The sequence below is a fragment of the Gorilla gorilla genome, chromosome 23, assembly GCF_029281585.2.
Source record: "Gorilla gorilla gorilla isolate KB3781 chromosome 23, NHGRI_mGorGor1-v2.1_pri, whole genome shotgun sequence".
NCBI lineage: Eukaryota > Metazoa > Chordata > Mammalia > Primates > Hominidae > Gorilla > Gorilla gorilla.
Window position 1 is genome coordinate 16,601,725 of NC_086018.1, and position 127,995 is coordinate 16,729,719.

At 47.7% G+C, this 127,995-nt stretch overlaps 2 protein-coding genes, 2 long non-coding RNA genes and 1 other non-coding gene across 12 annotated transcripts; 3 read left to right on the forward strand and 2 right to left on the reverse strand.

The window, feature by feature from the left end:
- Window positions 1-4,961: 4,961 nt before the first annotated feature.
- SLC25A1 (solute carrier family 25 member 1) lies at window positions 4,962-8,318 on the reverse strand. 3 transcript variants are annotated; one of them, XM_004063014.4, is made up of 9 exons: window positions 7,991-8,318; window positions 7,544-7,651; window positions 7,353-7,452; window positions 7,138-7,276; window positions 6,531-6,615; window positions 6,257-6,361; window positions 5,988-6,103; window positions 5,831-5,904; window positions 4,962-5,654 (listed from the first exon to the last, which is right to left on the reverse strand). In XM_004063014.4, exons 1-9 carry the CDS (start codon window positions 8,082-8,084, stop codon window positions 5,540-5,542), a joined length of 936 nt encoding a protein of 311 aa, XP_004063062.1. In that variant the 5' UTR covers window positions 8,085-8,318; the 3' UTR covers window positions 4,962-5,539. The 3 variants fall into 3 exon arrangements, with proteins under 3 accessions (XP_004063062.1, XP_055230915.1, XP_018874154.1); XM_055374940.2 differs by lacking the exon at window positions 7,991-8,318 and adding an exon at window positions 7,798-7,916; XM_019018609.2 differs by lacking the exon at window positions 7,991-8,318 and having other exon boundaries at window positions 7,544-7,791.
- A 565-nt stretch (window positions 8,319-8,883) lies between these two features.
- Window positions 8,884-121,693, reverse strand: CLTCL1 (clathrin heavy chain like 1). 6 transcript variants are annotated; one of them, XM_004063012.3, is made up of 33 exons: window positions 121,551-121,693; window positions 105,626-105,833; window positions 83,940-84,208; window positions 72,764-72,925; window positions 69,281-69,394; window positions 65,652-65,825; window positions 64,467-64,664; window positions 63,383-63,583; window positions 63,129-63,281; window positions 62,439-62,561; window positions 59,800-59,937; window positions 56,181-56,345; window positions 55,415-55,595; window positions 53,853-54,016; window positions 52,627-52,752; window positions 51,894-52,036; window positions 51,320-51,554; window positions 49,829-49,951; window positions 46,080-46,225; window positions 40,202-40,385; window positions 38,799-38,991; window positions 38,033-38,190; window positions 31,005-31,169; window positions 29,403-29,510; window positions 26,158-26,325; window positions 25,935-26,084; window positions 20,693-20,824; window positions 17,373-17,483; window positions 16,950-17,120; window positions 12,781-13,002; window positions 10,122-10,197; window positions 9,611-9,650; window positions 8,884-9,381 (listed from the first exon to the last, which is right to left on the reverse strand). In XM_004063012.3, the coding sequence occupies exons 1-32, from the start codon at window positions 121,590-121,592 to the stop codon at window positions 9,631-9,633; spliced, it is 4,923 nt and encodes a 1,640-aa protein (XP_004063060.2). In that variant the 5' UTR covers window positions 121,593-121,693; the 3' UTR covers window positions 8,884-9,381; window positions 9,611-9,630. The 6 variants fall into 6 exon arrangements, with proteins under 6 accessions (XP_004063060.2, XP_004063061.2, XP_055230910.1 ...); XM_004063013.3 differs by lacking the exon at window positions 16,950-17,120; XM_055374935.1 differs by lacking the exon at window positions 69,281-69,394 and having other exon boundaries at window positions 121,551-121,682.
- On the forward strand, window positions 13,726-17,886 carry LOC129529570 (uncharacterized). Its single transcript, XR_008675115.2, has 3 exons — window positions 13,726-13,957; window positions 14,438-14,518; window positions 15,346-17,886. It is a non-coding gene; the product is annotated as an uncharacterized lncRNA (long non-coding RNA).
- On the forward strand, window positions 69,659-70,100 carry LOC129529568 (uncharacterized). Its single transcript, XR_008675113.1, has 2 exons — window positions 69,659-69,858; window positions 69,964-70,100. It is a non-coding gene; the product is annotated as an uncharacterized lncRNA (long non-coding RNA).
- Window positions 79,823-79,949, forward strand: LOC115932008 (small nucleolar RNA SNORA15). The gene has a single exon (XR_004068397.2). It is a non-coding gene; the product is annotated as a small nucleolar RNA SNORA15 (small nucleolar RNA).
- Window positions 121,694-127,995: the final 6,302 nt, after the last annotated feature.

Genomic DNA, 127,995 nt, shown 5'->3' on the forward strand with positions numbered 1-127,995 from the left:
CAACCCCAACCCTGACTCCTTCTCCTGTTCCTGCCAGCAGGCCCCCAGAGTAGGTGGCTCAGAGGGGTGTGCTTACACCTGCCTCCTCCTCCATGGAGATGTGGCAAGGTCACTGTGCCTTACATGAGCCTACAGGCAGCAACAAGTGGCTGGACTGGAGCTGACCAGGCAGGCAGGATGGGGTGGGCAGTAGCAGAGGAGAGGCTAGTGGAGCGCTCTTGGTCCCCATCTTCTTTCCCATGGCTGAGACTAGGGACATTGGAACAAAAAGTCCCAAGTGGAGGAGAAGACGCAGTCATAAGTACATTTGTCTTTCCTTCTCTCTCGTCTCCCTTCCTCCCTTTCTTCCTTCAGCAGTGACCAACGATTCTCCCATCCAGGCCCTGTTGAGGGGACACAGGCGTGAGCCACAGACCCAGGCTCTGCCCTCTGGGAGCTTGGGTCCGAGGACACAGTTAGACAACCGGATGGGAGGGCGCCCGTCGGGAAAGGGAAACAGGCACCCCTCATGCACATGGGCCAGGCAGGGCCTGAAGGGCAGTGTGAATTACAAGGAAAATGCGGAGGGAGAGGAAGAGTGCTCCAGGGCGAGGAAGCCGCGCCCGCAGCGATCTGGAGTGCGGTGGGGAGCAGGTGAGGCGGGAGAAGCCCAGTTCTGGGACACGCAGGCCAGCTCTAGGCAGGGGAAAGGAGGGGCGGGAGGCCAGGGAATGTCCCCTCAGGCTGGTGCGTCAGAATGGCCCAGGCAGCCTCCAGCGTGGGCCCCCGCTGGTCCCGGGAGGCGCCGCCAGAGGCTCGGGGAGGGTGGACGATGTGGCTGGGCCGGCGAGAATCCAGGGGCTGCAGGCAAGGACGGGGACTCGCGATGAAACCCGAAGATCAGGGGCTGGTGGCAGTGACCGCGAGGGGCCTCCAAGCAGCCCAATCAATCTCGGACGAGGGGTCGAGTCAGCGGCGGTGCGGACGGCAAAGGCAGCCAGGGTCTGAGCAGCGCAGCTCCAACCCCAGCAGCACCGGGAGAGCGCGTGCGCCTCCCCAGACGACTGACGCGCCCTCGTGACGCCATCAGCGCGCGCCGCCCCAACTTCCGAGCGCAAGCGTGGTCGCCCCCACAGCCTGTGGGCTACGGGAACGCGATCCGACTCGGCGGCCCTCCCTGCCTGGATGGCCGGTCCCCGAGGCTGAGGAAGTCCATTCCTCTTTCGGAAATGGTCCCCAAGAAGCTTCTCCGTGTCCCCCTATGGCCGGGTACTGAGCGGGGCCCGGGTGGTCTGCGGCCGTGGCCCCCGCCCCTCAGCGCAGGCGACCCTCCTCCTGGCCCTGGCGGGCACAGCGCCTCTCCCGTGACCTGGGCCGGCCCTCAGGATGAGCCCCCGGATCACGATCGCTGGCATTTTATTTACCTTCGTCCATTACAACCCCAGGCGAGTCTCCCGGGCCCCGAGAGGAGGGGGTGACTGGCCAAGGTCATCGGCAGCAGCGGCAGGGACCTGCATAGGGCTGCCTCGGGGCGACTAGCAGGATGGCTGCGAGCCTCGGCTGCCCCAGCCCCCAGCGCATGGAATGTGCCCCGGGCCCCAGGAGCTCCAGGAACCGCGCTTGTGAGACGGAGCTTGGGCTGCTTGGAACTAGTGAGCCACCGGCCACGGCAGGGATTTGAGCAGAGCTTGGAGGCAGAGGATGAGATGGTGCATCCCTTGAGGTCACTTCAGGAGATGACACTCCTGTGGCTAAGTGTAGCTTCCCAGGTCATGGCTCCCAGGTCAGGCCTGGTCAATGGAGAATTAAGTGGGCGTTGGGTGGTGGATGGATGTGATTTGGCAGAGGGGACAAATGTGACAACAGTGTAATAAGGGCCATGTTGGGGAGGGTCAGGAGTCAGGGTCTGGCCCAACCTGAGCAGAAGAGAGACTGCTCTCAGGGATATTTGTCAGGTAGGAATGGGTGGAGTGGAACTACAGGGCCACCATGTTTCCCATGGGTCACCCATGGTGGCCTTGTCATGTTTATCCGTGATCCTCAGTGTTCTCTGTTGTCCTCCCATCACCCCTTTCAGACTGTCCTTTCAGTTCTCCACTGTCCCTGCATCACCTCTGCCCCTGTCCCGTTTGTCTGTGTTCAGTCCATGTTCCCAGGTCTTGAGGTGGCCCCTGGTTCTATGCCCCTTACCTAAGACCCTGTGCAGGGAATCTGTGAAAACACAGAGGAAATAAAAAGTGAGGAAAATACTACTCTCGCATCCTCGACCGAGATAGTGTTTGTTGTGAGTGCTGAGACGGACCAGCATTCTCTTTGTTGGTGAAGAGGAGACAGACCCACCGACAGGAGTCATTGGCTTTTTTGAATACTAAGCTCTAACTGCCATTCATCATCTACACAGGGACAGAAAACCCGGTCTGGGGAACGTGGCACGCAGCAGTGTGTGAGGGGAATGTCAAGGAATCTGGGGAGCGGGAAGATGTAGCTGCCTGGAGGCCTCAGTCCCACAGCAGTGAGGACAAGGCTGGAGGTTAGCCAAGCCCTGCCCTAGGTGTGGTCACCACCTCACCAGCTCCCTTTTCCTTTTCTCTGAGGCCATTGTCTCTCCTGGGCACAGTCCGTAAGGTTCAGATTCCAGACTGTGACTTTAACTGGTCACCGTGGCTCTGGCTGGAGCAGGACATGGTGACCTGGAGTCTCCATCCACTCCTCCGACGTGCACTTAGCCACCTCCTGGGGCTCTCCCCAGCACTGGCCGAGCATCCTGGTTAGTGGGGAGACGTGGAGCACCAGGCTAGAAATCAAGACCCTTCTGCCTGCAGACTAGCTTGGAGACCCATCCACGTGTCTCTGCTCCTCTGCCCCTTAAGGGCAGGTGTGCCCCAGTGTTCTTAGTCTGTGCTACTCCCTGCTGCGGGCCTCCTCTCTGCAGTCTGGTTAAATGCAACTTGGTTCCCTCCAGGCCCCTGCCTGCCTCTCCAGCCTCCAGCTCTTTCCTGCACAGACACCTTTCCCCTTGGGTCTCAGCTCCAAGACTGGAGGCTGCTTGCTTCTTGAGGGAATGTGTGAAGCAGCCTACAGTGTGGGTTTTATCTACCAGAGTAGGTGGCTCCTCCATGCTCGTGGCCCCAAGGGACTCAGACCCAGCTCAATCAACATTTCTGGCTGGGCTATCTGATGTCTGCCGTGTGATTCAAAGGTGATTCAAGGTGACCCTGAGGATGGCAGGGGTCCAGGGAGGGTGGAGACCCATGCCATCCTACACCCTGCTCTCAGCTAGTGCAGCCTCGGCCCCTTCCTGTGGAGAGGGACAGGGACAGGACTCGGTGCAGGTGTGCAGTGAGTGGCTGGCATCTCTGGAGGTCAGTATGTGAGGGTGGGGGTCCCCTCCACGCAGCCGCAAGGGCTTGGCTGCTCCCAGAACTGCCTGGAACCTGGGGAGACTGTAAACAACCTCTTGCAACCTCAAGAAAAAAGCTGCCATGTGTGAGGGCTTGCTCCGAGCTAAGCATGATTCTGAGTACCGGCAGGGAGTACAGCAAGTGGATGCTGAGGCCGGGAGGGCAGGCCCCAGAGAGCTGAGTGCCTCTCCAGGTTTCATGGCTGGCACTGTGGACCAGTTGGCCCACTGCCTGCTTGCCACCCCACAACAAAGCTTCAGAGGTGCAGAACCAGTGGCCTGAGCTCCAGGGACAGGAAGCATCTTGGCGTGGGGTTCTCGTGGTGGCACTTGCATGCCCTAGTGCACTGGGGCGGGAGGGGAAGCTCTGTTGCCTGGGCCCTTTGTCTGTGGCAACAGATGGGGAAGTCTGCCGTGAGGATAGAGTGCATGGCCATCCCATCACAGCACAGGTTGAGTGCTGAGCCACCCCCAGCCCTCCCCAGCCCTCCCCAGCCCAGCGGCTCTCCCCAAGGAGGCTTCAAAACCCCGTGCTCCCTTTGTACCCCCAAGCCCATGCTTGGCTCTCAGATCCACCTTGGGCCCTTTGCACCCCAGACTCCTCCCCAGCTGCATATTCCCGGGATTCCAGGCATCTGGTGCTGTGTGAGGTCACTAGGACAGGGCAGTCTCCCCAGGGATGGGACCTGTTCACATGGAGTTTCTGGCTGGCAAAAGCTTGTTCTCCAGTCTGAGCCAAACGCTTGCATGACTCTTCCCCCACGGAGGCACTTGGACAGGAAGCTGGCTTCTCTGCACAGCCAGGGGCACTAAGTAATCCCATCCTGCCTGAGCGTCCTCCACGTGGCTCATAGGCTGTGGAAAGAGGGGCTTGGCCCCATGGGGACATGCCAGTTCAGAGCTCTGGCCTCCAGCCAGAGGGACACCTTCCTCTGAGGCTCATGGCTGTGGCATGAGGTGCCCAGAGAGCCCTGGTCAGGCAGCCCCACCTCCTGCTGCCCCAGGGCAGCTGCCTCCCAGCCCAGGTGAAGTAACAAGGAAGGGCCCCTGCCCAGAGCCTTTGGGTAGCAGATGCCAGACACCCACCCCCACCTGGAGTTCAGAGGCCTCAACGTGCCCCCATCTCCTCCTCCCCACGAGCAGCCCATTTCACTCACTGAGGAGCTGGGCATGCCCCAGAGGGGCCCTGGGCAACCCAACCCTTCCCTAAGCTTCCCCGTGGGTGAGGGGCAGGCAGTCGTCCTGGGGGCTCCATCTCCTGGGCCCAGCCCCCTGCTCTGAACACTGTCTGCCAGGCCACCCCTAGGCCTTGTCAACACACCCCTTTACCCATGCCATGGGATCTTGCCCACAGGCCACAGGGAAGGCTAGGGTGCACCCAGATCCTTCTTGGCCTGGCGCTGGGCTTCTCAGGGAGCCAACACTGTGGCCACAGCTGCTCTGCCCTGGGTGGACACTAGGCTTTCCCTGTCCCCCTACTGCAGTGTCCTCAGATGGGGGTGGCCTGGTCCCCTGCAGAGGCACAGCCACCAATGCCCATGCATAGATGGGTCCATACAGGGACGAACACAGGACAGGAGGCTGCAACAGGATCCGGTTTATTCTGCCTTGGCAGGGTGGTCCTGAGAGTGGTGGGTGCCACCCTGTCTGGGGCGGAGGGAGGGCCCGAGGGCCAGTTAAGGCCAATGGCGGGAGAAGCAGGGGGCTGCAGCCCCTGGAATGCGGTGAAGCCAGGCCGAGGCCCGGAGGCAGCTGTGGTAGGCCAGGGCAGGGTGGAAGGCACCGGACTGGGACCGGGCCAGGGCTACAGGGCCGAGGACCCAGGCCACACGGGCACCCCGGGAGGCGGGGCACAGGGTCACGTGACACAGAACATGAAACACAGGCACAGGATTCACAGCACATGGACAAGTGGGCACAGGGTCATACGCCAGATGCACATCCAGCCATGGCTGGGTCAGACACTGGGACACGGTGGTGTCACACACAGACCACAGGGGGGACACATGGATTTGACAGCCACAATGCACAGACCAGGCTACAGAGCTCGAGGGACGTGGGAAGGGGCCTTTTGGCACTACTGCACTGGAATCATGTGAGACAAAGGTAGCAGGGCACTCTGGAGGTGCCTGGGGCGGTCCCCTTGCGGCCTCTCTAGGCTTAGTCCGTCTTCCACACTTTGTTGAGCAGCTTCACCACTTCATCATAGATGACAAACACTATGGCCACATCCAGGCAGACCCGGCCCAGGCGGGGGACAGTGCCCTTGTAGAATCTGGGTGGGAGGAGGGGCGGGGAGAGGAAGGCAGGTCAGCACAGTGTCCCTGCACAGGGCAATCCCCAGATACTGAAGTGAGAGGCACAGAGGCCTGAAGGGGACAGAGTGGGCAGGCCAGGTAGGCTGGGAAAGGTCTGAGGTGGGGACAATAGCCCTGCCCCTCCCCCACTCACGCCTTGAGCCCCTCCTTCCTCAGGATCTGCAAGCCACAGTCCCACGTGTTCCGGTATTTGTGCGCCTCCAGGCCCTGTGGGGGACATCAGCAGGCAGGGGCTCAGCAGCTAGCTCTGGCCCGGTCCCCCCTTCCCCTCCCCTTCCCGGCCCCCCCACCTGCATCCGGGTCTTAATCACATCCAGAGGAGTGTTTCCAAAGACACTGGCTGCGCCTGCAATAGCTCCGAAGACCCCAGTGATCAGAGGGTTCATGGGCTTGTTGGGGTTGTCCCCTGGATATAGGAGGGGTGAGGTGTGGTCAGAGGGTGCCGGGAGGGGCCTGGATCAGCACTTCAAAAGGTGGGTGCCCGCCACCCAGGGGTGGCCCCAAGGAGAGGAGAGGAGCTGGCCATGTGCAGAGACGGGGCCCTGTGGTGCAGACACACCTCGGTACCAGTTGCGCAGGGAGGTCATGACGAAGAAGCGGATGGCCTGGTTTGAGCCCTGCTTCAGGACGGTGGCTGTGAGGCCCTGGTATGTCCCCTTCAGCCCTGCGGGAAGGTAGGCACAGGGTTACCCTGCAGCCTCTCAGGCCCCGGTTGGGAACTGGTGTGTGTGTGGGGTGGGTGTTGCACAAAGCCCAAGGCAGGATGGGAGGTGCAGGCCCTTCCCACCCTGGCCCAGGTCCCTGAGCCCTATCAGGAAGGTCGAGTGGCTCACCTTGTTCCCGCACAATCTCCCTAACCCCGTGAAAGAATCCTCTGTACTTGGGGTTTGGAGAGGTCTGGTCGTGGATGAACTTCACCTGAGAGAGAGAAGCAAAGGCGCAGGTTCTCGGCTGCCACCTAGGTGGGTCCTGGCTAGCTGGCAGGCCCAGGGCCCATCCAGGGTGGAGGGAACTGGGAACTCTTCCCCAGGAAGCAGTGCAGCCAAGGCCGCCCTGGGCTGCCCACACGGACCATGCCCCGGGACACAGGGCTGCCCACACGGACCATGCTCTGGGACACAGGGCAGCCCTGTGAGCAGCCTCTCCCTTTATGTTTGCTGCTCTTTTCCAGTTTTGGCAGTGAACGTGTCATTTTGTTTTGTGCTTTATAAAAGTATTTTTTAAAGACTTTAAGGCTGCCTTTAGCATAGACTCAGCCTCCACGGGTGGCCCTTCGTGGCAGGCGTCCTGCCCCAGGGCCCCGCGGTCACCCCGCCGGCCTTCCCTGGCGTCCAGGAGACCCTCCCCAGCTTGCCGGTTGTCCCGGGAGCACCGGGCCAGCGGGGCCGCCAGTCTCCGTACTCCCTGCGTGTCCGGGGTCCTCGCCAGGACCTTCCCCACCTTGATGGTCTCCATGGGGCACACGACCACCACGGCCTCGGCCACGCCAGCGCCCAGGCCGCACAGCAGCCCACGCGTGCTGTCCAGCCGTCCCTGGGCATCCCGCATGTGGTTGCTGAGGAACTCGAACATTCCAAACCTGGAGGCGGGAAGCGGGTGAGAGGGGCTGCCGCGACCGAGCCCCCCTCCCGCAGCAGCCCCCGGCCGGGCCTCACCTGACGGCCGCCTTGGGGATGGAGCCGTAGAGCAGGGAGCTAAGGCCGCGGTATAGGCCCAGGACGCCATGGCTGCGGACCGTCTGCCGCACGCAGTCCCCTGGGGGAGGGGGCGGTCAGGACCCCACAGCCCTCGGTGCCGCCGCCCTGGGTACCCGCCCCCCGCGGCGCCGCGGCCTCCCCCTCCTCACCGATGCCCCGGTACCGCGGCGGGTGCGAGCGCTCGTCCAGCTGCAGCTGCGTCTTCACGTACTCGGTGGGGAAGGTGATGCAGATCTCGATGCCACCCGCCAGGCCGCCTGCAGGGACCGGGAACCCGCTCCTGAGACCCCCGCCCGGCCGCTGGCGCTCGGGCCCCTCCCCCGTCCCGGACTTTGGTCGGCGCGGCCACCGCGCCAGTGCCGCGGGGAACATGGACTGGGGCCTCACGCCCCCATGCCCTCACCCCGTTGTCCCGGCGAGGCGCAGGGGGTGACAGACGGGAGGCGGGCGAGTCCCAGCGCGCCGGGTGGGGACCAGGACCGCGCCTCCACGACTCCCCAACCCACGGCCCAACCCGGAAGTGGGGCGGGGCCTCAGCGTCCCGGGCCCACCCGGAAGCGCGGCGGGAGAGGGGTCCACGTCCCGGAGGGGCCCACCTGCCAGGATCGCCTTCCCCGGGTGCGTCAGCTTGGCCTTCCCGGACGCGGGCGCGGCGGCCGCCAGAGCGCGCGGAGCGCGGGGCGCGGGCATGGCGGGCGGGAGGCGGGGCGCCCGGTGGCGGCTTCGGGTCCGAGACTCCTGAACTCCGCGCTCGGTCCGCGGTGGCGGCGGCGGCCGGTTATGGTCCCAGGGGCGGGGCGGCCGCGTCAGCTCCAGGTCCCGCCCCGCGTGGTCCGAGCCAGGCCCCGCCCCCAGCCCGCCCCGTGCGGGCCGGGAAACTGAGGCCTGGGCGGGGCGCGCCGAGGCAGGCGTAGGGGCGGGGCCAAAACGCAGCCAATGGCCGAGGCCGAGTCCCAGGGCGACCGCGAGCGGCGGGACGGGGGCGGGGCTGCGGGAGGCGGAGCCGTGGCCCAGCTCCGAGCAGTGGGTCAAGGTGCACTGTGTGCCGCGCCGCGGGATAGCGGGCCTCGGGTCTGCGCGACTGCCGAGAGCGGCGGGATCCCCGGGGATCCCGGAGGCCAGGGGCACACCCTCCCCGAAAACACGTGGGGCTAGCCCAGTCCCAGAGGAACTCTAACGTTTCGAACCTGGAGGCGGGAGGCGGGAGGCCGGTGAGAAGGGGCTACGCCGCCGGGCCCCCCTCCCGCAGCAGCCACGGGCCGGGCCTCACCTGCCGGTTCCCACCCACACCTTTCCCAGATGTAGTTTCTGCGCTCAGCGAACAAGGTCAGGAAAGACCACAAATGCAAGCGGCTATATTCTCCTAGGCAGCTTCTCTGGGCAACGGAGGTCCCACACCCCAAAGGGGACCCAGCAAATCTTTAATGGACTGCGGGGCCTAGGAAACCGGCCCGTCCCTCCTACCCATACCAGCACCAAGCAGAGCACCTTTGCCTGGATAAAACGACTTTAATATTTATGATTGCCAAGAGGCTGAGAGTCCTTTTATGAGGTCCGGTACCTCCAAACAAGACGTGTTCATGTAGTCTTCAAACTGGCCTGGAGGGGGCAGCTCCAGCCAGTCGGAGGCGCCCAGGAGGAAGGCCTGGCTCCAGCAGGAGGGCCCACAGTCCAGTCTCTGTTGCTGGCTAAAGCTGGTCTTGCGCCGTCAGCCTCTACCCCTGGCCTTCCCAGGCTCTGGGATGGCTCAGAGGTTGCCGTCATTGGGTTTCAGCAAAAATAAATATTGTCCAGGTGTCCCTGCCTCCCACTGCGTCCCCTGTGCTGCTGGAGTGAGACGCTCCTTGGAGAAGTTAGTAACTCTGCAGGTAGGGTGGGTGGTGACAACGCCCACTACACGCGGAAGTTGTACATTGGAGGCTGGCAAAGTTGGGAGCAGAGGCATATCCATAGGGGAAGCTGGCAGGGGCTGGGCCCACGGCAGGGCCTGCAGAGGGGGAAGCCCACAATGAGCAGAGCTCTTCCTGCCCATGGGGGTCCTCTCCTGGCTGCCCCTGAGTAGCCCGGGACCCAGGGAGCAGGGTCTATAGGACCAGCCCTTACCACCCAGACGCTGAGGCCCCAAGAGAGCAGGCACCCAGAGGCAAGGAGCGTGGGGTCAGCCAGAGAACCTGGCCTGGCTAGAGGATAAGCTAGTCTCCAAATGGGACACTTACTTAGTGCAATCAGCTGGGTCTCATTCATGCCCATCAAAATCTAAAAAAACCAGAATGACATTAATGGTGGAAGGACACACTCAGCCGGACGCTGGAGACCCACCGGCGTGCTGCACACTCACACCACACCCTCAGGCCTGTGTTGGCCCTGCAGTGTCCAAGCACCCCACAGCCTCTCCAGTCTGCTCGACAGCCAGGCTGCCCTGGGCAGGTTCTCAGGTGCAAAGCCCCCCCCAGCACACACCAGCAGCAGCCTTGCTGTCCAGGGGCCAGGCCCAGCAGGACACAGCAGTAGTTCACAGCTAGGCAGGCACCCCTATCAGAAGTCAGGCATCCTTACAACAGGGAGGACAGCGGCCGTGCCAGCATTCCTGGACGTACACTTCTCCACACCCAGCCCCCACCCATCTATTCCCATCCCCATCCAAAGCCCAGCCAGGTAAGGGCAGTGGGACTTCGACTCCCTCCCTGCTCCCTCCCTAGGGGGTTGGGGGCTACAGGTGCCACCTACCAAACACGAGAGGGGCAGGCTCTGTCACATGCTCCTCTTGCTTGCGCAGACTCTCCAAGGCATCCAGTTTGTCCACCTGCAAGGAGGCAAAAGCACGTGAGCACCCGCTTGACAGAGTGCAGTCCGGCCTCTAGGTGAAAGTGGAGTGGAAGGTCAGGACACACGGCCTCCAGGAGAATGACAGTGGAGGAGGTGCACATGGGCAGATGTGGAGTGGCTCAGCCCACACCCCATGCACTTTTAGAATGCAGCAAGGCATGGAGAGGTGAAGCCTCGGTAGCTGGGCTGAGATGGAACGCCAGGTGGGGCCCCCAGAGCTTCCCAGTGGGCACTGGGGCAGTCAGTTGTTACAGGCTGTGCATGTGGCCTGCTCATGGGGGGCCAAGTCCTCCTCTGGATACAGGGACACTGCCATTTACCGACCTGCAGGGCTGGGGCCATGTGCAGGGAACACTGTCTGCTTCTGGCTCCGGCCAGTCTAGTTTGCCCGCCCCTCCAAACCAGCAAAGAGATCATGTGGCTCTCAGAGACAAGTCACCTGGCACCTAGACACTTCACCTGAGAAGCACTGAGGACAAACTGCCTCCTCACTCTTCCCTGAGGCTTCACCAGCCACTGACCCCACCCACTGCCAGAGAGCGAGGCGGCAACACTGCACTAAAGGGGCGGCAGCAACTGTGCAGCTAGGATCCCCTCACAAACACACTGAGTAAGAAAGAGAAATAAGAATGTGCCCCCCATGAGCTGGGGTCCGGGGGGGCTGAGAAATGAGGAGGAAGCAGGGGGCACACTTGCTGACACCTAGGGTGAGGGCTGAGCTAGGCCTGTACCCTCCCTACACTGGGAGAGCGCTGGGGGCGTCTCAGAGGGATGGCCCTCAAGCTTCCCAGATGAGCCACGAGGCCCCGGGCCCAGCTGTCCACCAGGAAAGGACTGTGCTTCTTGTCCGCGCCCTCATTCTCCCAGCACTGCTGTGTGGAGTCAGGTGAGCACCAGCTCAAGCTGACAATCAGCTCACACCCCCATGCCACTGACTGGGAAACCCCTTGCCAGCCCCCTCCTCTCCTTGAACTCTCCCCATGACAGGCGTCTCATCTGCCCCAGCAGGAATAGGTGGGTGGCAGCAGAGAAGGTGCTCCAGCAGCCACCACTTCCCAGGGCCAGTGGAGTCTGGGAACCCTGGGCCAAGGCTGTGCAGCCACAGTGTGGACCAACGTGATAGTGGCTGCTAACTCCATCATCCACAACAGAAAGGGAATGTGCGCCTCAAAGTCCTGGGGGATCCCCACAAGCACTTTGACCCCCACAGCAATGACACTCCCTAGGGCCTGGTGAGCCTGAGTTCCTCTGACACTAACCCACGGGCCTCTACTGCCAGGAAGAGATTCAAGCACTTTCTTTCCTTGTGCTGGTTCTCAGAACACAAGACTACTTTCAGGAAAGACACCCGAGGGATGGGAAAGCCTGCTCATCATGGTGACAGCAGCTTCCACAGGCACGAACCAGACACTGCACACCACACACTGCATACCACAAACCACATACCACATGTGCCGCCTGTAGGGAGCTGCCATCCACTGTGCTGGGGGAACCAGGGCCCTTGTCAATCCAACCAGTCCATGTCCCCTGGCAGCCCACGAATCTCAGGCCACGTGGCCAGGGCTGTCCCTCCCTCCCCAACCCTTGAGAGTCATCAGGGAGTCTCACTCAGGCATGCTATGCAGATGGGATGGGGTCACACTGTCCTACAGGAGGGCAACGGCCTTGAATGGACTCTGGGATGGCCTTTATCAGGGGCTGGGCAGCCCCCTGGAGGCTCTGCAGGCGGCAGGCAGCCCTCCAGGCTAAAGCTGGCAGCATGAGCCCGCCTTCCTGTTTCCTTCCTACCTCCCACTCACCTGGGAGGCCCCTCCCTTCCCTCGCTCCACTGAGTGATGCTTCAGCATGAGTGCCTTCCGAGGGTCTCCATCTGGCTTGAAGGAGGTTAGAAAGGCAAGTAGATGCTACTGGAAGTAGCTTTTCCAGTGTTAGAAACAACAAACTGTACCAGATGACACTGCTGACACAGGTCGCTGGACAGTGGCTAAAGCTAGATCCCAGCAGGGACTCCTAGGACTTCAACACCCAGGGAGAGTTTTACAATCAAGTACTGTCACTTCGATGAGGCAGAGAGTCATCCTCCCTATAGCTGTTAGAAGGATTCAGTGCATCTGTGAATACTCCTACTATGTGTTCAGCAAAAGGCAGCTACCACCAACCGTATGCTAACAGCTGCACCCCCAGACGCCACTGGGAGCTCCTCAGGGAGCTGGGATTGCCAGCCACCTCACTGTCACCTTGATGAAGTCCAGGGCTGGGGACGAGCACGCCTGTTGTGCTCCTAGCAGTGTGCACATTGGGACAGCTGCCCAGCCAGAGTCTACAGGAGGGCTGCTGCCAGTGGGCACTCCCCATGATGATTTTCTGGAGGGGCTTAATGTTGGGCAGAAAACCACTTGAGCATGAAGGAAAGCAGCCACTCCTGAAGGCAGCCAGGGCTGGCTGGGGAATCTGGGTTGGCCTCAAAGGGGCCCACCCTTAAGACCTGTGGCCAGAGTCACTGCCAGGGTTGGGTCGTGCCACACAGGGGCTGGGGAGCTGCAGCCGGCCCGGCACCTACCTTGCTCAGGTACTCCCTCATCACCTGGATGAAGTAGGGCATGGCCAAGTCCATGAGGTTGTGCCTCCAGGCCAGCTCAAGCACCATGTCTGGGCGAAGCAGGTCATAGCAGGTGAAGAGACAGGCTGCGAAGCACTCCCTCTTGCCTTCCTCCAGGAACCACTGCAGCAACTTCTGGGCCAGCTCAGCATCCTGCGACTCTGCAGCATGCTGCATGGCATCCTGCAGCCAAGGCAAATGCTTGCTTGGGCATCCTGCAGGCAGAGGCTTTGTGCCTGTAGCAGCTGGGCCGGAGGGCAGGGAGTGGCACTAGACTCTACCAAGGACTTCCTGCGCTGTGGAGCAAGCCTGGACCCATGGCTGAGCCATTCCCTATGCCCTGTTGCCCACTGGTGAAACAGAGATGCCACCACCGGAGGCTCTGGAGGGGACAGGTGGCTCATGGAGGCGCAGGTGCCCTGGGAGACAGGAACTCTAGCCCCGAGGGCAGAGGGTGTGCACAGGCTGCTCTGAGGAAGGCACTGATGGGAGTTTGGGGGTAGCGGGGCTGCTGCAGAGGTGCTGCACTCAGGTCCATGGAGCGTGTGACACCAGGGGAGCAGTTAGGAGGGGTACGGCTACTGCTCTAGAAACAGCAATGTGTTTTTCTTTCAAGTGGCTCAAAAACCCCTAACTGCTATTTTCATCCTTGCAAATGTATTTGTCTAAGACAATATCATTGACAAAATAACACCTGCACCTGACCAGTCCTGAAGAAGCCTGCACTTTCTGTGGCCATTCTCTATTTTCTAGCTCCACAGCAGGCACTGGATCACCTGATTCCCTCTATGGCAGGGGCTATTAGTACCCCTTTCAGAGACCAGGAACCTGAGACCCAGATGTAGTCACTTGCCCAGGGCCACGCCACCTGGAGTTGGCCATGACCCACTGACTGTGACCTGTGCTCTCCAGGGATACCCTGTGGCGGTCCCAGCTCCGCATGCCTGCCATCGCCTGCAGCACACACCTCTGAGTTCCGTTTGGGAGACCCCAGAGGACGCCCAGTGCCCACAACTGCATGGACCCGATGTGCTGAGCTGGCTCCGGAAAGAAGTCTCTCCCGCCGGCATGCTGCTCACCGATCGCTGCCTCCTGCCCCACACTGTTCCTACAAAGGCACCAGGATTCTGACCCTCAGGTGAGAGCTCCAGGTGCCTTTGGGTCTCCGCTTTGAGGACCTGTGACGCCCGCTCATCTGTCTCCCTGCCGTGCCCTCCACCGGCCCAGCCTACCCTTGCTGACTTGTCTTCCACATGTGCCTAAAGTGGGCCCTGCTCTGTTCCTCCTCTGTGGGCCTTGGGGACTGTCTCACTGGCTTCCCAGAGGACTTCCAGTAGAAGCAGCCCCCAGGAAGCTCCCAGTCAGTGTCCTGCTCCTGCGGCCTGGAGCCCAGCTTGAGTCAGGCTCTCCCACACCCTCCTCTCTCATCACCTCCCCGGCCCATGCCACTCTCAGGGAGGCTTGATCCTGGTCCCCGTCCCTGTGTCCAGCTCTCCAGTCTACACCTGTACTTCCGCAGGCCCCTGCTCTTCACTGGTGGGTGTGGGAGGGCCCCACTGACCGAGCTTTCATTTAAATGCTACTTCTGTCATCTGAAAATACATTTTTCTGTTGCTAGCTGGCTTCGCCCTGACTGGACACGCTGTGACCTGGCCACCCCTCCAGGAAGACTCCAGGAGGCTTCAGCTCTGGCCTCAGGGTAGGCTCCTCCAGTGGCAGTGCTGACCTTGGGAGGTCTGGGGAGCCGCCTGTGCAATGGGGCTTGTGGGCCCCACCCCTGCCTCTACCACCTACATACAGCACCACGCCCTAAGCTGTGACAACCAAACATTCCCTGGGGTCACAGTCACTCCTGGCTGACAGCCACTGTTCTGGGGGAAGCGCGCTCAGCCACTTTCTTTTTTTTTTTTTTCTTGAGACGGAGTCTCGCTCTGTCACCCAGGCTGGAGTGCAGTGGTGTGATCTCTGCTCACTGCAAGCTCTGCCTCCTGGGTTCACGCCATTCTCCTGCCTCAGCCTCCTGAGTGGCTGGGACTACAGGCTCCTGCCACCATGCCCAGCTAATTTTTTGTATTTTTAGTAGAGATGGGGTTTCACCATGTTAGCCAGGATGGTCTCGATCTCCTGACCCTGTGATCCGCCCGCCTCGGCCTCCCAAAGTGCTGGGATTACAGGCATGAGCCACCGCGCCCAGCCCTGTGCTCGGCCACTTTCTATCTGTGGCTTTGTCCTCTGGACTCTTCTGGGCCCACGTGGCTCGGAGTGGGTGGCTGGCAAGGCCAGTAGGCCTCTGGCAGCATTGATGGCCCTGCTCACTCATCACTGCCTGAGTGTTGAGGAGGCTGTGTGTTTACGCCCCTGACAGGGACCACATGGGTAGGACAGAGTGGCTGTGATCAGCCAGCCGAGGGCAGCCTTCCCTCAGGTGCGTCTGAGCCCAGCTGTCTCCTCCCAGCAGCCAGGTCCAGAGACCTCCAGGTGCGGTCTCAGAGCCTCAGCAGCTTTTCCTCTCCATTCCCTCTGCAGGGGCCCTGTGGGCACCTCAGGAAGGACCACAAGCACTGTCACCAAGGGCTAGGATATGTCACAGAACAGTCCAGAACACTGGAGGTGACAACTTAGGGTGAAACTCAATGCAACACTGATGCAGGGATCAGAGGCCTCCACGGAGTCTGAGCCAACAGCCACAGACCAGGAGCCATGAGAATGAGGCCCCTGTGCTGGACAGGAAGTGGCCAAGTATCCATGTGTCCTGTGAAGATACTCAGGAATGCCTAAGGCCAACTCCATAAGTAACACCCTCAGGTCAAGTCCAGAGTCTCTGGGCACAAGGAGCCCTTGGGAATTGGCTCAGCTGCATCACACAGCACCCACAAGGGCCCTCTTGTACAACTCCACCTCACCCCCACGGGGAGATGTTCAGGCCAAGCAGAGGATGTTAATGCCTTCAGGGTCTTGGGGGTCCCTCCAGGCAGCCCAACCTGTCTAGCAGATGCCCAGATCCCAGTCTGAGAATGATACTAAGAAACCTCTCACCAGCAGAAAAAACACACTGTTTCTTTTTCCTCTCAAGTGATCCTCCCACCTCAGCCTCTAAAGTAGCTGGGACTACAGGTGCACACAACCGTACCCAGCTTTGAAACAAATGTTTTGAATGTGATTTATTTATTTTTTTCCTTTTTTTTTTCCAAGACAGAGTCTCACTCTGTCACCTGGGATGGAATGGAGTGGCGCGATCTCCACTCACTGCAACCTCCGCCTCCTGGGTTCAAGCGATTCTCCTGCCTCAGCCTCCCAAGTAGCTGGGATTGCAGGAGTGCACCACTACACCCAGCTAACTTTTGTATTTTCAGTAGAGATAGGGTTTCACCATATTGGCCAGGCTGGTCTTGAACTCCTGACCTCAAATGATCTGCCCACCTCGGCCTCCCAAAGTGCTGGGATTACAGGCGTGAGCCACCGCGTCCAGCCTTTGAATGTGATTTTAATTTAGGTTTTTAAATTCCTCAAATCTTTTTTTTTTTTTGGAGACAGGGTCTCACTCTGTTGCCTACAGAGCAGTGGTGTGATCATAGCTCACTGCAGCCTCTGACTCCTGAGCTCAAGTGATCCTCCCTTCTCAGCCTCCCGAGTGGCTGGTACCACAGATGTCCATCATTACACCTGGCTAATTTTTTGTAAAGATGGGGTCTTGCCATGTCGCCCAGGCTGGTCTCAAACTCCTGGGCTCAAGCACTCTGCCCATCTCAACCTACCAAAGCGCTGAGATTACAGGTAAGTTCCCAAATCTTGATAGGAAGTAAAGTAGGTGCCAAGAAGTGAATCTTGCCACACTGTGTTTTGGTAGAGTGAAACTCACATAAAACTGCTGCGAAAAGAATCAACTCCATAAAACTCTACAAGTCTTTCAATCCAAACAGTTTTTAAGGGGTGCTAGCTCACTCCCAATTCTTACTCTATGTTCTAAATATGGTCTCCCATTAATACTAATCCCCCTACCCACCACAAGGATCCCCTGGTGAAGCTCAGAGCCAGGTCTCAGGAACAAGAGGGAAGGGGTGTGACCCCCAAAGCCATCAGGAAGCACACCAAGGCAGGAAGGTGGGAGGAAACGGGCCCAGGCCACCAACCTTGTAGAGATGATCCTTCTTGCAGAGCTCCACGCTCTGGGCCCACCAGTTATTGCCCTTGTACAGATAGGCCGCAATGCACCTGAACTCCATCAGCTGATGCTTCTCCAGCTGCTGAGCCAGGCTGATGTTGTCAAAGTTGTCATAGGCATCGATAGATGCCCTTAAGCCCTAGGAAGACAGCCTTTCTGTGAGGGATGGGACACTGACATGGGCTGCCTACACATGGAGCAGGCACCTTGTGTTACTTGATGGCTGTTGCTATCAGCACAGCCTTAGAAAGGCCCCTGCCCATATATCCACTGGTGTCCTGTGGGGCCTGCACACCCTCCTGTGCAAAGGCAGCCTGCTTTGAGAACAGAATGGCAGTTGCAGGGGAGGAGCCCAGCCCACCCAGGACAGGGCTCCCTCCTGCACACCCACCTGGTAGTCCTCCTCCTCTGTCAGCAGGTGGTTGAGTGCCTCATTCACACTCTTGTTGTTGTGGCTCTGGACTGACCGCAGGTAAGGCTTCACCAGGGGCAGCTGACCTGCCTGACAAGTTGAGGGAACCGTCAAGGCACTTGGCCAAGCTTGTTATGGGGACACTAGGCAGGGGCACAGGTGGGCACGTGCGTGCCATCCACTTGAATGGTCCAGCTCTGGAGCCAAGGGCACCTTCTGGACACCTAGAGCCAAAAGACCTACACTCACACAAAGAGGACTGTCTGGGCGATTCAGCGGATGCCAATGTCACCACAGACATTCACACCTTAGAGACACATGGGTTTGGGTCCAGACCACCACAATAAAGTGAACATTGCAATAAAGTGAGTCATATTAATTCATGTTTACACTATGTTGTAGCCTGTTAAGTGTGTTAACAGCATTATGTCTACAAAAACACAGTACACACCTTAATTAAAAATATTTTAGTGCTAAAGAATGCTAACAATCATCTGAGCCTTCAGTGAGTCGTAATCTTTTTGCTGGGGAGGGTCTTGCCTCAATGTTGATGGCTGCTGATTCATCCAAGTGGTGGCTGTTGAAGGCTGGAGAGGCTGTGGCAATTTCTTTTTCTTTTTTTTTTTTTTTGAGATGGAGTCTTGCTCTGTCGCCCACACTGGAGTGCAGTGCCGTGATCTCGGCTCACTGCATCCTCTGCCTCCCAGGTTCAAGCAATCAATTCTCCTGCCTCAGCCTCCTGAATAGCTGGGACCAGGCACTTGCCACCACCCCCGGCTAATTTTTGTATTTTTAGTAGAGACAGGGTTTCACCATATTGGTCAGGCTAGGTCTCGAACTCCTGAACTCAGGTGATCTGCCCACCTCTGCCTGCCAAAGTGCTAGGATTACAGGCATGAGCCACTGCGCCCAGCCGGCAATTTCTTTCCTTCTTTTTTTTGTGGGGGAGACGGAGTGCAGTGGTGCGATCTTGGCTCACTGCAATCTCTGCCTCCTGGGTTCAAGCGATTCTCCTGCCTCAGCCTCCTGAGTATCTGGGATTACAGGTGTGCGCCCACCACGCCTGGCTAATTTTTGTATTTTTAGTAGAGACAGAGTTTCACCACGTTGGTCAGGCTGGTCTCGACCTCCTGACCTCATGATCCACACGCCTTGGCCTCCCAAAGTGCTGGGATTACAGGCGTGAGTCACCGCGCTCGGCTGGCAATTTCTTAAAATAAGACATCAATGAGGTTTGCCTCACTGACTGACTCTTCCCTTTATGTAAGACCACTCTGGACTTGTGTTGCATAAAACAAAATCAACTAAACAAACTAAAAAGACTGCTGTGCAGCATGCAATGCTCTTTGATAGCACTGTACTCACAGTAGAACATTTTTCAAAATTGGTCTCAGTCCTCTCCAACCTTGCTGCCACTTTATCAACTAGGTTTATGCACTATTCTAAATCCCTTGTAGTCATTTCAACAATGTTCACAGCATCTGCCCCAGCAGTAGATTCTATCTTAAGAAACCACTTTCTTTGCTCATCCCTAAGAAGCAGCTCCTCATGTGTTCAAGTTGGATCCTAAGATTGCAGCAATTCAGCCCCTTCTTCAGGCTCCACTTCTAATTCTAGTTCTCCTGCTGTTTCCCCCACATCTGCAGTGACTTTCTCCACTGAAGTCCTGAACCCCCAAAGTTATCCATGAGGGTTGAATCCACTTCTTCCAAATTCCTGTTAATATATGGATATTTTCCTTATATACTGGTGTCTTTACTTGTTTCCAACTTCTTATTGATACATGATAGTTGTGCATATTAAGTGGGCATATGTAATATTTTGATACATATACACATGTGGGATGATCAAATCAGGGTAATTACGATGTCCGTCACCTCAAGCATTTATCATTTCTTTGTGTTGGGAACATTTCAAATCTTCTCCTTTAGCTATTTTGAAATGCACAATAATTTATTGTTTTTTTTGAGATGGAGTCTCTCTGTTGCCCAGGCTGGAGTGCTGTGGTACAATCTCGGCTCACTGCAACCTCCTGGGTTCAAGCAATTCTCCTGCCTCAGCCTCCCAAGTAGCTGGGACTACAGGTGCCTGTCACCACATCTGGCTAATTTTTGTATTTTTAGTAGAGACGGGGTTTCACCATGTTGGCCAGGCTAGTCTCGAACTCCTGACCTCGGGGGATCTGCCTGCCTTGGTCATCCACCCACCTTGGCCTCCCAAAGTGTTGGGATTACAGGCATAAGCCACCATTCCTGGCCATTAATTAGCCTAATTCCAATGCTGTTGTGTCTCAGGGAATAGGGAGGCCCAAGGAAAGGAAGAGGGACCAGGGCATGGCCAGTCAGCGGAGCAGTCAGAACACATACAACATTTATCCATTAAGTTTCCCTTCTTATAGGGGCATGGTTTGTGGCATCCCAAAACAATTACAATAGTAACATCAAAGATTGCTGGTTGTGTGCACTGGCTCAAGCCTATAATCCCAGCACTGGAGGAGGCCAAGGCGGGAAGATTGCTTGAGGCCAGGAGTTCAAGGTTGCAGTGAGCTATGACCATGCCACTGCACTCCCACCTGGGCAACAGAGCAAGACTGTCTCAAAAAAAAAAAAAAAAAAAGATCACTGATCACAGATCACCATAACATATATAATGACAAAATTTGAAATATTGTGAGAAATCCTAAAATGTGACACAGAGACATGAAGTGAGCACATGCTGTTGGAAAAATGGTGCTGATCGACTTTCTCAATGCAGGGTTACAAACCTCCAATCTTTTTTTTTTTTTTCTTTTGAGACGGAGTCTCACACTGTCGCCCAGGCTGGAGTGCAGTGGCACGATCTCGGCTCACTGCTAGCTCTGCCTCCCGGGTTCACGCCATTCTCCTGCCTCAGCCTCCCAAGCAGCTGGGACTACAGGTGCCCACCACCACGCCCAGCTAATTTTTGTATTTTTAGTAGAGACGGGGTTTCACCGTGGTAGCCAGGGTGGTCTCGATCTCCTGACCTCATGATCCGCCTGCCTCGGCCTCCCAAAGTGCTGGGATTACAGGTGTGAGCCACCGCACCCGGCCACAAACCGCTAATCTTTAAAAAAACACAGAATTTGAGAAGCACAATAAAATGAAGCATGATACAGGAGGTATTCCTGTATCTGAAACCTAAAACACTTTGATACACTGGTGAATCTTCAAGTCAGCTGGGGGTCATTTCAAAAACTCTTTATAAAGGTGCTATCATTCAGATGACTTTGTTAGAGCTAGCCCAATACACTCTTCTACCTGGGGTTTTGGTTGACTCACCTTTGAAAAGAAACTGACTGTCCAGGTGTGGTCCAGCCGGGGTGAAAGCACCAGCAGCAGGTCATTGATGAGCAGTGGTTTGAAATCCAAATAGAACTGCAGGGCTCTGTAACAGAGCTCAACGTTGGCAACCTGTGGTGAGCAAAGCTGAGGGTCAGTCCCTGCCCCTGTCTCCAGATACCCCAGGGCTCCTTCCAGTTTTTGCTCAAATGACACTTTACTACTGAGGCCTGCCACGACTACCCCCTATAAGACTCAATGGCCTGTGAAGGTGCCTCCTCTCATCCCTGAGGTATTTTGTCCCCTAGCACTGACACACTGAGCATTTTTCTTAAGAGGCCAGCCTCAGGGTTTCCTGCCTCAACCCAGCACCTACACCAGTATCTGATGCAGGGTCCACGATCACTCAGTATCGGCTGAATGAATGAAGTGTAATCAGTCAGAATGAAGCCCCACAGCAAAACCAAACAACAGAGTATGTTTCCATCCAAGCAAGATTACTCCAGCTTTCCTTGCAGGCCTCAGCCTGAGCCATAACCAAGTGGACAGCACGTCCTGTGACATCACCAGAGCTTTTGAGCTGAAACACTGTGGTGCTCAGACCCTGGGTGAGACCTGAAGGCCAGCTCACGCAGAGAGTGGACCACTCTGGGTGGACCCTGTGCCTGTGCTCCTGGGTCTCGAGATTTGGCCAGGCTGCTGTGTCTCTTAGCACTTTCCCCACTGGTCTGCCACCATTCTCTTGCTGGGCGATGTCATCTCTTTTTTTTTTTTTTTTTTTTTGAGACGGACTCTCACTCTGTCGCCCAGGCTGGAGTGCAGTGGTGCGATCTCTGCTCACTGCAAGCTCTGCCTCCTGGGTTCATGCCATTCTCCTGCCTCAGCCGCCTGAGTAGCTGGGACTACAGGCGCCTGCCACCATGCCCGGCTAATTTTTTGTATTTTTAGTAGAGCCGGGGTTTCACCGTGTTAGCCAGGATGGTCTCGATCTCCTGACCTCGTGATCTGCCCACCTCAGCCTCCCAAAGTGCTGGGATTACAGGCGTGAGCCACCGCGCCCAGCCCTGGCGGTGTCGTTTGGTGGCTTGCTGACTGTGGCATCGATGTCCAGGGCCTGGACACAGCTCTGTTCAGGGAGCATGCAAGCCAGATGGGCATGAACCAAGACAGTGGTGATCAATGTGTCTGCGTGAGTGTCGGGGTCCCAGGATGTGCACAGGGCACAGCTGGAGCTAAAGTCATGCTGGGATCCCAGGGTGATCACCACTGGAGCCTCCAGCACTGCTGGGTTTGGGTGACCTGGCAAAAATGTGGGGCCCGATGGGGTCTTCTGACTAAAAGGGGTCTAATGGTCCCACTATGGCTTACTGGCCACTTCAGGGTGTCTTCTTTCTCCTCTTTTCCTTTTGTGCTAGAGCACTCACTGTCACCAGAGATTCTGACCCAGACAGGCAGCAGGGTCCCTAGTACCCGCCGGACCGGATTCAGAGCAGAACGGTGAACTGGCCCCATCACAAAGCTTCACCTATGGCACTGGTGGGCCCCCAGACTCTGCCACAGGCCACAGGCCACTGTGGGTCCGCTCCTATTGGAGCTCTAGCACCTGTCAGCCTTCCAGGCTGGCCCTTTACTCAGCAGCAGGGCCAGGACATGGGGGCCTCAACTAGACACTGAAGAAGCAGAGAGCAGTCAGGATGTGATGTGGGGCTGAAGAGAAGGGTAGGGACTCAAGTTCATCTTCTGTGGCGAATCACCTCCTCAAAGCCCCACCTGCTTCCCCGCCAACCACAAGGCTCCTCAGGCCTCCCGTGAAGGAGATGAACCATCCAAGGACAAGCCCATTTCACTGAGACTCTTGCAGGTATCACGCGAGTGGACAGACTTGAAGTGGGGCACCAGCAGTCCTAGCTTCCCTTGCGGGACACCTGGTACCATGTGCGCTCTTGGCCCTTTCAACAGGTCCATGCAGCATGGCCGGAATGCCGTTTAAGGTGGAGTATAACTGCCATGTTCCCACCCAGTTCCTCTGGTGTTGAGGCCTGCAGGGACACACATCTCTGTTGGGCTCAGCTCCTGGGATCTGGAGCCCTCTGCACTACAGGAGGAATGAAGCAGGGAGCCCCTCTGGAGCGTCCTCCAGATCCAAGCTGAAAGACAGGATGGGGTGAGTCCACTAGCCACGCGCCAGGACATGGAGCACTGGCAGGCCCGTGCCCACTAGCATGGTCAGCAAGGACAGCCAGCACCCCATAAGACATGGTAGTATCCCTGTTTTATACAAGGGGAAACTGAAGGCTGGGCGTGGTGGCTCACACCTGTAATCCCAGCACTTTGGGAGGCCAAGGCAGGCGGATTGTGTCTGTAATTTATTCCTTCCAGTGGGTTCTTGGTCTCACTGACTTCCAAGAATGAAGCCGCAGACCCTCATGGTGAGTGTTACAGCTCTTAAAGATGTTGTGTCCACAGGAAGGGGAATATCACACTCTGGGGACTGTTGTGGGGTGGGGGGAGGGGGGAGGGATAGCACTGGGAGATATACCTAATGCTAGATGACGAGTTAGTGGGTGCAGCGCACCAGCATGGCACATGTATACATATGTAACTAACCTGCACAATGTGCACATGTACCCTAAAACTTAAAGTATAATAAAAAAATAAATAAATAAAAAAAAATAAATTCACTGCATAAACATAAAAAAAAAAAAAAAAAAAAATGTTGTGTCCAGAGTTTGTTCCTTCAGATGTTGAGAGGTGTGAGTTTCTTCCTTCTGGTGGGTTCGTGATCTGGCTGACTTCACAAATGAAGCTCCAGACCTTCGCAGTGAGTGTTACAGCTTTTAAACGTAGTGCAGACTCAATGAGTGAGCAGCAGCAAGATTGATTGTGAAAAGCAAAAGAACAAAGATCCCACAGCATGGAAAAAGACCCGAACAGGTTGCCACAGCTGGCTTGCGTGGCCAGCTTTTATTCCCTTATTTGGCCCCACCCACATCCTGCTGATTGGCCCATTTTACAGAGCGCTAATTGGTCCATTCTACAGAGTGCTGATTGGCCCATTTTACAGAGTGCTGATTGGTACGTTTTTTACAGAGTGCTGATTGGTGCGTTTACAATCCTTTAGCTAGATGCAGAGTGCTGATTGGTGCACTTACAATCCTTTAGCTGGACACAAAATTTCTCCAAGTCCCCACCCTACCCAAGAAGTCCAGGTGGCGTCACCTCTCAAGATCACCTGAGGTCAGGAGTTTGAGAACAGCCTGCCCAACATGGTAAAACCCTGTATCTATTAAAAATACAAAAATGAGCCGGGCGTGGTGGCAGGCACTTGTAATCCCAGCTACTCTGGAGGCTGAGGCAGGAGAATCGCTTGAGGCTGGGAGGCAGAGGTTGCAGTGAGCCGAGATCGCGCCACTGCACTCCAGCCTGAGTGACAGAGTGAGACTCCATTTCAAGAAAAATAATAATAAAACAAAAAAAGAAGAGAAAACTGAAGCTGAGATTCCGCCACAAGCTCCAGGGTAGCTGGCTGGCGTGCTGTGCTGCACAACCTGAAAGAAGTGCCCACCGGATGCCAGGCACCTGCCATGGACCACTTGGTCGGGAGGAAACATGATGTCCATTGTATGGATGGGATAACGAGGTTCACAGCGGTGACACCCCTAGCCCACATGGAGAGAGACAGTGAATGGCTGAGCTGGGGTGCCCCCCGTCTGAGTTAGCAAGCTCCCCTGCTCAGGCTGCTGCTGGCCCAGCCCTATGGCTAAGTGGATTCCTGCTATCGTGTGCCCCAAATACAGATTGGATGTCGTCCATCTGATTGGACCCCTGCACTGGCGAGTATCCTCCTACCCCCTTCACACCTGAGCTGACAGTGTCTGTCTCCCACACGGCAGGGTGTAGTAGAAGCATCATGAATCACACAAGGAACTGGACTCAGCCATCAGCCCTGCAGGCACCAGATGAGAGATGCTGCTCTCCCACACAGTGAGTCTCAGCTGTCCTGCTATTATTTTATATGCCAGTAAGAAACAAAAGCATGGCCACTTCCACCACAGCTCAGCAATTTTTAAAAACACCCTTATATCAGAGGAGTTACAATGTGAATAAAATACACGCAGGATTGATCAAGTATGGATTTTCCAGCACACAGACAAATCTACAAGGCAGCAGCCACGTGTGCCAGGCCACAGTAAGGTATGACCTGGCCGCACTCCCTCCAGCAACCTGCAGACTCTGCTCAGGGTGGGACGCCCCATCAAAGGCCCCCACCTTCACGTACCACCATGCCCAGTAATATGGATGTCCTCCAACAAGAAGCTCGGGCTTGTGGCCTGGTGCTCAATACTGGGTTCCTTCAAATAGTTCCCAGGAAAGGCAGAGGCTGAAGGCCTCACCTGGCAGCACACGTGCCACTCGCGCCCACCCTCAGTAGCCGCATGTGGAAAAGAGGTACATGAGCGAGGCCACAGCTCACTGCTGTGCCACTCCAGTCACAAGCCGACTGTGACAAGTTAGTTACCCAAAGACCATGGCACAAAGCGCAGATACCCAATGCAAAGGGATGGGGGCTGAGGATAAAGAATTCCAGCCCCTTCACCAAACTCATATACAGAGCTGGAGAGGGGTGGGTCCTGAGGTTGAACTCTCTAAGAGACCGGAAACAAAATAACAAAGGCTCACTTGACCATGGCACCCAAACCCGACACCACCCAACAGTGTGGCTGCTGGCAGAGAAACTCGGGTCCCGGTTTAGCCCAGTTAGGCTACAGGATGGAGGCCCACTCCCAGACAGGTAAGGCCGCTGGTGCTGGGGAGAGACATGAACTAAAAAAAAAAAAGGTCCGATGGTGAACAATAACCACGGGAAGTGGGGGTGGGAGCCCTGAGCTGACAGGGCAGAAGGAAGAACGAACTGAGGCCTGGCCACGAGGGCGTGGTATGGTGGGAGGGGCGGGCAGGCAGAGCCACAGGGCCACAGGGCCACGGCTGCATGCTGGCCTGACCCCGCCCACAGCTCAGCTGTGCATCGCTAGACGGGTCACCTGCCCTTCTTAAGTGTCAGTTCCCTTCAAAGATGGAATTACTACCATCTGCCCAGAGGGTGGTGGACTCATACAAGTGAACACACACACAGCACGGGGGCATGCTGGTACTCATTCCACTCCCACCTGCCCATTCCCCTGCACCCAGAATAGGGCCTGGCAGAGGCTGGCAGGATCCAGCACTCTGTATCCCCTCTTACCTTGGTAATGATGTCCTTGAACTGACCCTCCTTCCAGGCCTCAGTGGGGTGGCTCATCATGGTGAGCACAGCATTGTCATACTCCTCGTACTTGTCATAGAGGAACACCAGCTCAGCCCACAGGTGTGCCTGCTCTGCAGCCCTCAGCACCTGGACAAGGAGGTCAGGGTCGGCTTGTGCTGCACGTGGCCACGGCTGCCAGACTGCAAGGAGTACACGGTACCTTTGGGATGTTGACACGGGACCAGAAAAGCTCCAGATGCTCCAGCATCTTCTGTGGCTTGAATTTGGAGTAGAGGATGGCCAGCTCAGTGAACATGCCCATGTGGGCCCGCTCCAGGCCCAGGGCGGCTTCCAACAGCAAGATCAGCTCCTCAAAGTAGCCACGATCCTAGCAGACCAACAGCCACGCGTGGGGCAGAGTGATTGCATGCCTCCTGCAGCCACCCTCCAGCCCATGCCCACGCCACAGGGACTGTGCTTGTGACTGGGAATGATCCCGAGGAGGCATGTGTGAAGAAAACGTGTATACATACTGTGCTACAGATCATGCCATTTACTTAGCAACTTATTGGATCATCTGACAATTACCAGTGGCACACTGCACTACAATTTTCAAGTTTAGTAAGTGCAAATTAGTATTGCCAATTTTATTTAAAGAATTAGAAAAAAAATAGGAAGTGGGTGGTAACAGGGTCTGGGAATGATTTGTTTTAATCCCTTGCTACAGCTCATTACTGAGATCCTGGCTCCAACAAACCTTCAACTCCACTCACGATGCCACGTGGCTGCTGTTTCACTGTGTCCCTAATTATGATGGCCAGCCCCTTGCATTCAGCCCCACACGCCTCTGACACTCTCCCTGGACAAGACCAGACGTCTGGTTACAGCCTGCTCAGCATGCAGAAAGCCTGGAGAAACACCCAGGCATGTGACCCTTTCCCTTTACCCTAACGACCACAGCCCTGGGAGGGTCCGACCTAGAGGACTGCCTCACACCTCTTGTTTTCCCAAGGAGGACACCCTTCTGTGCCCCCTCCACTCTCAGACTAACCTCATTTCCCAGTGGCACACTTGTCTGCTGGCAGCATCTGCACCCCCCAATCAGCTACAGACACGCCGCCTGTGCTCCTGTCTGGAACCTGCCCAGCCTGCAGCTCCATCCCACCTGCTTGCCTACCAAGGCCACAGCTCTGGTGACTCCTCATTTCTCTTCTGCCTTATCTTCACTCTCCATAGCTGGGTTCAGCAAGCATCCCGCTAATCCTCCTATCCTAAACACCCTCTTGACCCGATGTCCCTGCTAGCTACCTCCCATTTTTTCTACTTCCTTTTGCAGCAAAAACTCCTCACAACAACCATTCCCATTCCTCTCCCTGTTCTCTCCAGCCACCATCAGGCTGAGTCTCTCCCAAGCTCCAGGTCACGAGCAGCCCCCTGGCCCTGCCATCCTGCTGTCTGCTCAGCAGCAGGCCCTGTCCCTGCTGACCGGCCCCTCCTCTCCGGTGCATCCAGGAGCCAGCACACTCTCTGGGTTTTCTTCCCACTGTACTGGCTGCTCCTGCTCCCCTCCTCAGCCCACCCCTGTTGGGCAGTCTGGTCTTTTCACCTACACTCATCCCCAGGAGACTGCAGGCAAACATAGATGGATGTGGATCACCTATATGTCAGCAACTCCAGGTTCACTGCTCTAGCTAGGCCCCTCCTCTGTGGAGCTCCAGATCTGTCTCCAGCTGCCTACATGATGCTCCCACCTGAACATCCAGCGGGCAGCTCAAGACTTAGCACCATGTGTCCAGAAAGTAATTCTTGTCCTTCCCTCCCAAGCTGCACCTTCAGTCTTCCCCTCATCCACTGGTGATAACTCTGTTATTTCTACTTATTCAAGCCAAAACCAAATGGAGTTATCCTGGGCTTTTCTCTCTCACTCCACATCAGTGCATTAGCATATCAAGGTGGCTGCTCATTCAAAACACACACCCAATCCTGATGGCCTGATCACCTCTCACCCTGTCACCACCACCCTAGTCAGAGTCACTGTCCCTTCTCGCCTAGACCACTGCAACAGCCTCTAGCTGCTCTCCTGGCTCCTGTCCCTACTCCTCAAGTATGTGGTCTCAGCACATGAGCCACCATGATCCTTTTACCCCCGACAGCCCTGCACCCATCCCAAGTACAGCCCGTGACCTTCCTAACAGCCTGAGATCTGGCCCTCCGTCAGCCTCTCTGCCCCATCTCTGGCTCCAGCCCCTTCCTTGAATACACAGCACGCTTCTGCCTCAGGACTTTGCCTGGCCACTGACCCTTCCCTCAAATGTTCCCATGACCAAATCCTTCCATTTCTTCAGGTCTTTGCTCAAATGTCACCGCCTCAATTGCTGCTACCTTGACCGCCCCTTTATGAAACTCCATCCAGGCACTCCCATGCCCTCAAACCGGCTCCATTTTCCTCTATAACTGATCACCTTCAAACACACTATATAATTATTCATTAGGTTTGTTGCTTGCCTGCCAACCTTGCTGAATGCCAATTCAATTAAATAGAGGCTTTTCTGTTTTGTTCACTGACACAATTATTGAGAATAATGCCTAGCACACAGTAGGTACTCAAAGATTTGCTGACTAAATTGTTCTTTTGTCAACGCTGTACTGCTTGATCACACTCCCTGTTGGCTTTCCAGTTCATTTCTCAGGCGCCTCTCTGGGGGTGGGAAAGCATTTCTCATTGAAAAGCCATCACACCCAGCTAATATCTGGACACTCTGGCGCTGGTGTGAGTCCCTCCAGACAACGTCTCACATAGTGATGGGTTTGGGGCTCAATTTCCATGGCCATGGTGACACTGCTGAGCAGAGTCATATCCCATCTTCGTCTGCCTTGACTAACCATACCTGGAGTTGTCATGTGGCTCTAGGAATCCCACAGGTGGAAGCCCAGGTCCCTAAACACACAAATCACTGTCTACCAACCACTCAAGAGAGCCTACCTACAGCATTAACATACAGGGCCCCACTCTTCCAAAGGGTCCAGGTGGGGTTCCCTCTCTTGCCTGTGCTTTGTCCCTAAGGCACTTGAAAAACAGACTACTGGGGCTGCACACTGTGGGGAACTAGGCTATGGACTAGAGCTCTGCCACCACCAGCCCAGTATTCTCAGCAACCCTCCAAGGGTTGTTCCCGTCATGCAAGCCACTGACTGGGCTTCTGAAGGCCCAATAACACAAGAGGATGGAGAGAACTTAAAAAACACAAAATTCCAGCCAGCCATGAGGTCGAGGATAGCTAACAAGGCAATTGAATTTAGTTCATAAATGACTGTCTAACACATGAATCTTCCCCTCGGGGCCATGCTTCATATTTGCAGATGCAACACTGTGATGGTCATGAGCTAAGGGGATGACCGTGCCTCTCTGTGGAGTGTTTAGGCATCACTTGTCATCTGCATTACCAGCAGAGATCATCTGGTCACCTGGTAATAGCACATCAGCTCCTCCAGCTCATCTGCATGAATGACGATGTGAAGACCACACAGCTGTGCGAAGCGGAACTCCTGTCCATCCACGCAGGCAAAGCACACCTAGGGGACGGAGGGCAAGCGTGAGGGTCCCCAAGACAGGACACAGCACCACAGCAGCTGACTTACAAGGGACACAGTTGCAAATGCAGAAATACCAGCAGTGGGGTATTTTAAGTTGGATTCTGAACAAGTAGCTAACTCTATGATGAACTGTACAAGACTGGGAGGAAAAAATATAACATTTGTAATCTGCAGGCCAAGGGGGTGCTTGAGACCATGGAAAGAATAAAGTTTGTGCATTACTTCTTAGGCCCTGAGTTTTGTTCAGGTGGCGGGAAAGTCATGCTGGAATTTCAGGTTTGGGGTTTGAAAAGGAAGGCTAAAAAATAATGACCATCAGAGTGCATCTCATCTGAGTGTTGTTTTCACGGGGGAGCTTGTTTTAATAATTTTTTAGACTACTTTTGTTTTCTGCACTGTACAGTATGTATACTTAATGATAACAAGCCTTGAGAAGTGCAGAATTCCCCTGTACAAAAATAATCACATAAGCCAGTGTCATTAACTTGAGATATAATCTTTGGCCGACTGTTTCCTATGTGTGATGCATACACCAGCACCCTGACAAATTTCCCACATAAACACAGTGGAATTACATCATACATTCTGCATGATGATATATTCCTCGCATAATATTGGCAACATCTTTTCCTGCAACTCTGCCTATTCATCTTAAACAGCAGGGTAGAGTTGTAATGCATACATTAACAAAGGCCTTGGCCAGGCACAGTGGCTCATGCCTGTAATCCCAGCACTTCGGGAGGCTGAGGTGGGTGGATCATGAGGTCAGGAGATAGAGACCATCCTGGCTAACACGGTGAAACCCCGACTCTACTAAAAAATACAAAAAAATTAGCCGGGCGTGGTGGCGGGCGCCTGTAGTCCCAGCTACTCGGGGGGCTGAGGCAGGAGAATGGTGTGAACCCGGGAGGCAGAGCTTGCAGTGAGCCGAGATCGTGCCACTGTACTCCAGCCTGGGCGACAGAGCTAAACTCCATCTCAAAAACAAAAACAAAACAAACAAACAAACAAACAAAAGGCCCTGACATTGGACCTTTAGGCTAATTTTAATCTTTCATTAAACAATGCTGTTTTGGATATTTCTTCAGTTTTTTCTACTTGAAGATGGATTCTGATATTATCAGAGAGCCTCCAGACAATTTACCAATTTGCCACAAAGGACCAATAATGTAAATTTACACTGATTATGCAAATAAGGTGACATGATTTAAAAGTGTTATGAAAATACTTATAACACTGGTAATTCCATGCTATTAAGGCTACCTCTGGGGGCCAACTGGTTCGACATCAGATTCTCTGGGGCCTCTGTTCCAACTACAAACACTAGCCTAGAGGCTCTGAGAATCCCAAGGGTTCAGACCCCTGCCTGGGCAAGAGACCGGCACCCAGAAGAGTACCGAGCAGAACGCAAAGGACACGGAGAGCGTGCCTGTCCAGAGCACACTCTGCCGTCTGCAGTTGCCCGCAGCTCACCTCCTTCCACGTCCGGGTGCTGCTGGCCTTGCGGCTGTTGTCCACTGCTGCCTGATACTCACCGAGGTGAACCAAGGTGGAAGCCAGGCAGGCAAAGTTAGAAACATTGCTATAGAGCAGCTTGGCAGCCTCGTACATTCCCTCCTCGTAACAGCGGTCTCCAACCTACGGATAATAAGGTAGCTCGACTGAGACACTCTTCAATGGGAAGATTTCTCCAGAGTTGCTTTTAAGTTCCTAGATGGCAGAGGTATTTTTCTGTTTGCTAGGGTGGTAAGCATCTTTCTGATCGCACCAGTGACCAGATGAAGTTGGCCTTGGCTTTCTAGTCCCTGGACACCCTCCTCCACCTCAGGGGGCGCTTCTACCTGCCCGCTCCTATCTAACCCTGCGTTCTGGCACCTCTCAGGCCCCGGCTGTCACCTACCACATCTGCACCCCACTGGGCCTGGGCTGAGGAGGTGTGCTCCTTGCTGCTTCCAAGCCGTTCCCCTTCCTCCTCAATAAAAACCGTTCACAACCAATCTTGTGTCAGGTATCACTCACCAGCCCTAGTTCTGATGCCATTTACAAATCTTTCTCATTCTCTGGCAATTTATTTGACTTCCTATGAGCTGGGGACCTTGTTCTTCTCACAAGAACAAGTCACTGCCATAGCCACACCTTACACCTCAGAAGAGAGATGCCAGCCCTGGGAACCTTCCACAAGTACCTACTCTGCCTAGCACTGCCCAGCTCGCCATCCTGAGCGCCTCAACTCCACCAGTCCAGTGACTGAACTGAATTCCTGCAGCCCTGTCCATGCCCAACTTGCACTTGCCCCAGCTGGTGGCCCCAGATCATGCTGGACAGCTGCTGGCATTCACCCTTGACTCTCCTGATTGTTCTTAGTCCTGCTCAGAGCTAGTTCTCTGCCCATTCCATACCTGTGGCTGCAGAGCTAAACACAGACAGCAGAACCCCAAAGTGCTGATGGGTCTCTCTAAATTCATGAAGGCTAACATCAAATGCACTGGCAACACTACCCATCCTACTTCCGCCATCCACGGCACCTCCCCCAACACCCCTCCTTCCGCCATCACGGCACCTCCCGCACCACCCCTCCTTCCGCCATCACGGCACCTCACCCACCACCCCTCCTTCCGTCATCACGGCACCTCCCGCACCACCTCTCCTTCCGCCATCACGGCACCTCACCCACCACCCCTCCTTCCGTCATCACGGCACCTCCCGCACCACCCCTCCTTCCGCCATCACCGCACCTCCCGCACCACCCCTCCTTCCGTCATCACGGCACCTCCCGCACCACCCCTCCTTCCGTCATCACGGCACCTCCCGCACCACCCCTCCTTCCGTCATCACGGCACCTCCCGCACCACCCCTCCTTCCGCCATCACGGCACCTCCCCCACCACCCCTCCTTCTGTCATCCATGGCACCTCCCCTCCTTCCGTCATCCATGGCACCTCCCCTCCTTCCGTCATCCATGGCATCTCCTGCACTACCCTACTTCCGTCATCCATGGCACCTCTTGTACCACCCCTACACGCCTGTCATCCATAGCACCTCTACTGCCACCCCTCCTTCCATCATCCATGGCATCTCTCATGTTAACTCTTTCGTATCTCCTCCTCTTCTCAAAGCTCTAACGATTCCTCAAGCTGAGTATTTGGCTTCCCTTTTCCTGAGAAAACAAACTATCAGGAGAGCCTTTCACAGCACAGTGTCCGTGGATGTCCTTCCTATGCCACCAAGGCCTGCTCCATGGATGTCCCTGACCCCCTCTCCACATGCTCCATGTCAGGGTTTCAGCAAATCCCTGCACCAGCATCACCTTCTGCACTCATCCACTCTGACAAGCTTAAAGAACCACTGTTCTTTTCTCTAGTTTAAAACAAAACAAAACTGGCCAGGCACAGTGGCTCACACCTGTAATCCTAGCATTTTGAGAGGCTGAGGCAGGTGGATCACCTGAGGTCAGGAGTTTGAGACCAGCCTGGCCAATATGGTGAAACCCTGTCTCTACTACAAATAGAAAAATTAGCTGAGCGTGGTGGCGGGCGCCTGTAATCCCAGCTACTCAGGAGGCTGAGGCAGGAGAATGGCTTGAACCTGGGAGGCAGAGGTTGCAGTGAGCTGAGATCGCACCACTGCACTCTAGCTTGGGAGACAAGAGTGAAACTCCATCTCAAAAATAAATAAAATAAAACTAATCCAACTTGCTCTGCCCTCAACTTACCTGGGGGCTGTCAGCCTGTTTCCATGCTTCCCATCAGAGCACAGTTCTCAGGGAGTATCTGTGTGTCTGTAACAGTTGTCCCCTGTCTTCCTATTCTCTCTGCAATCCACTCCAATCAGGCTTCTGCCAGCCTCTCTGCCAGGGTCACTGCTCCTCCAGACAGACGCAGACATGGTTTTCTGGACACCCCTGCCTGCTTTTCTCCCACCCCGCTGGCCAGTCTCCATCTCCCCCTCTCCCTGCTGTGGGGCTTTGGGGTGCTCTGGCTTCTTTGGTCCATCCCCCCCAGCCCCACACCCCCACTGCCATGCTCTCCCACACAGGTGGCGGCTGTGGGTGCTGCCTGTCCCTGGAGGCTGCCCATGCACATCTCTAGTCTGGGCTTCTCCTCTAAAACCTAACTCCTACTTCCAGCTGGACAGATCCACATGGCATCTACTAGAGGTCCGACTTGTCCGAATATGAGTCCTGATGCCCCCAGGTAGTGCTCACACACTGTCCCCACATTGGTAAGCATGACTCCCCACACCCCCAAACTTGACCCACCCTCACTGCTTCTCTTCTCACACCCCATTTGGCAGCACACCCTGCCGGCTCTGCCTTCAACACACATCCAGAAGCTGACTACGCTTTGTACTTGCCTTGCCCACTTTATCTGCTGTCACTGCCCCTTGCGACATCACTGCACCATCCTCCTCTATGCACTCCCTGCTCCACCCTTGTCCTTCGCTCTGTTTGTAGCATAGCAGCCAGAGGGGTTCCGCTGACCCCTAGACCAGATCATTTTCCTCCTCTGCTCAAAATGTCCAGTCTCACCCAGAGCAGAAGCCAGAGAAGCCAGAGTCCTGACGACGACCCCTGAAGTCCTGACCTGCAGAGGCCAACAGCTGCCTCTTCCTACCGCTCCCCAAGCCTCTCTCGCTGGATGGCTGTGCTCCAGCCAGGGGCTCCTGCACCCCACAGTGCTCCTCACAGGATCCTTGCACTTGCCCTGCTGTCTTGTTCTAAGGGCTCCTTCCCAGAGGTGTACAGACTCAGCACTTACCCAGGGGCCCTTTCTAAAACCAGAATGTCCACTGTCACACCCACACTGTTCCAACGCTTCCTATTCCTGCCCCGCTTCACTTAGCTCCTTATATTCACCATTTAATAGATCACAGTATTTTTAAGAATCTTATGATTCACGGGGCAGAAATCTGATTACCATTTTCCCTGCTACATCCATAGCCCCTACTCTGGCACACAGCTAGCTGATGCTTAATAAAAGGTGATGAATGCATAAATGAAGTATTCTATCAAAGGGGTAACCATGTAAGACTTGTTACTGCCAATTTACAGGAAACGCAGGGAAAATGAGTTAAATGACATTGTGGAGTTGCAGTCAGCAGATGCCAGACTGTGGGAAACATACACAAACCAGGCGATGGGCTGGGATCTGGCCCCCAGGCTGAAGGTTACTGGCCCCTGTCTCAGGGAGTGACAGCAGAAGGCAGAGAGCTTGCCAGGCCTGGGGCCACTATGAACATAGGTAAAGAGCCAGGTGTGCCTCTGCCCCACCCAGCCGGCCCTATGTGAGGGAGCTTCTGCTCTGGCCCACAGCGCCTCTGACTCAGGAGAACCCTGTTACTAACCCAGATGGGGGTTGGGGGCAAGGCTTTGTTTTCTATTATTTTAACTACTTTTTGGATTATAAGGGCAATTTCAAAAGTTACACGATCACTGATTAAAAAAAAAAACTTTGCAAACACAGGCAAGTAAAAGAAAAGCAATATGATATTGCCAATTCCAAATCCCAGAGTTATTCACTGTCCTCATCAGTATTATACTCCATTGATGGATGTTGTTATTTAACTATTTCTTGGCCGGGCACAGTGGCTCACCCCTGTAATCCCAGCACTTTGGGAGGCTGAGGCGGGCGGATGGTTTGAGCACAGGAGTTCGAGACCAGCCTGGGCAACATGGTGAAACCCTGTCTCTACCAAAAATACAAAAATTAGCTGGGAGTGGTGGCGTGCACCTGTGGTCCCAGCTACTCGGGAGGCTGAGGTGGGAGGATGGCTTGAGCTCAGGAGGTCGAGGATGCAGTGAGCTGAGATCGTGCCACTGCACTGTAGCCTGGGTGACAGAGGAGACCCTGTTTCAAAACAGAACAAAAGCACTATTTCCTTTTGCCAGACATTGGCTTTTAATTTTTATTTGCATAATCATGCTGCAATGATTAAATATTTATAGGTAAAACGATGTGGATCTTTTCTACTTTCTTGGGATAGATTTTTACATCTAGACTTAGAGGTCCATGTTTAGAAATAATAAAACTCTATAGCTATATTTCAAATATTTATGTATTAGCTGAACTGATATTTTCCTTTATGCTTTCTTCCACTGCTTACATGTTTAAAAATTCCTTTCTCATGCAAAAATTCAAATACATATTTTTAAAAAATTTTAAGGAAAAGCTCAATTTTTACCTTTAATTCTTTCATCTGGAATTGTACTTGGTTACAGAATTACATGATGAACTTTTAACACCTTTCAAAACTTTAACTTAATTTCTAACCATTGTTTTTTTTTTTTTTTTGACACAGGCTTCTCACTCTGTCACTCAGGTTGGAGTGCAGTGGCACAATCACAGCTCATTACAGTCTTGACTTCCCAGCCTCCAGTGATTCTCCCACCTCAGCCTCCCAAATAGCTGGGACTACAGGATGTGCCACAATGCCTGGTTAATTTTTGTATTTTTGGTAGAGATGGGGTTTCTCCATTTTGCCTGGGCTGGTCTTGAACTCCTGACCTCAAGTGATCCACCTGCCTTGGCCTCCCAAAGTGCTGAGATTAGAGGCCCTTCACCCCTTTGTTTTCTTTTTGTTTGTTTGTTTTTTAAAGACAGGGTCTCGCTCTTTGCCCAGGCTGGAGTGCAGTGCCCCGATCACAGCTCACCCCGATCACAGCTCACTGCAGCCTTGACCTCCTGGGCTCAAGTGATCTTCCCACTTCAGCCTTCCAAGTAGCTGTGATTACAAGTGCATGCCACACACTCGGCTAATATTTTTTAGTTTTTTGATAAAGATGGGGGTCTCACTATGTTGTCCAGGCTGGTCTTGAACTCCTGGGCTCAAGTGATCTTTCCACCTCTATCTCCAGAGTTGGGATTAGAGGTGTGAGCCACCGTGCCCAGCCCCAACAACTACTTGGAACTTATTTTGAAATAAAAAGCTCAAAGTTCATTTTGGTATTTTTTTTCTTTTTCCTTTTTAGAGATGGGGGTCTCATTATGTTGCCCAGGCTGGTCTTGAACTCCTGTGCCCAAGCGATTCTCGCACTTCGGCCTCCCAAAGTGCTGGGATTACAGGCATGAGCCACTGTGCCTGGCCCACTTTGTTGTTATTCATTTCAATAAATTGCGTGCATTCCTCCAAGAAGTGCACTTGTAACTAATATAGAGTTATAATACATTCCATTATCTCTTCATGTCTCTGCATCACATTTTCCAAGGGTAACATCTTATCTACATGGCGGACTCCACAATTATTTAGATCTTTTATTGATGGTTAAGGTTTATTTAAACATTTTGGCTTTATTCCTACTAAAAAAGGAATGTTTTCTTCCCCATTATGTTATCTGATTTTTGGTGACATAAACTACTAATTTTTTTTTTTTTTTTCTTTTTTTTTGAGACGAAGTCTCGCTCTGTCACCCAGGCTGGAGTGTAGTGGTGCTATCTCGGCTCACTGCAACCTCCACCTCCTGGATTCAAGCGATTCTCCTGCCTCAGCCTTCTGAGTAGCTGGGACTACAGGCGTGTGCCACCAGGCCTGGATAATTTTGTTATTTTTAGTAGAGACGGGGTTTTGCCATGTTGACCAGGTTGGTCGCAAATTCCTGACCTCAGGTGATCCACCCGCCTCATCCTCCCAAAGTGCTGGGATTACAGGCATGAGCCACCATGCCCAGCCTATTAATTTTCAATATATATTTTATGCATCCGGATTATTAACTCTGACTCAATTAATTTTGTTTTCTTGTAGTAAACAGAACACCTGGATGTAAGTCTTCACATCTCTTCTAGGAGAATTATTCTGATGTGTATAGCCAAGAGCATGTCAAAATTCCATGGGTCTCAATTTCCATACCAATAATAGCAACAGGTTACTTACTTCCTCGTGTGGCTTGCTTCTCATGATCTTTATCTGCATCACACTAAAGCAGCGGTCCCCAACCCCCATGCCACGGACCGCTGCTGGTCTGTGGCCTGTTAGGAATCACGCCCCATAGCAGGAAGTGAGCAGCGGGCAAGCAAGTGAAGCTTCATCTGTATTTACAGCTCCTCCTCATTGCTTGCATTACCGCCTGAGCTCCGCCTCCTGTTAGACCAGCAGCAGCATTAGATTCTCACAGAGCACAAACCCTATTGTGAACAGCACACGCGAGGACCTATGTTGCATGCTTCTTATGAAAACCTAATGCCTGCTGATCTGTCACTGTCTCCATCATCCCCAGATGGGACCATCTAGTTGCAGGAAAATAAACTCAGGGCTCCCACTGAGTCTACATTATGGTGAGTTGTAGAATTATTTCATTATATATTACAATACGATAACAGTAGAAATAAAGTGGACAATAAATGTAATGCACTTGAATCATCCCCAAACCACCCCTGACCTGTCTGTGGAAAAACTGTCTTCGATGAAACCAGTCCCTGGTGCCAAAACAGCTCAGGACTGCTGCTCTGAGGAACATCCCTGGACCTAAATCTGACTGGCAGTGCACAGCCCCCAGGAGGCATGGCCTACCTGCTGGATGTGGGCATTGTTGGGTCCATTAATAAAATCTTCTAGCTCAGAAACACGGCTGGTTTTAGCCAAGGCAAAAATAAGTTCAGTCTCTATATAGGACTCATGGCCCTTTTTCCTGGCCATCTGCAGAAATTTAACTAGATCCTCCCAGTTGTCTAAAGACAGAAAACAAAGATAGGTTAACCCAGAGCTGATAATTTTAAACAAGGGCTCAATTCCTCCCATTCTGTTCTCAGCCAGACACATTTACCCTCCAGTTGTCTCACTGGGAACTCAGACTCCAGATAACGTCTAGGAGGTCTTGATTATGCTCACTAAGCAGATCCATAGCTCAGAAGGGAGGAGGGGAGGGGCAGAGCCACACTCAGGCCACCTCCCTTAGAAAAGACTTTGCCAGGAGACAGAATGCTTGTTCTGGACATCAGAGAGGTCGGTGCCACAATCAACTTGAAACACCAGAAGATCCCTGGGAATTGTGGGCCTGTCACTGACTTTAAAATTACTACAGTGGCGATATTGAGATATCTAGTGTGCTTAAATGACCTCATCCTATAAAGGAGGGCAATAGTCAACTAAAGAGCTGGTGTCAATAACAGAATAATGTTTATCTCAGACTCTTGTGGGAAACTTTCATGTAGATGTGCCCTCTGATATCTCTGGATATATCATACGTAGAGATTTGTGAGAATCTCTTCAACTTCTTGCTTCAGCCAGGTTTTGCATCAGTGAGATGCAGAGCCCTAGGGAGAGGGGACTCACTTACTGCTCCTGCTGGCTGACTGAACAACTTCCAGGTAAGAGGAAGGGTCATCCCCTCTGATATAGGAGTCGATGGCTTCCTTCACCAAATCTTTCTGGAGCTGGGCTTGGGCCAGCTGACTCCACACAGCAGGCTCATTGCATCTCTCTGCAAACTCATATGCCCGGTCCAGGTTTCCAATGTGCTCGATCAGGACCTAGGGGTTATGAGAGGACTTCCATTCTCTGCAACATCTAGTCAGCTCCAAAAAACAGACACATTTTTGTTTGGTTCCCTGTTCTGCCTAAAGCTGCATGACCATTTCACTTCAGTCAGAAGCAATCAGGTACTAAGCATTTCTCAGATGGACAGGTTGAGGGAAGAGACAAGAGCTATTATATGAGAAGGGGGATGCCGAACAAAGAAGAGACACTCCAATAAAGAGGCACAGAGATGGAGATAGCCAGGTTAAGCTTTCTGGGCCGGGGGTAGGACATGGGACTTGCCCCTGACCTTGGGAGGAAAGACAGTGCAACAGAGCATAGAAACTGTAAAAGAGTTCACAAGAATTGCTGTGGGGAATAAGATTGCTCACCAGGCAGAAACAGGCTTGCTGAGCAGCCTGGCAGATTGCGTGACAGTGAGGGCCACCACTGTATAGTAGTGGAGGTGGTGGCAGTATCAGCTGCCCCCTAATATGATGAGCTGGTCTGTCTCAAAGCAAGGCCAGAGCCCATGAGGGGGCACAAAAGAAGGGCTCCTGGATTGGGGGTTTCACAGCAGGTATAGAAATAAGGTAAAGGAAGAGGCAAGGACATAAAGATAATTGGTAGGACAGCAGTTCAGGTGAGATGTCCTGTGGTTTACAACTGATTTGGAAATAAAACCAGAAGAGGCTCATAGACTGGAAAGAAAGGGATGTAGTTTAAAGAAGAAGAGTTCTTGAGGAGGCGGAGGGGCAGGCAGGGAGGGCTGGAGGGCCTGCTCCGGGAACCTGACCTTGGATCCTGAAAAGCTCCTGCTGAGGAGATGGGGGAATGGGGAGTATAGGGGGTGAGTAGCATGGTGCAGAGGGCTGGAATGGTTGTCATTGAGGGTAAGATGTGAGTGCCTCTGAAAATCAAATGTTTCTGTCACCAGGGCTGACCAATGACATTGGGTCAGGTACCCAAGTCCAAGGGAGTGCTGGGGAGTAATAGGGAAGGGGCAGACTAACAGCCAATGGAAGGAGCACCCGCAGAGAAGGTCAAGACAAGGGGCCAGTGGGCTGGGAAGATGGGTTGCTGGTGAGGAGCAGAGAAGAGCACGAAGAGATGCATTGGACAACCAGAGGGTCTGACACCCTTGGAGAGGACAAGGGCTTGCAGGGTGCACTCATGATGTGGCAGAAGGTGCTAGGTCCGACATGCTTGCACTCAGCAGCCCACCTGGATTGCTGAGGCATTCATATCAAACTTGTGGAAAATGGTGAAGGCCTCCTCATACAGCGCGCTGCTGACAGCGATGCTCGCGATGTCCAGTGCGTCATAGTTGTCCAGGCGGCTGATGTACTCCATGACCCGTGTGCGGTCTGCCTTGATGGCAGTCAGGATCAAGAGATTCTGTAGATTCCTGAGGAGAGAGGGTGGTCAGCATGGCATCCCAGGAACGACGGCTGCACAAACCCTTTTTTGGCAGGTCAGGCATCATCCCCAGACCCCCAGTTTTTTAAAAAAAGTAATTAATATACACACACATAACTGCTAAGTAAATACAACAGAGTATTTGTGAAGTATTTGGGATCTAAAAAGAAACAGTATAGCAAAGTCTTGGGAAAGCACAGGTAAGAGAATCAGAATGTGCCAATCAAACCACTGGGAGGGCTGCTGTGGCTTTTTAGAGCCCAGCCTCTGGATCCTGCTGTAGAGGTACCTATTTTCCTACCTGTGCTTTCTTTGCGATTCATTATAGCTTTATCACATCTACTGTATTTCTAAGCAATATAGGCAGCTTTGCATTTTTTTTAACTTTTTAAAAATTTTGAGACGGGGTCTTGCTATGTTGCCCAGCTGGTCTCAAACTCCTGGCCTCAAGTGATCCTCCCACCTTGCCCCCACAAAGTGCTGGGATTACAGGTGTGAGCCACCACACCAGGTCACTTTGCATTTCTTGAACTTTCCTTTGCTTTAATTATAATAGATGCATTCTTGCAAAACTTTTATACAATTCAAAAATGTGGGAAAAAAATCAGTGTAACACACCACATATCAAGAATCTAAAAAAGAAATACTACATCATTATCAAATGATTCAGAAAAAGCATCTGACAAAATCTAACACCTATTAATGAGAAAAACTCTCAACTAGAAATAGAAGGAAACTTCATCAATCTGAGAAAGTACATCTACAAAAAGCCCACTGCTAACATCATAAGTAACAGAGTCTGGACACTTTCCCTGAGGATCAGGAACAAGGCAGGGATGTCCACTCTCCACACTTCTATTTGTGCTGGAGGTTCTGGTTAAGGCATTTAGGCAACAAAAGAAACAAAAAGTTTATTTTCTATAATGAATCGCAAAGAAAGCACAGGCAGCACTAGATTAGGAAGAAATAAAACTGTCCCCGGTGGCTCACGCCTGTAATCCCAGCACTTTGGGAGGCTGAGGTGGGTGGATCACAAGGTCAGGATATCAAGACCATCCTGGCTAACACGGTAAAGCCCGTCTCTACTAAAAATATAAAAAATTAGCTGGGCGTGGTGGCGGGCGCCTGTAGTCCCAGCTACTGGGGAGGCTGAAGCAGGAGAATGGCACGAACCCAGGAGGCAGAGGTTGCAGTGAGCCGAGATTGCGCCACTGCACTCCAGCCTGGGTGACAGAGCAAGATTGCATCTCAAAAAAAAAAACAAAAAACTGTCCCAATTTGCAGCCAACATGATTGATTAAAAAAACTGAAGAAATCTACAAAAAAAAAAAAAATCCAATAAATGAGTTTAGCAAGGTTGTAGAATACAAGGTCAACATACAAAAATCAATTGTATTTCTATATACTGACAATGTTTTTCAATGAACAACTGTAAACAAAAAATATATTTAAAATACTTCCAAAAATATGAAATAAGTATAAATCTAATAAAATCTACATATGACCTATATGCCAAAAACTATAAACTGCTGATGAAAGAAATCAAAGATCTAAATAAATGGAGAGACATATCACTTTCATAGAATCAACATAGTAAAGATATCAATTCTCCCTAAATTGGTCCATAGATTTCATGCAGTTCCAGTTTCAGCAGATTTTCTTGTACATATAGACAAGCTAATTCTGAAATTTATATAGATAGGCAAAGGAACTACAATAGCTAAAACAATTTTGAAAAAGAATAAAGTTGAGCCCAGGTATAGTGGCTGACACCTGTAATCCCAGCACTTTTGGAGGCCAAGGTGGGAGGAGTGCTTGAACCTAAGGGTTTGAGACTAGCCTGGGCAATACGGCAAGACCCTGTCTCTACCAAAAAAAAAAAAAAAAAAACAACTAGCCAGGCATGATGGTGCACACCTGCAGCTACTCAGAAGGCTGAGATGGGAGGACTGCTTCAGCCTAGGAGGTTGGGGCTGCAGTGAGCCATGTTCATGCCACAGCACTCCAGCCTGGGTGACAGAGGGAGACCCTATTGAAAGAAAGAGAAAGAAAGAAGAGAGAGAGAGAGAGAGAGAGAGAGAGAGAAAGAAAGAAAGAAAGAAAGAGAAAGAAAGAAAAAGAAAGAAAGGAAAGAAGGAAGGAAAGAAAGAAAAAGAAAGAAGGAAGGAAGGAAAGAAAGAAAGAGAAAGAAAGAGAAAGAAAAAAGAAAGAAAGAAAAGAAAGAAAGAAAGAACAAAGATGGAAGAATTACACTATCTGGCCAATTGATTTTTGACAGAGATGCAAGAGCAATTCCATGGAAAAAGAGTATTTTTAACAAATAATGCTGGAATAAACTGGACATTCATATGCAAAAAGCTGAACCTCACCCTAAACTTCATACTTTATTGGATAATGAATCTAAATATAAAATGAAAAAAAATGAAACTTTTAGAAGGAAATAACAGAAAATCTCTGTGACCTGGGAGTATTAACAGAGTTCTTGTTTTAACACCAAAGCACAGTCCATAAAAGAAAAGTTTATGAATTGGACTTTATCAAAATTATAACTTTTGTTCTGTTAATGACACTATTAAGAAAATAAAAGAAAATCTACAGAATGAGAAAATATATGGAAATCACATATCCAACAAAGGACTTGTATCCAGAATATACAAAGAACTCTGAAAACTCAACAAAAAACCAAACAACCTAATTAAAACACAGGCAACAGATCTCAAGAGACACTTCACCAAAGAGGATCTACGGATGGTAACTGAGCACATAAAAAGTTGTTCATCATCATTAGCCACTAGGGCAATGCAAATTGAAACCACAATGGCATACTGCTATACATTTATCAGACTGGCTAAGATAAAAAATACCAATATACCAAGTGCTGCTAAAGATGAAGAGTGACTGGAACTCTCACATATTGCTGGTGGGAATGCAAAATGACACAGCCATTCTGGAAAACAAGTGAGGCAGTTTCTTAAACAGTACATATACCACGTGATTGGGTATGTTTAAACAAAAATCTGGACACAAATGTTCACAGCAGAGGTATTCATAATAACCTCAAACTGAAAACCACCCAAATGTACTTTGATGGGTGAAGAGATACTGTGGTACATTCGTACAACAGAATATCATTCAGTGACAAAAAAGAATGTAAGGCTGATGCGATGCACTCACCAACTTGGATGAATCTCAAAGGCATCATCACGCTGGGTGAAAGAAGCCTGTCACAAAGGAGTCTATACCACGTGATTCCATTTACATGACATTCTTGAAAATGCAAAACTAGTGTGGCGGGTGGTAGCCAGGGTTGGGGGTTGAGGTTTGGGGGAATGTATAATATACACGGTAGCTAGCACAAGGGAGTGTTAAAGGGTGATGGAATTGTTTGTATCCCGACTGTGGTGATTCTACAGATCTACACTTGTGTTAAAATTCCTAGCACTGCATTCCCCATCCCCTTCCAGAAGGTCATTTTTACTGTATGGTGGTTTTATAAAAAAGAATTTTAAAGTTGGGTGCTAAGGGTCATCCATGTACAGTGTTCATTTCTACTGCTATCTGGTATTCCACTGTATGACTGTACTACAACCTACTTATTGATGGTTATCTGGATCGCTCTTAGAGCTTTGTCTTGAGTATCCCTGCACATCTCCTCATACAAATGAGCTGAGTTCCTTTAGGGCTCATAAGGAAGAGAGGAAATTGCTGGCTGTGTGCATCTTTTTTCACCAAACTGTTTCCAAATGTAACGCACATTCCCAGCAGGGGCACGTCAGAGGTCCAGCTGTTCAACATCCTCATCAGCACTGATTAGGCGAGTGGGGTTCCTGCTGCTCTGGCAGGAGTAACAAAGCATCGGATGATGCACTGTGGCCTCACTCTGTGCCTCCTTGGTGGCTGATGAGGTTGAATTCACAAGCTGCCCTTCCTCTCACCGGAGGGTCTGCTCAAGCGCTCTGCTTGGTTTCTCATTGGGTTGCTTGTGTTTGTCTTTTATTACAACTTTTCCCTACTAATTTTTTGTTGGTTGTGTTGCAAATATCTTCTCCGCATTTGTAGCTTCTCATTTGTCCATCTTCTTTATGATAAAGTGCTTAAGTTTAATACAGTCTTATTGGTTTTTCACTAAAGGTTTATTTATGGTTTCTGTGACTGGCTTAAGAATTTATTAGGTCATAAGTATATTCTTCCAAGTATATACTCTAAAAATAATATATTTTGCTTTTTTTTTTGAGATGGAGTCTCGCCCTGTCACCCAGGCTACAGTATAGTGGTGCCATCTTGGCTCACTGCAACCTCCACCTCCCAGACTCAAGCGATTCTCCCGCCTCAGCCTCCCGAGTAGCTGGGATTACAGGCACCTGCCATCATGCCTGGCTGAATTTTTATTTTTAGTAGAAACAGGGTTTTACCCATGCTGGCTAGGCTGGTCTCAAACTCCTGGCCTCCCAAAGTGCTGGGATTACAGGCGCGAGCCACTACGCCCAGCCAAGGCTATTTTTACCTACACATAAAACTGTCTGGTGAAATCATCACAGAAAGAAGAGCACGAACTTGAGGTTACCTGCATGTTTGAGAAGCGAGTGTTTAAGAAGACAGCAGAGCTACAGCCACCTGTAAGTGCCTGGAAGTACACACAAACTAACAACTATCAAAGGAGGTTGATCAGACAGCAAGACAGAATATCGTAGCCACCTCAGGCACCTTAATCCTGGCATCCTGTCATCAGTCAGGGTTTATGATTCCATTAAATATAATTTCACATTCCATATACCATTACCATATAGCATCTCCAAGTTTAAAAACACACACACAAATTCCTCTGTATAATACTACAGCCCTTGATAGCCTTTCTGGCCTACAAAATAAATCTCATAACTAAATCTTTACAGCTGCACTTATGATGTGAGTTGATTAAAATCTGACACAGAATCTCTGATGGTGAATTTTGAAGTGGAGAGGAACCGTAGGTGGCTGGCCCATGCGGAAGCATGCACTCTTACCTCTATGGTGCCTGCCCATGCAAAAGAAGCACGCACTCCCACCTCTATAGTGCTGGTCCATGCCGAAACACACACTCCCACCTCTATAGTGCCGGTCCATGTGGAAGCGTGCACTCTCACCTCTATAGTGCTGGTCCATCAGAAGCACGCACTCGCACCTCTATAGTGCCGGTCCATGCAGAAGCATGCACTCCCACCTCTATGATGCCGGGCCTGTGCTGCTGCCCCTGCCACAGCTCCTGCTCATCTGGCTTCTACATTATACTTCGGGCAAGTCTTCCCTGATACATGCCCAGATCTGGTTCTCCTGCCACCTTTCTCCAAGCTTTGTTCACCATGATTTGAAGAGTTCAACACATCCTTAGGCCACATGAGACCTTCATAAAATGCCAGCTCCCCTTCTCTGAGCATTGTGTTAAAGGACAGTGTGGGCCAGAGCAGTAAGAGGAGCGCAGGCTCCTAGAAAATGTGAAACTGAGGCTGGGCTCTGAGACAGGCGGGAGCTAATAAGGGAAGGGCTAGATTGAGGTAGAGGAGGTGGTAAGAAGATTGGCATGTCTGGGGAGCAGCCAGTGGGCAGGCTGGATGGGTGAAGCGGTACGAGATTGTAACAGAAGATGAGTATCAAGCAGATGTTTTGAATCTGCCTGTGTCCACAGCTACCCCTGGCATAGCCTCACCTGTGCTCGCTGAAGACAGAGTTATCCAGAACTATCTTCTCCAGCAGTTCAATCAGTTCATTAGGCAGGTCGGCTGTCATAAAGGCTTTGACAGTGACCGAAATCTCTTCAGGATCTCGTGTTTCTGACAACGCTGTCTGTACCACCTGGTTTTAAAAAGCATTTGAAAGAACTTGATTAAAGTCAATTCAAGACTGTATCTTTGAAGCTCAACAGAAGGGAAGGACTCCTCCAAGATGGTCTGGAATAGACACAGAGAAAATGGGAGACTTCTTAATGTAACAAAGGAAGGGTTTTCAAAGTTAATTTCAGGAAATTCTGTTTGCTCTGTTTTGACAATTAGTTTTTCTCTCATATCAAATATGCTACAGACTCTTACTCAGCTCCAATGACCAGTGCACTAGGCATTTTGAAATGAATGTCTCCTTTTAGATTTGTCTCTTAAAGCCACTAATAGCAAATATGGCTCCACTTCTCTAATGAAGACACCGCAGAGGCTTCCAGCAGCCTCTTACTAGCAGAGAGCACTGCCACTGCTGTGGCACAGTCCACAGCCAGAGCTGTGGAGCCACGTGCCTTCACACCGGATGCCACTCAGAACCACAATCTGAAGGAAAGACCAACAAAAGACTGGCTGTGCCACCCCTTCTCCAATTATAGGTGTCTCACATACAAAAACACTTACAAATAGGGTGGAAAGACAGTTTTCCAAAGAGTATATTTCCCATGCAACAGCAGTTTGGAACGCCAGCACCGTTCTCTTTGCACTTTGGACCAGGCACCTTCAGTGACTTCCAGAATCTAATATTTTTGCCAAGTTTCTGGTTCTTCTCAGGGGTGGGCAACAGCTGTGTATCAATGAGAGGGAAGAGACAGCTCTGGACGGTCTTTCATGGCTAACACAGCCCTCTGACCATGAACTTTCACCTAGCAATCTTGAGGGGCCTTAAAGGAACCTAGGGTCAAGGTCAGTCCAGTCCACCTTTCTGTTAGTCTTTGTGAACTCAATGGTACCATAAGATGCAAAAGTTCTACCTCTGTGGAATTTGTAATAACTACAACAAGGAGGCTGAAGAGTTTGAGAACAGGAGCTCTCCCAGCAGCTGAGGAACCAAAAGGGTATGCCTGAGGGAAAGGGGCACCAGGACACAGCACAAGTCCATCCAAAGGAGAAGGTACACTTCCTACAGTGACATCTAACTGTCAATTCTTGAAAACCTTGGAGGCCGGCCGTGGTGGCTCACGCCTGTAATCCCAGCACTTTGGGAGGCCAAGACGGGCACATCATGAGGTCAGGAGATCGAGACCATCCTGGCTAACACGGTGAAACCCCAGCTCTACTAAAAATACAAAAAATTAGCCGGGCGTGGTGGCGGGCGCCTGTAGTCCCGGCTACTCGGGGGGCTGAGGCAGAAGAATGGTGTGAACCCGGAAGGCGGAGCTTGCAGTGAGCCGAGATCGCGCCACTGTACTCCAGCCTGGGCGACAAAGTAAGACTCTGTCTCAAAAAAAAAAAAAAAAAAAAGAGTTCGAGACCAGCCTGGCTAACATAGTGAAACCCCATCTCTACTAAAAATACAAAAATTAGCCGGGCGTGGTGGCAGGTGCCTGTAATCCCAGCTACTCAGGAGGCTGAGGCAGGAGAATCACTTGAACCTGGGAAGTGGAGGTTGCAGTGAGCCGAGATCACGCCATTGCACTCCAGCCTGGTGAAGAGCAAAACTCTGTCTCAAAAAAAGAAAAAAAAAAAAAAGAAAGAAGGAAAACCTTGGAGCAACTTAAATAAATACACACAGGTTGTTTTAAGGGCAAAAATAAATTTCTACCATCTGTTTGAGTCAATACAGGATGCCCCACCTAAGGTTGCCTCAGGACACTGCTCTCAGTAAACTTTTCATAATGAGGTTCCACTCCAGACACTAAAAGCAGCCTCCCTCTGTTATTATGTGCTCTGGATTACAGGAGCATTGCAGTTGAATTTCCCACCAGGTGGCGGCTACAGATATCCAGTTACAGCAGAGATAATGAAAGACCAGCAGCTCTACTCAGAAACAGGAAGACAAGAGGCCCCTGCTGGCTCCGGTATGGTGCAGTGTTAAAGTGGCCCTTCCCCAGTGCCAACATGAAGTCACCTTCAAGGTGTACCAGGTGGCTGGACTACACCTGGAGAAATGTCTGATGTCTGGGAACCTGGATGTAGATCCCTAGTAGAATATTGTGTTGTTTAATATTTTTATTAGATTTGGATGGGTAAGTCCAAAGTTGAAACAGAGATTCAAAACAACATGACCTTCCATAAATCTCAAAGTATTTCAAAATAAAAAGTTTATTTAAAAAAGTAGTGGCACAGGCTTGAGGAAACAGTGGACAGAAAATGAGAGGATGAAATTCAGTAGAGATAAAGGTCAAATCCAGCCCTCAAGCCTTTTGAAAGCACTGGTCCAGCAGGTTGGCAATGTGTATGAGGGAGGTGGGAGTTTTAACTGGTCCTATTCTCAGGGCTGAAGCCACTTGTTGGACGAGGGTTTTGTTCCAACATTGGTCTTGCCCCACCCCTAAACAGTCTGCCTAGCACCTAGGGACAGTGCTGAGGGCAGCAGAGGCACTATCTGCGAATGTCTGTGAGGCTATGACTGGAGGGGAGGCTCTTCCACAAGGCTGTGGGAAGCCCTCCCAGAGGCCGAGGCAGACTCCCACCTGCCAGGCCATACCCAATAATGACCCCTGGCCCCAGCACTCTGCCCCGTCTCCAAGGAGGTGCTGGATAGTCACAGGGGCATAAAGAGCTCCTCAACAAAGGGAAGTCAGCTGAGACAACCTTGAAAGCTACTTCATCTCTGTCCATGGGGGCTGAGCTGGGCCCAGCATGCAGGCGTGACACCAGGTACTCTCTTCCTGGGCTGCATATCCCTGCTTTGGATCCAAGGGCCAACTCCATGCCCTTGGCCAGTAAACAGTTCCAAGTCAGCTTACCCTGGGGAATCAAGCTATTTTTAGGCAAGCTATTTCTGCAGGGGAGAAGGTTCGTAAGGACTAAGATGTTTTATTTATTTATTTATTTAATTTTTTTGAGGCAGAGTCTCACCCAGTTGCCCAGGCTGGAGTGCAGTGGCGTGCGATCTCGGCTTTCTACAACCTCCACCTCCTGGGTTCAATCGATTCTCCTGCTTCAGTCTCCTGAGTAGCTGGGATTACAGGCATGCGCCACACAGCGTGTTTTTGTATTTTTAGTAGAGATGGGGTTTCACTATGTTGGCCAGGCTGGACTTGAACTCCTGACCTCAAGTCATCCACCCGCCTCGGCCTCCCAAAGTGCTAGGATTACAGGCGTGAGCCACCATGCCTGGCCTATTTATTTATTTTTTTGAGATGGAGTCTCTGTCTGTCGCCCAGGCTGGAGTGCAGTGGCACGATGTCGGCTCACTGCAACCTCCACCTCCTGGATTCAAGCGATTCTCCTGCCTCAGCCTCCCAAGTAGCTGGGATTACAGGCGTGTGCCACCATGTGCGGCTAATTTTTGTATTTTTAGTGGAGATGGGGTTTCACCACGTTGGCCAGGCTGGTCTTGAATTCCTGAGACCTCAAGCGATCCACCCACCTCCGCCTCCCAAATTGCTGGCATTACAGGCGTGAGCCACTGCCCTCAGCCAAGATGTTTTAAATTAAAAATGCAACCAGTCACTTGAGCCACAACAATGATCGGACGGCAAAATGCAGGTGTGCAGACATACCCATCTCTGTGCCTCACCTGGTCAATTAGCTGTCTCCTGGATGGGTTGGTCTCCTCAAGGACGTAAGCCCAGAGCTCCGGATCCTTTCTGCATACCAGGTAGCGGGCCTCGCTTTTGAACAGAGAATTCTCATTGCACACCTGAAATGAGCACACTCATGTGTGTAACACAGCAGCCAACCAGCGGAAGCTGCTTGGGAGGACACACCCCAATTCGTTCCCTGTGTGCCTGATACTGGTTTGGTGGACAGTCATGGCCCAGGCAAGACGCTATGCTTTGACATGGGATGAGCAGCATCCTACAGGGTTAACAATGGACTCAAACTACCTCAAAATGCCCTTTCCAAGTTTACAACAACTCCCGGGGATGTGCCACATATCTGGCCAGTAGGACTTCCTGCATTCAGGGACATGCTCTGTCTCCCATTCTGTCTGATACAGCCACTAGCCATGGGAGGTTACTGAGCCCTTGAAATGTGGTGCGTGACAGGAACTAAACTGGTAATTTTTAATTTAGTTAAATTTAAGTACTCATATGTGGCTAGCTTTAAACCATCTGTAAAATGTTATCAGAACAGCCTAGAACTGGTATAAAACAGCACAAACACTGCAATGTTTCAAGATCTAAAAACTGTAAACTGTGCTTTCACTGGTAGGTCTGGAGACCTTTTTCTGAATGTTATAACAGATCTCCAAAACACCAACAGTCCACTGGAATGTTCTAGCGTGTGCAGCACTTGCTAAATCCTGGTGAGGATCAGATCTGTTGAGTGCCAGATGCCCGGCACAAGGCTGAGCGGCGTGCACACGTGCTTGCGGATGCAGCGCAGTCTGCCTGTGTATCACAGGAAAAGCCCGAGAGGCTGGTGTGGCATCCACCTCACAGGTGCCCTGTTCATGTCTGGATTTTTAGATCAAATGATTAGGTAGGAACAGTTCATACAATTCAACCTAAACATGTAATTATATGTGGATCCAAGCCTGGGCAGATGCAGGCAAAAGACCTGGGCAGATGTCTCAAGGAGGGGCCAGCAAGAGCTCATTGGTCAGGTGATGGGGAAGGGCTTGTGTAGAGGGTTACCCCAAAAAGGGGGCATGAAGTGCAAGGGCACTCGGGACATGAGGCACCCAGGGAACTGCAGGCCTCTCCAGGTGGGGTGGCAAGATGGATGGCTGATCAAGTTCGGGAGTTGGGAAAGGTGGCAGTCCACAGAGGAGCTCACGAGTCAGGCCAAGGAGTTCAATTCTGCCCTCAAATTACCAGGCAATAGTAAGGACTGTAAGCAGAGGGATGATAAGTCAGGTTTAGGGCCAACTGGTCTACAGGTACAATGCATACAAATCGCATGAGCAAGTTCCCAAAAGCTGTGAGAATCACAAGGAAATAATCTCATGACCTGCCATCTCCAGGTGCACAGAAAGCCCTGATCAGCTCCCCACAGGCACACCTTTGAAAGCTTCCCTGAGAGCCCAGGGTTACATGGGCAGCTCAGCACATCTGCTACCCACCTTGATGAGCTCAAGGTCACACTGCCCCCGCTCATAGGCGACACAGGCCAGATGGGGGTCTCGCTTCTCACAGTAGCGGCCCACCACGCTGCTGTCATAGTAGGCATTCTCTCTCAGGAAGCACTCGGGGCTGTTGTTGCTGTCGATGTAGATTTTAGCCAGTGCATTGTGAGTGGCAGGCTCCTCACAGCCTTCCTGAATCTGGGACTCCAGCCAGGGAAGCAGCAGCTTGAGCCTTTGAAAGAAGGAAGGTGCTGTAAAGTCTCAAGGCTACCACTGGAAGTCCTGAGGGCAACTCCAGGGCTCTGACAGATGTTTCCTGAAACAAAAAATCTCAGAGTCCATTGACTTCAGGTTGCTCTAGGGACCAAGATGGACCTGGTTTCCAAACTGATTTCTACTGTTAGGTTTTCCCCCAAGGTCTTCACAGTACCAATAGCAAGTAACTCATTGCTACATCTAAGATGTGTACATGAACGACCAGCTATAGAGACAGTCCTGGAGAATTAGACAGAAACAACAACAGACACTAGAATCCAGGGGTAAGAGAAAACACCAAGTAAGGACACCTTACCTATTTCTTTTTTCTACTTCAGCCACCAACTCATCAGTAGAGAACTGTCCTCTCACTGCCATGATTAAGTGTTTAATCACTTCCTCAGAACAATCCACATCAAGCAGCCCTCCAATCACAGCTGGGGTCCGGCTAGGGTTGACCTAGGGTAGTCAAGGTCAAGTAACTTCAGTGTTGCAAACACAAGTTATTGTTAGAAGCCTCCTACGATGTGGACAGTTTGGGCAAAATCCTGAAAGGGCTCCTGTTTAGCACTGCGCTGTGTCCCACCAAAATTCACCTGCTGATGTCCTAACCCCTAGTGGGATTCTACTTGGAAAGAGGGTGTTTAAGAAGGTAATCAATGTCAAGGGTGGGGCCCTAATGTAATGGGACTAGTGTCCTTCTAAGAAGAGGAAGAGACACCAGGAGTGCACATGCACAGAGGAAAGGCCCTGTGAGGGCACAGCCAGGAGGCTGTCTGCAAGCGTGGGAGACAGCCTTCACCAGAAACCAGCCCGGCCGGCACCCTGATCATGGACTTCCAGCTTCCAAAACTGTGAGAAATAAATGTGTGTTGTTTCAGCTGCCTGGACTGTGGTCTTCTACTCTGGCAGTCTGAGCACACGAACCCACCACCCTTCAAAATGATAGTCTCTGAAATGTCAGGTGTTACAGGCAGCCTCTGAGGGGAAGACTGCCACTGACTGGGGCCCAGAGGCAGCCGGGTGTCACTCCAGGGAGCCAGCAGTACCTTCTGCACGTAGATCTCAATGTACCTCTGCAGGTTGTTGCGGTATAAATATAGGACAAGGTCATGGACAAAGCCAAAACGATCACACACGATGATGAGGGGAAGCTGGTCTGTGAGCTTGGCCTCCTGAGGATTAGAATGCACAGAACAAGTCAGGGAGTGGAGAAACCAGACAGCCAGACCTTGGACTCATTGCACACATGGGACGGCTCTGTCTCTGCAGCAGAGTGACACACAGGAGACTCAGAATGAGACTGCTCTAGATAGGCTGTCGTTTTGTGGTATGGCGTTTGCTTTGGGAAATAAGTGAGAGAAAGATATTAGTATTTGGTTAAAGACTGCTACATTTGGCATTAACATTCCAAATCTGGACAAAAATATCTTTTAAGACAAGCAGCTCATTATGTGCAAACCCAACAGAAACCAGGCCATTCTCAAGAACAGCACACCTGCGGTAAGGGCTGCCTTTTCAGACACGCAGTCGCAGGCCATGGAAACACACCCGGCCACCATTCCCACATGATGATGGCACTTGGGTAGGATAGCCACAGGCCACCACAATCATGCCTCCCCTCATGTGGTCCCGTGCCTAGATCACATTTTGAAGTTTTAAGTGTGGCCACGTGACCTCATTTCCTCCAATGGAACGTGAATCCAAGTGTCATCTGCCACTTGCAGGCCTCGCCCATAAAAACCACCTATGCTGGTTCCTCTGTGCTCTTCCCTTCCTCTAGCTGACTGGGAAGACGACATCCAGGTGAGGTGCTGAACACGGCAAAGCAGCCATGAACCTGGTCCTTGAAGTACAGTGGGAAGGAAAGTCACCCCACTGACCTCCAGCCCACCCAGGACTGCCACATAAGGAAGTAGGCTTCCTGTTCTTTATGACACTAGTGCTGAGTGGTCTACTTGTTTCTGCAGCTTTGCCTGCCTAATTGACAATGGCACTAATGGGATGTTGATGAATTACAATGCAGCAATAAACGAACTCCCTCCACTCACGTGCCAGATACTTAGAGCACAGCCTCAAGCTGCTTTCCACGCTCTTAAAACGATAGAAGGGTTACTTTAGAACTTTAAGCCATAAAGTGGAGCTCTGTCCCTGGGACTAAGGGGTCCCTGGCGAGACAGATCCAGCTTCCTGCCCCTGGGACGTCCTGCGGATGGTCTGCCCCACCTGCCATCAGCAAGGGCAGCTCATGGAAGGAGGCAGCACTGGAACACACCTTCAGGAAGTTCTTCACACGCTCTGGGTTGTAGCAGCTGCTCTCTCGGCATATCCTCTCCACCTCCTTGATCTGCCCTGTCTTACAGGCAGCCTGAATGTATTTCAGATGCACATCTGGGTCTTGGCTAAAGTTCACGATTGAGCCCAGGAAGTAGAAGAGGCCTATGAAGAGAGACCATTCCATTTTTGTCCTTGTAACACCTGCCTGTCTCCTCCGTAGCTGCTGCCCACCTTCCCTCGATGACCCTGCTCCACTCTCCAGGGACCCACAGCACACTCAGAACTCATAATCAATATGCCATTTGTCTGTTTTGGCAGCTCCCAAAAATAGCTAGTCAGATTTCCATTATATTTGGCAGGTATACCTGGCATGTTTTGATGTAAAATACTAGATATTTGGTACAAGTGAAATTCCTTTTGTGGGCCCAGGTATACCTAGATAGTCGTCATCAAGAGTAATTCCCACTGAGGTGATCTGAGACAGTGGTGGGACTGCTTCTCTAAAAAGACACACCAAGGGACAGAGAAATAAGCCATGGCCTCCAGGAGGAGGTCTGCAACTCAACACAGAGCTGACAGTGACATGGGCACCACATGCTGAGCCCCAGGGTGAGCCCCAGAGGACAGCATTCACAGAGGCTAATGATGTTCCTCATCATTACAGAGGCCAGCCAGGAGACACCAGTAACAACAGGGTAGGACACATCTGAGAAGGCTCCTCCCTGTCGAGGTCTTTCACTGTAACTGTGAGACCCTGATGCTAGGAAGGGAATGGGCAGCCCCTGGGCTGATGGTTCTCCACCAACCTACTCTACTGCCCTCTCCCAGCCCAGCTCCCATCAATCGTCTGCCATGGTCTTTCCTACAGGGGTGTCTTCTAAAGAGAAGGCCAGTTCCCTGAGGACAGGGTCATGTCCCACCCTCCACCGATGCCCCAACCTCACTGGACACATGGCAGTGGCTTGATGCCTAGACAAATGCTTAGTCTCTATCCTGGGTGGGCCAGACAGCCCCCATCTGTCCCTAACAAAGCCACTCCCATCCCAACTGCCCTAGAACACTTTTTTGGTGTGATGTCCAAGAAGGGGAAAGGAAGACAACCAGGTTACCTTGTCAGCCCCCCACAATCAACTGGGTAGCAGACACCACAAAGCAATGCACCCTCTATCGTGGGCTCTCATTTAGGAGAGGCCCAAAGAGCCTCCCTCCTGGGGCTGTAAAGACCAGACATCAGGCCCTTTCACTGTACCCACGACACAGGCTTTTAGATGAATTCTTGCCAGACTGTGCCGCGTAGACACACCGGGCTCCATAAGTTTCTCCATCCCATCACCAACCAACCTGATTTCTTCCTTTGGAAATACCAAAAAGGTTACTGAAGCTGAGGGTGCACATGAGATGGCAGTAGAACTCTGCCATCGACTGAGCACCCAAGGCAGCCAGTGCTGCATCCTGCCTGGCTTTGCAGGAAGGCCGTCTTAAGGCGGGCAGGTAGGCAGCAACACCTGAGAAAGGAGGTGTAGTCACATGGCGGGGTCGGCGAGAGGCTGCACGGTTTACCTTTGTAACTCTTGAAGGATTCAAAGAGCTCCACCAGGGCCTGCGTGCCCAGCTGCTCGTGGTACTTAGAGGCCACCTGCACACACAGCTGAAGGTTCTGTCTGATGTTAGCAGACAGCATGGCACGCAGACACTCCACAGAATCCTCCACCGATAAGGAGCCAAAGAAATTGACAAGCCACTGGGAACAAGGAAGAGTCTGTCCACAATGATGCACCACTGTAAAGATTGCTAACACTTGGAAAATAACTAGGTCATTCTCCTGTTCCCCTGAGTGTCAAAAATACAGAGAATTTCCACATAAAGGGATTGAAAAGCAACTATCCATCACGGGAAAAAGTAGGAGCAAGGAGTAAAGCTGGGAAAAGACACTGATCTAAACTGTTCACCTGGAATATTCCACAGATGATGCTAAAAGTTATTCCATAAATTGGAACACAATAGCTAGTTTAGCTTTGCTAATGGTTTCAGACAGTCCTGTTAGGTTGTCAATGTTAAAAGGTGACCAGTATACTCCTGCTATTAGACTAAGTCAAAGGTGGATATCAGAAAGAAAGGTGCTACAGGGCCCAGACATGCTGCTGAGCAGATAAACTTTGTGCGTGGGCTGAACTAGAACTGCTTTTGGTAGTAAAGTATGGTAGGTTAGGGCAGTGACAGGCTCAGGCCACAGTTCCACAATCACCAATAGGTGAACATTGGGGAGCATGTGACATTAATTGCATAGACAACAGCCATAATAGGAGTGCCCAGGGGTACACAGTACCTCGGGATTGAGGAGGTGAGTGTGGACCACAGCCCTCTTGATGTCATAGAGGTCGGTGTAGTGCTCCAGTGCTTGCTGCAGGAGGCCTGCCTTCTCACAGAGCTGGGCAATGTGGGCCCGGTCGTAATGAGTAAACATTTTATTTCCAAGGATGGCATCTGCAACCTATGAAACAGGGAGTTTGGTGAGAAGCCCTGATCAATGGCAATAACTTTTTAAGACCAGCTGCTCAATCTTGCCCCAGGGTAGGGTATAGCCTGGCAACCAGAACTCACAGGCCCCTGTCCACATCCATACTTCTGTGGTGGCAGCAGTGCTTGTGGGTCCCAAGATCCCTGGCTGTCCTTCAAGCCATCTTAGGCCCTTTGCACAAGGCTTCATTCTCCCATGTTGCAGCTGGGCCAAGCCCATGTGGTCACAGAGTTGGGCCTGTGAGAAAGGCTGAGGCTCCATAAAGCCCTATTACTGGGATGAGTCCAAGTCACTGTTGCAGCTTTTAAGCAATCACATTCTTTTTTTCTTCTTTTTTTCTTTTTTTGAGACAGAGTCTCACTCCATCACTCAGGCTGGAGTGCAGTGGCGCAATCTCGGCTCACTGCAACCTCCATCTCCCAGGTTCAAGCGATTCTCATGTCTCAGCCTCCCAAGTAGCTGGGATTACAGACACACACCAACATGCCCGGCTTATTTTTGTATTTTTAGTAGAGACAGAGTTTCGTCATGTTGGCCAGGTTGGTCTCGAACTCCTGACCTCAAATGATCTGCCCACCTTGGCCTCCTAAAGTGCTGAGATTATAGCCATGAGCCACCATGCCCAGCCAGCAATCACATTCTTACAGGGTTTCTACGGAAAGATCAATGTGAGGGCTCAAGTCTACCGATTCTCCTTGAATGAGCTCAAGCCTTAGATTAGCAATGACCAGAAGGAGACCTGAACAAAACAAATCCCATTTGTGCTTACTAGACTTCTCTACTAGGCTAAATACAGAACTAGGAGTTGGAGATTGCATTTAAAAAACAATGAACACTCCTGGAAACAATTTTGATGAGGCATAAAATCTTTTTTTTTTTTTTTTTTTTTTGAGACAGGGTCTCACTCTGTTGCCCAGGCGAATGGAGTGCAGTGGTGCAATCTCGGCTCACTGCTGCTTTGACCTCCCAGGCTCAAGCAATCCTCCCACTTCAGCCTCCCAAGCAGCTGGGATTACAGGCGCATGCCACCACACCTGGCTACTTTTTTTTTTTTTTTTTTTTGAGATGGAGTCTCGCTCTGTTGCCAGGCTGCAGTGCAATGGCATGATCCCACCCTGCTCACTGAAACCTCCGTCTCACGGGTTCAACTGATTCTCCTGCCTCAGCCTCCCAAGTAGCTGGGACTACAGGCACGTGCCACCACACCCAGCTAATTTTTGTATTTTTAGTAAAGACAGGGTTTCACCATGTTGGCCAGGCTGGTCTCGATCTCTTGACCATGTGATCCACCCGCCTTGGCCTCCCAAAGTGCTGGGATTACAGGTGTGAGCCACCGCACCTGGCCCACCTGGCTAATTTTTATATTTTTTTGTAGAGATGGGGTTTGGCCGTGTTGTCCATGCTGGTCTCAAACTCCTGGGCTCTGCTCACCTTGGCCTCCAAAAATGCTGGGGTTACAGGCGCGAGCCACTACACCCAGCCACTAAATATTCTCTTGAAGTAAGTAATTTTTGGGCTAAGACTGGATAGGTCAACACAGCAGCCTTGCAGCATGGCTGAGTGAGTGCTCCCTCAGTATCTAATGGTGGTCTTGACAAGCTACACTCCTGGGTGCCTTCCCCTGCCACCCGGCACACTCTTTCTTATTCCTTCTAGGATCTGCATCACCAACCAGGTATGGCCACAGAGTGACCACAGCCACTGTCACACACCAGACCACTTCAGAGTGATGCACAGAGTTGACGATCAAACACAGTACTAAGAGTAGGGCTTTAGAACATCTAGCACTTACCTGAGTCTCCTATCCTTTGTTTCCTTCAGGTTTATCTTTACTTCTTGTTTTCAAACATTTTCTCCTCAGAGCAACAGTGTACTTTATAGAACGTAGAAACCATCACGCAGTCCCACTGCCCAGAGAAGACTGCCAGCATCCTGGGGCACTAAGCCAGAGCCTGCTGGCACCTCACCCAACTACTTGTTTCTCCTTTAGGGTCTGGGCATTCCTTAGGGTCTGTCTGCCAAGTTTCTGAGTGACGCTTGGTGCGTTTCAAATCTCATTCACCAAAAACGGTTACATACACTCACAAAGTCAGAGAGTCCAGTAGACCCCAAGCAGCAAATTAACAGCACTTTCATTTCCTAGAGTTGGAATATGACCCACTTCTTAGCAGCTAACTTGTAGATTTGAATAAATTGAGGTAACAGAACAATATACTTAATATGTTGTTTCCTAATTATAAAAACAGTGATTATTAAAGAAAAATCAGAAGAGATAAGTAAAGAACAAAGTGAACTTGTACAATCTTATCCACTTGGTACCGTGGTGAACAGCTTGATATAAACTCCTCTAAATCCCTTTCTTGTATATATATCTAAATTTAACCCAAAATAGCACAGACATGTGATTTGATTATACCTGCTCCCACAAGTTTCAGGCCAACAAATGATGCCTCACCACAGTGAGATACCACTGCACGCCCATTAAGATGGTGATTACTATTATTATTACTTTAGACAGGGAAGATGTGTTGGCAAGGATATACAGAAATTGGAACAGCTGAGCATTGCTGGGAGGAATATAAAATGGTACAGCCTCCTGGAATACAGTATGGTGGTTCCTCAAAAAGGTAAACATAGAATTACTGTAGGACATGATCCAGCAAGTCCACTTCTGGGTATATGCCCAAAAGAATTAAAGCAGGGTCTCAAAGAAATCTTTGTACACCCATGTTAACAGCAGCATTATTCACAATAGCCTAAAGGTAGAAGCAACCCAAATGTTCATCAACGGATGAATGGATAAACACATGTCATATATACACATGGTGGACTATTACTCAGTTTCAAAAATGAAGGTGTTTCTAACACATGCTACAACATGGATGAACCTTGAAAATAATATGCTAAGTGAAAAAAGCCAGGTAAAAGAACAAATATTCTGTGGTTCCATGTATATGAAATATCTTGAAAAGCCAAATTAATAGAGACAGATTAGAATGGCAGTTGTCAGGGGCTGGGAAATGAGGAGTCACTGCTTAACAGTTACATAGTTACTCTGGGATAATAAAAGTTCTGGAACTATGTAGTGGTAATGGCTGCACAGCATTGTGAATGTTCTTAATGCCACTGTATCAGACACTTAAAAGTTGTTAAAATGGTAAATTTGGTTATGTATATTTTACCACAATGAAAAAAAGAAGAAAGGAAGAAATGCTGCCCTAATTAGAACTGTTTCCATGAAAGTCCTGTATCATGATTTCTGGAAAATCCTTTTAAGGAAAGTCATGGAGAATGTCCACTGAGAAGTACAAGATAAACATCTGGCACAAGCCCAGCCCAGTCCAAAGCCACTGTGCTCAAGTCTGCAAACCCACAGAGAGGTGCCACAGGTGCTCTGCCTCTCGGTGTTAGCCTACAAGTCACTGACCTGGGGTGCATGAACAAGGTTCATCTCCAACAGCCATGTCTGCAGGAGTCCCTCAGCTGGGCGATTATTCTTCAAGGCATCCAATAAGAAGGAAGTACACTGCTGAATTAAACTGTTTTCCATGAAAATGTCCACAATCTGAAACATATCCAAGCCACATTTTCACTCAGTATGTTTTCATTCAGTGTTTCATTTTCCTATTGAAATAGTTCCTGAAATATTATCTCATTTAGAAATTCAACAATTAGTTCCTTCCTTTGTTTTTTTTTTTTTTTTTTTGAGATGGAGTCTCGCTCTGTCACCCAGGCTAGACTGCAAAGGCACAATCTCAGCTCACTCCAATCTCCGCCCTCCACCTCCTGGGTTCAAGCGATTCTCCTGCCTCAGCCTCCCAAGTGGCTGAGATTACAGGCACCCGTCACCACACCCAGCTAATTTTTGTATTTTTAGTAGAGACAGGGTTTCACCATGTTGGTCAGGCTGGTCTCGAACTCCCGACTTCAGGCGATCCGCCCACCTCGGCCTCCCAAAGTGCTGGGACTACAGGCATAAGCCACCGGGCCCGGCCCCTTTCCATTTTCTTCTGTCATCACAATTCACATACAGCCAGGTGTGATGGCATGTGCCTATAGTCCCAGCTACTCAGGAGGCTGAAGTGGATGCATTCCTTGAGCCCAGGAGTTGAGACCATTGTGGGTAATGCAGTGACCTCATCTCAACAACAACAACACAATTCACGTAATTTATGGTCATCAATTTATTAATAATCTTGCAAAATCATATCACCTACATCATACTTATCAGTGAGGTATTTTACTGAAGTATATGAAAGGGAGTAACTTTTATAACATATGAACCCCCAAGCAGTAATCACTTTACTTAATCACATCCTAGAGGCAGCTGTGATGCTTAACTTTAGGTGTCAGCTTGACTGGATTAAGGAACACATAGAGAACAGGTAAAGCATTCCTTCTGGGTGTGTTTGTGAGGGCATTCCCAGAGGAGACTGGCATGTGAGTTGGGGGAACAAGTAGAATGATCCACTCTCAATGTCGGGGAACACCATCCAATCGGCTGGGGGCACAAAAAAGGAAAGAATAGATTTCTTCTCTCTTTCTCCTGGAGCTGGGACATTCTCCACCTCCTACCTTTGGACATCAGAACTCCAGGCTCCCCAGCCTTTGGACTCCAGGACTTACACCAAAGGCCCCCCAGGGTTCTCAGGCCATTGGCCTCAGACTGAGAGTTACACCTTCAACTTCCCTGGTTCTGAGGCTTTCAAACTTAGATTGAGCCACGCTACCAGAATCCAAGGTCTCCTCTAGCTTGCAGACAAGTCTATCACAGGACTTCTCAGCCTCCATAATCACGAGCCAATTCTCCTAATAAACTCCCTCTCATATATCTGAGATAGGGTCTCACTCTATTGCCTAGGCTGAAGCAGTGACAAGGTCACTACTCACTGCAGCTTCAACCTTCAGGGCTCAAGTGATCCTCCCATCTCAGCCTCCTGAGTAGCTGGGACCACAGGTGTGTACCACCATGCCTGGCTAACTTTTAAAAAATTGTTTGTAGAGATGGGGGTCTCACTATGTTGCCCAAGCTCCCTTTCATATAGCTATAGCTACGCTATTGATTCTGTCTCTCTGCAGCATCTTGACTAACAAAGTAGCTGATACTTGATATCTAACTCATATATATCATTATATTATTGGGGCACAACTGGGAAAATGCAAATATTTACTTAGACAATTATTAAAGTTAAATTGATGTTAATTTATATAATTAATATGCCTTAGTAAGATGTGAAATATAGGAATAAATTTAGTAATTGTTTTTGAAGGACAGCTTTACAGGAAATTAAAAAAGAACTTATTAACTGTGGAACTTCTCGTAAAGTATGAGAAGTTTATATTTTGAACAACTTTAAAATATGAACTGTAAACAAGATGTGAACTGGAAATTTCTTTCCTATTGAAAGCTAAGTAAATTTGTCTCAAATCTCTTATTCATGTTCTCCAAAATATCTGCAGATTCCCAGATGTACAAACACATATAACTGCACTTATTATTTCTAAACAGTTGTTGGTTCTGATGCCTTGCTTCAAGCTTTGTTACACATCTATATATCATTAAAGCTCCTTGTACCAATTTACTGAAAGTGACTTGTCATGTGTTTACATCTAAATTTTAAGTAGGTTACACTAAAAAACAGGCTGATGCTCACGTAATCCAGGTCAGTCAGACACCCACAGGATGAACATCTGGGGGACGTGACAGCACTAGCTCCTGGTGCTCAGGCCAATGGTCAGGGAGAGACAATGATGTAGTAACTGGGGTGGGCCAAGGGATGGAGGGCTGGAACCTAAATGACATCCTCACACCCTACACCATCACCACCCAAAGACACAAACCCACACAAACATTCTCTAAAGTACTTCAAAACAAAGGAAGCAACGAGTACTCACATAGTAAAGACTAGAAGACAAACTCCCCAAGTACGCTAGATTTTTTAAAACTGGAAGATTAATAGCAGATGAAGAAAAGCATTGAGACAAGTTAACAGGAAACGAATCAAAGAAATCTTCTAGATGGCTCTAAAAAGCCACAAAAAGTTGTCCAAAACTGCCTACGCTCACCTGGCTAATGTTGGCCAGCGGCTCCTCGTCCTGCACTAGCATTCGAGAAAACTGCAGGCCCTGTTCCGGACTGATCTTCATTACACCCCTCAGCAGAAAGATCCAGTCTGGGGTGTACCCAACCTAGAAGCAAGGGAGCACCAATCAGGAAAATCAATGAAAAACCCTGGGCATTAGAAAAGGAAGTTATCCATCCTTTGTTTTAAACTCGTGTTAACAAAGAAATGAGCAGCAACATTATCACGTGTAGGTACCACCTTCTGCCAAACACAATATCCAATTAAATGAATTGATTTCATGTACATGGAAGGCACAATTAACTATACAAACAGCCCAGACCACAAAGAAGTTTCCTGATCTGTGTGCAAACACAGCCTGCCAGTGAGCACACAGGGATAAGATCTGGGAGTCTGCCAAAATATCAAATTAACATACAGAAGGAAGAGAGGGAGAGAAAAAACAAGATAAAGCTCCCAAATAAAAAGAAGATGGAAGGACTGGAAGACTAAGGATAATAAAAAGCTGAAGAGAATAAAATATGATCATTATGAATAAAGATCCTAACAGCAACATTGCCAACTCTCATACCAGAGGACTTACAAAGAAGGGTATTTTATAAACTTTAAAATCAGCAACCACTCAACCACACGTGAGTAATCTGTGAGATGCCAGTGGTTCAACACACGTTACCTTTTTGGCATAGAGCACAATTTTCTGGAATTGGCCTGTTTCTGCAAAACACTGGATCACTTTGCTTGGCACATTTGCCCGAAGGTACACAGTCAGAGCGAGCACGGGGTCAGTGGTTTTGACCAAGTCTCCAAGCTCCTCTGAGCACTCCAGCTGTGGTATGCCAAGGGACAAGGCAAAGTTAGGAGGCAGGTAGGGAGCCTGGACCAAGTTTTCAAGCTGTGCGGGGGCTACGAGCTCACAAGTGTTTCTACCTTATCTTCTTTCAGCCACTTCTCTAGGAGTTGCTTACGCCCCTGCTGAAGAACCAGATGGCAAAGTTCTAAGGATTCAAGTTTATTGAGCTGACCCTGGTCGAGCAGGATTCCGAAGTACTGCAGCAATGGAGAAGCCTGGCCAGACTGAGCGGGTATACTCTGGAATTTCTGGACCGTCTCTCTGGTACGCAGGATTCCCTAATAATAAATGGAAAAATAGGTCATTGTGTTGTAATCACAGGGGATCCCTTCACTCAACTTGCTTGTATGTAAAAACAAAAATCTGCCAGTGGAAATTCCACACTGCTCTGTCATAGACAAAAAGTCCTCTACCAAGGCAACTGCTTCTATCTTCAACAATAACCATAAGTATAGGGGAATCTAGGTCCTCCAGGGGGCTTCACACTTAGGGTCTTACTTCTCCCCCAGCATGCTGCAGTAAGAATTCGGCCTCTCAATCAGTCTTGTAGTAGTGAAGTTCTGCTATCATTATATTCTAATTCAAAATACTCAAATTCACAGATGAAGGCTAGAAATGGTTTGTTCACAACTACCCCTTGAAAGACAGAAAAATTCTTTCAAGGACAAGCAACTTGAAAGTCTTTACTCAGGAGCAGATCCAGTCTCTGAACAATTTATCCAAATGAAATAAACCAAAGAAAAAGCCATATGCCGAAATGCTATATTCTAAAAAAGAGTGGAGAAAGTCCAGGGTAGGACTATCGCTAGATAAAACAGGGAACAACCACTTGATGTATTGTACAGTTGCATATTTGACAACCAGATAGCAAGAGTGGAAAATGCTAAGTTACAGAAATGTGAAACTGTATCTAAGCTGTTGGGTGAGAGGTACGTATGCACACAAAGTGGGAGGCGTGAAGAAGTGCCGATGCAGCAAGAGTGTGTTTTTTGTTTACTTCCTTTACTGTTATGCCATTGGTGCAATAATTTTAAACTAAAAACTCCTAACGTAACACTAATAGACTGCAATATCACTAGTGAAATGCTTTTATGACTTATTTTCCTCTCAAGGTTGGTTCTTAACACTCAGAACACTTGAACAGTATTCAAGGTTTATCACCTTTGGTGCAGACGCTGCAACTTTGGCGGCTTCAGCATAGCTGCCCTGTGCAAAGAGGGTATTGAATTTTCTCACAAACAACTTCTCTGCCCCAGCCAGGTTACTACGAACGGCCAAACGCAGACCAAGGTCTGGATTCTGAAGCACGGTGGTCGCATAATTCACAATGTTATCTTCCTCAACACAAACTGACAGCACCTGTAAGGACACAACAAGTGAGAGTGGCCCGGCCTAGAAGAGTGCTCCACCATCCCTCTGCCATGTTCCCTCCCGATGCTGGAGTGGTAGCCACATTCTCAGGCGAGTGTTGAGCACACCTGTGAAGGTGGCCCTCACAGTGAAAGGATGCAAAGCAGCCGAAAGCCAAATGGTAACAAAACAGAACAGCACAGGAGTCTATGTAGTTATTAAAGTCACACAGATAAGTGTGATGCGTTCTGCGCTACAGCAAAATGACCTATGTGGATGGAACTGACAATTTTTCTTCTTAAACTTTTTATTTTTAAAGTACAGAGTTTCTTTCTTTTTTAAAAAATATTTTTGTAGAGACAGGGTCTTACTATGTTGCCCAGGCTAGATTCAAACTCCTAGCCTCAAGCAATCCTCCTGCCTCAGCCTTCCAAAGTGCTGGGATTATAGGAATCAGCCACTGTTCCTGACTTTTTTTTTTTTTCCCCGAGACAGGCTCTCACTGTGTCACCCAGGCTGGAGTGCAATGGTGTGACCACAGCTCACTGCAGCCTCAAACTCCTGGGCTCAAGCCATCCTCCTGCCTCAACCTCCCATGCAGTTGGGATTACAGGCATAAACTATTGTGCCCAGCCAAGAGTTTCTTCTTTTAACTATCTTTTTCAACTATGGTTGAGAAAAGTTACTTAAATACCATAGTATCTGCTTTTTCAACCCTCCCCAGTTAGGGTGTGCATGGTATAAAGATGATGTGCATCAGAACTGCTGTTCTATATGCAGGAAGGAGCTGCTCTCCTCCTGGAATCAATCCTGTGTTAGGAATGGTGCTGTCTGAAGAGAGGAAGTGTCAATATGAAGGAGGAGACATGGGTTTAAGTTTAATAACAGGAACTATTAATAGCTACACCCAACTGCTTTCCTAGAGAAGGGGGAAAGTTTAAACGCCAGTCCCTAATGAATGGAAAAGGTAGAAAATGAAATGTCAGAGTTACACACCTGTCCCTTTTTGTTGACACCAATAATTCCAGAGGTTGGTTTGTGTGGAGCAGTGACAAATATTGTGTCAGCACTAATACGGTTCATGTAGATGCACACGCCAGACTCTAGGTCGTACAGATGAAGATAGCCATACTTTGTGATCAAGTAAATAACACCATGTTTAGCTCCAATCTATAAGAAGACAGAGAGCAAGAGTTTGGAAAGTAAAGAGGAGAAGCCATGTGGGTAAAAAGAGCTCACAAATGATAAAGAGGATTCTTGTTTGTTTGTTTTTTGAGATAGGGTCTTGCTCTGTCACCCAGGCTGGAGTGTAGTGGTGCCACCATAGCTCACTGCAACTTCCGACCTCTGGGCTCAGGTGATCCTCCCATCTCAGCCTCCAATGTAGCTGGGACTACAAGTGTGAGCTGCCACACCTAGCTATACAAGGATTCTTCAGTTTCTCAGGCCGAGAGATTACTGGTGGGAGCAATGCTTTCCTGAGACATGGATTCTAAGTTGTACTTGATTGAGAATTAGTTTTAAAGACAATATTTTGTCCAACCACTCTCAAATAAAGGTCCAATAAACTCAGGCTACTCCATTTATCTTTCAGGTAGAGTGATCCTTTCACAGTTTATCGAACCCCTTTAAGCAAGCTGTGAGTTCATAAGAGAAGGGGAAAGTTCTGGACAAAGACCTCAAACGCCAAGATGATGTTCCAGCATGCCTTCTACCACCACTTATTAACCTTTGAGTTTTGCCAAATGCTATTAACTTTTACAGAAAAATATTTAACACACAAGAAAACCTGAAGGGGCTGGGGAGAAAAAAACAGATGAATTTGCCCAGATTATTAAACATATATATTAAAACAGACAGTAATTTTTGAAGTATGATTTTACCATTGGAAGAGACAGAGAGAGAAAATAATTAAGAGCCCTGAAAGAGAATGAATCATATATGAGAATTTATTAAGAATGAGTGTGTGGTGGCTAATGACTATAGTCCCAGCTACTTGGGAAGCCAAGGCAGGAGGATCACTTGAGCCCAGGAGTTTGAGTCAAACCTGGGCAATGTAGCAAGACTCCAACTCTAGAAAAATAAATAATTAGTAAGTAACATATTAGTGGAAATCACTTTAATCAATATATAACATATATTATTAATATAGTTAGCTAGCTATCTGGAGCTGGAGGTAAGAGTGAAGAACTGAATTTCTATCTTACTCTTTAGATCAAAGTAAATTCCAGATGGGTCAAAGATTTTAAATAAAAAACAAGGACAATTAGGAGAGGAATGAAAGAAAATATAGGTAAATGTTGTGATCATCTTCAGGTGCAGAATTAGTCTCAAAACATGATACCACTGCCACACAAAAATGCAGCACTTCCATAACGTGGCACATATCACAAATTACGACTGGGAAAAATATTCAAAATACATCAGACACTTAGTACTCTACAAGTACAAAAAGCTCTTACGAATAAGGTAAAAATCCTGGAGTTGGGCACAGTGACACACACCTGTAACCCCAGCTGCTTGGGAGGCTGAGGCAGGAAGATCGCTTGAGGCCAGGAGTTCAAGACTGGCCTAGGCAACATAGCAAGACCCCATCTCTACTTTTTAAAAAAAGATCCCGATAGAAAAAAAATGCAAAGATTAGGAAAAGGCAATTAACCGGATACATATGAGTGGCTGATACATCAATTCTGCCTTGATGGTAACCAAGGGAAAGACATCACAACATGGGATGCTGTCCAGCTACCACCGGCAGCATCAGTAGGAATGTGAACTGGCCAGCATGGTCAGGAGAGTCTGTGATGAGAGTGTGCCCCTGACCCAGCAGTTTAATTTCTAGGAATTTATCCTCGGACTTTTAGACTAACACACAAAGATATATGGAGCACAATGTTCCTTATAGTGTTTCTTGTAAATGTAAATACCAATCAACAGGGGATTGTTTAAATGAGTTGTAGCAAATCCACAGAACAGATGACACAGACAATAAAATACATACATTATGTTACTGGAACAGAATGATCTACAACATAGCTAGAGGAGTTTATACAGCAGCAAGGCTAGTGCAGAGCCATTTTCATAAGAGTCCATCTGTATAAATCTGCATAAATGTATGCATGTTAAGTTACTTCCAAAGGGGTAGCCAAATTATCAGCAGTGCTAGGATTTCAGGTGATACTTAATTCTGCTGTTACATTTATTGATATTATCAGAAATGTATAGATAACATATATTTTATGAGAACAAAAGAGTAAAAAGGAGAGTAGATTATATAATCTTACATATATAATGTGATGCCAATTTTGTTCAGAAAAGGTATAGATCTAAATTTTTTATAAAACAAATTGTAAGATTTTTTATTTTTATTTTATTTATTTATTTATTTATTTTTTGGAAATGAAGTCTTGTTCCAGGCTGAGGTGCAGTGGCATGCAGTGATGTGATCTTGCCTCACTGCACTCTCTGCCTCCCGGGTTCTAGAAACTCTCCTGCCTCAGCATCCCATGTAGCTGGGATTACAGGTGCACACCGCCACGCCCAGTTAATTTTTTATATTTTAGTAGAGACGGGGTTTCACCATGTTGCCCAGGCTGGCGTCGAACTCCTGAGCTCAGGTAATCTGCCCGCCTCGGCTTCCCAAAGTGCTAAGATGACAGGTGTGAGCCAACGCGCCCGGCCAAGATTTCTTATATATTTCACATCCAACTGGTTTATCTACAGAGGAATGTTTTCTTTTAAAAAAAAATCTTTTAATTTTTATTACTCAAAAAAGCTCCATTTTTAATTTAGCTTTCTGACTCTGTGCCTTTGACACTTCCACAACAATATTCTGCTCCTCAATAAGGAAAGCACACTTGATCCTGTCACGAACACACTTAGCACACACGGAACCACCACAGGCCCTGCTGACATGTGTTTCTGTTTTAGGGAACATCACAAGAACTTCAGGTCTCATAGCATGAACTCCTCAAAGTCTGGCTAGGCACATGCCACATGCAGGTTCAGGTGTTTTCCCAACCCTCTTGATGTAAAGGTGAACGATTCTCCCACCAGGGGCTTGGGACTACCTAGTTTCACTAGAGGCTGCATGTCAAAGGCTGGGCCATTCTGAATGCCAGCTCAAAGGACTGTCCCTGGGAGCTCTAGGCTCCCTCAATGGCAGCCAATTGTAAAGGAAATAAGTGTTTTATTCTTTTTTTTATTATTATAAGTTCTGGGTTACATGTGCAGAACGTGCAGTTTTGTTACACAGGTATACACGTGCCCTGGTGGTTTGTTGCACCCATTAACCCATCACCTACATTAGGTATTTTATTCTTTAAATATTCTCATACCACAGTGAACATCTAATCTTTTATAATAAGAAGGAAAGAGCTGAGGACTTTGATGCGTGACTTGGCAACGTCTTCCTGCTGCCCTAACTCACCCTCATGCCGGGCATTCCTTTCTACGAACAGGGCTTTCCCAGCTCACATGCCAAAGCCTCAGGCCTCTAAATGGGTTTGAAAGCATCACAGTGGCAGGAGACAGCAGAAGCAGACTAAAAATGGCAGCCTCCTGTATCTTGGGAGGTGCTAGAGTAGATTTTAGGACATGAAGATGTTTAGAGAGCAGCACATTCGTACCTGCATAGCCACTGGAAAATCATTCTGTGCCTCTGGAGGAAAAAACACATCTACTGCTTTCTTTACAAAAGGTTGGTTTCCCGCTGCAGGCTGTCCAACTTCAATGATGTGCAACTAGAAGAGAGATTTTAGGTCAATCAAGGGGACCGCCTGTGGTGGTGGACAAGTGCAAGTCAAGGCACAGAGGAAAGTGGAGCCTCAGCTCCACACACTGGATGATTAACGCTAAAAGTCACATTCAACCAAAGCAGAACAACCCCCTTGTCGGAGTGCCTGTGATTATCCAATAACCTGCTGCCCACCACCAAGCATGGCACAAAGGGCCAATGCCAGGCAGCCTGAAGCCTCAGTTCCAGCACAGTGGCAGAGTCACTTCCCCTCCCCGGGCCTGGATGCTGATGAAACAAAGGGCTCCAGTCAGAATCTGCTGTCCCTTCCAACTCTGCTCTCTGCCTTTCTGGGTATGGCCCAGACTCACACAAGCCTGTTAGTGCAAGATCTCATCACTGGAGGCCAAACTCACGAGACATCCTCACCATGGCACAGGCCTGAGGTTTTCAAGGTTGTGCTGGGCAGGGGTAAGAATCTGATGAGGGAGCCCATCCCTTCCTTATGAGAACAGCTCCAAGTTCCTGACCTATGCCAGTGCCTTCCCTATAACTTTCTTTTTTTTCTTTTTTAAGATGGAGTCTCGCTCTGTCGCTCAGGCTGGAGTGCAGTGGCGCGATCTCAGCTCATTGAAACCTCTGCCTCCCGGATTCAAGCGATTCTCGTGCCTCAGCCTCCCAAGTAGCTGAGATTACAGATGCATGCCACCACACCCGGCTAAACTTTGTATTTTTAGTAGAGATGGGGTTTCGCTATGTTGGCCAGGCTGGTCTCAAACTCCCGACCCCACCTCGGGTAATCCAACCCCACCTCGGCCTCCCAAAATGCTGGGATTACAGGCACGAGCCACCACGCCCAGCCCCCATAACTTTCATCTAAAGAAAAAATATTATAACTAACACAAGTCCACAACAAAATCCAAAATGAAGGGTAAGAGACACGAAACAAGGGCGGGAGGCTGGGCTTAGAGGACACAGACAAGGGTGTCTATGGAGGGGCGGTCTGGGTTTGCAGTCTGGGTTTGGCCGGGCAGAGAGAGGAGGGAAACACCAAAGCGGCTCAGATAAGGAGGGGAGCAGCACTGAGAGCCGGGCCAATGGGGGAGGCTGAGCGGCAAGCATGTGGGTGCTCCTGCGGGGACAGAAGTCTGTGGGTGGGGAATAGAAAAGTCTTGCACTGGGAGCTTTAAGGCAGATAAAAGGTAGTTTAGGAAAATTATCTGGCTAGGCCTATTGGTAAGAAGGTGTGAAGCAGGTCTGAGGACCTAATAAATGGCTATTCTGTAACCCAAATGTGAGGTGAGAAAGGCTTAGTGTACCACAAAAGGGTAAGTCAGATGTGGGACTTGTTAAAGGTCAGACAGTGACGAGAGAATAGAATGGGACTTGACTGCTATGGGTTCTTGCTCGGGAGCTGAGAAGGGTGACACTGCCAGCAGGAGCAGAGGCACAGAAAGGACACCAGGCTCTCAGGGCAGCAGCAGGAGGAGGTCGGCAGAAAAGAACTGTGTCCAGGCAAGCTCCGCCCCACATGTGGAGACAGCTGGCCAGTCCCAAAAGGACAGGTGAGTCCTGAAAGGAAGGTGCATGCCTGGGCACAGGAGGGGCGGGCACCCTCCCAGGACCCCACACCCACCCTGCAGCCGGGAGGACCGAGTCTGCCACAAGACACAGGGCCACTCCAGGACAGGTACTGTCAGGAAACCGCATTTCCCAGGCTCTCTGGGTCACAGAAGACCTCCTGGTCCATCTCCAGCTCGGCTGGAGGGGCATGCCCACCAGAGAGCTAGGTGTAGAGAGAACCCCCAGCCCTTTCTCTTCTTGGGGCTGCCATCTGTGTACAGAGCCCCGCTCTGGGAAGTGCTCTTCTCCACAGGGCACTCTGTGAGGCAGGCTGTGCTCCTCAGAGGGAGGCCTGTCGCTGCCCTGCTGCATCTGTGAAGGAGAGGTGTGCCTCACTCTGAGGGAACATGGGAGCAAGCTCTTTGAGCCACATAACTAAAGTCAGTGTCCTTCATCAGCAACAAGGCTGACATGTGACCCGAGTCCTTTTCCTTCTGGCTCTCAAATGAGGAGGGCATGAAGTATGTTACTCAACAGGAGGCCAAAGTATTCAGTGTATTTCAGATGAGGAAGTTTGTAAAGCCACATTCTAATTGAGAACTCCTCTGCCTTGGGGAATATTTCGGGGCTAACGAACAACTCAAAATTATGGTTTGAGAAAGTGTTTTTCACAAGACGACTGTCTTGAAGCAGCTCTCCAAGTGGCTGAGACCACACTGGTGGAACCCAAGGTCTCCCTGACATCACAAGCTCTTCTGTCTCCTCACCTCTGCCCATGGCAGCCCTGCCAAGCAGCCGCTGGCCATGTCCCTGAGCCTAATAAAACCCACTGGCTCCTGGGCACAGTCTCAATCTCTCTGGAGCCTCCCTGAGGCTCCTCCCAACCACTTGGGAAGAACCATGCTAATGGCAAGGATGGCACCACACTGGTGATTTCACAGTCATCTCCCCAAGAGCAGAAACTGTGCCTCATCTACCTTACCTTTTTTTTTTTTTTTGGAGATGGAGTCTCGCTCTGTCACCCAGGCTGGAGTGCAGTGGCGCGATCTCGGCTCACTGCAACCTCCGCCTCCTAGGTTCAAGCAATTCTCCTGCCTCAGCCTCCCGAGTAGCTGGGACTACAAGCACACACAGCCAGGCCCGGCTAATTTTTTATATTTTAATAGAGATGGGGTTTCGCTGTGTTGCCCAGGCTGGTGTAGAACTCCTGAGCTCAGGCAATCCACCCGCCTCGGCCTCCCAAACTGCTAGGATTACAGGTGTGAGCTACCGCACCTGGCTGCCTCACTTACCTTTATAGTGCATTTCAGTCCAGTCTGTGTGGAAGGATTTTTTTTTTTCTTTTGAGACGGAGTCTCACTGTGTAGCCCAAGCAGGAGTGCAGTGGTGCGATCTCGACTCACTGCAACCTCTGCCTTGCAGGTCCCAGTTCAAGCAATTCTCCTACCTCAGCCTCCCAAGTAGCTGGGTTTATAAGAATGAGCCAGCATGCCCAGTTAATGTTTGTATTTTTAGTAGAGACGGGGTTTCACCACGTTGGCCAGGCTGTTCTTGAACTCCTGACCTCGTGATCCACCCTCTTCGGCCTCCCAAAGTGTTGGGATTACAGGCGTGAGCCACCGCGCCCAGCCTGAGGATTTTTTAGGGGAATGGGGCCACTTAATCATGTGCATCACGGTGCACAGTTCTCAACACCACCATGAACCTTTTCTCACACAGACATCTGCAGGCCATGCCCAGCCACACACACGCACACCCCTAACACCAGCTCATGACACTTTTCTCAGGGAGAAGACAGTAGAGTGGATCTTACCTTGCCTCCTGTGGGATTACGTACAGCAAAGCAGAAAAGGGTGGCAGGCTTGGCATTCCCCTCCATCTTGAACTCTGCAAAAGCCGCAGCATGGCCTTCTATGGGTTGTGAAACCTTCCTATCCACAGAGTAGAGCTGCATTGCTCCAACCACACGGTTTTGCTAAGAAAAGATATTATGCAATGAAAGGGAGAGAAAAGAGAGGAATATAAAGAAACAATTCTTAAAATATATTTCTAAAATGAAAGTCTCATACATTAGAGGTATACTTCCTCTAATAAAAATTAAATGTATTAGCTATTAAAGGCATGATATCACTCTGAATTTGATGTGGAAAGATGGCAAACACTATGGAAAAAAATAAGACCACAAAAAAGTAAGATGGACAATCCTAATTTGTTAAATATAGTAAGTGTGAGAGCATTTTTTCATGGAAAGTAACTCGTGCACTTTGGAGGAAAAACTCTAAAGCATTAATAGTAGTTAAATCAGGGGGACGCAATCACAGGTAATTTTGAAAATTGTGTTTTCTGAAATTTCTAAGTAGCAAAAATTGTATTTAATAAAAACCAATAAGGCCAGCACAGTGGCTCACATCTGCAATCCTAGCACCTTGGGAGAATCACTTGAGGCCGAAAGTTCAAGACTAGTCTGGGCAACATAGCAAGACGCCATCTCTACAAAAAAATAAGAAAATTAGCTGGTCATGGTGGCATGCGCCTGTTGTCTTAGCTACTCAGGAGGCCAAGGCAGGGGGATTGCTTGGGCCAAGAAGTTTGAGGTTGCAGTGAGCTATGACTGCAGCACTGCACTGCAGCCTGGGTGGCAGAGCAAGACTCCGTCTCCAAAAAAACCAAAACCCCCAAACCAGTAAGACTAATATCTTTTATAAAACTTAGAACTTGTATTTTCTTTCTTTTTTTTTTTTTTTTTGTGACGGAGTCTTGCTCTGTCACCCAGGCTGGAGTGCAGTGGCGCGATCTCGGCTCACTGCAAGCTTCGCCTCCTGGGTTCACGCCATTCTCCTGCCTCAGCCTCCTGAGTAGCTGGGACTATAGGCGCCCACCACCACGCCCGGCTAATTTTTTGTATTTTTAGTAGAGACGAGGTTTCACCATGTTGGCCAGGATGGTCTCGATATCCTGACGTCGTGATCTGCCCGCCTCAGCCTCCCAAAATGCTGGGATTACAGGCTTGAGCCACCATGCCCAGCCAGAACTTATATTTTCTACTAAAGAATTTCAGTACATTTATATCCAATGTCAAATGCTCAAAAAGCTAAGTGAATGGAATACAAAAGGGTCCCAGTTCAAGCTCCTGTAATTAAACATTCAATCCTCTCTGCTGAGTGAGCTTACATATAGTCGTGGGTAAAATCCTCAGTCTATTCCTCACTCACTCACAACTCCTTAAAATGGGATAACAAAGGCTTCAACTTTGTCTTTAAAAATATTTTCTATTGCACAGATTTCTGTTAACGTTTTTAAGCAAAGTACTGACACATGCTACAACATGGATGAACCTTGAAAACATGCTAAGGAAAGAAGCCAGGCATGAAAGGCTGCATATTGTCTGATTCCACCTATGAAATATCCAGAAAAGGAAAATTTATTGAGACAGAAAATAGATTAGTGGTTGCCAAAGGCTGGTAATAGGGAGAAATAAGGAGTAAACCAGCAGATAAGTGGTCTGTGTTTTAACAGAAAAATGATCATGGAAAGGTAAAAATGAGAATCCAAAGACAGGACAAAACTCACCCTCCCCAAGAGACTGTGGGAAGACTTCCAGCAACATGATGATAGCACATTTGAGTCCTAAAGGTACAGATACCTAAACGAAGCCTAAACTGAAGCCAAGACGAAGAGGCAGAGAAGACAGAACAGCCAAGGTGAAGGTGAGAGACCAGACCTGAGGCTACGTGTGTGGCCTTGGGCCGATGTCCTGCTTCTAAGTCTTAGGCACCTGCCAGGCTTACCTTCCCACCTCATGGGGCTGCTGAGTGTTAAGTGTGTCAAATTTTGGTGAAGACATGTTAAGGACTGTAGCAGGCAAGGATTCAATGAGCAAATGCATTCATTGTACCAGGCACCATGCTAGGGGCCAGGGATAAGTAAAATATGACACAGGTCCTTCTCTCAAGAACAGATGGTAAGAGTTTCCAGCAAGTACACAAGCAACTGCAATACAGAGTGCTGATTGCTACAGCATGGGAGAGAACAAGATGCCTTATCAGCTCACCAAGAGCAGTAAGTCAGGGAGGCTTCCCAAAGTGACACCTAAGCTGGAGTAAGAGCTAACCAGGTGACAGGAACAGAAGTTGTTTCAAACAGAAACAGGCATCTGTATTTGCAAATGCTTAGACAGGGTTGGCAAACTATGGCCCCATGTTCCCCTCTCCCCCTCCTTTTTTTTTTTTTTTTTTTTTTTTTTTTGAGACAGAGTCTGGCTCTCTCTCACCCAGGATGGAGTGCAGTGGCGTGACCTCGGCTCACCACAACGTCCACTTCCTGGGTTCAAACAATTCTCCTGCCTCAGCCTCCTGGGTAACTGGGACCACAGGCGCGTGCAAGCATGCCTGGCTAATTTTTGTCTTTTTAATAGAGAGGGGGTTTCAGTATGTTGGCCTGGCTGATCTCAAACTCCTGATCTCATGATCTGTCCACCTTGGCTTCCCAAAGTGCTGGGATTACCGGCGTAAGCCACCACACCTGGCTTCCCCTCCCCTTTTTATGTTGAGGTGACATTCACAAAACAAAATGAACCATTTTAAAATGTATGATTGAATGGCATTTAGGACACTCGCAATGTGTGGAACCAAAACCTCATCATAGTTCCAAAACATTTTCATCACCCAAAAGAAATTCCTGTGCCCATTAGTCAGTCCCCAGTCCCCTGACCCAAGTCCCCTAGCAGCCACCAATCCTACTTTCTAGCTCCATAGATTTACTGATTCTAAATATTTCATGTAAATGGAATAACAATAAAATATGAGGCCTTTTGTGCCTCACTTTTTTCATTTAGTAAGTTTTTGAGGTTTACCTATGTGTAGAATGTATCAGTACTTCATTTTTAGGGTTAAATAATATCCCACTGTATGGATACACCACAACTTGTTTATCCACTCATTTGCTGGTGAACATTTGGGCTGTTTCTACCTTTTGGTTATTATAAAAAATGCTATTATGAATATCTGTGTAAAAGTTTTTGTGTGGATACATTTTCATTTCTCTTAGGTAGACACCTAACAGTGGAACTGCTGGGTCAAATGGTAATTCTATGTTTAACTTTTTTTATTTTTTGAGATGGAGTCTCCCTCTGTCACTTAGGCTGGAGTGCAGTGGTGCGATCTTGGCTCACTGCAAGCTCTGCCTCCCGGGTTCATGCAATTCTCCTGCCTCAGCCTCCCAAGTAGCTGGGACTACAGGCGCCCGCCAACAAGCCCGGCTAGTTTTTTGTATTTTTAGTAGAGACAGGGTTTCACCGTGTTAGCCAGGATGGTCTCGATCTCCTGACCTCGTGATCCACCTGCCTCAGCCTCCCAAAGTGCTGGGATTACAGGTGTGAACCACCACGCCTGGCCTTATGTTTAACTTTTTGAGGAACCACCAAACTGCTTTCCACAGCATCTGAACATTTTTATATTCCTACCACTAATGTAGGAGGCTTCCATTTTCTCCATATCATTGCCAACACTTCTTTTCTTTTCTTTTTTTTGAGATGGAGTTTCGCTCTTGTTGCCCAGGCTGGAGTGCAATGGCGCAATCTCGGCTCACTTCAACCTCTGCCTCCCAGGTTCAAGCAATTCTCCTGCCTCAGCCTCCAGAGTAGCTGGGATTAAAGGCATGCACCACCACACCCAGCTAATTTTGTATTTTTAGTAGAGATGGGGTTTCTCCATGTTGGTCAGGCTGGTCTCAAACTCCTGATCTCAGGGCCAACACTTATTTTCTACTTTGTAAAAATTATAACCGTTCGAGTGGGTGTAAAGTGGTACTTCATTGTGGTTTTGAATTGCATTTTCCTAATGGCTAATGATGTCAGGCAAGTCCTTTGCCCATTTTTTAACTGGGTTGACTCTTTGTTGTTGAGTTGTAAGTGTTCTTTGTATATCTGGATACTAGACCCTTATCAGATATATGATTTTCAAATATTACATCCCAGGTTGTCTTTTCACTTTATTGGCAATATCCTTTTATGCACAAAAGTTTTTAATTCTGAAGTCCAAATTATCTATTTTTTAATTTTGTTGTTCAGGCTTTTGGTGCTATTATATATCTAAGAATCCATGCCAAATCCAAAGTCATAAAGCTTTCTCCTTATGTTTTCTTCTAAGAGTTTTGTAGTTTTACCTTCCACATTGAGGTTTCAGATCTATTTTGAGTTTATTTTTGTACATGGTGTGAGGCAGGCGACCAACTCCATTCTTTTGCATGTGGATATTTAGTTGTCCCAGCACCATTCCTGAAGAGACTATTGTTTCACCATTGAACAGTCTTGACACTCTCATCAAAAATCAATTGGCCACAGATGTAGGGGTGTATTCCTGGACCTTACATTTTTTCCCATTGGTCTACATGTCTATTCTTATGCCCATGAGGTGTTTTGTTGTTGGTAAATGCATGGGATTTTTTTATTTGTTGTTTTTTAGTTTGTCAGTAAAGCATATACATGTAACTATGATTTATAATTTTTGTTTTATGTTCCTCAAACATGATGATTTCTTTGTAAAGAGGCATAATTCCCAAGAGTTTTTGTTTTGTTGTTGTTTGTTTTGTTTTGTTTTGTTTTTGAGGCAGAGTTCCACTCTTGTTGCCCAGGCTGGAGTGCAATGGTGTGATCTCGGCTCACTGCAACCTCTGCATCCCGGGTTCAGGCGATTCTCCCACCTCAGCCTCCCAAGTAGCTGGGATTACAGGCACATGCCACAACTCTCGGCTAATTTTTGTATTTTTAGTAAAGACGGGGTTTCACCACATTGGCCAGGCTGGTCTTGAACTCCTGACTTCAGGTGATCCTCCTGCCTTGGCCTCCCAAAGTGCTGGGATTAAAGGCGTGAGTCACCATGCCTGGCCCCCAAGGGTATTTTTAAAAGCTTAATTGAGATATAATTCACACACCATAGAACTTATCTATTTAAAGCAAGCTTGTCCAACATGTGGCCCAGTATAGCCTTGTATGTGGCCCAAACACAAATTCATAAACTTCCTTAAAGCATTATGAACTTTTGGCTGGGCATGGTGGCTCACACCTGTAATCCCAGCACTCTGGGAGGCCGAGGCAGGCAGATCACCTGAGGTCAGGAGTTCGAGACCAGACTGACCAACATGGAGAAACCCCATCTCTACTAAAAATACAAAATTAGCCAGGTGTGGTGGTGCATGCCTGTAGTCCCAGTTATTCAGGAAGGCCGAGGCAGTAGAATCATTTGAACCCGGGAGGCGGAGGTTGCAGTGAGCCAAGATCATGCCACTGCAGTCCAGCCTGGGCAACAAGAGCAAAACTCGGTCTCAAAAAAAAAAATTATGAATTTTTTTGCAATTTTTGTTTTTAGCTCATCAGCTATTGCTAGTGTATTTTATGTGTGACCCAAGACAATTCTTCTTCCAGTGTGGCCCAGGGGATCCAAAAGATCGGACACCCCTGGTTTAAAGCATACCATCCAATGTTTCTTTGTATACTCAGAGGGTTGTGCAATCATCGCTACAACATAGATTTAGAACACTTTCATCCTTTGAAAGAAACCCTATTAGCATTCAATCCTCATTCCTATCTCCCACACTCCACCTCCAGTCATAGGCAACTACTTATCTATTTTCTGTGTCTATAGGTCAGACTATCCTGAACATTTCAAATAAATGGAATCATATAGTATGTGGTCTTTTGTGACTGGCATCTTTCACTTAGCTTAATATTTCCAAGGTTCATTCATGATGTATTTTTAGTAGAGATGGGGTTTCGCCATGTTGGCCAGGCTGGTCTCGAAATCCTGACCACAGGGTGATCTGCCTGCCTCAGCCTCCCTCCCAAAGTGCTGGGATTACAGGCATGAGCCACTGTGCCTGGCCCTTCTAAGAGTTTTATAGGTTCAGTTCTTACATTTAGGTCTGATCGATTTTGAGTTTTTTAGTATTATGAGACAGAGGTCCCATTTAATGCTTCTGCATATAAATGTCCAGCATCCCAAAACCCTGTATTGAACAACTCCTCTTCTTTTCACTGAACTGTCTTGGCATCCTTGTCAAAAATCAATTGACCACAAGGGATACAACACTTTGATTAGACTGGAGGAATAAGTTCAAATGATCATGCCTATAATCCCAGCACTCTGGGAGGCCGAAGCGGGCGGATTACTTGAGGTCAGGAGTTTGAGACCATCCTGGCTAACATGGTGAAACCCCGTCTCTACTAAAAATACAAAAATTAGCAGTGCGTGGTGGCACGTGCCTATAATATCCCAGCTACTCGGGAAGCTGAGGCAGGAGGATTGCTTGAACCCGGGAGGTGGAGGTTGCAGTGAGCCGAGATTGTGCCACTGCACTCCAGCCTCAGCGACACAGCAAGACCCTGTCTCAAAAAATAAAAAAAATTAAAATTAAAATTAAGAAATTAAAATTAATGAATTTTTAAAATATATATTTGCACTCTACTGATATTATTTTGATTCAGAGAAATATGTTCACAACTTATTAGAAATAACCTTGAGTAGTTTGAGACCAGCCTGGCCAACACGGTGAAACCCTGTCTCTACTAAAAATACAAAAAAAATTAGCCAGGCGTGGTGGTGCACATCTATAATCCCAGCTACTTGGAAGGCTGAGATAGGAGAATCACTTGAACCCAGGAGGTGGAGGTTGCAGTGAGCCGAGATCGCACCATTGCACTCCAGCCTGGACAACAGAGCAAGGCTCTGTCTCAAAAGAAAAGAAAAAAAAAAGAAATAACCTTGAGTAAATTTAAATTTATTTCTAAGTTGATGGTATGGCTAGGTTTTGATAATTTTTATTTGGTTTCCCTTCCCTTTAATCAGAAAATTAACTTTCATACCCTGTTCACAAACCATCAAAGCTGATTTTGAAACTGAAAAAAAAAATCGCCAGGTACCATGCAAAAGCAATCTTCCCTTTAGAATGACTGATGGTATGCTAAGGTTTTTCATGGCATATTATTATTAAAGATGAATACAAATAAATGGGCCGGGCATGGTGGCTCACACCTGTAATCCCAGAACTTTGGGAGGCTGAGGTGGGCAGATCACTTGAGGTCAGGAGTTCAAGACCAGCCTGGCCAACATGGTGAAACACTGTCTCTACTAAAAACGCAAAAATTAGCTGGGGATAGTGGCACACACCAGCTACTCAGGTGGCTGAGGCAGGAGAATCACTTGAATCTGGAAAGTGGAGGTTGCAGTGAGCTGAGTTCGCGCCACTGCACTCCAGCCTGGGTGACAGAGCGAGACTCTGTCTCAGAAAAACAAAAAAAGAAAAGAAAGGAAAACAAAACCTGTTTTTTGGGCACATCACTTTTCTGGGACTCATCTGTTCTTTTTTTTTTTTTTTTTTTTTTAATTTTAGAGACAGGGTCTTGTTCTATTGCCCAGGCTGGAATGCAAAGACATGATCATGGCTCACTGTAACCTTGAACTCCTGGGCTCAAGCAATTCTCCTGCCTGAGCCTCCCATGTAGCCAGGACTACAGGTGCATGCCACCACACCAAGCTAATTTGTTTGTCGTCTATTCTTAAGTTAGTACCACATTCTATTTTTTTAACTTTTAAAAATTTTTTTTTAGACAAGGTCTCACTCTGTCACCCAGGCTGGAGTGTAGTGGTGCAATCTCAGTTCACTGTAACCTCCACCTCCCAGGCTCAAGCAATTCTCCCACCTCAGCCTCCAGAGTAGCTGGAACTACAGGTGCATGTCATCATGCCTGGCTAGTTTTTGCATTTTTTGTAAAAAATGGGTTTTGCCATGTTGCCTAGGCTGGTCTCGAACTCCTGGGCTCAGGTTATCCACCTTCCTCAACCTCCCAAAGTGCTGGGATTACAGGCATGAGTCACTGAGCCCAGCTAGTACCACATTCTGGATCACTGTAGGTTTGTGGTAAGTTTTAAAATTGGGAAGTATAAGTACTCCAACTTTTTGTTTATTTGTTTTATGGTTGTTTTGGCTATTCTGGGTTCCTTGCAATTCCACATAAATTTTAGGATCATCTTGTCAATTTCTACAAAGAAGCTAGCTGGTATTCCAAGAGATTATGTTGAATTTGTAGACCAATTTGAGGAGTACTTCCATCCTAAAAGTATTAAATCTTCGAGTCCATGAACATGCGATATTTTTCGATTTAGATCTTCTTTAATTACTTCCAAACATGTTTTGTAGTTTTCAGAATGTAACTTTTGCACTTTTTAAATTAAATTTACCTCTAAGTATTTTATTCTTTTGATGTTATTATTAATGAGATTGCTTTCCTGATTTCATTTTTGGATTGTTCATTGCAAATGTTTAGGAACACAATTGATGTTTGCATACTGATATTGTATTCTGTAACCTTGTTCAATTTGTTTATTAGTTCTAATAGTTTTTTACTAGATTCCTTAGGATTTCCATATACAAGCTTATGTCATCTGCAAATAGAGACAGCTTTAATTCTTCCATTTAAATCTAGATGCCTTTTTGTTCCGTTTTGTTTTTGAAACGGAGTCTCGCTCTTTTGCCCAGGCCGGACTGCGGTGGTGCTATCTCGGTCACCGCAAGCTCCGCCTCCCGGGTTCATGCCATTCTCCTGCCTCAGCCTCCCGAGTAGCTGGGACTACAGGCGCCCGCCACTGTGCCCGGCTAATTTTTTGTATTTTTAGTAGAGACGGGGTTTCACCGTGTTAGCCAGGATGGTCTCGATCTCCTGACCTCGTGATCTGCCTGCCTCGGCCTCCCAAAGTGCTGGGATTACAGGCATGAGCCACCGTGCCCAGCCTAAATCTAGATGCCTTTTATGTTTTTCTCACCTAATTGCCCTGGCTAGAATCTCTAGTCCAAAGCTGAACAGAAGTAGCAAGAGAAGACATCCTTGTCTTGTTTCTGATCCTTGGGGGAAAGCTTTCAGTTTTTCAACATGAAGTAAGATGTTAGTTGTATTTGTTGTAGATGCCCTTTATCAGCGTGAGTAAGCCAAAGTCTTAGGTCTTGTCTCCCCTGTATATCTGCAATGCCACTGCCTTCATCTAGTCACACATGCTTCGTATCTTCTGGGGGTTGCAGAAATGGAAGAGAGCGTTCCAGAAATGGAAGTACTCCTTCCCTGTTTGCGTATTCTTAACCTTTCTCATACATGTCTCTACTCCAGAACAGACTACATGGTTTTGTTCCTGTATCTGCCTTTCAACTAGTCTCCTGGCCTCCAGTCTTCATGGTGGTCCATCTTCAACATCAATGATAGCATTTTTTCAATTCCACTATGCTGCTAAGAAGGAAAATTAATTACATCACTCTCACTCAAAACCTGCTACATAATTCCCATTGCCTGCAGTCTGGCCCCCAATCATCTCTCTAAGTCTTGCCCCTCTAGCTACCTAATATGCTTACCTATAGGTATCATCCACGGTGGGTGACCCCAGACTCCCAGAAAGAGCCATTCTCCTCCATTCTGTGCCTTTGCATACACTGTGTCCTTCCAAAGTGCACTTTAATAGCTAGCAAAATGCAGCTTAGATCCCCTGTGTTGTGGGCTGTCCCGACTTAAGCTGCTCTCTCATGGCTCCCACAGTATTCTCTTCAAACATGTGACAGTTCCTTAATTACTAGAATTGTGCAGATACACCTTCCCCACTAGGCTATAGACAAATCATTCACTGGTCATCAGGATTGAATGATGAAGATCTATGTCCCAAGTGCAAACATCCTGTAGTCCTCAAGTATCTGGTGACTGAATTAGCCACCAGGAATGAAAAAAGGGGACGGGCGCGGTGGCTCACGCCTGTAATCCCAGCACTTTGGGAGGCCAAGGCGGGCGGATCACGAGGTCAGGAGATCGAGGCCATCCTGGCTAACACAGAGAAACCCCATCTCTACTAAAAATACAAAAAATTAGCCAGGCATGGTGGTGGGCGCCTGTAGTCCCAGCTACTGGGGAGGCTGAGGCAGGAGAATGGCATGAACCCAGGAGGCAGAGCTTGCAGTGAGCCGAGATCGCGCCACTGTACTCCAGCTTGGGTGACAGAGTAAGACTCCGTCTCAAAAAAAAAAAAAAAAAAAAGGGAGGACAGAAAGATACTGCTTTCAGTATAACAGAATATGAGTTAGTAACATTCCAGTAAGTCCTTAAAATACAGTCTAAGAACTACTTCTTTTTTTCCCATAAAATTAAATGCTTTTTAGTGTTTCAAATAAGCAGCATTTACACAGAAGCAGCTCTATGTTAACCATCTAGATGCTGGGACTTTGATACAATACCTACAGTGCAGACACGCGGGGGCCAGAGACGCCAGGAAGGCCGCGTTGTGTGTGGGCCGTGGTGTGTGCGGGCAGTGTGTGCAATCACCAAGGACAGGCCAGCTGACCGTCCATTTCCCCAAGACCTCCCTCCCTGCGGCAGCTGTGCACATCGGGGCCCTTTGACCCCATGGGCCACGGTCCCTCCCTGCCCTGGCTGGGACGCAGTGGGCAGGATGTCTAGCCCTCTCTCGTCTTCCTGAAGGACTACTTCTTATAAATCTATGGGTTCCAAATTACTCTACAAAATTCCTCAACAACCTCTCAAAACAGTGCTAGAAATAGTTTATACAATGAACATCAGTAACCTGAAGGAATGCCGTAGTAGTTAATAGGCCAAAGGTAAATTAAGATTATTTGATCCAAGTTCAGATTTCTTTGTAATCTCTATTTCTCTCAGTTCCAGGCCTACTTTTGCCTTATACCTATAACCAACTTTTTTTTTTTTTTTTGAGACAGGGTCTTGCTCTGTTGCCCAGGCTCGAGTGCAGTGGCGCAATCTTGGCTCACTGCAACCTCAAACCCCTGACCTCAAGAGATCTGCCCACCTTGGCCTCCCAAAGTGCTGGGATTACAGGCGTGAGCCACCGCACCTGGCCCTATAACCAACTTCTAATGATTTAACCACTCCATTCTAATATTGGGCTTCAAAGTTACATCAGACCAGCCCCTAAAGGCAGCTCAAGGCTTACCTGAGCCGAGATGCCTATGAGCAGCAGCCACTTCTGGTACTCATCAGTCCGGTAGTGAATCACCTGGCAGCCCGCCAGACTGGTATGTCTATCAAACATCTTCATGGGCTGGGAGTCACCTTCCATGCTCCAGTGGTAGACTGCAGTCTCGGTCACCAAGGCAACAGTGTTCACAGAAACCCATTTCCAGAAAATCACTTCTTCTGCCATAGTATGAGCCTTCATTTTACTCTTCATCTCAATATTAAAGATCTGAAGTGTCTTCCCAGCTAGTATTTGATATAATAGAGATTAGAGAAAGACAAATTAAAAATCTGAAAGACAAATTCGTATACTCTTAATTCTGAATTCTTTTAATATTACTTTAGGTTGTACTGCTAATCTGATTAACAGGGTCTGAAAATGCTGCCAGAGTAGTAATTAAGCATACCTTCATGTCTAAATATTGAGAAGAGCCTGTATGCATTACATTCTTCTTCAGAGGAATGTAGAAGTATGTAACTATTCATAGAAATATGTGAATAACAATGAGAAATTAGTTCTACTGAAGCAAGCCTCTCTTTTAGATTGGTTTCTTCTAGTTTTAAAATACTTTTCTGGATAACTCAGCAAAAACATAAGACACCCCTTCTCTGTGTGGTCTCCAATTTTCAAGAAAGACTACAACTATCCCTTCACATTAAACCAACTTCTCCAAATTTGTCTTAAATTCTAGACCAATGCTGACAAATGGAATTTTCTACAATGTTGGATATATTCTATATTTGTATCCATCACAGCAGATAATAGTTATATGTGGCTACTAAGCACTTAAGATGTATCTAGCAAGATATTTCAGGAACTGAATTTATACTTTTATTTAACTTTAATTAATTTAAATGTTAAACAGCCCCATGTAGCTAGTGTCCAATAGGGCAGTACAGTTCTAGACAAAATATTTGGCATCCATTCTCTGGCAAGAGATCCATATTGTTTCAACGTGTAGCAATGAACTAAATTTTGATTTTGGAATTATACAAAATTTAGACCTAACATAAAATATTAAAATATTGCTTCCCACAAAGATTGGGAACAAGGCAAGGATTATTTCTCTGATCACTTGTTTTGATACTGAGAATAACATAGCTGGTGTGATAAGGCAAGAAAAATAAAAGGCATAAAGATCAAAAAAGGAAGTAAACCTGTCTTAACTCACAGACAACATAATTATTTACAAAGAAAATCCTGCAGAATCTACAAATCTACAAAACAACTATTAGAATTAATAGATGACTACAGGAGTGCAGCAAGATGCAAAGACAACCTACAAAAATTTCAATTGGGCTGGGCACAGTGGCTCACACCTGTATTCCCAGCACTTTGGGAGGCTGAGGCTGGTGAATCTCTTGAGGTCAGGAGTTTGAGACCAGTCTGGTCAACATGGTGAAACCCCATCTCTACCAAAAATACAAAAATTAGCTGGGCTTGGTGGCAGGCGCCTGTAATTCCAGCTACTTGAGAGGCTGAGGCAGGATAATCGCTTGAACCCAGGAGGCAAAGGTTGCAGTGAGCCAAGATGATGCCACTGCACTCCAGCCTGGGTGACAAAGTGAAAACAGGTCTCAAAAAAAATCAACTGAATTTTGAGATACTAGCAACAAACAATTTGGAAATATGAAAAAGAATTCAGGCCAGGCATGGTGGCTCACGCCTGTAATCCCAGCACTTTGGGAAGCCGAGGCGGGCAGATTACCGGAGGTCAGGAGTTCAAGAACAGCCTGGCCAACATGGTGAAACCCCATCTCTACTAAAAATACGAAAATTAGCTGGGCATGGTGGCACACTCCTGTAATCCCAGCTACTCGGGAGGCTGAGGCGGGAGAATTGCTTGAGCCTGGGAGGCGGAGGTTGCAGTGAGCCAAGATTGTGCCACTGCACTCTAGCCTGAACGACAGAGTAAGACTCTGTCTCAAAAAAAAAAAAAAAAAAAAAAAAATTCATACCACCACCCAAAACATAGCATTTTGGAGTAAATTTAACAAAGGGTAAGCAAAGTCTCTACACTATAAAATATTCCTGAAAGAAAGTAAAGGCTTAAATAAAAGAAGGGGCATACCATGTTCATGGATCAGAACACTTAAAATTGCCAAGATGTCATTTCCCCATAAATTACGTACAGGTTCAATGCAATCCCAATCAAAGTCCCAGAATCCTTTTCCTTCTTTCTTTCTTTCTTTTTTATAGATACAGGGCCTCACTTTGTCACCCAGGCTGGAGTACAGTGGAGCAATCATAGCTCACTGCAACCTCAAGTTCCTGGGCCCAAGTGATCCTCCTGCCTCAGCCTCCCAAGTAGTTGGGACTATAGGCATGCACTGCCACACTCAGCTAATTTTTCTTTTTCTTTTCTTTTTCTTTCTTTCTTTTTTTTTTTTTTTTTTGAGACACAGTCTCTCTCCCCAGGCTGGAGTGCAGTGGCATGATCTCAGCTCAATGCAGCCTCCACCTCCCAGGTTCAAGTGATTCTCCTGCCTCAGCCCCCCGAGTATCTGGGATTACAGGCACATGCCATCACACCCACCTAATTTTTGTATTTTTTTGTAGAGATGGGGTTTCACCATGTTGGCCAAGCTGGTCTCAAACTCTTGACCTCAAGTGAGTCGCCTGCCTCAGCCTCCCAAAGTGCTGGGATTACAGGCGCAAGCCACCATGCCCAGTCTAATTTTTAATTTTTTTTTTTTTTTTTTTTTTTTAGAGACTAGGTCTTGCTATGCTGCCCAGGCTGGTCTCAAACTCCTGGCCTCATGCAATCCTTCCATCTCAGCCTGTCGAAGTGCTGGGATAACAGGTGTGAGCCACCACCCTGGCCCAGCATCTTTTGTTTGGTGGAAAATAAAATGATGCTATAATGAATATGGAAATGCAGAGGACAAAGAATAGACATAACAAATTTGGAAAAGAGCAAGGCTGGAAGACTTACAAAGTACCTAATGTTGAGATGTACTATAAAGCTATTAATAAAACCTATGTTATTGTCATAAGACACATAGATCAATGAAACAGAAGAAAGTCTAGAAACAGCTGCATGCACTGATTTGATAAAAGTGCCTCAAAAAACTCAATAAGCCCAAACACATTTTTTATAAAAATAGAAAAATCCATTCTAAAATGTATATGGAACCTCAAAGGACCTCAAATAGCCAAAATAATCTTGATAAAGATGAACAAGGTTGGATGATCTCACACTTCCTGAATTTAAACCTCATTACAAAGTTAAAGTAAGCAAATGTATGGTAACAGCATAGAAACACAGACACCAGTGGAATATAAGAGAGAACCCAAAAATGAACCTTCACATATATGATCAAATGATCTTTGACAAGGGTACTAAGACCATTCAATGAGAAAAAAGAATACTCTTTTCAACAAATAATACTGGGAAAACTGGGTCCACAAAATAATAAAATTGGACCCTTACCTTATACCATATACAAAAAGTAACTCAAAATGGATTAAAGACCTAAACATAAAAACTAAAATCACAGGCAGAACCTGAGTCCTGTTCTCTCACTTTCCTCCCCAGACAGCATGAGTTTCACCACTCACTCCACTACCTTCTCTACTAACTACCAGTCCCTGGGATCCGTCCAGCCACCCAGCTACAGTACCCGGTCGATCAGCAGTCCAGCCGGCATCTATGCAGACGTAAGGGATTTGGGCTCCCAGATCTCTGTGTCCTGCTCCACCAGTTTCCAGGGTGGCTTGGGGTCCAGGGCCCTGGCCACTGGGATGGCCAGGGGTCTGGCAGGAATAGGGGGCATCTAGAATGAGAAGGAGAACATGCAAAGCCTGAACGACCACCTGGCCTCCTACCTGGACAGAGTGAGGAGCCTGGAGACTGAGAATCAGAGGCTGGAGAGCAAAAACCGGGAGCACCTGGAGAAGAAGGGACCCCAGGTCAGAGACTGGGCCATTACTTCAAGACCACTGAGAAACTGATGGCTCAGATCTTTGCAAATTCTGCGGACAATGCCTTCATCGTTCTGCACACTGACAATGCCCATCTTGGTGCTGCTGACTTTAGAGTCAAGTATGAGACAGAGCTGGCCATGCGCCAGTCTGTGAGGAGCGACATCCGTGGGCTCTGCAAGGTCACTGATGATACCAGTGTCACTGGGCTGTAGATGAAGACAAAGATTGAGACTCTCAAGGAGAAGCTGCTCTTCATGAAGAACCATGAAGAGGGAGTAAAAGGCCTACAAGCCCGTATTGCTAGCTTTGGGTTGACTGTGGAGGCAGATGTCCAAATATCAGGACCTTGGCAAGATCATGGCAGATATCTGGGCCCAATATGACAAGCTGGCTCAGAAGAACCTAGAGAAGCTGGACAGGTACTGATCCCAGCAGATTGAGGAGAGCACCACAGTGGTCATCACGCAGTCCACCGAGATCAGAGCTGCTGAGATAACACTCACAGAGCCGAGATGTCCAGTCCAGTCCTTGGAGATTGGCCTGGACTTGATGAGAAATCTGAAGATCAGCTTGGAGAACAGCCTAAGGGAGGTGGAGGCCTGCTATACCATGCAGATGGAGCAGCTCAACAGGGTCCTACTGTACCTGGAGTCGGAGCTGGCACAGACCTGGGCAGAGGGACAGCGCCAGGCCCAGGAGTACGAGGCCTGGAACATCCAGGTCAATCTGGAGGCTGAGATCACCACCTACCGCCGCCTGCTGGAAGATGGGGAGGACTTCAATCTTGGTGAGGCCCTAGACAGCAGCAACTCCATGCAAACCATCCAAAAGACCACCACCTGCAGGATAGTGGACGGCAAAGTGGTGTTTGAGACCAATGACACCAAAGTTCTGAGGAATTGAGCCAGCAGAAGCAGGGTATCCTTTGGGGAGCAGGAGGCCAGTAAAAAGTTCACAGGTTAAAAAAAACCCCAACGATTAAAATCATAAAATGTTTAGAGAAAACATAGGGGAAAAGCTTGATGCCATTGGATCTTGCAATGATTTTTTTGGATATGACAATAAAAGAAAAAAAATGAATTGGACAGCATCAGAGGTCACAAAAGAGAGAAAAGGCAACCCACAGAATAAGAGAAAATACAGGCATACCTCACTTTATTACACTTTGTTTTATTGTGTCTTGCAGATATTGCATTTGTTTTGTTGTTTTCTTTTGTTTGAGACAGCGTTTCGCTCTTGTTGCCCAGGCTGGAGTGCAATGGCATGATCTTGGCTCACTGCCACCTCTGCCTCTCAGGTTCAAGAGATTCTCCTGCCTCAGCCTCTGTAGTAGTTGGGATTACAGGCGCCCACCACCATGCCCAACTAATTTTTGTATTTTTAGTAGAGACGGGGTTTCACCATGTTGGCCAGGCTGGTCTCGAACTCCTGACCTCAGGTGATCTGCCCGCCTCGGCCTCCCAAAGTGCTGGGATTACAGGCGTTTTTTTTTGTTTTGTGAACAACAACAACAAAAAAATCAAAGGTTTGCGGCAATCTTCCATCAAGCAAGTCTATTGGTGTCATTTTTCCAACAGCATTTGCTCACTTCCTGTCTCTGGGTCACACTTTGGTAATTCTCATGATATTTCAAACTTTTTCATTATTATATTTGTTATACTGCTCTGTGATCAGTGATCTTTCATGTTATTACAGTAATTGTTTTGTGGCACCATGAGCCACACACATATAAGATAGTGGACTTAATAAATGTGTGTGTTCTAACTGCTCCACTGACTGGCCAAGCCCTAGTCTCTCTTCCTCTCTTCAGGCCTCCTTATTCCCTGAGACGCAACAATATTGAAATTAGGCCATTTAACAACCTTAACAACCTTCCTTGCTAAAGGAAAGTGAAAGCGAAAGGAAGAGTCCTACGTCTCTCACTTTAAGTCAAAATTTAGGAATGATTAGGCTTTGTGAGGAAGGCATGTCAAAAGCCAAGGCAGACTGAAGGTTAGGTCTCTTGCACCAGTTAGCCAACTTGTGAACACAAAGGAAAAGTTATTTAAGGAAATTAAAAGTGCTATTTCAGTGAACACATTAATGACAAGAAAACAAACAGCCTTATTGCTGATATGGAGAAAGTTGTAGTGGCCTGGATAGAAGATCTAAGCAGCCAGAACAATCCCTTAAGCCAAAGCCTAATCCACAGCAAGGCCCTAACTCTCTGCAATTCCATGAAGGCTGAGAGAGGTGAAGAAGTTGCAGAAGTCTGAAGCTAGCAGAGGTTGATTCATGAGGTTTAATGAAAGAAGCCATCTCCATAGCATAAAACGGCAAGGTGAAGCAGCAAGTTCTGATGCAGAAGCTGTGTCAAGTTCTCCAGAAGACCTAGCTAAGATCATTGATGAACAAATTTTCAGTGGAGAAGAAACAACCTCCTACTGGAAAAAGATGCCATTTAGGACTCAAGCAAGAGAGAAGTCAATGCCTGGCTTCAAAGCTTCAGAAGACAGGTTAACTCTCTTGTTAGGGGATAATGCAGCTGGTAACTTTAAATGGAAGGAATGCTCACCAACCACTCCAAAAATCCTAAGGCCCTTAAGAATTATGCTAAATTGACTAGGCGCAGTGGCTCACACCTGTAATCCCAGCACTTTGGGAGGCCGAGGCAGGCAGATCACTTGAGGTCAGGAGTTCGAGATCAGCCTGACCAACGTGGAAAGAAACCCTGTCTCTACTAAAAATACAAAAAATTAGCCGGGCATGGTGGTGCATGCCTGTAATTCCAGCTACTTGGGAGGCTGAGACAAGAGAATCCCTTGAACTCGGGAGGTGGAAGTTGCGGTGAGCCAATATCGTGCCATTGCACTCCAGCCTGGGCAACAAGAGTGAAACTCTGTCTCAAAAAAAAAAAAAAAAAAAAAAAAAGAATTATGCTAAATCTCCTCTGCCTGTGTTCTATGAATGGAACAACAAGAGTCATGATGATAGTACATCTGTTTACAGCATGATTTACTGAATATTTAAAACTCACTGTTCAGATCTACTGATCAGAAAAAAAAAAAAGGTTCCTTTCAAAAGATTACTGCTCTTTGACAATGCACCTGGTCACCTAAGAGCTCTGACAGAGATATACAAGGAGATGAAAGCTGTTTTCATGCCTGCTAACACATCAATTCTGCAATCCGTGGATCAAAGAGTAATTTCACCTTTCAAGTCTTATTATTTAAGAAATGCTTTTTTTTTTTTTGTTTGAGACGGAGTCTTCACTCTGTTGCCCAGGCTGGAGTGCAGTGGCGTGATCTCGGCTCACTGCAAGCTCCGCCTCCTGGGTTCACGCCATTCTCCTGCCTCAGCCTCCCCAGTAGCTGGGACTACAGGCGCCCGCCACCATGCCCAGCTAATGTCTTGTATTTTTAATAGAGAAGGGGGTTTCACCGTGTTAGCCAGGATGGTCTCGATCTCCTGACCTTGTGATCCACCCGCCTCAGCCTCCCACAGTGCTGGGATTACAGGTGTAAACCACTGTGCCCAGCCTAAGAAATACATTTTTAAAGGCTACAGCTGCCATAAATATGTCTCCTTTGATGGATCTAGGCGAAGTAAATTGATAACCTCCTGGAAAGGATTCACCATTCTAGATGCAACTAAGAACATTTGTGATTCACGAGAGGAGATCAAAATATCAATATTAACAGGAATTTGGAAGAAGTGTATTCCAACCCTCATGAATGACTTTGTGAGGTTCAGGACTTCAGTGGAGGAAGTCATTGCAGATGTGGTAGAAACAGCAAGAGAATTAGAATTGGAGCCTGAAGATGGGACTGAATTGTTGCAATCTCAGGATCAAACTTGAACAGATGAGGGCTGCTTCTTAGGGATGACCAAAGAAAGTGGTTTCTTCCAATGGAATCTACTCCCAGTGAAGATGCTGTGAACACTGTTGAAATGACTACAAGAATTTAGAACAGTACATAAACTTACCTGATAAAGCAGCACCAGAGTTTGAAAGGACTGACTCCAATTCTGGAAGAAGTCTACTGTGGGTAAAATGTTAGCAAACAGGATTGCACGCTACAGAGCAATCTTTCATTAAAGGAAGAGTCAATCCCTGCGGAAACCTCATTGATGTCTTTTTTTTAAATTATTTATTATTTATTTATTTATTTTTTGAGATGGAGTCTCACTCTGTTGCCAGACTGGAGTGCAGTGGCGCGATCTTGGCTCACTGCAACCTCCACCTCCCGGATTCAAGCAATTCTCCTGCTTCAGCCTCCCAAGTAGCTGGGACTACAGGAGCGTGCCACCAGGCCCAGCTAATTTTTTTGTATTTTTAGTAGAGACGGGGTTTCACCATGTTGGCCAGGATGGTCTCGATCTCTTGACCTCATGATCTGCCTGCCTCAGCCTCCCAAAGTGCTGGGATTACAGGCATAAGCCACCGCACCCAGCCTGATGTCTTATTTTAAGAAATTGCCAGCCAGTCGCAGTGGCTCATGCCTGTAGTCCCAGCACTTTGGGAGGCTGAGGCAGGTGGATCACGAAGTCAGGAGATCGAGACCATCCTGGCTAATGTGGTGAAACCCCATCTCTACTAAAAATACAAAAAATTGGCTGGGCTTGGTGGCAGGTGCCTGTGGTCCCACCTATTTGGGAGGCTGAGGCAGGAGAATGGTGTGAACCCGGGAGGCGGAGCTTACAGTGAGCCGAGATCGCACTACTGCACTCCAGCCTGGGCAACAGGGTAAGACTCTGTCTCAAAAAAAAAAAAAAAATTGCCACAGCCACTCCAGCCTTCAGCCACCACCACTGTGATCAATCAGCAGCCATTGGCATCAAGGCAAGACCCTCCACCAGTAAAAAGTTTACAACTCACAGCTGGGTACAGTGGCTCATGCCTGTAATCCCAGCACTTTGGGAGGCTGAGGCTGGCAGATCACTTGAGGTCAGGAGATCGAGATCAGCCTGGCCAACATGGTGAAACCCCATCTCTACTAAAAATACAAAAATTAGCTGGGCGTGGTCGCACGTGCTTGTAATCCCAGCTACTCGGGAGGCTGAGGCAGGAGGATCCCTTAACCCTGGTAGACAGAAGTTGCAGAGAGTTGATATAACACCACTGCACTCCAGCCTGGGTGACAGAGAGAGACTCCATCTTAAAAAAAAAAAAAAAAAAAAAAGATTACAACTCACTGAAGGCTGATAATGGTAAGCAATTTTTAGGAATAAATAAATAGATTATTCATTTATTTATTTATTTATTTTGAGACAGAGTCTCTCTCTGTAACCCAGGCTGACATGCAGTCATCAGACTTCTGGGCTCAAGATATTCTCCCATCTCAGCCTCCTTGAGTAGGTGAGACTACAGGCGTGCACCACCACACCCAGAATTTTTTTTTTTTTTTTTTTGAGCTAAGGTCTCACTGTATTCTTTGCATTGCTGCTCTTGAACTCTTAGGCTCAAGCGATCTTCCCACCTTGGCCTCTGAAAGTGCTAGGATTAGAGGTATGTGCCACCATGCCTGGCCATAAATTATTTATTTTTATTTTTATTTTTATTTTTTGAGATGGAGTCTCGCTCTGTCACCCAGGCTGGAGTGCAGTGGCGCAATCTTGGCTCACTGCAACCTCCGCCTCCCGGGTTCACACCATTCTCCGCCTCAGCCTCTTGACAGGCTGGGACTACAGGCGCCCGCCACCACGCCCAGCTAATTTTTGGTTTTTGTATTTTTAGTAGAGACAGGGTTTCACTGTGTTAGCCAGGATGGTCTTGATCTCCAGACCTTGTGATTCGCCCGCCTCGGCCTCCCAAAGTGCTGGGATTACGGGCGTGAGCCACTGTACCCAGCCAAATTATTTTTTAATTAAGATAATCCATTTTTTTAGACATAATGCTATTTCACACTTAATAGATTACAGCATAGTATAAATATAACTTTTATATATGCACTGGGAAACCAAAAAATTCATGTAACTCACTACTGTAATATTCTTTTTATTGTGGTAGCTTGGAATTGAACTCAAAATATCTTCCAGGTATGCCTGTATATGGAAATCATATATCTGACAAGGGGTTAATATCCAGAATATATAAAGAATGCATACAACTCAACAACAAAAAACACAAATAGTCCAGTTAAAAAATGACCCACGTGGAGTGGTTCATGCCTGTAATCCTAGCGCTTTGGGAAGCTGAGACGGGATGATCATGTGAGGCCAAGAGTTTAAGACAGCCTGGGCAACATGGCAAGACCCTGTCTCTACAAAGAAAAAATGTTTTTAATTAGCTGGTTGTAGTGGCGCATGCCTATAGTCCTAGCTACTTGGGAGGCTGAGGTAGGAGGATAGCTTGAGTCCAGGAGTTCAAAGTTACAGTCTCTTAAAAAAAAAAAAAATGGCTACCATTAAAAAGAAAATAATACAAATAACAAGTGTTAGCAAGAATGTGAAAAAACTGGAACCCTGTGCACTATTGATAATGTAAAATAGTGCAACCACTATAGAAAAGAGATGTCAGTTCCTCAAAAAAATTAAAAATGAATAATGATATGATCCAGTCAATTACTTGTGGGTATAGAATTAAAAGGATTAAAAACAGGTTCCCCAAAAGACATCTGTATACTCATGTTAACAGCAGAATTATTTACAGATCTAGCTTTTTTTGAGGTACTACTATCTCTGAGCTACACAGCTAGAAAAAAAGAGTTAATCTGACTATCCAGTTAGTTAGCCAAGCTACGCAACAACTCATATTATTACAACATTATCATCAATTAGCAAAACTGGTTTTAAACCACAATTTGAGAAATAAGGCTGCTGTTGCTAACAGAAAGTCTTTAATGATATCATGATATACCTGGGCAATAATTAAGATGATTTCTTGAATTCACAAACAGGAGCAACTCAATGGTGAAATTTCATGCAATTTTTTTTTTTTTGAGACGGAGTTTCGCTTTTGGGGCCCAAGCTGGAGTGCAATGGGTCAATCTAGGTTCACTGCAACCTCCGCCTCCCGGGTTCAAGCAATTCTCCTCCTTCAGCGTCCCAAGTCGCTGGGATTATAGGCATACACCAACATGCCCAGCAAATTTTTGTATTTTTAGTAGAGACAGGGTTTCACCATGTTGGCCAGGCTGGTCTCAAACTCCTGACCTCAGGTGATCCACCTACCTTGTGCTCCCAAAGTGCTGGGATTACAGGTGTGAGCCACCGTGCCCGGCCGAAATTTGATACAATTTATATCCAAAACACATGATCAGTAAGATAAAGGCCTGCTGCCATAAAACAGTTCTAAAGTTAGCTATATTATCAACTTAAGTTTAAACTATATAAATTTATAAAACAACTGCTTTTGGACATAATTTAGGTGTGACGTAGTTTTGCTCTCTAGTCAAAATGGTAAATGTTAAACCCTCACTGTCTTCAGGCACTAACAGCTTATGGTAAATGACTTCTAATCAGACTGACCTAAGATGGGAGCTCAAATCCACAAAAAGAAATAAAGAGCACTGGATATGATAAATATGTTGGTTAGTACAAAGATTTCTCTTAATTTCATTAAATAATATCATTTAAAACCACAATAAAACTATAGGTTGTTGAGTTTATAACATATATAGACGCATATATGCATCTTATTTTCTCTTTTTTAATATATTTTATATATTCATATATATGAATGATAAAAATAGCACAACAGAGGGAAGAGGAAATGAAGCTATGCTGGAGTGAAATTTCTGCATTTTAATAGAAGTTAATATTAATAATCTGAAATCATTTGTGATGTTAGGATGCATTTTATAAACCCTACAGCAACCACCATAAAAATACACACACACACACAAAATAGTAAAAAGAAAAATTCAGAAGAATTAAAATGGTATGCTACATTTTAACAAGAAAGGCACAGGGTAGGCAGCTGTGCGCATGTTCCTGGAGCTGCCTATATACACCTTGCCAGAAGTAGGGTTTTTCAAAACAATCAGGAAAACTAACAAATCTTATTTATTTATTTTTACAGACAGGGTCTCACTCTGTTACCTAGGCTGGAGTGCAATGGCACTATCCCAGCTCACTGTAGCCTTGACATAATGGGCTTAGGATGATCCTCCAGCCTCCGACTTCTGAGTAGCTGGAACCACAGACACATACTACCACACTGGCTAGTTTTTTGTTTTTGTTTTTTAATTTGTAGAGATGGAGTCTCCCTATGTTGCCCAGGCTGGTCTTGAACTTCTGGTCTCAAGTGATCCTGTCACCTCAGACTCCCAAAGTGCTGGGATTACAGGTATGAGCCACCAGGCCCGACCCAAACCTTAGTTAATGATCAAGAAAAAAAGAGAAGACACAAATTATCAAAATTAAGAATGAAAGAGGGCAACACTGCCAACCCCAAAGAAATTAAAAGAAGGGAATATTATGAACAATTTTATGTCAACATACTAGAAGACTTAGATAACCTGGATAAATTCCTAGAAAGACACGAATTACCAAAACTGACACAAGAAAACAGAAAATCTGAACAGATTCACAGCAAGTAAGGAAGTTGAATTTGAAATTTAAAATCTTCCCACAAAGAAAACCCCAGGACCAGAAGGCTTTCACTGTTGAATTCTATCAAATACTCAAAGAAGACAGAAATAAGTCCTTCACAGATTCTTTCAGAATATAGAGAAAGAAGGACCTCATTCTCTAAGGCCAACATTTGCCTAATTACAAAGTCACAAAAGGACATCACAAGAAAAGAAAACTATAGACCAATTATAAAAATAACAGAAACCCCTTAGAATATTAGTGAACAAAATCCAACAACATAAAAAAACCACCATACACCATGACCAAAAGAGATTTACCACAGGAATGCAAGGTTGGCTTAATAGGCAATAATTAATTTATGTAATACACCACACTAATAAAGGACACAAACTATGTGATCATCTCAGTAGACATAGAAAATAGAAGGGAACTTCTCCAACTTGATAAAGGATTTATCTACCCCAAATCCACAGCCAACATCATATTTAATTGTAAAAGGCTAAAAATTCCCCCCTAAGGTCAGAAATAATTCAACGATTTCTGTTCTTGTCACTTCTGTTTAATACTGTACTGGGTATTCTAGCCGATGCAATGTTGAAACAAACAGAATCTGGATTAGAAAGGAAGATGTAAAACTGTCTATTCACAGATAACATGATACAGTATGTAGAAAATGCCAAGGAATCCACTAAAAACTACAAGAATAAGTTTAATAAGTATATAGGATACAGAAAAATATACAAAAATTATTTTATTTCTATATACTAGCAAGAAAAAATCCAAAAATAAAACTAAGAAAATAAGTCTGTATATAATAACATAAAAAAAGAATAAAATACTTGGGAATAAATTTAACAAAGAAGTACAGGATTTGCTCACTGAATATGCAAAACATCACTGAAAGAAATTAAAGATCTAAATAAACAGAGACATTAAATGACTAGAAGACTTAATATTGTCAAGATAGCAATTCTTACCAAATTGATAAATTCAATGTAATCTCTATCAAAGCCCCAGAAGGATTTTTGTAGGAATTCACAAACTAAACCCAAAATGTATGTGGCAATTCAAAGGATCTCGTTTCAAAGAGTTTCAAAAACTATTTTGAAAAACACTAAGTTGGAGTACCAATACTATCTGACTTCCAAATTACCATAAAGCTACAACTATCAAGTAATCAGTGCAAGAATGGGCACAGATCTGGGTCGGGCACAGTGGCTCACACCTGTAATCCCAATACTTTGTGAGGCTGAGGCAGGTGGATTACCTGAGGTCAGGAGTTCAAGACCAGCCTGGCCAACATGGGGAAACCCCATCTCTACTAAGCATACAAAAAACTAGCCAGGCATGGTGGCAGGCACCTGTAATCCCAGCTACTTGGAAGGCTGAGGCAGGAGAATCGCTTGAACCCAGGAGGCAGAGGTTGCAGTGAGCCAAGAATGCGCCCCTGCACTCCAGGCTGGGTGAGAAGAGCAAGACTCTGTCTCAAAAAAAAAAAAAAAAATTAAAACTACAAAACCATAGGCTAAGCACTCTTAGCTATGACTCCAAAAGCATGATCCATTAAAGAAAAAAAAATAGGTAAGTTGGGCTTCATCAAAATTAGTAAGTTTTGCCCTCCAAAACATATCCTATGGTTTGAATGTTTTTTGTTCTCTCCAAAATGCATGCTGAAACTTCATCCCCAAGTGTTGGGAGATGGAGCCTTTTGGGAGGCAAGCCCTCATGTTCTCACAAAAGAGCTTGATGGAGGGACTTAGGTTCCTTTTTGCCCTTCTGTCACAGTGTTCCTCCCCTCCAGAGGATGCAGCAACAGGGGCCATCTTGGAAGTGGAGTGTGAACCCTTAACAGACACACTATCTGGTAGCATCTTAATCTTGGACTTCCCAGCCTCCAGAACTATGAGAAATAAATTTCTATTCTTTATAGATTTCCCAGTGTCAGCCATTTCATTATAGCAGCACAAACAGACTAAGACAAGATGTCATTAGGAGAATGAAAAGACAAGGTACAGACTGGGAGAAAATATATGTAAATCACATAGCTGATAAACTATGTATATCCAGAATATATAAAGAACTCTTATAATTCAATAATAAGATGGACAACCCAATTAAGAACTGGGCAAAAGATTTAAATAGACATTTCTCAGAAAATATATATAAATGGTTAATAATCATATTTAAAAATAAAAGATATTTAACATAATTAGGCATTAGAGAAATACAAATTAAAACCACAAAATGTTAGTACACAACCACTGGAATTGCTATAATAAGAAAGATAGTATCAAGTGTTGGCATGGATGTGCGGAGAAACTGGCATCCTCATACATTGCTGATGGGTACATAAAATGAGACAGTCACTTTGGAAAACAGTTGGGCAGTTTCTTAAAAAGCTAAACAGGGCCAGGTGCGGTGGCTCATGCCTGTAATTCCAGCAATTTGGGAGGCCAACGCAGGTGGATCACAAGGTCAGATCAAGACCATCCTGGCCAACATGGTGAAACCTCATCTCTACTAAAAAATACAAAAATTAGCCAGTCGTGGCGGCACATACCTGTAGTCCCAGCTACTCAGGAGGCTGAGGCAGGAGAATTGCTTGAACCCGGGAGGTGGAGGCTGCAGTGAGCCGCAATAGCGCCACTGCACTCCAGCCTGGGTGACAGAGCAAGACTCCTCAAAAAAAAAAAAAAAAGAAAAAAAAAGGCTAAACAGGCCAGTAGTGGTGGCTCACGCCTGTAATCCCAGCACTTTGGGAGGCCAAAGGGGTGGATCATGAGGTCAGGACTTCAAGACCAGCATGGCTGAGATGGTGAAACCCCATCTCTACAAAAAACACAAAAAAATTAGCCAGGCGCAATGGCAGGTGCCTGTAATCCCAGCTACTTGGGAGGCTGAGGCAGGAGAATCACTTGAACCTAGGCAGCAGAGGTTACAGTGAGCCAATATCACGCCATTGCACTCCAGCCTGGATGGGCGATAGAGTGAGACTCCATCTCAAAAGAAAAAGCTAAATAAATTTACCATATGATCCAGCAATTCTACTCCACCCAAGAGAAATGAAAATATATGTCCACATGCACACATATGTTTATTGCAGCACTATTTACAATAGCAAAGACATGGAACCAACCCAAATGCCCATCAGTGATGGACTGGAAAATGTGGTACATATACACCACGGAATACTATGCAGCCACAAAAAGAAATGAGATCATGTCCTTTGCAGGGACATGGATGAAGCTGGAAGCCATCATCCTCAGCTAACTAACACAGGAACAGAAAACCAAACACTGCATGTTCTCACTCATAAGTGGGAGCTGAACAAGTGAACACATGGACACAGCGAGGGGAACAACACACACCAGGCCTGTCAGGGGAGTGGGGGGCGAAGAGAGGGAGAGCATCAGGACAAAGTTAATGTATGCAGGGCTTAAAACCTAGAGGATGGGTTGATAGGGGAAGCAAACCACCATGGCACATGTATACCTATGTAATAAACCTGCATGTTCTGCACATGTATCCTGGAACTTAAAGTAAAATAAAAAAAAAAAAAAGAAATTGCAGAACAACAACAACAAAGAAAATATGTCCACACAAAGACTTGTCAGTGAGCATTGATAGCAGCAATATTCTTAATAGCTAAAAACTGGAAACAATCCAAATGTCCATCAACTGGTGAATGGAAAAACAAAATGTGGCATATCCATACAATGAAACACTATTAGACAATAAAAAGGAACAAACTACTGATACATGTTATAACATGGATGGACCTCAAAAACACTATGCTAGGTAAAGGAAGCCAGATGTAAAAGACTATATATTGTATGATTCCATTTATTTGAATTGTCTACAAGAAAGTCTGTTGAGGAAGAAAGCAGATGAGTTGCTGCCTCGGGCCGGGAGCAGGAGTGAGAATGGTTCTAAACAGGCATGAGGAAACTTTCTGGAGTTGCAGACATGTTCCAAAACTGTATTGTAGAGACGATTCCACAACTCTATGAATTCACTAAAAATCACGGAGAAGGAGTGAATGTTGGTCGGGCGCGGTGGCTCATGCCTGTAATCCCAGCACTTTGGGAGGCTGAGGCAGGTGGATCACAAGGTCAGGAGATTGAGACCATCCTGGCTAACATGGTGAAACCCCGTCTCTACTAAAAATACAAAAAATTAGCTGGGTGTGATGGTGGGCACCTGTAGTCCCAGCTACTCGGGAGGCTGAGGCAGGAGAATGGTGTGAACCCGGGAGGTGGAGGTTGCAGTGAGCCAAGACCATGCCACTGCACTCCAGCCTGGGCAACAGAGCGAGACTCCAACTCAAAAAAAAAAAAAAAAAAAAAAAGAATAAGTGAATGTTATAGTATGTAAATTATACTTGAAAAAAGCAGACAAAGAAAGATATAAAAAAAAAATCTGGACCAAAAATTCTTGGTGGTACGCTGTCAGGATGGGGGTACCTTTTAGTGTCAAGCAGCCTTAGATCACAGAGGAAATTTCTTCTAGCTTGAAAACTTGTCAAGTTGTCCTTAGCCTGGTTTAAATGAACATGTGTTTATGAGGCACAAAATATTCAGCATCACTAAAAGGACCAAAAAAGGACCAGCCTTCTTTGGGAAATACTTCAGGTCAGACTTAAGTAGTCAAGGTGAGGAGGGGGCCTCCAGGGGGTGCCATTCCCCCTCTTCTATCCCCCACTGAGCTCAGTGCCAACTCTGCCGCACAGATACTAGATTAGCCTATACTCCATCTACTTCTAAAAATTAAGAGAAAAAAGGTAAAGTTTGTAAAAAGAGATACATATAAATACTGAAAAGGTAATGTGATATGGTTTGGTTCTGTGTCCCCACTCAAATCTCATCTCAAGTTGTAGTTCCCAGTGCTGGAGAGGGACCTGGTGGGAGGTGATTGGATCATGGAGGCAGATTTCCCCCTTGCTGTTCTGGTGATAGTGAGTGAGTTCTCACGAGATCTGATGGGTATAAGTGTGTGTGTGGCTACTCTGGACACACTGCCTGTGGGTTAGCCCTGCTCTGCAAGGAGCAGTTAAAAAAAAGTGTGTGTATGGCACTCCCCCTTTTGTTCTCTCTCTACTGCTCCGCTACGTTAAGACATGCTTGCTTCCCCTTCACCTTCTGCCATGATTATAAGTTTCCTAAGGCCTCCTAGCCAAGCTTCCTATATAGCCTATGGAACTGTGAGTCAATTCAACCTCTTTTCTTCATAAATTATCCTGTCTCAGGTAGTTCTTTATAGCAGTGTGAGAACGGACCAACACACAATGTTTCATAATAAAATTGACAATATCACACCTAGGCCAGTAATGCAAGGTATCTGCCAACTTTCCCTATAAAAGGACATAAAAGACCTCTGTCTGTTTTGTTTTGTTTTGTTTTGTTTTTACAACTCCTCATAAAAACCATTCTTGGCCAAGTGAGGTGGCTCACATCAGTAGTCTCAGGACTTTGGAAGGCTGAGGTGAGAGGATCATTTTAGGCCAGGAGTTTGAGATCAGCCTGGGCAACATAGTCAGATACCATCTCTACAAACAATGTTTAAACATTAGCTGGGCATGGTGGCACGTGCCTGTAGTCCTAGCTACTTCGGAGGCTGACGCAGGAGGATTGTTTGAGCCCAGGAGTTCAAGGCTACAGTGAGCCATGATCACATCACTGCATTCCTGCCTGGATGACAGAGAGAGACCTGATCTTAAAACAAATAAAAAACATTCCTAGTTCAGGAGCAAAAAGCAGACCGTTTGCCAATCCCTCAGTTAAGGTGTTCCACTAAAATCATAAGTAACAGATGAGTAATTCTGCCACCACTTCATGCTCTTTAAGTCAAAGGCAAAATGTATCTGGTTTTAAAGAATTCACCACAAATCCATCAGCAAAGAAAGTATGAACAGAGACTGGGTACTGGGTAAGTGAATCTGCTCCAGGCTTCTCCAGAAAGCTGGGCAATGACGTGGACTGAGTATCTCTGAGCACTTGGGAGTTCACGGCCAGGCATGAGGACAGGCTGCAATGGTGTCCCTTTTAATTTTTTTTTGAGACGGAGTTTCGCTCTTTTTTGTTTGTTTGTTTGAGACAGAGCTTCGCTCTTGTTGCCCAGGCTAGAGTGCAATAGCACGATCTTGGCTCACTGCAACCTCTGCCTCCCAGGTTCAAGTGATTCTCCCGCCTCAGCCTCCCGAGTAACTGAGATTACAGGTGCACGCCACCACGCCCAGCTAATTTTTGTATTTTTAGTAGAGAGGAGGTTACTCCACGTTGGTCAGGCTGGTCTCGAACTCCCGACCTCCAGGTGATCTGCCTGCCTCGGCCTCCCAAAGTGTTGGGATTACAGGCGTGAGCCACCGTGCCCGGCCTTAATTTAATTTAATATTATTTTTAGGGACAGGGTCTTGCTCTGTCACCCAGGCTGGAATGCAGTGGCGCGATAATAGCTCACTACAACTTCGAACTCCTGGGCTCAAGTAATTCTCCAGCCTTGGCCTCCCAAAGCACTGGGATTACAGACATGAGCCACCTGGCCTAGCCCTTTTCATAAAGGGAGGTCCGAGAGCTGCTTCACAAGCCCCTTTCCAATCACAAAACTTCACCAGCCAAAATGGGAAAAATCTGTGAGATACAAGGTGCGGGCCCCCCCCCACACCCTGTATTTCTGCACTGGATCCTAGAAGCTAGTCAAGGTGTGTGATATGGCAGAGGACTCTGAGGAGCTCACTTACAAATCAATCATCTCCATCAACCAATCACTATACAAACAACTCTTTCTTCAAAGACAGTTTGCTCATTTTGGTGTAGGGCCTTGAAAACACACTGTACATCCTCCACTTGTCAACAATTTATACTACAACGATCTGAGATTTTACTGCTACAGAATTAGCAGTAAAAATAAGATAAAGCCTTAAAATTATGTCCCTTTTTGGTTCCAGAGTCTTACACTTCCCTACGGAAAAGAAAACAAGACTCAACACGTTATAGTTGAAGTGATTTATATGACCATTAAGAACGAAAATAAAAAGCAGCAGCCCCTGCCACCTGGAAGCTGGCCTGGCAATCACAGCAAGGCCACGCTGCTCTCCTGATGGACATAAACCACCTTGGAGAACACCAGCCTCAGGCAAGGGCCCTCTGAGACCACAATCAAGTGAGACACAGCAAGCACAGAAAAAACAAGGTTACTGCGCAACTCACAAAATACCAACACGCCTCTCTTTCAGCTAAAATGAGTGACTGCTACTTCTTTACCCATTATAGCTTTAATCTCACTCTAGTCTTCCCTCCCTAATAGATGAAATTTATTGAGATACACAATCATAAAAATTTCCCCCACTTGCTGCCAACATCCAATCTACAGCAAACCCCTGCTTCCTTAGACTGCCCCCTAAATCATCCAACCAAAGCCCAAATCCTATAAAAGGCTCTAACACCTTCTTACTGAGACACTCCCCAGTTCCCCATGGCGTGTGTTCTCTCCCGCTGCAACAGTAAACCCACCTTGTTCAACTGCAAGTGTGTTCCTGGTGGTCTTTGGCTGGAAGGGATTGACAATATCTAACTATTGCGTTCTCTTTACTCCCCGACTCCACACCACAACACACACACACACACACACCCTAGGAGCTCCGCACTGCACATTCTTAAAGAGAACTGTACCAGAAAACCAGGAAGATTAAAATGCAGATCATTTCTGAGACCTGCTGAAAACACTAAACAGCAAACAAAACCGCAAACAACATGCTAAATAAGGCCTCTCAAAAGTACTACAACAAGGCTGGGTACAGTGGCTCATGCCTATAATCCAAGCACTTTGAGAGGCCAAGGCAGGAGGATCACTTGAGGCCAGGAGCTCAAGACCAGCCTGAACAACATGGTGAGACCCCCTTCTCTACAAATATTTTTTTAAGTACTACAACAACATAAAATGCAGAAAAGGGCGACACTGCAAGGCAAATATTCCATCAAAAAGAGCCAAGGGGTAAGTGACAAAGTAAGAGACAGATAAAAGCATCATCAATACCCCATAATTGTAATAATTTCTAACCAAAATCATTTATACTGCTTACACTATATGTTCAAATAATTACTTTGACAAGATTACAAGGGAAAAGGTAGGGTTGGTAATAGAACAAAGATCCTTTCAAATAAAATAATTTCAGTTATTTCTTTTTAAATAGAAAGGTCTTAACTTTCAGATGTCCTTCTACCTACTGAAATGACCACGTAGACACTATTTCTGTAACAAAATAGAAGCCTAGGCAAAGCTAATATTTGGCATTCACAAATTTTACATCCAGAAACAGTTTTTGCTTTTGTTTCTTTTTTTTTTTTTAGACCGATTTTTGCTCTTGTTGTCCAGGCTGGAGTGCAATGGCGCGATCTCTGCTCACCGCAACCTCCACCTCCTGGGTTCAAGAGATTCTCCTCAGCCTTCCTGAGGAGCTGGGATTACAGGCATGTGCCACCACGCCCAGCTAATTTTTTGTATTTTTAATAGAGATGGGGTTTCTCCATGTTGGTCAGGCTAGTCTTCGAACTCCCAACCTCAGGTGATCTGCCTGCTTCAGCCTCCCAAAGTGCTGGGATTACAGGCATGAGTCACTGCGCCCAGCCCAGGTTTTGCTTTTCAAAGTAACTGATACTGCATTTCACACAAAACATTAAGTCTACTGCATACATAATCCTTTTATTTGCCAAATGAAGGCAATATAAGAAGATTCTATATTTTTCAAGATAACTAGAAGGTTTTAAGCACCCAAGACTCCCTGATTTCAAGGAAGTGAAATTCTGTTAATTATCAGCTCCTCTATCATTGATGTGTTTCACAGGAGGAAAACCCCCGAGCCTGTGTCGACGGATGACCGGAAGCACCACTGCAGCAGGCCCTCAGGCAAGGGGGCCACACAGCCTTCCTGGGAAACATGCACAGTGCTGTTGTGCGTTCCTAGTCACATGAAGACAAAGGCATGGGCATTTTCTTCCTCTCGGTGTGTCTGGCGCTGTGGGTGATGTTACCAAGAAGCTCTGGTGCTCAGGGGCCTCTTACTAGGGCACATTAAACATAACTTTTGCTAAAACTTTTGGAATTAAGTTGAATACTATTGATGAACACTTTGCCATGAGCTTAGTGACACTTGTTCAATATTTAAGGTAACAAAGCAGTTAAAATGAGGTAAGATTCCTTTCTAACAATCCCATCAGGTTTACCTTTCAGAGCTATCACCTTAGAGGCTGGATTCATGATGGCACTCTCTGCAGAGATAGGCCGTCGGATCGGAGCCATTGAGTCACTCATGTCAATGATCGTGACCTGGGCCTGCTCACCGATTTTCTCTCGGATACATATGAACTTGTCAGATTCCATGGTCAGTGTGCTGAATCCAATGTTAGCTGGATTAATTCCAAGGTTTTGGAGCTAAACAGAAAAAAAGCATTTGATTAAGTTTTTTTCCTCTGAAATGGATTGACCCTAGCCAAAAGCAAAAGAGGAGAAGTTAAATAAAATTTAGAAAAAAGTTAACATTAGGTAAACACTTGAAGGAAACATTAGCTTGCTTTTCTACACCTGTAATAGATCCACCCAAGCCTGTGAATCAACTCTCAAGGGGATTACCAACCCACAGTGGAGATAAGACATGTGCAGAATGACACTAGGCAGTGTCAAGGATGCCACAAGTGATACAGACAGGAGGAGATGAGTTGGGGGTGAACTCCCAAAGAACACCATCAGATAAGGTGTCACAGATAAGCCCACCACTGAGGAGAGCTTTGGGAGGAAGGAGGTCTTGGAGAGGTGAAGGCGAGGGAAGTGGAAGGGAAAAAGGGAGGAAACACAAAACCTGATTTCTCCAAAAGGCAAGAAAAAAGAACTGGCCAAAAGTTTTTGCTTAAACATTTCCCTAGATATCATCAAATCTGTCTAAATCTGACTTGAATGAATTTCTAAGTCAGTGTGAATACTTCCTGGAGAGTCTGGGGTTAATAAGAAAGTCAGCAGGTTTGGCACATCTTCCAGGGCCGATGGATTGCTACTACTGTGTAAACTGAAACCAAGCACTTTTCTCCAAAGGCCATCTTATACACAGTGCCTGGGCTAAATCAAGACCTGTTAATGGGATAAGCTTCAATGAAAACCTCTGGGAAAACACATACTCAATAAATGTTTATCACTCCCACAAAGCACCAAGCTTACTTCTATAAATTTCTCTGCTCTGACCTACCTACAAGACACCGTTATTTATTTATTTACTTATTTACTTATTTATTTTTTGAGCCGGAGTCTCGCTCTGTTGCCCAGGCTGGAGTGCAGTGGTGCGATCTCGGCTCACTGCAAGCTCTGCCTCCCGGGTTCACGCCATTCTCCTGCCTCAGACTCCCAAGTAGCTGGGACTTCAGGTGCCCGCCACCACGCCTGGCTATTTTTTGTATTTTTTTTTAGTAGAGACGGGGTTTCACCGTGTTAGCCAGGATGGTCTCGATCTCCTGACCTCGTGATCCGCCCTCCTCAGCCTCCCAAAGCGCTGGGATTACAGGAGTGAGCCACCGCGTCTGGTCGACACCTTTATTTTTAAACACTGTTCTGTTCAGCCCCAATTCTACTGCTACTGATTGGACCACTTAACATCTGTTACCTTGTGTAACCTTGAAGAGGCTCACACTAGCAACAAAGATCATGGACCACTGCATTAAAATCACACCACCCTTTGGAAGGAACACAAGTGAGACTGTTCATACTGAGAGTATAATTCAGGACGGTGCCTTGTTTGTCTTTTGTAGCAGAGTCTAGCACATACTGGATGTTCCAGCTGCTGAGTGGAGCAGGCTACAGGACAAGTCGCCTCATCTCATCTTCCTGTTAACCCACTGAGACAAGCATCTCACACACACTTTACACTTGGGAAAAACAAAGTGTTGGGGTTAAGAAATCTTTCAGAAATTACAAAGCTGATTAATGATGGAGCCAGGTATAATAAAGCCTGTGTTCTGACCACAATACTGAGTTGTTTGAAATTCATATTCCATTTTAACACAGAAAAGATAAACTAAGTGGTGATTATGTTCCCAAATGAGTCCACCAAAACAAACAAAAACACATATAACAGCAAAAAAACAAAACATTACTTCATAACTGTAGTGAAATAATTTTTTAAAAAATAGAACTTGCCAATTGATATTGCCATTACTACAAGAAAGTCCCTTCATGTTCCAACCTTGGGTTATAGCAAGGAAAATAATGCTAGGAGTGGTTTAGTAAGCCTAGGAAAAACCAAAGTATTTTTCCTGTTCTCACACATCACTCAACACAAGACTGCCAACGCCAGATGTGGGGGGGTTTCTCCAGCAGACACCACCTAGATATCCTACAATTTCATTCAATTCTGACAATATCTACCTGGAAATAGTATCAGATCCCACAGGTTGAGGGCTCAGTCCCATAAGATTGACTCCACTTCAGACACCAATCGCAAGCCCCAGGCTGTGGCCCGTACTTCTGACCATCCAGCTATAAAGCAGGGTTCCCATGACCTTCTTCCTGGGTTTGACTAATTTGTTGGAGTGGCTAACAGAACTCAAGGAAACACGTTTCTCATTTATTACAAAGGATACTGATGAACCGCCAGATGGAAGAGGCGCATAGAGAAAGGCGCGAGGGGTGTCCTTGCCTCTTCCAGCACGCTGCTCTTCAGGGACCTCCATGTGTTCAGCTATCATGGAGCTCCCGACATCTATCTACACATCAGCACCACACTACTTTATTTATGGAGGTTTTGTAACATCTGGTGGGGCCTGCCGTCCTCAGCACTTGTTACTTTTGGAATTTTCTTAGGTATTATATTGCTTAACATTTTGTAAGTCTAAAAAAAAATTCAAGCCCCAAAATAAGAATATGGGGGCCATTTGTGGCAGGCGAAGTCATGAGACTGGACGGAAGCACCAAGAGAGACCGTGAAAAGTGAGAGAATGGTTTGGAAGCCCAGGGCACAGAGCCCCAGGACACACCAAGGCTTAGAAGGGAGGCAGAAGAGCAGCCCATGAAGATGGACATAATTTACTTAAGTAAAGTTAACGTATTTAAGTAAACCAAGAATAAAAGATAACAGAAGCCCCACAAGCACAACCACTGATACTTAGTAAACCAGGAAACCATATTATCACAACCAAAGAAAACCTCCTAGTCTCACTACCTTTCTCACAAATGAGCCATGTTCAAATTCCATCATCCTCTCCTAGTTTAGTTCCCTGCTGGCTTATACAACAACATCCAAGGTCATAAATTCCTGGAGGACATAGATCAGATTAGTGGGGTTTTTGTTTTGCTTTGTTTTTGAGACGGAGTCTAGCTCTGTCCCCCAGGCTGGAGTGCAGTGGCGTGATCTCGGCTCACTGCAACATCCACCTCCCGGGTTCAAGCGATTCTCCAGCCTCAGCCTCCTGGGTAGCTGGGATTACAGGCACTCACCACCACGCCCAGCTATTTTTTGTATTTTTAGTAGAGACGGGGTTTCACCATGTTGGCCAGGCTGGTCTCGAACTCCTGACCTGTGGTGATCCACCTGCCTTGGCCTCCCAAAGTGCTGGGATTACAGGCTTGAGCCACCACAACTGGACAGATTAGTGTTATTTACTGTCTGCAATTAATAGAAAAATCCTGAAAAATAGAATAATACAAATGCCCTAGAAGTTACAGTATTTATGTATTTATTTATTTATTTGAGACAGTCTCGCTGCGACACCCATCCTGGAGTGCAATGGCACAATCTTGGTTCACTGCAACCTCCGCTTCCCGAGTTCAAGCAATTCTCCTGCCTCACCCTCCTGAGTAGCTGGGACTACAGGCATGCGCCACCACGCTCGGCTAATTTTTGTAATTTTTAATAGAGACGGGGTTTCACCATATTGGCTAGGCTGGTCTCAAACTCCTGACCTCAAGTAATTTGCCTGCCTTGGCCTCCCAAAGTGCTAGGATTTACAATATTTATTAACAAAACAGAGGACAGTGGGATTCCAGAAGATAAGACTGCTGCATTTGAAGTTTCCCCTCCAAATTCTACAACATTATCCATCAGATTTGTGAGCCCTTTGAAAAGAAAAACATGAATACCTGCAATCAATAGGGGCTCACTAAGAAGTCAAGCCAAACCAATCTAATTTTCTTGAAGCCAAGTAAATGTGATAGAATAAATCTTCATTTCAGCAAAGTATCTGGCTTACCTCTGCTGAGGTAGCCAAAGTAACTTTCACAGATAATCAGTCCCCTACCCCAAGCCTTTTATCTGTGGCATGCTTATAGAATAGAGAGCTTTGCTTTGTGTTAGTTATTCATATTTACTTAATCTCTTGTTTCTTCTCAGAGTCAAATTCATTTTGAATCCATCAAAACATTTAGCACATGAAAGCCCAAACAATGTATGAAACAAAAGACTCTTGGAAAGAGGTAGAAAAGCATGAGGAGAGCTTGTGTCCACAGCTGAACTGCACCTCAGTGGTGCTGGCCACATGGATCTGTCTGTCTGCTGCCAGGGCCCAGAACTCTGACCTTAATCATCTGCTAGTCAATATTCTGAATAATGACTCTAACCAAAGTCATATACAGGGACTGTTTTATCGGCTAAGGTTATGCTTTGAGACTGTCAATAATACTAGAGTAACAATCAGAATCTTAACAGATTTGAAAGGACTATGAAATTAAAAAGATAAATGTACACAAATAAAATACTACATTTGTGTTAAGTATAAAAAGAAAAGATCAAAGCTTGCTTCAAAAAGCAGCTCTAATACATAAAATGTCAACCAAATGCAATGCATAGGCCTTCTTTGGATGCTGATTCAAATAAACCAAATGTATAAAGCATTTGAGACAAATAGAGAAACAACACTGACAAGATACTGGATGATACTGAGAAACTACTGATTTTTTTTTTTAGGTGTGATGTTACTAGAGTTAAAAAATAAAGAATTCTTAGTGTATATCAATGGATGAATAGATAAGCAAAATGTGTTATACACATGCAATAGGATTATTATTCAGCCTTAAAAAGGAAGCAAATTCTGACACATGCTACAACATGAATGAACCTTGAGGTCATTATGCTAAGTAAAAAAAAAACAAGGTCTGGTGAGGTGGCTCACGCCTGTAATCCCAGCACTTTGGGAGGCTGAGGCGGGTGGGTCGCTTGAGGTCAGGAGATCGAGACCAGCCTGGCCAACACGGTGAAACCCTGTCTCTACCAAAAATACACAAATTAGCCAGGCATAGTGGCGGGCGCCTGTAATCCCAGCTACTTGGGAGGCGGAGGCAGGAGAATCACCTGAACCCAGGAGGTGGAGGTTGCAGTGTGCTGAGATTGTGCTACTGCACTCCAGCCTGGGCAACAGAGCGAGACTCCATCTCAAAAAAAAAAAAAAAAAGACAGTCACACCAAAAGACAAATATTGTATAATTCCATTTATATCCAGTATGTAGAAGAGTCAAATCTATAGAGACAAAAAGTAGATGGGGTTGGGGGGAGGAGTGTGAATCGGGAGTCATTTCTTAACAGGTATGGAGCACCCATTTTACAAGATGAAAAGAGTTGTGGGCCGGGCGCGGCGGCTCACACCTGTAATCCCAGCACTCTGGGAGGCCGAGGCGGGCAGATCACGAGGTCAGGAGATCGAGACCATCCTGGCTAACACAGTGAAACCCTGTCTCTACTAAAAAAAAAATACAAAAAAATTAGCCAGGCATGGTGGCGGGTGCCTGTAGTCCCAGCTACTCAGGAGGCTGAGGCAGGAGAATGGCGTGAACCCAGGAGGCGGAGCTTGCAGTGAGCCGAGATTGCACCACTGCACTCTAGCCTGGGCGACAGAGCGAGACCCCGTCTCAAAAAAAAAAAAAAAGAAAAGAGTTTTGGAGATGGATGGTGGTGATGGCTGCACAACAATTTGAATGTACTTAATATCACTAAAATGTACACCTAAAAATGGTTAAGATGATAAATTTATGTTATGTATATTTTACCACAATTTTAAAACTTGGAAAAAAATAACAAAGAGTTCTCTCTTGGTGACACATCCTAAAGTGTTTAAGGATAAAACAAGATCTGGGATTGGCCTCAATAAAATTTGGCAGTGATCAGAGACGTAAGTAAAACAAAGCTGGCCACGTATTGGTAAGCAATCATTCTTGGTCTTGTCAACCTATCTGGATTTTCCGGCTTTAGCAGAATAGGACTGGATGCTCTCCAGACAGAGCAGTGCACTTAAGCGGGCCTGGGTTTTCTAAATTGTCCTTTTGTTCTCAGTTTGGGGATCAATGTTGGGTTAATACGGTGACATTCTGATTTCAACTCCAAATACCAAGAATTGGTAACCCTGAATAATTTGTATCCAATCTCTTGAGCATAGTGGGTTCTTAAATAATAGTAGTTGAGTCAAGTTCCTTATCTAAGAGCATACATACACATGTATGGCATTTGAAAAAGGTAAAAGTCCCTCACAAATAAGAGTGTTTTAACAACTGAGAAGAGTGGATCCAAAAATAAGATAAAGACTATTAGAATCAGATTAAATTAAGACAGTAGTTCTCAACCAGCAGTGCTATTCTGCATTCTTCAGAAATGGGAAAGGGGCGGCCGGGCATGGTGGCTCACGCCTATAATCCTAGCACTTTGGAAGGTCGAGGTGGGCAGATCATAACGTCAAGAGATGGAGACCATCCTGGCCAATATGGTGAAACCCCGTCTCTACTAAAAATACAAAAATTAGCCAGGCATGGTGGCGTGCACCTGTAGTCTCAGCTACTTGGGAGGCTGAGGCAGGAGAACTGCTTCAACCCAGGAGGCGGAGGCTGCAGTGAGCCAAGATCGCGCCACTGCACTCCAGCCTGGCGACAGAGCCAAGACTCCGTCTCAAAAAAAAAAAAAGAAAAAAAAGAAATAGGCAATGGGTTCGGGCGCAGTGGGTCACGCCTGTAATCCCAGCACTTTGGGAGGCCAAGGCGGGTGGATCACTTGAGATCAGGAGTTCAGGACCAGCCTGGCCAACATGGTGAAACCCCGTCTCCACTAAAAATACAAAAATTAGCTGGGCCTTGGTGGCATGTGCCTGTAATCCCAGCTACTCAGGAGGCCGAGGCAGGAGAACCCGGGAGGTGGAGGCTGCAGCAAGCCAGGATCACTCCACTGCACTCCAGCCTGGGCGACAGAGCAAGACTCTGTCTCAAAAAAAGAAAAAGAAAAAGAAAAAAAGAAATGGGCAAGGGTAGTTTTTATGGTACAATGAGTGGGGAACTCATTCTCTACTCATTTAGCCAGGAATGCTCAATACAGGACAATCCCACAAAAATAACTTTTCCATCTAAGATGCCAGATACTACTGTGAGTTTTTCTCCATATGCAGGAACTAAGTCCCAGAAAAGTGATGTGCTGAAAAGCCAGGTTTTTTCTTTCTTTCTTTCTTTTTTTTTTTTTTTTAGACAGAGTCTTACTCTGTCACCCAGGCTGGAGTGCAGTGGTGGCACCATCTCGGCTCATTGCAACCTCTGCCTCCCCGGTTCAAGTGATTCTCCAGCCTCAGCCTCCCAAGTAGCTGGGACTACAAGTGCCCGCTACCACGCCTGGCTAATTTTCATATTTTCAGTAGAGACGGGGTTTCACCACACTGGCCAGACTGGTCTCAAACTCCTGACTTCAAGTGATCCACCCGCCTCAGCCTCCCAAATTGCTGGGATTATAGGCGTGAGCCACAGGGCCTGGCCCAGGTTTGTTTTTTTTTTCACTAGTTAGTAGAAATAACCAAGGATTCCTGATCCCTAGTATATTATTCTGATAGGTAACCTAGCTACACATTTTTTAAAAAGTTTTCTTTCTTTTTTTCTTTCTTTTGAGACAGAGTCTCGCTCTGTCACCAAGGCTGGAGTGCAGTGGTGCAATCTTGGCTTACTGCAAAGTCTGCCTCCCACACTCAACCGATTCTCATGCCTCAGCCTCCCAAGTAGCTGGGAATACAGGTGTCCGCCACCGCACCTGGCTAATTTTTGTATTTTTAGTAGAGACAGGGTTTTGCCATGTTGGCCAGGCTGGTCTTGAACTCCTGGTCTCAAGTGATCCACCTTCCTCGGCCTCCCAAAGTGCTGAGATTACAGGCATGCACCACTGCACTGGACCTTAGCTACACATTTTAAATGGCATATATAAGATTTAACTAAAGAAAGGTAAAGAAGATGCTGTCTAATGATCCTTTTCAGTTCTCAAAGCCTGCAATTAAATCAATCAAAATTCAAATCTGACAATGGGGGCCAGACATGGTGGCTCATGCCTGTAATCCCAGCACTTTGGGAGGCCGAGGCGCGTAGATCACTGGAGGTCAGGAATTCGAGACCAGCCTGGTCAACATGGTGAAGCCCTGTCTCTAGTAAAAATACAAAACTTAGCTGAGCATGGTGGCACACGCCTGTGGTCCCAGCTACTCAGGAGGCTGAGGAACAAGAATCGCTTGAACCCGGGAGGCAGAGGCTGGAATGAGCCAAGATTGTGCCACTGCACTCCAGCCTGGGTGACAGAGACAGACCCTGCCTCAAAAAAAAAAAAAAAATCTGATACTGGGGAATATGCACAAAGAAATTACTCATCTGATAGTCCTGTGGTTTCTATGTATAAGGGGCTTAAGGAAGATGTCTGCCTGGGAGGACTACAACTGTGTTTTTACAAGAGTATTAGAACATCAACTGCCTACATCAGTGAAGCCAGAATGCTTAAGTTGCGCTGAACATCCCCATGTTTTCACACCTCTGTGGACACCAATATTTTTTCTTTCTGTATCTGTCTCCTTCCCAGTCTCACTCACTGCTTTATCCTTGTGCCTAGCATATGGATGGTAAACAAGTAGTAAAACAAATTACTTGTTTCAGGGCAGTAAAATTTAGTTCATCTACAGTTTTTAAAACATACTTTGAGGGCCTGGCGTGGCAGCTCATGCCTGTAATACCAGCACTTTGGGAGGCCAAGGCAGGTGGATCACCTGAGGTCAGGAGTTGGAGACCAGCCTGGCCAACATAATGAAACCCCATCTCTGTAAAAATACAAAAATCAGCTGGGTGTGGTGGCGGGCACCTATAATCCCAGCTACTTGGGAGGCTGAAACAGGAGAATCACTTGAACACGGGAGGCGGAGGCTGCAGTGAGCCAAGACCACGCCATTGCATTCCAGCCTGGGCAACAAGAGTGAAACTCTGTTTCAAAAAAATAAATGGGCTGGGTGCAGTGGCTCACACCTGTAATCCCAGCACTTTGGGAGGCTGAGGTGGGCGGATCACGAGGTCAAGAGATTAAGACCATCCTGGCCAACATGGTGAAACCCCATCTCTACTAAAAATACAAAAATTAGCCAGGCATGGTGGCACGCACCTGTAGTCCGAGCTACTCAGAAGGCTGAAGCCAGGAGAAATCGCTTGAACCGGGGAGGCAGAGGCTGCAGTGAGCTGAGATCATGCCACTGCACTCCAGCCTGGTGGACAGAGCGAGACTCTGTCTCAAGAAAATAAAATAAAAAACACATTTTATATTTGAAACACGCCGGGCGCGGTGGCTCACGCCTGTAATCCCAGCACTTTGGGAGGCCGAGGCAGGCGGATCACAAGGTCAGGAGATCGAGACCATCCTGGCTAACACGGTGAAATGCTGTCTCTACTAAAAATATAAAAAATTAGCCGGGCGTGGTGGTGGGTGCCTGTAGTCCCAGCTACTCGGGAGGCTGAGGCAGGAGAATGGCGTGAATCCTGGAGGCAGAGGTTGCAGTGAGCCGAGATTGTGCCACTGCACTCCAGCCTGGGCAACAGAACGAGACTCCATCTAAAAAAAAAAAAAAAAAAAGAAAAAGAAAAAGAAACTTACCAAAGAGCCTTTCCTAGCCTAAAGAGGGAGCTCTGTAAATGAGGGCCTATGAAGAATGTTGACACTAAGGTCTCTTCCAGAACTTACATTCCAGGAGTAGGTTAGTTCAGGGATAGTTAACTACATTTATATAATGCTTTACAGAACTTCTCTCAAATTACACTACTACAGGTTTTCTTTATTTTAACACCAGTGCACAAGACTCTATATTTATCCCAGTTAAATGTCAACTAGCTGGATTCTGGCCTGTCAAGATATATCCGATTCTAATTTCATCACTGAACTTTGCTATCCCAGCTTTGTGGCATCCTTCTTCAGCCTGCCAAGAGTGATGGTCATCTCCCTGGCATGGAGGCCAGCAGCAGGCCTCAAGAGAAGTGGAAGAAAATGTGGGAGAAGAGCCTGCAAACTCAGTAAAGTCTCAGTGAAGAAGCAAAGGAAGGAAAAATCAGACAGATTGCAGAAAGATTCCCCCTTAGAGAAGGGGGTGACAGGGTGCCAGCAACTACTACCCTAGGGAATACTGATAAACAACATGTCAGATAGATGCAGTGATCTGTCTGTGATCCTATGGGAGGATCTTCAGTGTGTTAAGTTACGAAAGCAAAGGGCAGAAGCATATTTAAAGCAGGATTCTTTTGAACATTTTTGGAAGGATATGGTGGCTTCGTTTATAGTGGTTTCCCCTGGGGAGAGACAGACAGAGGCTGAACTGAAAGATTTTAATTCCCATCAGACTTGCCCCTGCAACAGAAATATCTCAGCAGAGAGGAACCTTGACTCAGATCCTCCTAGGACTTAATTCTTTCAACCCAATCAACTAAAAAAGCACTGGTTTGTGTAGCTTAGGCATTCTGAACATTTAAATGTTCTATGGTGAAGATCTGTTTTTCCAAAGAGTCCCCATTCAAATTCATTTACTCTTTGGTTACCCACAATGCCACAGCGGTAGGCACTCCCACAAGGCTCACCCTCGCAGACACCCTGGCTGAGGCAGGTTACTCTCCTTGCTTTGTAAATAAACAAGTCAGAAGGCAACTAACTGGCCTGTATGTATTTTCAATACCAGGAGCAGTGGTAGGCCAACAGGCAAAATTTAACAGTTTACATGGTATCTTAAAATGACATTTTACACTGGGATGCAACAATTTTAGGACGCAATGAGCCAAGTGCTGTCTTAGTACATCAAAAACCACTTCACAAAATGAGATAGCTACATAATGGCAACATAAACCAAATATGGACTGGATTACTATGGGTACGTGTCCCTTTTTGGAGCATGACCCCCAGAAGCCTCTCCAGACACACACGGGTGTGTGTGGATGGGAACTGTTTTCAGTTCAAGCTCAATCTACACCTTCACAGTTTTACTTTCCCACCTCTTTCCTTAATGATTAATATTGACTAACATGTAGAAGGCTGTTTCACCTGGGCTGTGTGTGAGACTCACCTGGGAAGGAATACCAAAGCTCCATCTCCACCACTCAGAGCTTTGGATTTAACATCCAGCAGAAATATGTTTAAGGCTGCAGGCCATTCTCACATGCAGCCTAGGTAGAGAAGCACTGATTAAGATCTTGACCATCTTTCTCCTACAATTCTAATGCTCAAGGTCTCTACACCTGTTTCAAACACCGCCTCAGAGACACTTTGAGGGAACATGTTAACGTTTTCTGTGTATTGAGCTATGACACATTTCACAGCTTACAAACTTGGAGCTGCTTTTTTGATATAGCTGGGGGGAATTACTTAGGGCTCAAGAAAATTTTTATGTCACCAAACTATTCAGCCATTCCTCTTCTGAATCAAGATGTCTTAAGTTCTCAGCCCATCCTCAGATATTACAAACAGCAATACCCTTCCAACTCTCACATTTGAATATTTCTAAAAAGTTCAAATGGTAGCTCCCTGAGCTCACAATCCAGCAGAGAAAATGAACAGCTACAGTACCCTGGGAAGAGTGTCATTAAAAGAGGAACCCCAAAGAGGCACAGAGGAAGAAATCCTAACTGACAAATCAGGGAGAGCTTCCAGAGACAGCGTCATTTCCACAGATACCAGAAGGCTCAGTAGGAGTCAGTGAGTAAAGAGGGGTGACAGGAGAATGTGTTTTGGCAAGGACACAAAGGGAGTGGCAGCAGAGTTGAGCAGGTGTTGGGCTGGGAAGAACAGGAAAGAGCACGTGGGGATCAGTCTTTTCTCGCCACTCCCTGAAGGACTTTAAGCAGATGCTCATCCTTGGAGATCATGTTGCCTGTGTGCTGGAGAATGGATCACAGGAGGGCAAGACTAGAAGCAGAAGGACAAAGCTAGCATGACCATCAAGGTGGGGAAGGATGGCATAGTTTAGGGAAATGGTAGTCATGATGACAGTGGCAGAACGATGCCAAAAGTAAACAGGAGAAAGGGACAACAGGATGGGGAAAACATATCCCAGGCTCCTGGCTGGACACTGGACAAGATACACATCTGGGGAGAAAGGGAACCCCATTTATGAACACTGTGTTTGAGGAACCTGCTGACCATTTCCTGGCCTTCTTCAGTAGGCAGCTGTCACAATGGCAGCAACAGCTCACAAGGACGCAGTGCTTTACAGTAGTCCCTTCTTATCCGTGGTTTTTTTCACACTGTTACCTATAGTCTGAAAATATTAAATGTAAGACCCCAGAAATAAACAATTCATAAGTTTTAAATTGCATACCATTCTGCAGAGTGATGAAATCTTGCACCAGCCCACCCAGGACGTGAATTATCTCTCTGCCCAGCATATCCACGCTGTACACACTGCCAGCCCATTAGTCACTTAGTAGCGGTCAGTTACCAGGTTGACTGTTGCAGCATCACAGAGTTTGTGTTCAAGTAACCCTTAATTTACTTAATAATGGCCCCAAAGTCCAACAGTAGTGATGCTGGCATACTGTTATTATTGTTCTGTTTTATTATTAGTTATCATTGTTAATCTCTTACTGTGCTTAACATAAATTCAGCTTTATCATACATATGTATGCATAGGAAAAAAAAGTGTATAAAGGGTTCAGAACAATCTGCAGTTTCAGGCATCCTCTGGGGGTCTTAGAACATATTCCCCATGGGTAAATCGGGACTACTGTATTATGTACCAGTTATTGTTTAATGCTTTATATTTATTAACTCAAAAACCTCACAACTACCTTGTGAGATAAGAAGTATACCTTTTATCCTTATTTTATAGATGAAGATATACAAGCACAAAAAAGCTACAAACATTGCCCTAAATCACACAGCCAATAAGTGCCTGAGTCCACATTCAGTGCCTTCAGTTCGGCCTCAGTTTGTGCTCTTAACCAGGACCTGCTACTGCCTCACACACACACAGCAGTGAAACTGCGAAAACACTCGGATGGCTTGGGAACATCAAGCTTATGGGAATACATAACATCACCAGCAGCGTGTCCTGAATGAAAAAGCAGAGGGGCTCAAGACAGATTCCAAGCTCATGCACAAGAGCCGCCCATGGGGCAGTGGGTGTGGGCAGAGAGGAAGGAGAAACCCTGGGAAACTGTGGAACCAAAAACAGTAGAGAAAGGACCCTTAGGAGGCAGTAAAGTGCAGCATCAAATGCGGCTGGACATCACAGAAGATGCGTGTGGTGTGATGGGCTTTATCTCACCTAGCTCATCGCATCTTATTTTTTGAGACGGAGTCTCGGTCTGTTACCCAGACTGGAGAGCAGTGACATGATTTTGGCTCACTGCAACCTCTGCCTCCCGGGTTCAAGAGATTCTCCCGCCTCAGCCTCCTGACTAGCTGGGACTACAGGTGCGTACCAACACGCCCGGCTAATACTGTATTTTTAGTAGAGACGAGGTTTCACCATGTTGGCCAGGCTGGTCTCAAACTCCTGATCTCAGGTTATCCACCCGCCTCGGCCTCCCAAAGTGGTGGGATTACAGGTGTGAGCCACCATGCTCGGCCTGATTTTATTTTTTACAGCAAAGATTAGCCAACTGCAGCCTGCTTTTGTATGGCTAAACTAAAAGTCGTTTTCATATTTTTAGAAGGTTAAAACATGTAAGAATATGGGACACAGACAGAATGTGGCTCTTACAAAAAAGCCTGCAGGATGGCTTGTAACCTTGGCAAAAACAGATTCAGGGGAAAAAATGGGGACAAAAGCCAGACTGCAGGTTACTGTGGAACATAAAAATAATGAAGCACTAAAGCAGCTCTTTCATGACATCCGGCTATGAGACAAGAGCTTCGTGGGGACAAGAGCGGGGGAAGAAGTTTGCTGGTTGTACAGATGGAAGAGAGGTGAGCATTGCCCAACACAAACAGGAAGAAACAACAAGACAGAAAGGATGAAAATACAGGAAAGGGAGGCTATGACTGAACGAGGCTCCCTTATAGGGAAGAAGGATACCAGATCCAGAGCATAGACAAGAAAGGACACCTACTTTTGAGGTAACAGGAAGGCAGGAAAGGGTGGCTGCAGACAAACACCTAAGTCTGCAGCCATAAAGGTGAGAAACATCCCAGTTATGGCTTCAGTTTTCTCCAAGTCATCTGCTGGTTGCAAGGCAGGAGTGGCAGGATCAGGGATTTAAGGAACAGGCTGAAGTTTTGAAATGTCTGTAGTGAAGGCAGTGTGTGCTGACTCAGTGTGTGCTCTACAGAAGGCACAGCAGCCTCAAAGACCCAGTCAGTGCTGGAGACCACAAACCAGACTTTCATTCACGTGGCTGCCCACCACAAGCCACAAGCATTTTCCAGATAATGGAACATATCAACTCTGATGGACATTACAAATCCTGATGGACATTAGAAACTCTGATGGACACCTAAAATATCTTGTTGCTTTCTTGCCCTTTGAAAAGAACATATTTAGATAGTGGTTAAGCACAGGCATTGGAATCAGACCTGAGTTAGAACTCAAGCTTTGTCACTTACTAGCCATGTAACTTTTGCTGAAGGAATTATAATATTAACCTCAGTGACCCATGGTAGAAAACAGGATATCACTATCTGCCTGTTATCATGAGGATTAAACGAGATTTATAAAATACAATAGTGAGTGGCAAGAGAAACGGCTCAGTAAATGATAACTACATCATCATCATTATTATGAGCAGCAGCAGTATTTTGCTACCTGAACATGACTGGCGCTGGCTTAGCTTAGTGGCCGAATGAAGCCCGGACAGATGTCAGGGCACTCCCACCTCCATACAACTTCCACTGTGTCACTAACCAAGTGACCCTGGCAGGATCCCCTGGATATCAAGTTTCCAGTCTGCAGAATGAGGGGACTGGACTGCACTACACAGTTCCCAAGGCTTTTCCCGTCTGCATCTATGGCTAACAGTGCTCTGCACTGTGAAAATAGGAACTTTCAAGCAAGCACGTTCCTCGATGTACTACTTTGTGGTCAAAAAGACTTGAGTCTGAATCCTGTTCTTATTGAATGAAGATGAGTTCTTTAACACTTTTGAGACTCGGTTTCCTCATCTAGAAAAGAGTAAGCGAATCACAACGAATGGTAGTGTGATGATTTAACACAGAGCACTCAGGGAGGAGCCGCTGGCTATCCCTCCTCTGCCGCACCTCCCAGGGTAAACGTGGGGACCAGCACCGCTCCCGGGCAGACCCGCGAGCGGCCCGCACGACGCCCGACCTGAGCCTTTGCTCGAAGCAGGGGGCCAGTCCTTATGTTTCTGAACACAAACAAATGGAGAACAAACTGGGACCTTATTAAAAAGGCAGGCTTTGGGGGTGTTACTGCATCGAAAAGCCCTATTTAGGCTTGGCCCTGAGAAATTTTTCTCTTGGGTCACGCATGTTCACGGTCCTCCCAGGCGAAGCCGCCCTGGGGACGAAAACCGAGCACAGAGGCAAACTCAGGGGCGAATAAAGACCGCAGGACGCCAAGGGGGGGCGTGGAGCTGTGGGATCGGCGCGGCCCTTGGGTTGCCCTGCCTGCAGCGGGAATCTGTGTGCCTCCTCGCGGGCACTGAGCGGGGCGTCCCAGGGGGCGTTGGCTTCCACCCCCACCGTTCCCCAGCCGGCCCCGCCGGTAACGGGCTTCGGCGACGGCACCCGAGCGGGTCCTCAGGAGCGGCCGCCGCGCCCGGGACCCCGCAGCCCCAGCCCAGGTGGGAGGTCGCAAATCGGCGCGGCCAGCTGGGCAGCGGCTCAGCGGGGCTGGGGGCGCGGGGTCAAGCCTGGCAGTCCGGCCCGGCGTAGGCGCGGCTGACAGGGCAGCCCCCCAGCCCGCCGGGCCTCACCTGGAAGTGCTCCTGAAAGCGAACAGGGAGGATCTGCGCCATGGCTGGTGCGGGACCTCGGCGGCGGCGGCGGCAGCGGCAGGAATGACCGCCGACCCCTCGCGCGGGCTGACCGGTGGCGACGGCGCAGGCGCAGTGCCCCGAGCTCCCGGTCCCGGCCCCCGCCCTCCTCCCTGACCGCGCCCCGGCCCGCACGCCTTCCCTCTCCCTCGCCCCCGCCCCCGCCCCCGCCCCCGCCCCCGCCCTCGCCCCCGCCCCCGCCCCCGCCCCCGCCCCCGCCCCCGCCCCCGCCCCCGCCCCCGCCCCCGCCCCGTCCCGCCTGCGCGGATCCTTCCGCCCGCTCCGAGGGTCCGCGGAAAGTAGTCCCGCGCGAGCTCTGCCCTGGCGCGGTGTGTGCCAGCTACCCGAGTGAAAGGTTTTCGGGGGATTAACCCTGACGGGGTCTGCGGCGGCCCTTGCCCAGCGCCTTCCACATGTGGAGCGGGCCAGTGGTGCTAGTTCTGCCGCCAACTCTGGACGGTTGAGTTCAGGGCCACTTTTTACTCAGGCACGGATGTGACAGAAAGATGGAAAAGGGTCTTGGAAGAACCACATGTGCCGTATAACGAACGACCTTTTGGTCTGAGGAGGACAGTGTATATGACGGTGGTCCCATAACATGATAATGGAGCTGGAAACTTCCTGTCCTCTGGTGAGGGCTTAGCTAAGGACATTTCCTCTCCTGTATTTGGAGATACAGGTACAGGTGTGTCATTACCGTGCCAGGGGAATAACGCACCTCACACGCGGTGCGGGTTTGCGGCCTAGCAGCAGCGGACCGCATCAGCTGCCTAGTTGTGTAGTGGCTGTGCCATCTGAGTTTGTGTAAGTTACCTTGTGATGATCCCACAACCGAGACGCATGTCTCAGTGCATGGATGCATGGGACGCGTGACTGTACGTGTTACAGACGTGTTTCGGCGTGAGGCTCGGCCCCTGCTCCTTTAGGAAACACCTTTCCTGGCTCATGCGGTTTCTAGAGAACACTGTGTCGGAGTATCAATGTAGAGAGTCAGCGAAGGTCATCTAGCAGCAGATGACCAGCCCCAGGCCAGTGAGGATCACCCAGAGTAGCCGTGGCTGCACGACAGTAGTAGCAGGTGGAAGCTGGAGCCCACACCTGGTTTGCCCAGCAGCCAGTTGTTTTTCCGAGGCACCGCTGGCTGATGTTTTGCATACAGATGATTCAGCTGCATAAAAGATGTCTGTCAGGAAAGGGAAGCCCTTGGCATTCAGCACAGGCACTCCCTACGGTGTAATCGATAGCCGTCTCTGCTGCTTCCCATGTTGCTCACTGGTAATTTTAAGAAATGAACGGCCCACCTTGAATAAGACAAGGATGGTGCAATTATTTGCGCAATGGCTTGACCATCTAGTAGCCAAAAATATGTTAAGGAATAGAACAGACTGTTCACTTTCAAATTAAATCTCTTTTCCAGTATTAGCCAAGACCTCTGCAGCCCGCCCTTTCTAAAATCCATGTGGCCTCATCCGCTAAATATAGAGCTGGGTTTTGCTGTGGTTAGTACTACATTTCCCAGATCTCTTTATTTTGGCAATGATGCCTGTGACTCCAAGTACCCTTTACCCCAAACATTATATAAATCTTTTAGTAATTAATACCATCACTCCCTAAATCACCTTCCCCAGGGCTTTTTGGGGATTAAAACTAAAATTTTATACCCTAAAAGAAAGAATTTCAGAAAATCGTAGTTAAGCAAAGTGACAGGATTGTTAATAAGTCGGGACCTCAAGTGGGGATTAAGTTTCAACATTAATTTTAGAGCAGACACAAATCTTTCTGTCTCTTCAAACCATAGAAGAGACAGAAAGCACAACAGTTATTTGAATAGACAGAAGTGAATATAAGTGATAGTTGTAGTTAACAGGAAATAAAGTTGTTAATATACTTGTAAAAAAAATTAAATGTTCTGACTTGAAAGGGACTTTAATATTCTCATCACTTGTAGGTAACTTGCTAAGTAACTCTAAAAAAAACCTTTCAATTTTTTTTTTTTTTTTTTTTTTTGAGACAGAGTCTCGCTCTGTCGCCCAGGCTGGTGTGCAGTGGCACGATCTCTGCTCACTGCAACCTCTGCCTCTCAGGTTCCAGCCATTCTCCTGCCTCAGCCTCCCAAGTAGCTGGGACTACAGGCGCATGCCACCGCACCTGGCTAATTTTTCATTTTTAGTAGAGACAGGGTCTCACCATGTTGACCAGGCTGGTCTCAAACTCCTGGCCTCAGGTGATCCATCAATCTTGGCCTCCCAAAGTGCTGGGATTACAGGTGTGAGCCACCGCGCCTGGCCTGGGATTAAGTTTCAACATTAATTTTGAAGGGGACACAAACCTTCAAACCACAGAAGAGAGAGAAAGTGCATCAGTTATTTAAACAGAGGGAACTGAATATAAACAATAGTTAACAGGAAGTAAATTTAACTTAATAAAAAGAAAATCCCAAGATATGGAGTTACAAACATAGGACACAGCTACCACCCCTAGAGCTCAAAGATGAAAGAGAAGCTGGAATTATTACAGCTTAAAGGAAGGGCTTGCAGAGCTGGAATTCAGATCTCTGAGGAGGTGTGTTGACCAGCTGGGGCTGGGGTCATTGAGCCCAGAGGAGAGAGCCCATGGGGCTGGGACCCAGACCTCTGAGGAGGGTCCCTATGGGACTTAGACACACACACTATGGATGAGGGGTGGCTGTGGAGCTGGGAGTAAGCCCTCTAAAGAGGGCACTGGGAGACTCTCACCCAGATATCTAAGGAGAAGGCATACTGAGGCTGGTTCTGCAAGTCTTGGAAAAACTTAAACTGGATTCAGCTTCTGTGGGAAGAATGTGCTGCTGCCTTGTTGAAGAAGCCTAGCTGGGGTGATGCTCACAGGAAGTGGCCCTGTGGTCTCCCTCTATCAACCTATCAGCTTAGTCTAATAGGGAATATTAGATCAGATCTTCTTTGTTTGCCAATGAGAAATATGTTTTTTAGAGTCTCAGCCCTGGCATCAGAAGCAGTTTCTAGAGGTGGGAAGGGAGAATAGAGCTGAAAGACATTATTTAATAACTGGTACAAGAAACAACATGTTATAGCTAAATTCCAATTCCCATGGGACTTTCCTATAGGTGGAATTGAAAAGTCTGTGGAGGCGTATAATCGCAGCGCTTTGGGAGGCTGAGGTAGGAGGATTGCTTGAGCCCAGGAGTTCAAGACCAGCCTGGTCAACCCCATCTCTTCAAAAAAATTTAAAAATTAACAGGGCATGGTGATGCATGTCTATAGGCCTAGTTGGGAGGCTGCAACAGGAGGATCACTTGAGCCCATGAGCTCAAGGTTACAGTAAGCTATGATTGTACCACTATACTCCAGCCTGGGCAACAGAGAAAGACCCTGTCTTTAAAAAAGAAAAAGTCACTGGAGGACTTTAGTTTTCAGACAGCTTCAGAGAACTAAAAAGGCAGCGAATAATTATGAGGCCAATATTAGAGAGAAAGGACATGAGAGAGGTGAGTGGTTTATGGCTGCTTTTTCTTGAAAGGCATCTGCCAATTCCAGATGAATGTTTGAGACACTAGGACTCTGAGCAGCACTTTTAACACTCTCATTGCCCTAGGACAACAAAATTTGGAGGCTTGGTACCACCAAGGAGGTATCCCACTGTACTGTTTTGGGACCACACGTTGTTTGGGACTCCATTCAAATCATGTCAGTCCTTGCCAGCAGCAAATGTAAATCTTCTCTGGGAATGATAACCTCATCCATGGTCTCAAATTACTTCTACAATTGTTCACATGCAGTGTTCAACACTGAATCAAAAATAAGTAGGCATCCAAGGAGAAAAGACAAAATGATTGCAAAAAACAAGAGCAAGCCTGGACAACATAGTGACACCCTGTTTCTAAAAAACTACTAATAATAATAATTAGCTGAGCATGCACCTCCAGAGTCTGAGGCAGGAGGATGGCTTGAGCCCAGGAGGTCAAGGCTGCAGTGAGCCAAGATCACACTGCTGCACTCTAGCCTCGGTGATAGAATGAGGCCCTGTATCTGAAACAAAAACAAGAACAGTAACAGACAAGTGAGCCCTAGGGGATCAAAAAATGGAGTTTTCACAAAGACTTTTAAATAATTATGCTTAATGTGGTTAAGAGGATAAAAGACAAGGTTAAGAATTTTATCACAAGCCTGTAAATTATAAAGAACCAAAAGGAAATTCTAGAACTGAAATAACTGAAATTGTGAAAATTCAACAGATAGTGTTAGCATATTACACACCTCTGAAAAGAGAAAGCTAGTGATGGTAGAGTTAAGTCAGAAGAGTATATCTAAATTAAAGCACAGAGATAAAAGGACAGAAAATAAAGCATATGAATAAACTAGATATAGAGGACACATTTAGAGGTCTAACATACAGGTAACTGAAGTCCTAGAAGTATAGAGAAAGAGACAGAAGCAATATCTAAAGAGATAATGGCTTAGGGTTTGAAAATTAATGAAGGATATCAATCTTCAGTTTCCAGAAACATTACAGATTTTAATTGGAATGTGTAAATTAAGGCAAAATACACTTAGGCATATCATAATGAAATAGCTCAAAACCAGGGGAAAAAAACTTAAAAGAAGCCAGAGGGAAAACAATGGATTACTTTCTAGGGAGAGATAATTAAGCTTAACTACTGACTTCTCAAACAATGAAGCAGAACACAGAATAATCGTATCTTCAAAGTGGTCAAATAAAATAATGAGGTTGAAACTGGAAAAGTTCCCTTGTCCCCCTTGCAGGGCATGCGATGGGGGTGTAGCTCGCTTCTTCATTGCCCCACTGCTCAAACCTCGAGGGGAGCATATGGACGGACAGGCTGTAGGGCTCCAACCCCACAACAGTGTCTAGGAGTGAATATTTACAGCTCCTGAAGCCCCAGTGGGCGTGTGTTACAGGGTGATCTTTTAGTTTTGCCGTCTATAGGCGACTTGTGTTAACCAGCTCAATTAGTGCCTCTACTTGTCGCATGGACAGAGGGCTTTCTGTATCCCGGGTTCTCGCCTTGGTGTACCAGAAGAATCAGATCACATCTGAGCTTGGAGAATGGGTGCAAGGTTTTATTGAGTGGAAGTAGCTCTTAGCAGAAGCTGAAAGGGAAGTCAGAAGGGGATGGAGTGGGAAGGATTTTCCCTGGAGTTGCACTGCTCACCAGCCCTGGGCTCTCCTCCAACTGCCCCAGCCAAACTCCACATTGTTCAGCTTCACCAGCATGCTGGTTCCTGTCAGTGCCTTCCTCTGTATGTCCAGCTACCTGTGTGTCGCTCCCCTCCCCTCAACGTCCAGCCACCTGTGTGTCTGCCAGCTAGGGTCTCTGGGGGTTTTTATAGGCACAGGATGGGGGCATGGCAGGCCAGGGTGGTCTTGAGAAGTACAACATTTGGGCAGAAAATGCCTGTCCTCACCTAGGTCCGTGGGGGGTGGAGCCCTAGCCAGGGGCCACGCCCTCCTCTACCCAGCGCTTCCCTTCCCCTTTTCCATAGCATTTAAAGGGACCACATCCTTCTCTACCCAGCACTTCCACGTCAACATTAGGCTGGGCGTGGTGACTAACGCCTATAATCCCAGCACTCTGGGAGGCCAAGGTGGGCAGATCCCTTGAGGTCAGGAGTTTGAGACCAGACTGGCCAACATGGCGAAACCCCATCTCTGCTAAAACACTGTCTCTACTAAAAATACAAAAATTACCTGGGCATGGTGGCGCATGCCTGTAGCCCCAGCTACTCAGGAGGCTGAGGCAGGAGAATTGCTTGAACCCGGGAGGCGGAGGTTGCAGTGAGCTGAGATGGCACTACTTCACTCCAGCCTGGGCAACACAGAGTGAGACTCTGTCTCAAAAAAAGAAAAGGGAAGGGAAAGGAAGGGAGGAAGGGAAGAAGGGAAAGGAAAGGAAGAAGAGAAGAAGGGAATGGAAGGGAAAATAAAGAAAATAATGACATTGGCAGACAAACAAGATCTGAGAAAATTTGTTACCAAAAGATCTAAACTAAAGGAAACACTAATGGGTTTTTATCAGGTCAAAATAAAATGTTCTCAAGTGGAAGCTCAGAGATATAGAATGGATAAAATTCAACAAAAAGTATATATTGGTAAATCTAAATGAAAGTTAACTGCATGACACAAAAATAATAAAGCCTTCTGGGATTAAAAATATGTCAGAATTTAGGCTGGGCACGGTGGCTCAGGCCTGTAATCCCAGCACTTTGGGAGGCCGAGGCCGGTGGATCACGAGGTCAGGAGATCGAGAGCATCCTGGCTAACATGGTGAAACCCCGTCTCTACTAAAAATACAAAAAATTAGCCGGGCGTGGTGGCAGGCGCCTGTAGTCCCAGCTACTCAGGAGGCTGAGGCAGGAGAATGGCGTGA

What these genes read in the sequence shown, in the direction of transcription:
- SLC25A1 (XM_019018609.2), bottom strand. Translation starts at nt 7,766, where the DNA reads ATGTTCCCCGCGGCACTGGCGCGGTGGCCGCGCCGACCAAAGTCCGGG. An exon ending in CCTGCGCAACTGGTACCGAG is followed by an intron (nt 6,104 to 6,256) that starts GTGTGTCTGCAC and finishes TCCTATATCCAG; the next exon opens with GGGACAACCCCAACAAGCCC. An exon ending in AGGAAGGAGGGGCTCAAGGC is followed by an intron (nt 5,655 to 5,830) that starts GTGAGTGGGGGA and finishes CCTCCCACCCAG; the next exon opens with ATTCTACAAGGGCACTGTCC.
- CLTCL1 (XM_004063012.3), bottom strand. Translation starts at nt 121,592, where the DNA reads ATGGCGCAGATCCTCCCTGTTCGCTTTCAGGAGCACTTCCAG. An exon ending in ACCTTGTTCATGCACCCCAG is followed by an intron (nt 56,346 to 59,799) that starts GTCAGTGACTTG and finishes CCTGTTTCATAG; the next exon opens with GTTGCAGATGCCATCCTTGG. An exon ending in TGAATGCCTCAGCAATCCAG is followed by an intron (nt 38,992 to 40,201) that starts GTGGGCTGCTGA and finishes CATAACCCCTAG; the next exon opens with GTCCTGATCGAGCACATTGG.